Source organism: Neoarius graeffei, chromosome 13 (assembly GCF_027579695.1).
Source record: "Neoarius graeffei isolate fNeoGra1 chromosome 13, fNeoGra1.pri, whole genome shotgun sequence".
Lineage (NCBI taxonomy): Eukaryota > Metazoa > Chordata > Actinopteri > Siluriformes > Ariidae > Neoarius > Neoarius graeffei.
Window position 1 is genome coordinate 23,620,449 of NC_083581.1, and position 133,730 is coordinate 23,754,178.

General features: G+C 42.9%; 4 protein-coding genes and 1 long non-coding RNA gene across 6 annotated transcripts; 2 read left to right on the forward strand and 3 right to left on the reverse strand.

Annotated features, from left to right (window-relative positions):
- Nucleotides 1–36,525: 36,525 nt before the first annotated feature.
- LOC132895881 (piggyBac transposable element-derived protein 4-like) lies at nt 36,526–48,344 on the forward strand. Its single transcript, XM_060936635.1, has 4 exons — nt 36,526–37,212; nt 46,346–48,103; nt 48,194–48,258; nt 48,335–48,344. The coding sequence occupies exons 1-4, from the start codon at nt 36,526–36,528 to the stop codon at nt 48,342–48,344; spliced, it is 2,520 nt and encodes an 839-aa protein (XP_060792618.1).
- Nucleotides 48,345–49,849: 1,505 nt separating this feature from the next.
- Nucleotides 49,850–50,484, reverse strand: LOC132896026 (uncharacterized). Its single transcript, XR_009655910.1, has 4 exons — nt 50,459–50,484; nt 50,266–50,363; nt 50,008–50,126; nt 49,850–49,894 (listed from the first exon to the last, which is right to left on the reverse strand). It is a non-coding gene; the product is annotated as an uncharacterized LOC132896026 (long non-coding RNA).
- Nucleotides 50,485–65,390: 14,906 nt separating this feature from the next.
- Nucleotides 65,391–87,546, forward strand: LOC132896027 (ciliary microtubule-associated protein 3-like). Of its 2 annotated transcripts, none has more exons than XM_060936747.1 (6): nt 65,391–65,428; nt 65,890–66,032; nt 68,909–69,007; nt 85,731–85,858; nt 86,746–86,863; nt 87,011–87,546. In XM_060936747.1, the coding sequence occupies exons 1-6, from the start codon at nt 65,410–65,412 to the stop codon at nt 87,074–87,076; spliced, it is 573 nt and encodes a 190-aa protein (XP_060792730.1). In that variant the 5' UTR covers nt 65,391–65,409; the 3' UTR covers nt 87,077–87,546. The 2 variants fall into 2 exon arrangements, with proteins under 2 accessions (XP_060792730.1, XP_060792731.1); XM_060936748.1 differs by lacking the exon at nt 65,391–65,428 and adding an exon at nt 65,617–65,635.
- Nucleotides 87,547–92,607: 5,061 nt separating this feature from the next.
- On the reverse strand, nt 92,608–113,310 carry LOC132896501 (transcription initiation factor TFIID subunit 8). Its single transcript, XM_060937362.1, has 8 exons — nt 113,138–113,310; nt 112,603–112,762; nt 109,587–109,685; nt 99,895–99,957; nt 94,140–94,264; nt 93,850–93,997; nt 93,344–93,486; nt 92,608–93,107 (listed from the first exon to the last, which is right to left on the reverse strand). Exons 1-8 carry the CDS (start codon nt 113,183–113,185, stop codon nt 92,967–92,969), a joined length of 927 nt encoding a protein of 308 aa, XP_060793345.1. The 5' UTR covers nt 113,186–113,310; the 3' UTR covers nt 92,608–92,966.
- Nucleotides 113,311–118,912: 5,602 nt separating this feature from the next.
- On the reverse strand, nt 118,913–119,863 carry g0s2 (G0/G1 switch 2). The gene is made up of 2 exons (XM_060936749.1): nt 119,780–119,863; nt 118,913–119,539 (listed from the first exon to the last, which is right to left on the reverse strand). The coding sequence occupies exon 2, from the start codon at nt 119,509–119,511 to the stop codon at nt 119,176–119,178; it is 336 nt and encodes a 111-aa protein (XP_060792732.1). The 5' UTR covers nt 119,512–119,539; nt 119,780–119,863; the 3' UTR covers nt 118,913–119,175.
- Between the last annotated feature and the right edge of the window lie 13,867 nt (nt 119,864–133,730).

The window sequence follows — 133,730 nt, forward strand, 5'->3', positions numbered from 1 at the left end:
ATCCCCTTGGATACTCACCGGTATGCGATACGCTCCGGTCCGATAGAGGGCGGCCTCTGGCGCATCGGGGATCCGAACCACCGCGCCCACTTCCATCGCCGTGCACTGCTGTTGAAGGTGGCCCGGCTCCCCGCAGCGCCAGCAAACCGGCCCGGGCTTTCCCTCTGCACCGGTGTTCTGGGGCTCACTCACCTGAGGTGGGGGAGAGACAGACACAGAAGGGAGAAATGGGAGGGCACCGCGGGTGCGGCGGGCCGGCTGGGGTGGTGCCGGCCCCTGCCTCCGCGGTGGGGGAATGAGGCAAGGACAGGACACAGGAGGAGGGGGAGAGAGAAAGAGAAGAGGAGAGAAGAGACGATGCTGTCTGCTGTCCTGCCACCGGGACAGCCGCCAAATGGTCCTCCGCCAGCTCAACTGCCTGATCCAGCGACGCCGGGCGGTAGCACTGGACCCACTCTGCAGTTCCTGCTGGCAAGCGAGCAATGAACTGTTCCAGCACCACCTGGTCGATGATTCCCTCGGCGTCGTGGTTGTCGGCCCTCAACCACCACCAGCAGGCATCCCGGAGCTGCTGGCCAAACGCGAACGGCCGGCCGACTTCCTTGAAGCGCTGGCGCTGCTGTTCTGGGGTGCGCTCCACGCGCTGGAGGACGGCCCAGCGGAGGTCCGCGTAGGCCAGCCGGCGGTCGGCAGGGAGCTGTAGCGCGACCAGCTATGCCTCTCCCTTTAGCAGGGGGAGGAGGCGCGCCGCGCGCTGCTCCATCGGCCACCCCGAGGCTTTGGCGACTTGCTCAAAGAGCGTGATGAACGCCTCAGGGTCGTCCTGTGGGCCCATCTTGGTGATGGTGAGGGGAGACGGGCCCACGGTAGGAGCGCTGGTGGACCCCGCCGACGCGAGGAGGTGCCGGAACGCCTCGTGATCTTCTTGTTGGGCCAGCACCAGGGCCTCGAAGCGCCGCTCTTGCTCCTTCTGGAGGGTGATGAGCGCCTGGTGCTGGCTTTGCTGGGCCGTGGCGAGGGCGTGGACCAGGTCGGCGAACGGGGAGGACTCCATGGGACTGCTCGGCTGGTGCTCCACTGTCCCGGGTTTCGGCACCACTGTAGCAGTTCGTATGGGTGGGTGGAGCACAGAGGACGGCAGGACAGAGATCGGGTTCAAAAATAGTGTTTATTGCTCTACTTTTCAGTGCAACAATCTTTACTGCTATAGACGCACACACGACTGGCGTCTTGTTCGGGGATGAGCTCTCCTCTGCTCTCAGCTCTCCCTCTTTAAATAGGGCGCGGTCACTGGGAAGACACACACAAACACAGGTTAATTGACGTCAGGTGTAGTGATTCTGCCACTTACCTTCCCTGACTCCGCCCTCCTGTCACAGACCAGCGCTTGACCACGCCCCCGCTGCCACACAGATATATTCCATTCAGCTAGCATGATACTGAACTCATCTTTGACTCATTCAATATCATGCTAGCTGAATGGAATATATCTGATATACCACTCAACACCAGCCAATATTATTTAAATATGTCATTCAGAGCCGTGATGTATTTCATATGAAAAACACAAGTTTTTCAACACAAGAAGATAAACTTTGTATCTTCAAGCCAACATGTGATTTTCTTTTTATTATATAGACACATGGATGTAATTCATATGAAAAATACAAGTGGCATATTTCCCAGTAAAACACTCATGTCTATGCAATATATTATGTTGTTTTGTGTTGTGTTCTGTTATGGTGGTATTCCATGTACCAATGTGGTTTAGTGACAAACCTAGTTAACTCAGAGTAAGTGGTAACCCTCCTTACAGAAGAGCCCTATTCCTTCATTCTCTGAGCAAAACAAAGCCACAGGGCTCTTCTGTTAAGAGGGTTACCACTTACTCTTTCAACTTACCCAGGTTTGTCACCAGACTATGTACTTAGAATACCCCATGTTACGTTACATTACATTGCGTCATGTTATTGTGTTGAACACCCTCAGTAACTTGGAGCAGCTAAAAAAAATAGGGTTTCTGTTTGTACTGCAGTGTGAGGAACTTGTAATCACTGTTTAATGAAACGTTTCACCAGAAAAAGAACTGAGCCGTTAAAGGGGCGGCTCACCCTTCCCAGAATCCTCTGTGCCAAGTAGCAAGTCACCATTTTCACATTCTTGGATATTCCACTGTTTCAAAAATAATCTGCAACAATGAGGCGACATCCTCATCCACAAATCATAAATTGTCACCTGAAATTGAAGATATTTTGTCAGTTATATTTTAAATTCCTTTGACTGATTCATTCTGGTTTTGTTTGGTTATTCAGGTGTAATGGTGTAACGGGCGGCACAGTAGTGTAGTGGTTAGCAGTGTCTCCTCAAAGCAAGAAGGTTCTGGCAGACGTGCAGCTTGTGAACAGGCAAGGCAGGCAACTGCTTGGGGCCCCCTGGCCCAGGGGCCCCCCGAGAGCTGGGGCCTGAGGGCTTATTTATTTTGTTTTTTATTGTTCTTTACCATTGTATTTTCACATTTGGAATTTAAAAAACTTTGGTTTCATACATTTTTCGTTGGTGTCAGATTATTTATAACATATTGGTGATGAACACGCCCTGTGATGACCTGGCGACTTGTCCAGGGTGTACCCCGCCTTTCGCCCACAGTCAGCTGGGATAGGCTCCAGCTTGCGACCCTGTAGAACAGGATAAAGTGGCTAGAGATAATGAGATGAGATGGTGATGAACACTGGTCAGAAGGGCCCCCTGGAAATTTTTGCTTGGGGCCACAACAGACTCTAGAATCGCCTCTGGGTTCTGGGTTTGAGCCCAGCAGCCGATGGGGGCCTTTCTGTGTGGACTTTGTATGTTCTCCTTGTGTCTGCATGGGTTTCCTGGTTCAAAGACATGTGATTAGGTATGGGACCCTTGAACAAGGCACCTAACCCCCAACTGTTCCCTGGACGCTGTAGCATAGCTGCCCACTGTTCTGGGTATGTGTGTGCTCATTGCTCACTTGTGTGTGTGTGTGTGTGTGTGTGTGGTGTGTGTGAGAGAGTGTCAGATGGGTTAAATGCAGAGGATGAATTTCACTGTGCTTGAGTGTGCATGTGGAGGGGCTCGAGAGAGAGGGTGTTTGGATCTGGCAAAGGGAAATGTGTCGACGCATGTCTCCAGAGCCCAGGTTTTGGGTGGTTGGCAACAGCTGGGCCGTGAATGGACAGGAGAAGGAAGTGACTGTTCAGGAAGTGAGACAGTCAAGTTGAAGTATGGTGGGAGTTATGAAGAGTCGGATTTGGTGCGAAGTAAAAAGAAAGAAAAGGAGAAGTCTGGTTCTGATGATTTTAGATTTAATTTAGTAGGAAGGAGTGGAAGGGAAGAATATAAGGTGTCTATACAAGAAGGTACCTCTTTTAAAAAGATTGGAATCCAATTCAGATTACAAAATGCCTGAATAAGGAAATTGGAGAGGTAAGAAGTGCAACAATACTGAGAAGTGGACAACTGTTGGTTTTTTGCAAGAACAAAGAACAACATGAGAAAGCAATTGGAATAAATAAAATTAATCGAAAGAATGTAGAATGTACAATGGCGAGTGGCATAAAACGAGTCAGGGGAGTCATTACAGGAATCCCGGTAAATGTAAAAACAGAAGCATTAAAAGAAAACATTAGAAGTGCTAAAATAAGTGAGGCCAAACATCTCATCTCATCTCATTACCTCTAGCCGCTTTATCCTTCTACAGGGTCGCAGGCAAGCTGGAGCCTATCCCAGCTGACTACGGGCGAAAGGCGGGGTACACCCTGGACAAGTCACCAGGTCATCACAGGGCTGACACATAGACACAGACAACCATTCACACTCACATTCACACCTACGGTCAATTTAGAGTCACCAGTTAACCTAACCTGCATGTCTTTGGACTGTGGGGGAAACCGGAGCACCCGGAGGAAACCCACGTGGACACGGGGAGAACATGCAAACTCCACACAGAAAGGCCCTCGCCGGCCCCGGGGCTCGAACCCAGGACCTTCTTGCTGTGAGGCGACAGCGCTAACCACTACACCACCGTGCCGCCCTGAGGCCAAACATCTAAAGACAAAATGAAATGGTGAAATCTGTGATAGTCTTTCCGTCATAACATTTGATGAAGAAAAATTGTCAGAAAAGGTCTTTGTAGGGTATATGTGTTACGAAGTCATATACATTCCGGCTCCACTTCAATGCTACAAGTGTCAAAGATTTGGGCATATAACAGCTGTGTGCAGAGGCAAACTGAGATGCAGCAAGTGTGGTGGCAAACAAATATAATCAGGGTGCGATTTGTCAAAAAACCAGAAGGGGGGATTTTTTTTTTAAATCATGAAACGTCACAAAATTAAGGTAACAATAGGCTAACAGCTCAATAACATCCGATGATCTCATCTCATCTCATTATCTCTAGCCGCTTTATCCTTCTACAGGGTCGCAGGCAAGCTGGAGCCTATCCCAGCTGACTACGGGCGAAAGGCGGGGTACACCCTGGACAAGTTGCCAGGTCATCACAGGGCTGACACATAGACACAGACAACCATTCACACTCACATTCACACCTACGGTCAATTTAGAGTCACCAGTTAACCTAACCTGCATGTCTTTGGACTGTGGGGGAAACCGGAGCACCCAGAGGAAACCCACGCGGACACGGGGAGAACATGCAAACTCCGCACAGAAAGGCCCCCGCCGGCCCCGGGGCTCGAACCCAGGACCTTCTTGCTGTGAGGCAACAGCGCTAACCACTACACCACCGTGCCGCCACATCCGATGATATCAAATGAATAACACTAAATGAAAACGAACACTAAACCAGAGATAGTAAATTCATCTTCCTATTTCTCTGACTAAATACACGAACACTAACAAAGTTCGCATTGCTTGTCGCGTTGCTGTGATGTTTCTCTCCCTCCGGATTAAATGGACAGTGACTCGAAAATAACTGAAATACATGAATACTAAATGAACAGTTTGCTCTGATGGCGCAGTTCATGTGGCCTTTTCTGCTTTCCCGTCGGTGTGCTATCCGCCGCGTTTCGCTCTTCTTTAATCCACATTTCTGCAAATTTCTCAGCAGGGAAGGAACGCACGTCTGGCCCATTGACAGCGAGGAAAAGAAGGCTGTCAGTGTGGATACACATTCTGTTGCGCTCATCAGTAAGGATGTGATTCATGGCGCTAAATCCACGTTCACACTCTGATTATCTACATCAGTGGTTCTCAAACTTTCTCCAAGTACCACCTCAGGAAATACTTGGCTCTCCAAGTACCACCATAATGACCAACATTAAAATACAGTAGCGTAGTAGGCCTAAGTATTCATTAAAAACAAGGCGGAGGTTTTATTTAACAAGTATATTTAATATTGTTGGCCACTGTAACATTACACACAGTACTTTGAACAGTAACTGTTTAAATATAGGAAAAAACACTGTATTTAAATAATGAATCAAATAAAATTAATTGCACATAAAAGTGAAATAAACATTGTACTAAAAAATATTAAACGACAGTTCTGAAAGATTAAATGAAAATGCACTTAAAAGTTAAATAACTGTACTTAAATGTTAAGTAAAAAACTTGAAAAAATCAAAACAGGCTATGCATAGCTGCAGTTCTTGCTGTTTCTTAACTCCAGTGACTGCTTTCTGAAACAGAAACACCCACCCACAAACAGAGGAAGAACAATAAGATTAAGAATAAAACAAAAGTGAGGAAAATCATTAAGAATAACAGCTGTAGTTAAATATACACAGACTATTGACTGATTGACAACTTACTGAGCTTAATGTGATGGGTGTGTATGCCTCTGTGAACACAGTCCTGCAACGTCTGGGTCAATGGAGGTCAGCTTCAGTCTCAGGTTTGGCTCAGCATCCACCCTGCTTCTGTACTTTGTTTTTATGACAAGTGAAGAAAAACCTTTCTCGCACAGGTATGTGGTTACAAAAGGAAGGAGAAATCGCACAGCCTTGTCAGAAAGCACAGGGTATTCACTGTACTGCTTTATCCAGAAGTCCAACAGAGTGTGCACATTAAGCTACGTTAAGCGTTTTAGGATGTCCCCTTCAGGGTCGATATGAAGTTTCCTGTGCTTTGGCTACGGGTGTACCATAGGACAGAATGGTGGACTTGGACTGCTTCAGTTCATTACGGTTTTGTAAAAAAAAAAAAAAAATCCATTGGTTTGTCCTTTAGTGCTGTGTGTTTGGTTGTAAGATGCCGTTTGAGATGCGATGGTTTCATGGACTCATTGCTCAGAACGTCGCCACATACAACACACTGCGGCCTGGGCGGCTCCTCTGTCCCGCTCCAGATTAATCCCAGTTTTATGTATTTTTCGTCATACTTCCTCCTCACTGGTTTCTGCCGTTTCCTAGCAGTTCTTGGGCTGGTTTTGCCAATGTTGTTAGCATCTGCGCTCGGCTCACACACGTCCTCTTCAGTTCTCCCTCTCTCCTGATCCACGCTCCCATTCGCGGATTTAAGCCACGACAGGCATTTTGTCGTACTCATCATAATTAGCAAAGCCACCTCCACCTTTTCCCATCACAGCCTAGTCTGTAGCTACCAATGGCGGATAACCGTCTGTCAGCAGGAATGCGTACGTATGCTACGTATGGCTACCCAGAAGCACTTGCAAACTTTAAATTATTAACTTAATTTGTATCTCCTTTCATTTTCTTGTCATCAATTGATAAGCAGAGGTGGAAAAACCCAGGTGCAGAAAGTAAAAACCCTGCCACATTTTTGCTCCAGCCAATTTTTTGCAGAACTGCGACACTATCTAGTTGGAGTTTCAATGGAGGAGTGACCAAAAAAAAAAAAAAAACCCAATAAATACACTAAATCCTACCTAAAAGGCCTGTATTTTTAAGCAACTCAAAAACATGCTTCCAAGCAGATGGTACTGAGAAGGCAAGTAACCTATCAAGAGTGAGCCTAGTCTCCCCTAGCTCTCTAACTCGTTCTAACAGAATTGCTCTCTGGAAACTATAAGCTTGGCATTCTAATAACACGTGATTTACAGTCTCTCTTTCCTGACAGTAGATGCAGTGACCAGTGGCATGTTTGCCAATTGTGTGGAGGTTGCCATTTAATCTACTATGACCTATTCTAAGCCTTGTGATTACTTGTTCTTCTCTACGGCTACCGCTGCCCAGTCTTCTTGAAGGGACCTGTTTTTGAATTGCTCGTAGAAAGCTGCCCCTACTTTCCCCATCCCACTGCCCCTGCCATGCACCCAACATTTTCCTGAATATAATAACCTTGACCTCCGCTTTGCTTAGTGGGATGTTAGACTGGATTTCAGATTTCAAAGCCTCTTTGGCAAGCTGATCCACAGCCTCATTTCCTGCAATGCCCGAATGGGATGGAACCCATAGGAAATTTACTAAAATGTCTTGCTGGTGTAGTCTAAAAATATATTGAAGTACCTCACAAAGTAAATCAGGCCTACACTTAGACTTGCCGTGAAGGATACTATTCAATGCTGACAGGGAGTCAGAACATATGACATTGAATCTAGATTTAGTGTCATCAATCCACATTAAAGCAAGATAGATGGCAAATAACTCCACTGAATAAACTGCAAGGTGGTCAGACGTCCTTTTTGCTATTTTTGTCTTATACTGTGGGATAAAAACCGCAGCTGCAGTTTTCCCAGTTTCAGGGTCTTTAGAGCCGTCTGTAAAAATTTGAACCCCTTCAGGATAGTTATTGCGAATGTGAAAGTTAGTTAAATATTTCACATTACTATCATCCTCAGCTTCCTCGCGCATCTTCACCAGGTTAAGATCCACCTCAGGCACAATAAAAAAAACAGGGGGGAATAGCTGGCAGTGGTACCACAGAGCTATGGGCCACCTTGGTTAAGCCAAGCTCTCCAGCCTGATCATTTCCAACCCACCCAAAACTATTAAAGTTTGCCTTGCCATGCTCCCAACATTGATTAAGGATATGCTTGGTTGGATGATCCCCTATCACCTGTGTTGAGAGCACAGGCAGAAGGAAAACCTAAGCAGGACTTTTACTTTGTCAATCCAGTTTTTCCACCTCTGTTGATAAGATATTTTCATCCATTCGGATATTATGGATAGTATTTCACGTTTTATTTTTTAATTTTATTTATATTTAATTAAGTGATTCTTTGGCGTACCACTAGATGGAGCCCGCGTACCACAGTTTGAGAATCACTGATCTACAATGTATCTATTTGCTGGGGATGTTCGTAGGGTTGCCAACTTTCTCATATCCAAATGAGGGACACTTTTGGCCCTTTTCCACTACCCTTTTTCAGCTCACTTCAGCCCGACACGGCTCGCGTTTCGACTACCAAAAACCAGCACGACTCAGCTCGCTTCAGCCCTGCTTAGCCCCTAAAACTCGCACCGTTTTGGAGTGGGGCTGAAGTGAGCCAAACCGTGCCGAGTGAGGCTGGGGGCGTGAGCAGACACTCCCCTGTGCACTGATTGGTGAGGAGGAGTGTCCTCACATGCCCACACACACCCCGCGAGCGCACTGGGATCTGTAAACACCGCAAACCCGGAAGAAGAAGAATTACAAATTACGAGAATTTCTGAAGCCTTATGCGCCTCGCCTCATCTATTGAGGTATTTCACTCACGTGACCAAGTCATGTGACGCTGCCATTTTGGACGGCACGGCTCGAATCAGTTTGAATGCGAGGAAGGCGACAAACGAAAAACATAAAAGAAAAAGGAGCGAGATGCAGAAAACACCTTCACTATCCAGCGACGTAGGGCATTTACAGGGCGAGCAGAGGGAGAGGTATTTGCAAAAATTGAGGTTAGCAGGCTTAGAGAACGACGTTTACCTGCTTCCACCAGGATTGTTCACTGACGGACGGAAGTACACGAAGCCCTCGTCTTTACCTGACTTCGGCCCACATGATCTGTATACCTATGTCGTTAAAAACCCATCGCCATACACAGGTCTTGATCTGAAAGCGTATACGAGTTTGGATGCCTACAAATATTTTGTGTCAGGCTGGGTAACATGCCTACATCAGCGGGTCGTCCCTGGAGCCGGTGGTCGCCATCTTATTACAGCTAAGGTTTGTTCACATTTTCATTTACTTTCGGTCCTCAGGATAAACAAAATGTTATTAAATGTCATTGAAATAACTTCTTAGTCTATTGAGACATGGCCCGTTATAAATTTGCTGTTACCAGGCAATGACCAAGAACTGTATTATTAGGGTCGGTGTCTGTGTTGTAGCAGTGTATTAGCAACTAGCTGTTAGCACTAGCTAATGTCAACAACATAGTAGCTGGTATGTTACTGTAGCAATGTTTACGTTCAGTCATTTGGATGACTGTTAAAACCTTTCAGTCTCAAGTTTTTCCTTTACTGGATTTACTAGTTTACTGAGCCATCGCGCGCTCTCCGGCCGAGCCGGGAGCCATCGCGCGCTCTCCGGCCGAGCCGGGAGCCATCGCGCGCTCTCCGGCCGAGCCGGGAGCCATCGCGCGCTCTCCGGCCGAGCCCGGAGCCATCGCGCGCTCTCCGGCCGAGCCCGGAGCCATCGCGCGCTCTCCGGCCGAGCCCGGAGCCATCGCGCGCTCTCCGGCCGAGCCCGGAGCCATCGCGCGCTAGCTCAGTAAACTAGTAAATCCAGTAAAGGAAAAACTTGAGACTGAAAGGTTTTAACAGTCATCTAAATGACTGAACGTAAATATTGCTACAGTAACATACCAGCTACTATGTTGTTGACATTAGCTAGCTTGCCGTCCAAAATGGTGGACACCGGGGAGTCACGTGACCCTGTGACGTCAGGTGAAATACCTCAATACGCTCTTGCCAGTATCTGTCCGCGTTGTCGGTGACAACAAGCCACAGCACCAAGACCAGCAACACTAACGACTCCATGTCCTCCATGTTTATTGTTTACTCTCCGGGTCGTGAGACTACCGCTTAAAAGCTCACTGATGTCACTGTTTGCGCTGCTTAACGACATCACCTGACATCCACCCACTTTCGCTAACTCCACCCAATGTGTCCACCCACTTCCAGCCAGCACGGTTCAGCGCGGTTGTAGTCGAAATGCAACTCCAACAGCCCCACTCAGCCCGACTCAGCACGGCACGGCTCAGCCTGACTCAGCCGCGTTTGTAGTGGAAAAGCGGCATTTGTTCCGGGTGCGGACAAGTACCGGTACAGGCCCTGTACGCGCACCCCAGCGCCCCAAAATAGTTACAGTACCGAATTGCCTTTAGGTGAGTGTTTCAAATGTAGGCCACTACAAATTCATTTCTAAAATAGAGCTTTTAAAAATTAATAGACCAATTAATGGACATTTTTAAGTAACTTAATGCAAAATAACAAACAATTCTAATATTATTGTCTCATTTTTCTCTTTTAAACTTTGGTCAAATAATTCATCAGGCCATATTTATGAAGGCAATGTCATAAACTGAAAAATGATTTGCTGTAGCTGTAAAACCCTGATATTTGCTTAATTGTCCATTTGAAACCCCTAAGAACCTTCTGCAATGCTTCATAGCAGAAGAAGAGAGAAAGACATCACAAAAGCAGGAGTGAGGCAGAAAAGCTCCCCTACTATAGGCTGAGGTCTATCCTGTTTCGGAAGGTTTTTTTAAGCTATCTGCTATCCTTATCGAACAGTTAGGCTGTATCCACTGGCTGCACCATCTGCTCTAGTTTAATTTGATGCCTATTTTGTCAGTATAGCTTAAAAATTCAGGATATGGCAACAGTGAATGGTTTTAAATCGCAGATGACCGCGACTCGCGGTAATAGCGCTTCTCACTGCAATTACGCGATTTACACCACAGCATTGGAGTGAGGGGCAGGATCTGTCCCTGACGGAACAAATTAAAATTACCCCAAAAACGGGATGTCCCGCCCAATACGGGACGGTTGGCAACCCTAGACGTTCGTGAACATCAAAGCTGCCACTTCGGGTCATTTTGAAAGTGAGTGCAATGTAGACCATAGAAAACTGTGTCACACCATGCCTGTCATGTCAACTTTTTTTGTTTGTTTGTTTGTTTTATTGACGGGGCTGTCCCCGAGGATTTTTTTTCAGCAGAGGTAAAAACCAGAGGGGGGGGGGATCATCCCCACCATCCCCCCCAGCAAATCGCACCCAGAATATAATGAGTGCGATAAACATAACATCTCATCTCAATATCTCTAGCCGCTTTATCCTGTTCTACAGGGTCGCAGGCAAGCTGGAGCCTATCCCAGCTGACTACGGGCGAAAGGCGGGGTACACCCTGGACAAGTCGCCAGGTCATCACAGGGCTGACACATAGACACAGACAACCAGTCACACTCACATTCACACCTACGGTCAATTTAGAGTCACCAGTTAACCTAACCTGCATGTCTTTGGACTGTGGGGGAAACCGGAGCACCCGGAGGAAACCCACGCAGACACGGGGAGAACATGCAAACTCCACACAGAAAGGCCCTCGCCGGCCACGGGGCTCGAACCCGGACCTTCTTACTGTGAGGCGACAGTGCTAACCACTACACCACCGTGCCACCCCTTGCGATAAACATACCAAACCTAAATGCTGTAATTGTGGAGGGGAGCACAGTGCAGCTTATCGGGGCTGTGAGATCAGTAAAAGAGCAATAGAGGTGCAAAGAGTTAAAGTTACTCAAGATATTAGCTACTCAGAAGCTGTGAAGAAGCTCCCCAGAGTTGTGCCAGTATTTAAACAGAACGAGGCCAGTATTGATGCGAAAAAATGTGAAGGATGTGATTGGTTGAGAAAGGAAGCCTTAGTAGTGAACAAAAGTGATTTTGTGCTTTTTATGGCAGATATTATAAATTGTTCAGCCCAGACGTAGAGCCGAAATGAAATAATAATAATAATAATAATAATTGTAAAGTCGGCTGAGAAATATTTAGGGGTAAAAGGACTGTTATGGAAAACAGTTAGAGACAGCTTAAACGAAGACGCACAATCATCCCAGACAGGATCTAGCTCCTATTAAAGATGTTAAACTGCAATGGAATGCTAGAAGTTTGATTGTTAACGGTCAATAATTCAAGAACTATATTGATAAACTAAGGGAGAAACCTAATATAATTTGTGTACAGGAGACATGGTTGAAACCAGAATTAGATTTTATAATATAAGGACATACTGCAGTTAGGAGGGATAGAGGAACTGGTAAAGGAGGAGGAGTCACTACTTTCATACAAAATGGGACAAGTTATAGAATTATACTTGTAAATAATAGATTCATGATTATTTTAATCAAGATATGGACTAATAGGGCGGCACAGTGGTGTAGTGGTTAGCGCTGTCGCCTCACAACAAGGTCGGGTTCGAGCCCCGTGGCCGGCGAGGGCCTTTCTGTGCGGAGTTTGCATGTTCTCCCCGTGTCCGCGTGGGTTTCCTCCGGGTGCTCCGGTTTCCCCCACAGTCCAAAAGACATGCAGGTTAGGTTAACTGGTGACTCTAAATTGAGCGTAGGTGTGAATGTGAGTGTGAATGGTTGTCTGTGTTTATCTGTCAGCCCTGTGATGACCTGGTGACTTGTCCAGGGTGTACCCCGCCTTTCACCCGTAGTCAGCTGGGATAGGCTCCAGCTTGCCTGCGACCCTGTAGAACAGGTTAAAGCGGCTAGAGATAATGAGATGAGATGAACCCATGTGGGAAATTAAATGAGAGTAATTTAGAAAATATTGTGGGACCACTACAAAATTATGTACTGTGGTGTGGGATTTCAATTCACATAACTCACTATGGGGAAGTAACAACACAGATCTAAATGGCTTTGTTATAGAAGTGTTTATTGATTATCACAGTTTAGTGTGTCTTAATAATGGGGAAGGTACACGATATAATAGTTCAAACAACACAAAATTAGTGCTTGACCTCACATTTGTATCCAGTACAATAGCAGGTATGAGTATATGGAGTGTGGTTAAACAAACTACAGTAGAAAGTGACCATTATCCAGTGCTAACTAAAGTTGGAACAGAGATGTGCTATGAAAGTATGAAAAGAATTCCCAGGTGGAAAATAGAGAATGCAAATTGGGAAGGTTTTCAAATGATCAGTACAATAAGATGTCTCAAACTGGAAAAAGTTAAAGAAATGGATATACATGAATATAACCATGCATTAACAAATGAAATAATAAGGTCTGCTGAGGAAACAATACCTGAAAGTACAGGAATTGGAAGCAATAAGAATGTGCCATGGTGGAATGATAAATGTAGTAAAGTGGTAAAAGCAAGGAATAAAGCATTTAAACTTCTCAAAAAAATCCCATTCTCATGATGCACTGATAGTTTATAAAAGATCACAGGCAGTTGTAAGGAAAACAATCAGGCTATAAAAACGCACTTTTTGGAGAGAATACTGCAATAGTATTGGAAGGACTCTGCAACTATCGGAAGTATGGGGCATGATAAGAAGAATGGGAGGGATTCGAGGGAAATATGAGTTACCAGTATTATACAAAGGAGATAAAGTGGCAATAAATAATTCAGAAAAGGCTGAACTCTTAGCCCAGGAGAGTACATAGCTCAGTAAATCTCACCAACGAGGTGAGATTTACAGAAGAAAAGTTTTAGAAAAAGTTATCTAACAGTTTTAGAAAAGAAGGAGAGTTCAGGAAATCTATTAGATATTAATATATTCGAGTTGAAAAAAGCAGTTACTTCCGCGCTAAACAGTCTACTCCAGGGACAGATATGATACGATATATAATGTTAGCAAATATGACAGACAATATGCTGGAAAAAGTATTAAAACTATTTAGCAAGATCTGGGATTCTGGTCAACTTCCATCAGTCACTACGTTTACACGCACATAGAGAGAATCGAATTTCTGCCACTGCTCGACTGAAATCGAAGTTCAAAATGCCATGTATACACCTTAATTCGTCTGAAATTGAACCGAACTTGATTTCTCGGAATCGAGCTACACGACCTAGTTTATGCGATTTCTGCCGAGCTACTTTGTGCATGTATACCCTATCGAGCTAGTTGTCGAGCTACTTCCGGAAGTGACGAGTGACGAGACCACAAGTGGGAAACACAACAGCTTCGGTCGGCATGACAACAGTAGTAGCGAGCAGCAGAAGAGGTCAGGAGGAACAAACGAAGAAGAGAAAATGGCGATGTAGAGCTCTCTGAAGTGTGGGTGGAGCACAGAGGACGGCAGGACAAAGCTTCTGGTACTAATAGGCTTTTTATTGTCAGACTTTTCAGTTTAACAGCCTACTTTTATTCTTGAGAGAAAAACACACACACGCGTGCGCACTGTGTTCTAGTCCCGGGATGAGCTGTCCCCTCTGCTCTCCCTCTGCCTCCTTAAATAGGGCGCGGTTACTGGGAAGACACACAAACACAGGTTAATTACCGTCAGGTGAAGTGATTCTGCCACTCACCTTCCCTGGCTCCGCCCTCCTGTCACAGACCGGCGCTTGACCACGCCCCCACTGCCACAGGCAAGCAGAAACGTGCACTTCTGAAGCAATGAGGAGACAGAGTTCATGCTCACCTTCCCTGGCTCCGCCCTCCTGTCACAGACCGGCGCTTGACCACGCCCCCACTGCCACAGGCAAGCAGAAACGTGCACTTCTGAAGCAATGAGGAGACAGAGTTCATGCTCATTCAGCTTAAGGAGTTGAATATATTAAAATTCATAGACGGGAGAAAAACGCGCAATGGAGAACACGGAACTGATAACTTTGTTTACACTCTTGAATAGCTCTTCTTCATGATGACAACCGGAAGTGTACCAACACGATGGGGCGTGTTGCGCCACCTGTGGCTCAGGTGCACAATGCACCTCACACAATAGCCCGATTTCAGTTGTGTGCATGTACGATTGGATTTCTCTGGCACCCTGCTGGGACCTTCAGCTCGATTACCGACAGCAGCTCGATTTGGATGTGCATGTAAACGTAGTCAGTGTGGAAACATGCAACAATAGTGCCTGTTCTAAAACCAGGGAAAGACCCATCTGACCCTTCTAGTAAGAGACCAGTTGCATTAACATCACAATTATGCAAAACCATGGAATGGATAACCACAGTAAGATTAACTCATTTTTTCGAAAACAGTGATCTCTTTTCCCCATATCAGAGTGGATTCCATAAGGGCCGTAATACAAAGGGCTCAGTGTTATGTTTAGAGTCTGATATTAGAAAAGCATAGACTAAAAGGGAGGTAGTAGTAGCTGCACTTTTTGATATAGAGAAAGCCTATGATACAGAGCATTTTTTAACATAGTTACTGGGAGACCAAATGGTCTCCCAGTGGCCAGATTTGGTCTCCTAGTCAATGCCAAACCAGCTTCACTGGGAAACCAAATTTTAAACCAAGTTATGTCTTATCATTTGGTTCAATCAGTTGCAATTATTTAACCAAGTACCATGTAAGTATACATTTAACAAGGAAAACAAAGATCTATGTTATAAGATATACACACAAGATCATGTTAGTTAAGAAAAACAAAACTAAAATTTGGTTACTGAGATGGCTGATGTCAGAATCCAATGTCATTACTGTGTAACTTTGAGTGTCTTTGACATAGCATTTGTGCTTGGTAATTGCTCTTGATAGCTGTGTAGTCACTGTAGTTTGTCTGTATGGTGATTGGTGAACCATTTTGCATCACAGAATATGCCGCAGCGGTGCAGCCGCATGGACTCTGGGGCCTGTGATTGTATTGCCCAGACCAGTTGGTCTCCTAGTGGAAAATCCTTAAAAAAATGCTCTGCTATGATATGCTTTGGAAAGAGGGTTTATTAATTAAGTTAGAATCTTTGGGAATAGGTGGCAGGACATATAATTGGATTCTGGATTTTTTTTATTTGATAGGAAGATATAGGTAAGAGTAGGTGCAGAATATTCCAAAGTACAGTAGATACAGTAGAGAATGGAACACCATAAGGTACTATGTGTAGCCCATTATTATTTAACATTATGATTAATGATATCTTCTTAACAGTTGAACAAGGTATAGGTAAATCTCTCTATGCAGATGATGGGACCTTATGGATTAGAGGCCGCAATATAGCCTATGTCAAAACAAAAATTCAAGCTACAATAAATGAAGTAGAAAAATGGGCAAATAAATGGGGATTTAGATGATCAGTTACTAAAACACAAGTAATTTGTTTCTCAAGAAAGCATAAAATTACACCTGTTTCTTTAAAATTGTATGACCATTCTCATGAGCAAGTCAAGGCAGTGAGATTTCTCAGAGTTTAGTTTGATGAAAAGCTAACATGGAAGATTGACTTGGATAAGGTAAAAAATAAATGTAAAAAAATTCTCAACATTCTCCAGTGTTTGTCAGGACAAACTTGGGGAGCAAGTAGAACATTTCCTTTGTAAGAAAAGGCTCTGCCCCCTGATGTAGCCTTCACTATATGAGGTACCAGCAGATAGCCTGCACCTTTTGATCTAAGTAGACATGGCGGGTCATAAAGGACCAGAAGTTCGCTCAGGTACTGTGGTGCGAGACCATTCAGTGCTTTAAAAGTCAACAGTAGTATTTTATAAACAATACAAAATTTGATTGGGAGTTGTGCAGTGTGGATAAGACAGGGGTGATGTGGTCATATTTTCTAGTTCTAGTAAGGACTCTTGCTGCTGCATTTTGAACTAACTGGAACTTGTTTATGCACTTATTGGAACATCCAGACAGTAAGGCATTACAGTAATCCAACCTGGAGGTAACGAAAGCATGAACTAGTTTTTCTGCGGCATGTAGTGACATTAAATTTCTTATCTTAGCAATATTTCTGAGATGAAAGAAAGTTATCCGGGTATTGTTATCGATATGAGTTTCAAATGAAAGACTGGAGTCAATAATCACCCCGAGGTCTTTTACTGCAGCACGTGAAGAAACAGAAAGGCCATCCAGAGTTACTGTGTAATTAAAAAAAAAACAACTACTTCTAGCTGCACGTGGTCCTAGTACAAGTACTTCTGTCTTGTCAGAGTTAAGCAGAAGGAAGTTCATAAGCACCCAGTGTCTAATGTCCTTTACACATTCCTCAATTCTGTTAAGCTGGTGTCTCTCATCTGGTTTTGCAGAAACATACAACTGTGTTTCATCAGCATAACAGTGGAAACTAATACAATGTTTACGAATAATATCACCCAGAAGTAACGTATATAAAGAAAAAAGCAGTGGGCCTAAGACAGAACCTTGTGGAACACCAAACTTTACCTCAGTATGTCTAGGAAAATCACCATTTACATCAACATACTGATAGCGATCAGTTAAATAAGAGCTGACTGTGGAAGTATGACTATATTTTCTACATTTAACCCAAATGTTAGTATTAGATTGAGAGTATGACCACCATTATGGGTCGGTCCTATGACACTCTGATTAACCCCTACTGAATCTAAAATGGACACAAATGCTGTTTTCAAAGGGTCTTCTGGGTTATCGAAGTGAATATTAAAATCTTCGACAACTAAAACTTTGTCTAAGGAAATAACCAGGTCTGAGATAAAATCTGCAAATTCAGAAAGAAACTCAGAATATGGCCCCGGGGGCCTGTAAATAATAAGTAACGGAATTAACTAGGTAGACTTATTTTTTGAGGCTACATACATTATATTAGTATGAAGAACTTCAAATGTATTAAATTTATAACCAGGTTTTTGTGTTACACCTAGATAATGAATGAATGAATGAATGAATTTATTTATTTCGAACATGTTTGATAATCATTATAAATAACCGCGACGCCTCCTCCTCTGCCAGTTAGACGGGGCTGGTGTATATAACTGTATCCAAGAGGACTTGCTTCATTTAATGCTATATATTAATTTGGCTTAATCCATGTTTCTGTTAAACACAGCACATTAAACTCCTGATCAGTAATACGTTCATTACCAATTAGCGCTTTAGATGTAAGAGATCTAATATTTAATAGCCCCACCTTTATATCAGTGGCTGTACAGTTAGTATGATCTAATTTTATATTGATCAGGTTACTGGAACAAACTCTCCGAGTATTTCTACTTTTTTGTTGAGCTTGGGGAAGAGACACAGTCTCGATGTAGTGGAACGTGAAAGACTACCCTGTGCAGCTAGCAGACAGTCGGTTTAGCCTGTTCGTCTGCTCCTTGGCCTTGGCTCTGGATTGTCAGAAGTTAACTAGACCTGTTCTGAGACTATGAGTTATGCTGCAAGAAATGAGAGCAACACCTTCCCGAGTGGAATGGATACTGTCCCGCCCTAACAGGCCAAAATTAGTCCAATTATCTATAAAGCCTACACTGTTTTCAGAGCACCACCTGGACAACCAGCAGTACAGCAACCATAAACTTGTGTAAGCTACACCACTGCACCACACTGGCATGGGACCAGAGCATACTACAGCGTCAGACATTGCCTTCGCTAATTTAAACACCTCTACAAAATTACTCTTAGTAACCTCAGACTGACGAAAGTGTATATCATTAGCTCCTACATGAATAACTATCTTTGAGAACCTGTGCTTGCTAAGGGCCCTAAGATTACCTGCTGTGTCTGGCACCCTGGCTCCTGGTATACACGTGACTAAAGCTGCTGGTGCCCCTAAAGGCCTAGTTAATTTCACATGCCATATGATAGAGTCCCCTATAACCAGAGCTCTTTCAGGTTTCTCAGAGGGTGCATTTGTCATTGTAAATAAATACAACGAAATTAAATGCAGGGCGGCACGGTGGTGTAGTGGTTAGCACCATCACCTCACAGCAAGAAGGTCCTGGGTTCGAGCCCAGCGGCCGGCGAGAGCCTTTCTGTGTGGAGTTTGCATGCTCTCCCCGTGTCCGCATGGGTTTCCTCCGGGTGCTCCGGTTTCCCCCACGGTCCAAAGGCATGCAGGTTAGGCTAATTGGTGGCTCTAAATTGACCATAGCTATTAATGTCAGCGTGAATGGTTGTCTGTGTCTATGAGCCCTGCGTTGACCTGGTGACTTGTCCAGGGTGTACCCCCCTCTCCCATAGTCAGCTGGGATAGGCTCCAGCTTGCCTGCAACCCTGTAGGACAGGATAAGCGGCTACAGATAATGGATGGATGGAAATTAAATGCAATCCTTAGTGCAAAAAAAGTGCATCTAAAAACCTATGAAAATAATGCAACAAGATAAACTAATAAATATATAAATAAATAATTAAAAAAGTTATTTAAAACAGCAGTCATCACTTGCAAACATTCACATCCTGTGGTGTGGAGGGCATTGCATGATCCCATATTGTATCATATTTGTATTATTTAATGTACATGTTTGCTTTATTTAATGCCCTTATGGCACTGGCATTGAAACTGTTCCTAATCCTGTTTGTCCTAGCTGTTAATGACCTGTAATGTCAGTTCAAACACAGTGTGTCTGGGGTGAGATGGGTCCCTGAGAATGTTTTGTGCTTTTTTTTTATACTGCGGGAACTGTACAGATCCTCCAGAGAGGGCAGCCAATGATCTTTTGGGCCGTAGTGACGACCCTCTGGAGCTCTTTCCTGTCTCCTACTGTGCAACTAGAAAACCACACACAGAAACAGTAAGTCTCAATGGAGCGATGGTAGAAGGACCCCAGTAGTTTTTGTGAAAGATGGTAGTTCCTGAGCAATTTCAGGAAATACAGTCTTTGTTGTGCCTTCTTGATAACAGTTGTAGTGTTGATGCTCCAGGTCAGGTCCTCCTGAATGTGGACCCCTAGAAACTGAAATTCTGAGACCCTCTCCACACAGTTCCCACTAATAAACGGCGCAGAATGTCCGTTTTCTTCCTTCTAAAGTCTATGATCAGCTCTTTAGTCTTGGTGGTGTTTAAGACCAAGTGATTATTTGTACACCAATCTGACAGCTGCTCCACCTCATCTTGGTATGTGGACTTATTATTTTTGGAGATGAGCCCCACTGCAGTGGTATCATCAGCAAACTTGATGATGCTGTTACTGGAGTGGGCAGGGATGCAGTTGTGGGTGTAGATGGTGTAGAGTAGGGGGCTCAGCACACAGCCCTGAGGGGAGCCAGTGCTGATGCTGAGGGCAGAAGAAATGTAGGCGCCTACTCTCACTCTCTGTGAGCGATCAGTGAGGAAGTCCTTAATCCAATGACAGACGGTGTGGGATATTCCCAGGTTTGTAAGTTTGGTCACCAGTCTGTTCGGGAGGATGGTGTTAAAGGCGGAGCTGAAGTCCACAAAGAGCAGCCGTACATAGCTCCCCTGCTGCTCCAAATGGGACAAAGCAAACTGGAGAGCCGTGGCTACTGCGTCCTCTGTGGCCTTATTAGCTATGTAGACAAATTGGTGAGGGTCAAACCTGGGTGAGAGGTGTGAAATAATTTGAGTTCTGACTAGTTTCTCGAAACACTTCATAATGATAGGTGTAAGTGCTACTGGCCAGTATCATTAAAGCTGCTAATGGTGTTCTTCTTTGGGAGGGGGACAATTATGGAGGACTTTAAGCAGGGTGGGATCATGGCAGCCTGAGACAGGGACAGATTGAATATCTGGGTAAAGACCCCAGCCAACTGATCCATGCAGACCCGCAGCACCCGTCCTGAGACGCCGTCAGGTCCTGCAGTTTTCCACAGGTTTACCGTACTCAGCATGCACCTCACCTCATGTTCCTCCACCATGAGAGTGTGGCTGTTGTGGGCTTGTGAGTGTAGTATGGCTGCCTCTTGTGACTCCACCTCAAAGTGGGCGAAGAAATGGTTCAGCTCCTCTGCCAATGAGGAGTCACCATTAGCTATGAGGTTGCTGGATCTGTAGTTGATGATGTGCTGGACCCCCTGCCACACCTGCCTGGAGTGAGTGATCAATGAGGAAGTCTGAAAGTTCTGAAAGCAGTCCTCTATCCTCCTCCTGTAAGCAGCTTTGGCCTATCTGATGCCTCTCTTCAGATTGGCTCTGGTAGCACTATATAATGCTCCATCACCAGACCTGAAAGCAATGTTCCTCTCCCTGAGAAGGCTCTGCACTTTACTTGTCATCCAGGGCTTTTTGTTGGGATAATCCTGGATACACTTATCCACAGTGACAGTGTCTGTGCAGAACTTGATGCATCCCAGGACAGCTGTTGTGTACTGCTCTAAGTCCTGATGCTTGAAAACATCCCAGTTTGTTGACTCAGAGCAATCCTGCAGCTGTTGAAAGGCACCTTCGGGCTACATTTTAATAGTTCTGGATATGGTCCAAGCACTTTTCATGAGGGGGGTATATGCCAGGATCAAGAACAGGGACATGTGGTCTGACTGGCCCAGGTGTGGTAGTGGCTTTGCCCTGAAGCCTATCTTGATGTTAGAATAGACCTTGTCCAGTGTATTTGCTCCCCTTGTAGCACACTTGACATGCTGATGGAATTTAGGGAACACTGTCTTTAAATCAACATGATTAAGATCCCCTGCCATGATGTGAACAGCCTCAGGAGACATACTCTGTTGACTGCTAATGATCTCATGGAAACATCCAAGGGTTGAGCTTGCATTAGCGTCTGGTGGAATATACACAGCAGTTACCATGACAACAGTAAACTCCCGAGGAAGATATATGGGCCTGCATTTAACAGTCACATACTCCAGGTCCAGACAGCAGTGACTACTAACAGTCTTAGTATTGGTATACCAGCTGTTGTTCACATAAATACATAACCCCCCTCCTCTGCTCTTACCGGAGTCCCTGGTCCTGTCGTACTGATGTAATGTATGGCCTGCTAGCTCGACAGCTGTGTCTGGAATGGATGAGTGAAGCCAGGTCTCTGTGACAAGCAGGATACAGCTATTCTTCACGATGTTGTTCAGTGCAACCAGTAGTTCCAGTTCATCTATCTTGTTAGCGAAAGATCTGCCATTGGTGAGAAAAACACTAGGGAGCGGTGGTTTATGTGGCTGCCTTTGTAGCCTAACCAGTACGCCGGCTCTGCAGCCTCGCTTTTGCCTCTTCTCCCTTCGCTGCCTTTGTCGCCTTTCTGTGGGGATGGTAATCCATGGAGCACCGGGGGGGTCTAGCGATATCCAGCAGGATGTTGTGGGAGCAGAGAAACTCAGCTGTAACAATCTGCTCGCTGTGTAATCTCATTTCAATAAGATCATGCCGGCTATACATTTTATTTGCCCTACAGAATGTTGTTGGGATGAGTAACAATTCACACACAAACAAACCAAACAAAGCACCAAAAAGCAGAGCGCTGAGCCGCTGTGTCTATGTGTGCTGCCATCTTAGAATCTATTCTATTCTAACTCCACCTAGGGCATTCGGACTTTCCCCTACAGAAACTACACTGTTGTCATTCTCATTAGCCCTAAAGTCTGGATACACACCTCCAAAACTGCAATCTTCTCTGTCAGAGAGCTAACTAACCTGCACTTATCACAAATAAAGCTATCACTAGCAACAGAGGAAGAATGACTAAACATCCTTCACTCAGCACACTGAAGAAGCTGAAGGTGTGCCATGATGAAAGGATTCAGGTACTTTAATCAAGGATCTGTTGATATTAAAGCAGATCTGATGTGGATGGCCTCTGCTTGTGGTCTTTACGCAGGAAGAGAAAAAAGAAAGCTTCCAGTCTTGGTGTTCTTCCGAAACTCCAGAAGTTTAGTTTTGCCGCTTTTCCACTACCAACGCGGCTGAGTTGGGCTGAGCCGTGCCGTGCCGAGTTGGGCTGAATGGGGCTGTTGGAGTTGCATTTCGACTACAACTGCGCTGAACCGTGCTGGCTGGAAATGGGTGGACACATTGGGTGGAGTTAGCGAAAGTGGGTGGACGTCAGGTGATGTCGTTAGGCGGCGCAAACAGTGACATCAGTGACCTTTTAAGCGGTAGTCTCACGACCCGGATAGTAAACAATAAACATGGAGGACATGGAGTCGTTAGTGTTGCTGGTCTTGGTGCTGTGGCTTGTTGTCGCTGACAACGCCAACAGATACTGGCAAGAGCGTATAGATGAGGCGAGGCGCATAAGGCTTCATAATTCTCGTAATTCTTCTTCTTCCGGGTTTACGGTGTTTACAGATCCCAGCGTGCTCGTGGGGCGTGTGGGCGTGTGAGGACATCCTCCTCACCAATCAGTGCACAGGGGAGTGTCTCCTCACGCCCCTAGCCTCACTCAGCTCAGTTTGGCTCGCTTCAGCCCCACTCCAAAACCGTGCGAGTTTTGGGGGCTGAGCAGGGCTGAAGCGAGCTGAGTCGTGCTGTTCTTAGATAGTCGAAACACGAGCCGTGTCGGGCTGAAGTGAGCTGAAGCGAGCTGAAAAAGGGTAGTGGAAAAGGGCCATTTGTTTCCAGGTTTGTACAAAGTCTTTTGGATATATTCCAAGCACACAGAGTTTGGCATTTAAAGGGACTTTGGTGTTAAACATCTCTGACAAGTATTTTATAACATCCTTCCAGAAGTTGTGGATTTTTGGACAATCCCACAGACAGTGAAATAGAGTACCTTTCTCATCCAAACATTTAATGCAAACATCTGGAATATTAGCAGACATATGATGTAACTTGACAGGAGTTATGTACATTCTCATTAACCACTTACAGTATATTGGAGTAATTTGAATCTTGTATTTATTGTCTGTTTTTGTGCTTTCAAACAAGCATCATTCCAATCCAACTCATCAATGTTTTCTTTTATATCCATTTTCCAGGCATTCAATTTATTAAGTGTTGTTTCAGTGCTATATGCAACCAATAAGTTATAATATTTAGATACATGACCCTTCCCTTCTAAATTTACAAGTGTTATTTCCTTAAGTTTTGATAAAGGTGGTATATACATTGCCTGTTTACATTTTGATGATGTAGTTTTTCAGCTGAATGAATGAATGAATGAATGAACCCTTTATTGTCACTAGTCACAAGTACCAATGAAATAGATCATCAACCTGTCCTTACACACATACAATACATACACATAATTAACAAAGGGGAGTAGACAGGACAGGAAGACAGGGAAAAAAAGGAAATTGCAGAGAAACATGAGGAAAGGAGAGGGGGGAAAAAGCAACCCTCGCTTTATGCTCCTGCAGGAGTACAGTGTGGGAGCATTAAAAAAAACCCTCAGCACTTAAGCACAAAAAAAAACACAAGTACACTTTACAACATGAAGCACGGGACTTGAGGGGGGGCACTCAAGGGTGGGGGGGAAGGGGTAGAGATAACCCAGCGCAAGCAAGCAGCCGTCCGCTCCTGCAGCCATGTGGGCGCTGGTATCGCACCCGCTTGTCACACTGGGGGTGAAAACGGCGACCGCGGGAAGTTGGGGAAGGAATGCGAGAGCGTCTCCCAGCAGTGACCTTCAGGGGGAGATGTTGTCCCAGCACCGGCCTTGGCCAAGGCCGGTGCTGTCTCAGGGAGCTGAATGTTGATAAGATTGAGATTATTTGGTCTTCCGAGCAGATGCAGTCTTTGCACGTCCACTCCGCTCGTCCATATCTGTCCATTTTGTTCAATTTGGTCTCCAAAATATTTATTCCTTGCAAAGCTGAAAGCTTCTTCAAGATGACAACCATGTTGTGGTTCAAGTTCTGAATAGCCACAGTCTGAGTGCCGACAGCTTTGCCCACCACTTCAGTCATATTGGGCAGCTTTGTGGGGCTTTGAACAGCTGTCACCGTTGTCTGATTTCCTTGATATACCAGGGCAATGCCTAATCCAATCAGCAAAAGTCCTGTAATCATGGTTCCGAATAGGTAGATATCTTCAATGTCCTCCACAGAAAGAATCGGCAGGCATACAACCCGCCACCGCTCCCATGCATCCATCGTGTAACCAGCCGCGAACGTTCCAGCAGGACAGGCGGGTTCCCCCGAACCCAGGCTTCTCGTCGAGAAAACTGTGTCAATTTCGTTAGGAGACCAGTTTATCAATTCCATGCTTATTTTTTTTGTTTAGAAAGCAATGCGGAGAGAGTCTCTCAAAAAGTATAAACAGACGAGACGAGACGAGACAAAGAAGCACAAGCAGGGAAAAAAGGAGGGAGAGGGAGAGCAGAGCAGAGTAGAGAAATGCGACCGCCTTCCGTGGAAGCACGGAGGAAAAAAAAGCTGTAAGTATTTAAAGAAATGTTTTTTTTAGGGATTTGATATCTTTGACATAATTGGTCAAAATTAAGCAAAACTCCGTCTTCATAAAGATCCATAATTTTTTGAATGCCTTTTATATTCCATGACCTAAATACTCCATCCTTTTTAAGGGCATTTCAGCAAGTTTTCTTTGGGTACCTGCTCATGTTGGTGTGGAGGGAAATGAACAGGTTGACAAGCTGGCTAAGCAAACACTAAATAATAAAGAAATAGACTTGCAAATCCCAATAAGTAAGGCAGAGCCTAAGGTTTATATTACGTCCTATGCGAACTCAGTCTGGCAGGAGTATTGGGATGGCAATGAAACAGGGATACAGCTATATAACATTGAAAAACAGGTGAATACTGGAAGGATATGGGGCAGGAGTCAGAGAGAAGAAATCATGATCACCCATTTAAAAATTAGACATACAGGACTTAACTTTTCTCTAAACATACAACCCCGATTCCAAAAAAGTTGGGACAAAGTACAAATTGTAAATAAAAACGGAATGCAATGATGTGGAAGTTTCAAAATTCCATATTTTATTCAGAATAGAACATAGATGACATATCAAATGTTTAAACTGAGAAAATGTATCATTTAAAGAGAAAAATTAGGTGATTTTAAATTTCATGACAGCAACACATCTCAAACAAGTTGGGACAAGGCCATGTTTACCACTGTGAGACATCCCCTTTTCTCTTTACAACAGTCTGTAAACGTCTGGGGACTGAGGAGACAAGTTGCTCAAGTTTAAAGGATATGGGACATGAAACATAAATGCACGCTATATCAGTTTCTTTCCATTAAAAATATGAATTAATTGCATCAACAAATACAAAATCATCTATTAAATTCAGCAAAATCGTTATATTCGTGATGATTATATGGCATTTCTGCTCGACTTCCGATATGCATTTTCTACAACCGGAAGAGCCGCGGTCACGTGATCATACGTCACAAAAACTTTCGGGCACAGCACAAGCAGGTAGATGAATGGAGAAGTGGATGACAAGAAAATTGTTTTTATAGTCTTTAAAGTACATTGGACATCATACATTGGACATCATGGTGTATTGTGCTGCTTATGTTGCAATAATTCCAATGAGAAATGCCCTGGAGTAAGTTTCTTTGCATTCCCCAAGGACCCGAAGCTGAGGAAAGTGTGGGCTCACTACTGCCGTAGAAAAAACTTTGCACCTACTGTTTCCCACAAACTGTGTTCGGACCATTTCACAGAGGATTCTTTCAACTTTAATACTCAGGTACTGAACGAAATTAATTGCCAAGCCAAATTTACCTTCACTCGGAGTTGTACCATTATTTTTTAGACAGGGTGGATGAACCAGGGCATTCGCCCGCCTGGCCGTGCCCGACGAGGAGTGCTCTCGGCCGGCTTGGGAGGCAGACGGCAGCCCCTCCTGGAAGTGTGGTTTTACCATGAGCCTCATGCGGAAAAATGCAGAGGTGCATTCGCTAAGCGACTGAAAGCTGAGGTAAGGATGTGTAATCAAAAGTGTGTAAACAAAATTATTTACAGATGTAAAATTGTGTAAAAAAGTGTGTAAACAAAATTATTTACAGATGTGTAAACAAAATTATTTATTATAATTTTGGGTGTATCAATTATTGATTATCATAATTCTGACTCGTTTCGCCATTTTGAATGTTTTCATCTCGGACTCTGGAAGCATTGTATCTCAATCAATCTCGAAAAATATCAGCAAAAAAAAAAATAGCTTGCAACAGACTTTAGCTAGATCTATGATGAACTTTCAATGTATGATACAAAAATAATACTTCTTTCAACAGATCATTAGCCTTTGAGCAGAATTGTTTTTAACTTACCAGGAAGTGTTATCGAGCCGACCGCTTTCAGTTTCATGGGGACTGAATGAACCCTCACTCTCAGAATCATCTGACCTGTCAGAGTAAATACAAGATCCATGTTCATGTGAATTTCCAGCTATCGGTTCGAATTGATAGGGTCTAACTTCACATCTCTGTGAAACATCGGGAATATCACTGTCGATGGTGTCCATTTCGGTAACCTGTTTACATTAGATTCCCAAGCGCTGGCTCCTTGGAAAGTTTTTATGTCATGTCACGGGTCACGTGACCACCTAGCTCATTAACGAATCCTTGTTTTACGCTGATGTATAAAAAAACTTGAATAATGTGATGATTTTCACATTTCTGACGCCCTGCAGTGATTTAGATGGCATTTCTTATGTCCTTTATACATAATTATGCCCAGAAAAAAATCCATGTCCCATATCCTTTAAGGGATAGGAATGTTAACCCATTCTTGTCTAATGTAGGATTCTAGTTGCTCAACTGTCTTGGGTCTTTGTCGTATCTTCCATTTTATGATGCGCCAAATGTTTTCTATGGGTGAAAGATCTGGACTGCAGGCTGGCCAGTTCAGTACCCAGACCCTTCTTCTACGCAGCCATGATGCTGTAATTGATGCAGTATGTGGTTTGGCATTGTCATGTTGGAAAATGCAAGGTCTTCCCTGAAAGAGACGTCATCTGGATGGGAGCATATGTTGCTCTAGAACCTGGATATACCTTTCAGCATTGATGGTGTCTTTCCAGATGTGTAAGCTGCCCATGCCACACACACTAATGCAACCCCATACCATCAGAGATGCAGGCTTCTGAACTGAGCGCTGATAACAACTTGGGTCGTCCTTCTCTTCTTTAGTCCGAATGACACGGCGTCCCTGATTTCCATAAAGAACTTCAAATTTTGATTCGTCTGACCACAGAACAGTTTTCCACTTTGCCACAGTCCATTTTAAATGAGCCTTGGCCCAGAGAAGACGTCTGCGCTTCTGGATCATGTTTAGATACGGCTTCTTCTTTGAACTATAGAGTTTTAGCTGGCAACGGCGGATGGCACGGTGAATTGTGTTCACAGATAATGTTCTCTGGAAATATTCCTGAGCCCATTTTGTGATTTCCAATACAGAAGCATGCCTGTATGTGATGCAGTGCCGTCTAAGGGCCCGAAGATCACAGGCACCCAGTATGGTTTTCTGGCCTTGACCCTTACGCACAGAGATTCTTCCAGATTCTCTGAATCTTTTGATGATATTATGCACTGTAAATGATGATATGTTCAAACTCTTTGCAATTTTACACTGTCGAACTCCTTTCTGATATTGCTCCACTATTTGTCGGTGCAGAATTAGGGGGATTGGTGATCCTCTTCCCATCTTTACTTCTGAGAGCCGCTGCCACTCCAAGATGCTCTTTTTATACCCAGTCATGTTAATGACCTATTGCCAATTGACCTAATGAGTTGCAATTTGGTCCTCCAGCTGTTCCTTTTTTGTACCTTTAACTTTTCCAGCCTCTTATTACCCCTGTCCCAACTCTTTTGAGATGTGTTGCTGTCATGAAATTTCAAATGAGCCAATATTTGGCATGAAATTTCAAAATGCCTCACTTTCGACATTTGATATGTTGTCTATGTTCTATTGTGAATACAATATCAGTTTTTGAGATTTGTAAATTATTGCATTCCGTTTTTATTTACAATTTGTACTTTGTCCCAACTTTTTTGGAATCGGGGTTGTAATAGGCAAACATCCTACCAGAAATTGTGAACATTGTAGCGATCCAGAATCAGTAGAGCATGTACTACTTCACTGCAAGAAATATGAACATGAGAGAAATTAGCTTTTTAAATCCCTCAGAACAGTTAATACTAACATTTGGGTTAAATATAGAAAATATAGTCACACTTCCACAGTTTGAAGTTATCTCAGATCATTATCTCATCTCATTCAAAATATGTCTGAGTAATAATATATGTATCTCATCATGCTACTGTATTAAACGTACATTCACATCAACTACTGCACAGTTTTATAAATAATCTCCCAGAGTTATCAACTTTAATTGGGTAACTGTCAGCCCCTGCAGAACTTGGTCAGGCAACTGAATGCTTAGAGTCAATGTTCTGCTACACTTTAGATAATGTAGCTCCACTTAAAAGGAAAAATGATTAGAGAGAAAAAATTAGCACCCTGGTATAATGATAACACTAGCACTTTAAAACATACCACTCGAAAAATTGGAACGTAAATGGCATCAAACAAAATTGGTAGCATTCAAATTAGCATGGAAGGAAAGCTTCCTGAAGTATAGAAAATCTCTTAGTGCTGCTGGATCAACATATCTCTCCTCCCTAATAGAAGATAACAAAAATAATCCTAGATTCCTATTTAATACTGTAGCAAAATTAACCAGGAAAAAGACCACTATAGACACATGAACACATGCAGTATGTAGTAGCAATGACTTCATGAATTTTTTCAATGACAAAATTGAAAATATCTGACAAAAAATTCAAACTACTGATTTTAAGGTCAGACAACTTAAGTGACAATTTAAATAAGCCTTTAGTTAACAATATAACTGTATCAGATCAGCAATTAGAACGCTTTACTCCCCTTAGAGAAATCAAACTAATTACTTTAATCTCTGCATCAAAATTCTCAACTTGTATACAAGATCCCTTACCTACACAACTATTCAAACAGATAATACCTGAAGTAATTGAACCACTTCTAAAAATAATAAATTCTTCTCTTAGGATTGGCTATGTACCCAAATCCTTTAAATTAGCAGTTACCAAATGCCTGATTAAAAACCTGACCTTGATCCCTGTCAGCTGTCCAATTATCGGCCAATATCAAACCTCCCCTTTATCTCCAAGATCCTTGAAAAAGCTGTTGCACAGCAGTTATGCTCAGATCTACATAGGAATAACATCCATGAACTATATCAGTCAGGATTTAGATCTCATCATAGCACAGAGACAGCACTGGTTAAAGTAGTAAATTATTACCTACTGTTGACATCTGATCAGGGCTGTGTCTCACTGCTTGTGTTGCTTGACCTTAGTGCAGCATTTGATACCACTGATCATTCCATTCTCTTGGATAAACTAGAAAATGTTGTGGGAGTTAAGGGAACAGCCCTCACCTGGCTTAGTTCTTATTTAACTGATCGGTATCAGTATGTTGATGTAAATGGTGATTTTCCTAGACGTACTGAGGTAAGGTTTGGTGTTCCACAAGGTTCTGTCTTAGGCCCACTGCCTTTTTCTTTATATATGTTACTGAAGAAGAAACCTTTACTTGTAACATGCACACTTCAAGCACAGTGAAATTCATCCTCTGCATTTAACCCATCTGAAGCAGTGAACACATGCGCACACACCCAGAGCAGTGGGCAGCCACACACAGCGCCCGGGGAGCAGTCAGGGGTCAGGTACCTTGCTCAAGGGCACCCCAGCCCAAGGCCGCCCCACGTCAATCGAACTGCATGTCTTTGGATTGTGGCGGAAACCGGAGTACCCAGAGGAAACCCACACAGACACGGGGAAAACATGCAAACTCTGCACAGAAAGGCCCTCGCCAGCCGCTGGGTTCAAATCCGGAACCTTCTTGCTGTGAGGCGACCATGCTAACCAGTACACCACTGTGCCGCCACAGTGGGTGATATCTGGGTGATATTATTCATAAGCATGGTATTAGTTTCCACGGTTATGCTGATGACACACAGTTGTATGCTTCTGCAAAACCAGATGAGACACACCAGCTTAATAGAATTAAGGAATGTGTAAAGGACATTAGACACTGGATGCTTATTAATTTCCTTCTGCTTAACTCTGACAAGACAGAAGTACTTGTACTAGGACCACATGCAGCTAGAAGTAGGTTTTCTGATTACACAGTAACTCTGGATGGCCTTTCTGTTTCTTCACATGCAGCAGTAAAAGACCTCGGGTGATTATTGACTCCAGTCTTTCATTTGAAACTCATATCGATAACATTACCCGGATAGCTTTCTTTCATCTCAGAAATATTGCTAAGATAAGAAATTTAATGTCACTACACAATGCAGAAAAACTAGTTCATGCTTTCGTTACCTCCAGGTTGGATTATTGTAATGCCTTACTGTCTGGATGTTCCAATAAGTGCACAAACAAGCTCCAGTTAGTTCAAAATGCAGCAGCAAGTGTTCTTACTAGAACTAGAAAATATGACTACATCACCCCGTCATATCCATACTGCATTGGCTCCCAATCTAATTTCGTATTGTTTATAAAATACTACTGTTGACCTTTAAAGCACTGAATGGTCTGATGCCACAGTACCTGAGCAAACTTCTGGTCCTTTATGACCTGCCACGTCTACTTAGATCAAAAGGTGCAGGCTATCTGCTGGTACCTCATATAGTGAAGGCTACATCAGGGGGCAAAGCCTTTTCTTACAAAGCCCCACAGTTATGGAACAGCCTTCCAAGTAGTGTTCGGGAATCAGACACCGTCTCAGTGTTTAAGTCTCGGCTGAAAACATATCTGTTTAGTCAAGCCTTTTGTTAATAGTTTTATTAGATAAAGGAGTAGCTCTGGAGGGTCCTCAGGCATAAAGTGTTTTGGTAAACTGGGATGTATGGATGCTGTCAGTCCCCCACTCACTTGCTCACTCGAGTTTGTTGACGGTGTAGTGGCTGCTGCTTTATGTCCCGGGGCACCCTCATGTCTGTGTTACCTTCTGGCTCTCCCCTTTTAGTTATGCTGCCATAGTTAGTTTTGCCAGAGTCCCTGCTTATACTCAGTGCAATATGTATACTGTTCCTGCTTATTCAGGTGACATTGGGCATACCTAACAACCTCTGTTCTCTCTCTCTCTCTCTCTCTCTCTCTCTCCCCCCCACTCTGTCTGTCCCTCTGAGTTACATGTCAATCCTGAGATCAAGATGCTGACCTCTTCTGCTTCTCGGACTTGCCTGATCCATCCTGTTGCCCCACTTCTGGCTGGAGTCTCATCACATTGCTCCTGTGGAGGACGGCCCCATATGGACAGTTGAAAGTCACACTTGGAAGATGCTCTGGACACTTACAGTAATGCTTTTACGGCTGATGACCACATTTGACTTGCTAACTTTAGGACTGCAGTTGTCATGAATAGTTTTGCACTCAAGTTTCCATCAATGAACAGGCTATAACATCAGCAAAGCAGACTTCATGTTAAAACTGTTAAAAATGTTATCCTGTTATCACCCAAATGAGGATGGGGTTCCCTTTTGAATCTGGTTCCCCTCAAGGTTTCTTCCTCTTGTCATCTGAGGGAGTTTTTCCTTGCCACTGTCGCCACAGGCTTGCTCACTGGGGATAGATTAGGGATAAAATTAGCTCATGTTTAAAGTCATTCAAATTCTGTCAAGCTGCTTTGTGACAATGTCTATTGTTAAAAGCGCTATAAAAAATAAACTTGAAATAAACTTGATGTAATCATCATAATTTCACATTATCTGGTTTATTAGGGAAAGCATCAAGTTAGATATATCATTATATTATCAAATTTCTGAAAGATACAGAAATAGCTATAAGAATGTGTTTTTTTCCCCCCTTATATCTCCTGTTCCACATTCTAGCCCAGTTGATGGCGGTAATGCATCTTCAAGATGGACTGATGTGGGAATATGGGTGTAATGATGGGACCAGGGTGGCACGGTGGTGTAGTGGTTAGCGCTGTTGCCTCACAGCAAGAAGGTCCGGGTTCGAGCCCCGTGGCTGGCGAGGGCCTTTCTGTGCGGAGTTTGCATGTTCTCCCCGTGTCCGTGTGGGTTTCCTCTGGGTGCTCTGGTTTCCCCCACAGTCCAAAGACATTCAGGTTAGGTTAACTGGTGACTCTAAATTGACCGTAGGTGTGAGTGTGAATGGTTGTCTGTGTCTATGTGTCAGCCCTGTGATGACCTGGCGACTTGTCCAGGGTGTACCCCGCCTTTCACCCGTAGTCAGCTGGGATAGGCTCCAGCTTACCTGCGACTCTGTAGAACAGGATAAAGCAGCTACAGATAATGAGATGAGATGATGGGACCAATGGGGGGAGCCAGTGCACTTAAGCAGGAAGTGGAGTGGCCATGAGGGGAGAAGAAGAATACCCTATATAAAGTGTGCCAGTAGAGGCCTTGTTTTTGGGGTGGGTGAAGTCTGGCTGCAAACTGAGGCGGTCGGAAAAGTTTTGCCGCGTCCTGTTTCCACTCAAACACATTTTTCAGTTGAGAAGGAAACGGTGGTCCGCCATGTCACGTGAAGACGTAGAGTGGAATGCGCATGCGTACGCGGAGGAAGTTAGGAGGCTTGAGGGTAAGGGGAGGATGGCTGAGAGGAGTGGAGGATGTGTAGTGGAGGTGGTTGGCAACGACTGGACTGTGAATGGACAGGAACGGGGAGGTGGAAGTGATGGACGAGGAAGTGAGTTTGAGGACAGGGATGAGAGCGGGAGTTTTGAAAATGGAAAGAAGGTGCAGGCAAAAGGTAAGGGACAGAAGCGGAAAAAATCAAAAAACAAATCGGATACAGATGAATTGAGTTCTGAGGATGACATGGAGACCGCTAGTGTAGTAAGTGTGATTGAAAGAAGGCAGGAGTACAAAGTGTTTGTTAGGTTGGAACAGGAAGGAGCGACGTTTGAAGAATGGAACCCGACTCATCTCACGAAAACACTGCATAAGGAGTTTGGAGAGGTAAGGGCTGCCAGAAAGACTGCAAATGGGGGGTTGGCAATTACGTGTAAGGATGAGGACCAACAAAAGAAAGCGATCAAGGTTAAGGAGATAAATGGCAGCAAAGTAAAATATACTGTTGTGTTTGACAGGAAACGTGTAAGAGGCATCATCTCAGGGATGCCGCTTACTGAGTCGATAGCTGATGTGATTGAGGGAATAAGTAATGCTAAGGTTAAAGAAGCCAAACGGCTGAAAACTAAAAGAAATGGCAAGTTAATGGATAGCTTGTCAATTTTGCTGACATTCGATGAGGATAAACTGCCAGAAAAAGTTTTCATTGGATATCTCTGTTACGACGTGAGGGTATATGTTCCTCCACCGCTCCGGTGTTTTAAATGCCAAAAGTTTGGACACATAGCAGCGGTCTGTAAGGGGAAACAGAGGTGCAGCAGATGTAGTGGGGAGCATGAATATGGGAAGTGTGGTAAAGACGCACAACTGAAGTGTAGCAATTGTGGAGGAGAACATAGCTCGGCGTATCGTGGATGTGAAGTGAGTAAGAGGATGCAATAAGTACAGAGAGTCAGAGTGACAGAAGGTATGTCTTATGCTCAGGCAGTAAGGAAAGTACAGCCAATACGGGTGGTGAAAGAGGTGGCACTGAAGCAAGCAGTACAGAATGAAAGGAAAGAGAGTAAGTGTACAAAGTGTGACAAAATTAAGGAAGATACACTAATGGTGAGGAAAAGTGACTTTGTTCTCTTCATGGCAGAAGTCATCAACAGTTCAGCACAGACATAGAAGCAGGTCAAGAGAATTAAAATAATTGTTGGTGCAGCTGAGAAGTACTTGGGAGTAAGAGGGATTTCTTGGGAGTCAGTGAGGGATATGTTTAAGATATTTGAAGAGGACCAGCAAACTCAAAGTCAAGAATGGAGTGGTTGCACATAATGGTTTTAATAATATTGCAATGGAATGCAAGGAGCCTACTTTCAAATGGTCAGGAGTTTAAGAAATATATTGAAAATATAAGGGAAAAGCCAAGCGTAATTTGTGTACAAGAAACATGGCTAATACCAAGGCTGGACTTTGTGATTAAAGGGTACAGTGCTATAAGAAAGGATAGGGAACTAGGGCAAGGTGGGGGAATTATTACTTTTATACAACAGGGAATCCAACATAGAGAGGTTAAGAGAGGGGAGGATCTAGAATACCTTATGGTGGAGATATAGTCTAGCGAGGGAAATCTGAAAATAATAAACTTTTATAACCCATGCAGAGCCCTACAGAGGGAGCAATTAGAAGAGATGTGGAAGGAGGTTAATGGGAGAATGGTTTGGTGTGGGGACTTTAATGCCCACAATACTCTATTGCCGCTTTTCCACTACAAACGCGGCTGAGCCGTGCCGTGCTGAGTCGAGCTGAGTGGGGCTGTTGGGGTTGCATTTCGACTACAACCGCGCTGAACCATGCTGGCTGGAACTGGGTGGACACATTGGGTGGAGTTAGCGAAAGTGGGTGGACGTCACGTGATGTCGTTAAGCAGCGCAAACAGTGACATCAGTGACAGTGGCGGAACAAGTCAGAGCCGGGCCGGGGGCGGGGCAAATGACCGGGCCCTTTATTAAAGCTTATCATAACATCATTTTAGGCTACAAAATGTCCGCAACTGCGGTGTTTACCAATTTCAACACTACCGGGTGCAACTATGTTATTTAGTACATCAAGTCCTTCAAACGAACATGTAACTCAGAAACAAAAAACATTAGGATACTGTACATGGCTCATAATAAAACATCAATAGCCTATACTGCGCACATTATTTGAAGGGCATACGAATGAGCGCTCAGAGGTTGCAACGGTGACAGGAAGAGTCAGAAATAAAAGGAGGGCGGTGCAAACCTCACTGAATGCACTGTGTTTACCAATTTCAACACAACGGGGTGCAACTATGTTATTTTGTACATTAAGTCCTTCAAACGAACATGTAACTCAAACAAAAAAACATTAGGCGACATACTGTACATGGCTCATAATAAAACATCAATAGCCTACTGCGCGCATTATTTGAAGGGCATACGACGAGCCTTGCGCTCCGCGAACTCGTCCACGATGCTCTGTATGTCACTGATTCAGTGATCTTTTCAGCGGTAGTCTCACGACCCGGATAGTAAACAATAAACATGGAGGACATGGAGTCGTTAGTGTTGCTGGTCTTGGTGCTGTGGCTTGTTGTCACCGACAACGCCAACAGATACTGGCAAGAGCGTATAGATGAGGCGAGGCGCATAAGGCTTCAGAAATTCTCGTAATTCGTAATTATTCTTCTTCCGGGTTTACAGTGTTTACAGATCCCAGCGTGCTCGCGGGGCGTGTGTGGGCATGTGAGGACACTCCTCCTCACCAATCAGTGCACAGGGGAGTGTCTGCTCACGCCCCCAGCCTCACTCGGCACGGCTTGGCTCGCTTCAGCCCCACTCCAAAACCGTACGAGTTTTAGGGGCTAACCAGGGCTGAAGCGAGCTCAGTCGTGCTGGTTTTTGGTAGTCGAAACGCGAGCCGTGTCGGGCTGAAGTGAGCTGAAAAAGGGTAGTGGAAAAGGGCCATATGGGGAGATAGGGATGATAGTAGTGGGAGGGTAATAGAAGAGTTTATTGAAGATAGAGAGCTAGTCTGCATGAATGATGGGTTGGGAACAAGGGTAGACTTTGGTAGAGGAACAGAATCTGCTATTGACCTCACTTTTGTGACTACAGACATTGCAGATAGGTGTGAATGGAGAGCAATGAGGGGTAGCACAGCAGGAAGCGACCACTACCCAATTATAACTCACATAGGTATGGAAGTTGGTAAAGAATTGGAGGTGAGAGAGGAGAAGTGGTGTTTGGAAAAGGCAGATTGGGAAAAGTATAAACAAGTAAGTGAAGAGCTATTATGCATGGTGGATGGTGACCTGGATGTGGAAGGTCTGAGTAATGCGGTCAGCTGTAGCATAATTAGTGCAGCAGGGATGGCAATACCAAAATCTAAACCCAAGAATCTTACCAGGATTGTCCCATGGTGGACTGAGGAATGCAGACAGGCTATTAAGCAGAGAAACAGAGCATTTAGACACCTAAAGAGAATACACAATGTTCAGAGCCTTATTGATTATAAGCAGCAACAGGTGGTTGTAAGGAAAGCTGTTAAGCAAGCAAAGAAAGAATACTGGAGGAAATTCTGTGATTCTATTGGCAGAACTACCCCAATAGAGAGAGTGTGGGGTATGATTAAAAAGATGAAGGGAAATGGAAAAGAGTACGAGTATCCAATGTTGGTCGATGGTGAAAAGATAATTACTGACAGTAAGGAGAAAGCAGAAACTATAGCAAAGACGTTAGTTAAGGTACACAGTACGGACAACTTAAGGCAGGAAGAGAAAAGATGGAGAGAAGAAACCACTAGAAAATATCAGTTTGAGCTAGAGGCAGGTGAAGAGGAGGAGGTGTTGAATACTGCATTTACAAGGGCAGAGCTTAGCTGTGCACTAAGGAAGTTGGGGAAGACGTCTCCAGGGAAGGATGGGATCTGCTACACTATGCTGGAGAAACTAACCGAAAAGGGGCAGGATGTGCTGCTAAATAAGGTATGGGAGGAAGGGGTGATCCCAGTTGAATGGAAAAAGTCAGTCATTATCCCAATTAAAAAGCCAGGGAAAGACCCTAAGCAGCCAGCAAGCTATAGGCCGATAGCCTTAACATCACATATGGGGAAAACTATGGAGCGCATGGTCAACGACAGGCTAACATATTGGGTGGAAACAAGGGGAAAGCTGGAAAATTATCAGAGTGGGTTTAGGAAAGGAAGAGGGACAATGGACCCCATCCTATGTCTGGAGGATGACATCAGAAAGGCGCAAGTAAATAAGGAGTCAGTGGTGGCTGTATTCCTAGACATAGAAAAAGCGTATGACATGCTGTGGAAGGATGGACTCTTAATTAAATTAAATCAGATTGGTGTGAAGGGTCGAATGTTTCAGTGGGTTAAGGATTTCCTGACAGAAAGGTCTATAATGGTAAGGATTAATGTAAGGCTGAGTGAATGCTACGCAGTTGAAAATGGCACCCCGCAGGGCAGCATTGTTAGCCCGTTATTGTTTGCAATTATGATTAATGGAATATTTAAAGACATACAAAGTGTAACTGGAGTAGCATTGTTTGCTGACGATGGGGCAATATGGAAGAGAGGAAAGAATATTGCCTATGTAGTGCAGAAAGTGCAGCAGGCACTTAACACAGTGCAGGGTTGGGCCCTCCAGTGGGGATTTAGAATATCAGAAGAAAAGACTAAATCCATGATATTCACCAAAAAGAGAGCAGGAGCAGAAGTAAAATTGAAGTTGGCGGGCAAAGACCTACAACCCTGATTCCAAAAAAGCTGGGACAAAGTACAAATTGTAAATAAAAACAGAATGCAATGATGTGGAAGTTTCAAAATTCCATATTTTATTCAGAATAGAACATAGATGACATATCAAATGTTTAAACTGAGAAAATGTATCATTTAAAGAGAAAAATTAGGTGATTTTAAATTTCATGACAACAACACATCTCAAAAAAGTTGGGACAAGGCCATGTTTACCACTGTGAGACATCCCCTTTTCTCTTTACAACAGTCTGCAAACGTCTGGGGACTGAGGAGACAAGTTGCTCAAGTTTAGGGATAGGAATGTTAACCCATTCTTGTCTAATGTAGGATTCTAGTTGCTCAACTGTCTTAGGTCTTTTTTGTCGTATCTTCCGTTTTATGATGCGCCAAATGTTTTCTATGGGTGAAAGATCTAGACTTCAGGCTGGCCAGTTCAGTACCCAGACCCTTCTTCTACGCAGCCATGATGCTGTAATTGATGCAGTATGTGGTTTGGCATTGTCATGTTGGAAAATGCAAGGTCTTCCCTGAAAGAGACGTCGTCTGGATGGGAGCATATGTTGCTCTAGAACCTGGATATACCTTTCAGCATTGATGGGGTCTTTCCAGATGTGTAAGCTGCCCATGCCACATGCACTAATGCAACCCCATACCATCAGAGATGCAGGCTTCTGAACTGAGCGCTGATAACAACTCGGGCTGTCCTTCTCCTCTTTAGTCCGAATGACACGGCGTCCCTGATTTCCATAAAGAACTTCAAATTTTGATTCGTCTGACCACAGAACAGTTTTCCACTTTGCCACAGTCCATTTTAAATGAGCCTTGGCCTAGAGAAGATGTCTGCGCTTCTGGATCATGTTTAGATCCGGCTTCTTCTTTGAACTATAGAGTTTTAGCTGGCAACGGCGGACGGCACGGTGAATTGTGTTCACAAATAATGTTCTCTGGAAATATTCCTGAGCCCATTTTGTGATTTCCAATACAGAAGCATGCCTGTATGTGATGCAGTGCTGTCTAAGGGCCCGAAGATCACGGGCACCCAGTATGGTTTTCTGGCCTTGACCCTTACGCACAGAGATTCTTCCAGATTCTCTGAATCTTTTGATGATATTATGCACTGTAAATGATATGTTCAAACTCTTTGCAATTTTACACTGTCAAACTCCTTTCTGATATTGCTCCACTATTTGTCAGCGCAGAATTAGGGGGATTGGTGATCCTCTTCCCATCTTTACTTCTGAGAGCCGCTGCCACTCCAAGATGCTCTTTTTATACCCAGTCATGTTAATGACCTATTGCCAATTGACCTAATGAGTTGCAATTTGGTCCTCCAGCTGTTGCTTTTTTGTACCTTTAACTTTTCCAGCCTCTTATTGCCCCGTCCCAACTTTTTTGAGATGTGTTGCTGTCATGAAATTTCAAATGAGCCAATATTTGGCATGAAATTTCAAAATGTCTCACTTTTGACATTTGATATGTTGTCTATGTTCTATTGTGAATACAATATCAGTTTTTGAGATTTGTAAATTATTGCATTCCATTTTTATTTACAATTTGTACTTTGTCCCAACTTTTTTGGAATCGGGGTTGTAGAATGGGTTGATTCCTTCAAGTATCTGGGAGTGTGGTTTGATAGGCGATTGACATGGGAAACACATATCACAAAAGTAATTGACAAGTGTAAAAAGGTGTTGAACGTCATGAGGTGCCTACAGTGGTGCTTGAAAGTTTGTGAACCCTTTAGAATTTTCTATATTTCTGCATAAATATGACCTAAAACATCATCGGATTTTCACACAAGTCCTAAAGGTAGATAAAGAGAACCCAGTTAAATAAATGAGACAAAAATATTATACTTGGTCATTTATTTATTGAGGAAAATGATCCAATATTACATATGTGAGTGGCAAAAGTATGTGAACCTCTAGGATAAGCAGTTAATTTGAAGGTGAAATTAGAGTCAGGTGTTTTCAATCAATGGGATGACAATCAGGTGTGAGTGGGCACCCTGTTTTATTTAAAGAACAAGGATCTATCAAAGTCTGATCTTCACAACACATGTTTGTGGAAGTGTATCATGGCACGAACAAAGGAGATTTCTGAGGACCTCAGAAAAAGTGTTACTGATGCTCATCAGGCTGGAAAACGTTACAAAACCATCTCTAAAGAGCTTGGACTCCACCAATCCACAGACAGACAGACTGTGTACAAATGGAGGAAACTCAAGACCATTGTTACCCTCCCCAGGAGTGGGCGACCAACAAAGATCACTCCAAGAGCAAGGCGTGTAATAGTCGACGAGGTCACAAAGGACCCCAGGGTAACTTCTAAGCAACTGAAGGCCTCTCTCACATTGGCTAATGTTAATGCTCATGAGTCCACCATCAGGAAAACACTGAACAACAATGGTGTGCATGGCAGGGCTGCAAGGAGAAAGCCACTGCTCTCCAAAAAGAACATTGCTGCTTGTCTACAGTCTGCTAAAGATCATGTGGACAAGCCAGAAGGCTATTGGACAAATGTTTTGTGGACGGATGAGACCAAAATCGAACTTTTTGGTTTAAATGAGAAGCGTTATGTTTGGAGAAAGGAAAACGCTGCATTCCAGCATAAGAACCTTATCCCATCTGTGAAACATGGTGGTGGTAGTATCATGGTTTGGGCCTGTTTTGCTGCATCTGGGCCAGGATGGCTTGCCATCATTGATGGAACAATGAATTCTGAATTATACCAGCGAATTCTAAAGGAAAATGTCAGGACATCTGTCCATGAACTGAATCTCAAGAGAAGGTGGGTCATGCAGCAAGACAACGGCCCTAAGCACACAAGTCGTTCTACCAAAGAATGGTTAAAGAAGAATAAAGTTAATGTTTTGGAATGGCCAAGTCAAAGTCCTGACCTTAATCCAATCGAAATGTTGTGGAAGGACCTGAAGTGAGTAGTTCATGTGAGGAAACCCACCAACATCCCAGAGTTGAAGCTGTTCTGTATGGAGGAATGGGCTAAAATTCCTCCAAGCCAGCGTGCAGGACTGATCAACAGTTACCGGAAACGTTTAGTTGCAGTTATCGCTGCACAAGGGGGTCACACCAGATACTGAAAGCAAAGGTTCACATACTTTTGCCACTCACAGATATGTAATATTGGATCATTTTCTTCAATAAATAAATGACCGAGTATAATATTTTTGTCTCATTTGTTTAACTGGGTTCTCTTTCTCTACTTTTAGGACTTGTGTGAAAATCCGATGATGTTTTAGGTCATATTTATGCAGAAATATAGAAAATTCTAAAGGGTTCACAAACTTTCAAGCACCACTGTATGTTGGGTTGGGTGGGGTGCGAACAGAGGAGCGCTGAAAACTATCTACACAGGTCTGATTAGATCAGTGCTAGACTACGGCTGTATGGTATATAGTTCAGCAGCTGCCACTTCACTTAAACGGCTAGATGTTATCCATAATCAAGCACTGAGAATATGTTGTGGGGCAGTTAAGACAACGCCAGTAGCAGCAATTCAAGTGGAGATGGGAGAGACGCCTCTCCACCTTAGGAGAAACCAGCTTTCTCTGGTATACTGGGCGAACCTGAGAGGACACAGTGAGAGCCATATGACAAAGTCAGTACTGTTACACTGCCAAGAAAGGGAAAGCAAAAGCTTTGGATAGACAATCATGCACAAGGTTAATGAGATGGAACTGAGTGCAGTCAACATAGCGCCCACTGTCGTATTCCCAGTAACCCCCCCATGGCTGTATGCTGAGGAGAGACAAAAAGAAGAAGTGGACTGTAATAGAGTGATGACTTACATGAGAGAGAAGTACACTGGATCACTTGAGGTTTACACAGACGCGTCAAGGGCAGATGACAGGGTTGGAGTAGCATATGCTATCCCAAGGCTGAAGATTGCAAAAGGTGAAAGAATAAGCAACAACATAGCTGTGTACACAGCCGAACTGGTGGCAATATGGTTAGCACTATTGTGGGTGGAAGAGCATAAACCAAGGAAAGCAGTGATAGCCTCTGACTCCAGTTCAGCACTTTCCAGCATCAGAAACGGCCAGTCTGAATCAAGGCAAGACATTATATATGAGGTAACACAGATGGGGAACAACTTAATTAAAGCTGGAATTGAAGTAATATTCATATGGGTGCCAGCTCATACAGGTGTCAAGGGAAACGAGCTCGCTGACAAGTATGCCAAGCAGGCCACAAAGAAAGAAGGCGTAGATCTGGAAATTCCCCACAGCAAGGCCGAAGTCAAAAGTATGGTCAAAGCTAAGACCAGTGCTAGATGGCAGAGTCTGTGGAACAATGTGAACACAGAACGGCAATACCATATGATACAGAACGAAGTTGGAAAAGGTAGAAGCACAAACAAAGGGAAAAAAGAGGAGGATGTACAACCCCGATTCCAAAAAAGTTGGGACAAAGTACAAATTGCAAATAAAAACGGAATGCAATAATTTACAAAATCTCAAAAACTAATATTGTATTCACAATAGAACATAGACAACATATCAAATGTCGAAAGTGAGACATTTTGAAATTTCATGCCAAATATTGGCTCATTTGAAATTTCATGACAGCAACACATCTCAAAAAAGTTGGGACAGGGGCAATAAGAAGCTGGAAAAGTTAAAGGTACAAAAAAGGAACAGCTGGAGGACCAAATTGCAACTCATTAGGTCAATTGGCAATAGGTCATTAACATGACTGGGTATAAAAAGAGCATCTTGGAGTGGCAGCGGCTCTCAGAAGTAAAGATGGGAAGAGGATCACCAATCCCCCTAATTCTGCGCCGACAAATAGTGGAGCAATATCAGAAAGGAGTTCGACAGTGTAAAATTGCAGAGTTTGAACATATCATCTACAGTGCATAATATCATCAAAAGATTCAGAGAATCTGGAAGAATCTCTGTGCGTAAGGGTCAAGGCCGGAAAACCATACTGGGTGCCCGTGATCTTCGGGCCCTTAGATGGCACTGCATCACATACAGGCATGCTTCTGTATTGGAAATCACAAAATGGGCTCAGGAATATTTCCAGAGAACATTATCTGTGAACACAATTCACCGTGCCATCCGCCGTTGCCAGCTAAAACTCTATAGTTCAAAGAAGAAGCCGGATCTAAACATGATCCAGAAGCGCAGATGTCTTCTCTGGGCCAAGGCTCATTTAAAATGGACTGTGGCAAAGTGGAAAACCGTTCTGTGGTCAGACGAATCAAAATTTGAAGTTCTTTATGGAAATCAGGGACGCCGTGTCATTCGGACTAAAGAGGAGAAGGACAACCCAAGTTGTTATCAGCGCTCAGTTCAGAAGCCTGCATCTCTGATGGTATGGGGTTGCATTAGTGCATGTGGCATGGGCAGCTTACACATCTGGAAAGACACCATCAATGCTGAAAGGTACCGCACGCGGTATGGAGCACTTGCATGTGACGTCACAGCCGATCCAGATTGTGACAGATGCCATCGTGTCGGTCAAACGCCATATTCCGCCTTCTACTTCTACTTCTGGTTCTACTTCTGCTTTTACTTCTACCTTTTCTTCTGGAAAACCCTACTATATACAATTCTACTACAACGGCTGCGGCTACAAGCTCTCCCTACCTGTGCCCGTTTGTTTTTTGTGTGTATTTTTGCGTGTTGTTCGTCTGTACCGGACTTCAATATCCACTACAACCGTATGGACTTACTGGACATTGGTTTCCAGCAGAAAATGACGGTTTGTAGCGATTTCCATCGCATGCACAACATTCCGGACGAGACAGCGAGACCAGCGTGGTCTCCGTGGATTGTTATCGGAAGCAAAGCGAAGGAGGCGGCGTCGGGAGCGGAAGCAAAAGTGAGGCTACAGGCAGAGCCGGCCTGTTGACTAAGCTCAGAAAACAGCTACTCAAACCTCCACTGCCAAGCCTCTACCTCTCCAATGCCAGATCCATGTAAACAAGACGGATGATTTGGAATTACCTTATTCTATTCTATAATCGGGGGGCGGCACGGTGGTGTAGTGGTTAGCGCTGTCGCCTCACAGCAAGAAGGTCTGGGTTCGAGCCCCGTGGCCGGCGAAGGCCTTTCTGTGTGGAGTTTGCATGTTCTCCCCGTGTCCGCGTGGGTTTCCTCCGGGTGCTCCGGTTTCCCCCACAGTCCAAAGACATGCAGGTTAGGCTAACTGGTGACTCTAAATTGACAGTAGGTGTGAATGGTTGTCTGTGTCTATTGGCCCTTTTCCACTACCCTTTTTCAGCTCACTTCAGCTCGCTTCAGCTCACTTCAGCCCGACACGGCTCGCGTTTCGACTACCAAAAACCAGCACGACTCAGCTCGTTTCAGCCCTGCTTAGCCCCTAAAACTCGCACCGTTTTGGAGTGGGGCTGAAGCGAGCCAAACCGTGCCGAGTGAGGTTGGGGGCGTGAGCAGACACTCCCCTGTGCACTGATTGGTGAGGAGGAGTGTCCTCACATGCCCACACACGCCCCGCGAGCGCGCTGGGATCTGTAAACACCGCAAACCCGGAAGGAGAATAATTACGAATTACGAGAATTTCTGAAGCCTTATGCGCCTCGCCTCATCTATACACTCTTGCCAGTATCTGTCCGCGTTGTCAAGCCACAGCACCAAGACCAGCAACACTAACGACTCCATGTCCTCCATGTTTATTGTTTACTATTCGGGTCGTGAGACTACCGCTGAAAAGATCACTGAATCAGTGACATACAGAGCATCGTGGACGAGTTCGCGGAGCGCAAGGCTCGCCGTATGCCCTTCAAATAATGCGCGCAGTAGGCTATTGATGTTTTATTATGAGCCATGTACAGTATGTAGCCGAATGTTTTTTTGTTTCTGAGTTACATGCTCGTTTGAAGGACTTAATGTACAAAATAACATAGTTGCACCCCGTAGTGTTGAAATTGGTAAACACAGTGCATTCAGTGAGGTTTGCACCGCCCTCCTTTTATTTCTGACTCTTCCTGTCACCACTCTGAGCGCTCATTCGTATGCCCTTCAAATAATGTGCGCAGTATAGGCTATTGATGTTTTATTATGAGCCATGTACAGTATCCTAATGTTTTTTGTTTCTGAGTTACATGTTCGTTTGAAGGACTTGATGTACTAAATAACATAGTTGCACCCGGTAGTGTTGAAATTGGTAAACACCGCAGTTGCGGACATTTTGTAGCCTAAAATGATGTTATGATAAGCTTTAATAAAGGGTCCGGTCATTGGCCCCGCCCCCGGCCCGGCTCTGACTTGTTCCGCCACTGTCACTGATGTCACTGCGCTGCTTAACGACATCACATGACGTCCACCCACTTTCGCTAACTCCACCCAATGTGTCCACCCACTTCCAGCCAGCACGGTTCAGCGCGGTTGTAGTCGAAATGCAACTCCAACAGCCCCGCTCAGCTCGACTCGGCACGGCACGGCTCAGCCGCGTTTGTAGTGGAAAAGCGGCATATGTGTCAGCCCTGTGATGACCTGGCGACTTGTCCAGGGTGTACCCCGCCTTTCACCCGTAGTCAGCTGGGATAGGCTCCAGCTTGCCTGCGACCCTGTAGAACAGGATAAAGCGGCTAGAGATAATGAGATGAGATTCTATAATCGGCTGGTCAGTGCTATACTCAATACTTAAGTGACTTACCCATCCAATGAGGATTATTTTCTTGTTTACAAGATGCCACATCTGAGTCGCTGACAAATCCTGAATTTCTGTAAAGAAAACTGTCCAGAGATTTATAAGCACGCAGTGCTTCACCACTGAACAGCGAGGGAAAGTTGATGAGGTAATTATACACGTCCGGGTATTCCACTGGCAGTTCAAAATCCGGTCGTGAAAACTCCGTCCGGAAAGCCATAAGGGTCACAAATCTGTAGATCGTTTATTTTAGACATGTATCTAGTTATCTGTTCATTAGAAAAATGAGCCGTGTAGTCCGTCGGTTGAAATTGATCCATTCTGTACACGAGTGCAGCAGTATTCAGCGATGTTTTTGACCGACAAGATGAGGGTTGTGTACTTTCCGGTCATGTGACTGCAAGATCTCTATATACCCAAACGACCACCAGGTAGCACTTGGGAGCACTCGCCCCAGATAGCAAAATCCTCCGGCCCCCCTCTACTCGCGGGGTAGCCTATTTGCATATGAATAGCAGCAGAATCTTGGGGAGACAGTATAAATATCTCGGTCAGTGTGGTTCCCTACCACACAAGATGGCAAAGCGATTTTCAGTTCAAACTGCTTTGGAATTGATACTGGAAGAGACAGAAGGATTTGAAGATGATGCAGAGGAAGAAGTTTCAGAAAATGAGGATCATATTTCTGAAAATTCAGAGTCTGACACTGAGTTTGAAGAAGAGGATGAGCATCAGCCAGGTCCAAAAAGTAAAATAGCCTCAGGACCAGACTGGCAGAAGCAGCCTGGACGATATGAGCAGCAAGGACAAGCCTCTGAACAGTTGGCGCCAGGACCAGCCTGTGAGGAGCCAGCTGTAGGACCAGCCCGTCAGCCTGCTTCAAAACGCAAGCGAGCCTCAGGACCAGCCTATGAGAGGACAGAATTAGGACCAGCCTGTGTGGAGCCAGCCGTAGGACCAGCCCGTCAGCCTGCATCAAAACGAAAGAGAACTTCAGGACCAGCCCGCCAGCAGGAAGTCACAAGATCAGCCACTGAGCAGCCAGGCATAGGATCAGACTGTCAGCAGCTTGAAAATGACAACATATGGATGTCAAAAGATGGCAGAATTGAATGGTCTTCCTGTTCAAGAAATGAAGCCCCCTGCCTGGCTGCCAATGTGATTAAGATGATACCAGGACCTACACGTTTGGCAGTCACTCATGCACAAGACATCAAGTCTTCTTTTGACCTTTTCATGACATACCCCATCAAGAAAATCATTCTGGATTGCTCCAATTTAGAAGGAAGCAGAGTTTTTGGAGAGAGGTGGAAGGGTTTGGATGAAACTGATTTGGATGCTTACTTTGGGGTTCTCATCCTGGCAGGTGTTTTTAGGTCCAAAGGGGAGGCCACAGAATCCCTGTGGCATGAAGAAACAGGCAGAGAACTGTTTCGTTCAATAATGCCTCTGAAAACATTCAAAATGCTTTCCAGGATCATCCGTTTTGATGACCGTGAGGACAGACCAGCTCGACGCCAGAGAGACAAATTAGCAGCCATCAGGACAGTGTGGGACAAGTGGGTGGCCCGTCTCCCACTGCTTTACAACCCTGGGCCCAATGTCACCGTCGATGAGCAGCTGATGCCATTTCGGGGCCGCTGCCCATTTCGGCAGTATATACCATCTAAGCCTGCTAAGTATGGCATAAAGATTTGGGTTGCCTGTGATGCTGCTTCATCATATGCTTGGAACCTGCAAGTCTACACAGGGAAACACACTGGAGGAACACCTGAAAAAAATCAAGGTATGAGAGTGGTCCTCGATATGGCTCAGGGGCTTTCTGGGCACAACATCACATGTGATAATTTTTTCACATCACACCAGTTGGGGCAGGAGCTGCTGAAGCGTAAACTGACAATGCTTGGAACAGTACGCAAAAACAAGACAGAGCTCCCTCCCCAGCTGCTGAAAACAGAGGAAAGGCCTGTTCAATCATCGAAGTTTGCATTCACAGCTGACACAACCCTGGTATCGTACGTCCCAAAGAAAGGGAAAAATGTGGTACTCATGAGTACTCTGCACCGGGACGGGAGAATCTGTGGCCAGGACCATCAAAAGCCTGAGATGATCCTGGATTATAATGCCACAAAAGGAGGGGTGGCCAACCTTGACAAGCTGGTGACCTCTTACAGCTGCAAAAGGAGGACCCTACAATGGCCTCTGGTGATATTTTTCGACATCTTAGATATCTCCGCTTACAATGCCTTCGTCATTTGGATGTCACTGAGCCCAGAGTGGAATAGAGGAAAGCTGCAGAAGAGGCGTCTCTTTCTTGAGGAATTGGGGAAAATGCTGGTGAGACCTCAAATTGTTAGAAGACAACATCTTCCAAGATCCTCAGTCTCTGCAGCCATCGTGCGGAGAATTCAGGAGGAAGATGATGGTGCCACATCCTGCCAAATCACAGAACCAGCAGCAGTACCTGAGGTAAGTGTTTGAGGTTGGTGCTGTATAATAATTTGTGTGCATGAGAAAGGAGAGTTAGTAAAGGTCCTTATCTTTTTATCTTTCACATAGAATGGGGCCAGCAACAAAAAGAAGCGCTGTGAAGTGTGTGGGCCCAAGATGGACAGAAAAACACGGTATACATGTACCAAGTGCAAGAAGTACATTTGCAATATGCACACAGTGAAACTCTGCTCCTCATGTGTGGTATAGCCTGGCATGAAAATGGCCGTGTTCAAAGGGCTTAAATGTTGTTCAGGCAGATGTAGTGTAAACTGACCTGATAAGGTTAAATTTCTGATGAAATAGTTCTGGGCAAACTTGCTTAATTTGTCAATTTGTTGATAATTGTCAGTTGTGGCTGTTTTATGATGCAATTCCTTATGTTTTTACATTTTAATAAAAAAAAATAAACAAAAACGAGTAGCATTTCTATTCATAATCATATGATTTAACACAGGTGAAGGGAACAAATGTAACAAGTTGTGTTTATATTACTTGCAAATGGGATGAAGTAAACATCTCATCTCATCTCATTATCTCTAGCCGCTTTATCCTTCTACAGGGTCGCAGGCAAGCTGGAGCCTATCCCAGCTGACTACGGGCGAAAGGCGGGGTACACCCTGGACAAGTCGCCAGGTCATCACAGGGCTGACACATAGACACAGACAACCATTCACACTCACATTCACACCTACGGTCAATTTAGAGTCACCAGTTAACCTAACCTGCATGTCTTTGGACTGTGGGGGAAACCGGAGCACCCGGAGGAAACCCACGCGGACACGGGGAGAACATGCAAACTCCGCACAGAAAGGCCCTCGCCGGCCCCGGGGCTCGAACCCAGGACCTTCTTGCTGTGAGGCGACAGCGCTAACCACTACACCACCGTGCCGCCCTGAAGTAAACATCTGCTGAGTATTTTAACAAAAAAAGGTTTCAATATGTTGAATTAAGGACCCAAAAATGCCATGGGTCCACCAGACCCAGCAGGAACCCCTGTGTAACACAAAAACGAAGACCCTACAAGGGTTAAACCAAAGAAATCACTCGTGATTGGTTGGCAGATGCCACTAGGCCTAGGCTATTGGTTACCCTGGGTCATCATAACCACAACCTATATTTTATTTATTTATATATATATATATATATATATATATATATATATATATATATATATATATATATATATATATATATCTGTTGTGGTTATGATTAGCTATGATGCTGTATATTCATGTCATTGTTATCCTATCAATGACATACATTTATTGAAGGAAAATTTGCAAGGAACGTTGTATCAAACAAGAGCTTTGTTTTCAAAATCAGAGTAAGTACAAGACGTTAAAAAATAAACAAAATGGCAGCATTCAGTCAAAGACAAACAGTAGTTGCCTATACGGTACATTCTCTAGTGCAAGAGAGATGTGCAGGATACAAAACTAAACAAAAGCAAATAAGCACCGTATTTTAGTCCTACAGCTCCATGAAGTGCATGCTTGCGGTCTCTGAGCTGTGGGGAGCAGGCGGCATCGGACCGACATGCAGTCGTCTGTGGTGGGTTGCCCTGTACTTTGGATCTGCCTCAAGCCTTGATTGCAGCGTAGCACAGAGTTCGCTGAGCTCCGGGTTACGGGACGGCGGAGGCTTAACGATCCACCCAGACACCCCATCCACCACCCCATTTTCCTCATCCGACATCAGGTCTACGGTAGAACACTGCCATACATCCATCTCGTCCATAGCAAGGACACCTCGTCTCACGTCAAACAGCTGTAAAAACGATCAATAAAGAGAATAAGTACTGAGCAATGCACTGCGTATGGACACAACACATGAAAAACACTGAAAAAAAAGTCACATTGACCAAAACTGAAAAATCTTACCCTCTTTCTTCTGGAGCGACTACGAGCCGGCTACTTCATTGCTTCCGCCTGCAACGAAAGATCAGGCTGCTGGTACCTGTAGCTCCTGCGTAAGGTTTCGTAATACGTCTTGCAGGCAGCTAGAAAAACAAATGAGAGTACGATTAACAACGTAGCAGTAGGCTAAGCTTAATAAGGGAAAGGAAGAAGGGAAGTGTAGACAGCAGAGAAAGGACAGTATAGGCTACCATAATATTTAGTGAAATAGTTGTTACTTACACACAATGTTGTCTTTGTCAGCATCATGAAGATTTGGATTTGTCGACAAAGCCCGCACTAAATAGCTTGTCACGGCTTCGTTATGAGGCGAAGTTAGTCTGTGAAAACAAGATGGCTACAGTTAGGATCAGGCTAGGATCTGTATCTATTAACGTATCTCATACAGAATGAAAGCATATTCTTTAAATCTTACCCTTGCGCCGGCTCGTATCGCCTAGTGTTTGTCTCCAAGTTGTGAAGACGGTGTACTGTTTCCTGTGAAAAGAACAAAACAATGTTTTTAAGTCACTTGTCCCTCATAGCTAGCTACTGGCTACTTTTAGCTTGGGCTAGCTGCTATGCTTACTTTTAGGCTATTTAGCTTAGCTAGCAGACACCGGACAAATTCTGACCACAATCATGGGACTCTGCACCCGTCTTTTCTTCCTGGAGTTTGCGTTTTCCCCAAAGTTACGTCCCTCCAAAGCAGTCAATCTGTCTTCCACGGTGTTGAATCTGTCGTCCATAGAGTTGAATCTGTCGGTTACGAACGTAGTCAGCTCTGCAATCTGACGAGACAACCCACTGAGAGCAGACAGAAGTTTTCTCTCATCGGTCTGCGGACTTCCCGACACAGGTCCATCGCGTCCAGACACAGGAGTCGACGGAGAGTAGAACGCGAGGCGCCGTCCAGCCATTGAAGATCACCAAGCAGCAAAAATCCCAGAAACCAAGAGAAAGTTCCGGAGCACATGAAAACTACCTGGTAAGCTACGGTACACCTGTTTATACTGTATGAGCCATGCCCATGACTGCCTGGTCCTGGTCCAATCACATGCGAGGTTATTGTTATACATGCTCGCATGTTTGTGATATAAACCATTTTGGATATTTTTGAATATAGAAGTATGAAGTTCCTGCTTACTGACTGAATTAAACAATTCAATTATAAGTAATTTCAAGATTCCCCTGAAATAAACACAGAGGCCACAGATTAGGCTTCTTTTAACAGCAGTTTGAGATGCATATGATTTTTTAAAACTATAGTTTCACAATCTTTTCATACTCAAATGGTCATGTTAACGATGGCCTATTCACAGTGTTCAAACTATGCCGATATTTTCGGGGGGTCCCTTTTTTTCCCTTGGGGGGGGGGGGGGGGGGGGTGCTTGTGCTTGCGCTTGTCTCAGAGTGCGGATCTCCAAACACATGAGAAGCCTATCTTACGCACATATCACGCGGACTCCACACACGCATCGCGTCTGAAGTCATAACTCATCAGGGGAAATCATGTCCGCATTGGCATGTTCAAAAAACAACCTCGCATCAACAATGATACCAATGGGAACATTACCAATGGGAAAATTCTGGGGACACAAACTAGTAGAAAAGAAGTGTGTTGGCACTGTTGGCACACTTCCTTTCTACTAGTTTGTGTCCCCAACCTGGCAGCAGCAGTCGTTGTCATATCGGTTTATTTTATCTTTGATGTAAACACAACACTTCGGATATGCAAATGCTTCCCGTTACACACGATTGCTATGTCAATAAACATCATTTTGCCAATATTTTAGAGACCCCCCCCCAACATTTCCCAAATCATGTTTTCAAGGGATCTCATGTCTGTTTCAGGGGATCTCGGATCCCCCGAGTACCCCCGTAGTTCGAACAGTGCCTATTCACTCTGCCATGGACATATTCATGCAGTGACTGTGGTCATTTGACTGGTCTCATACTAAAATGGCCATGCTAATGATGGCCTATTCACTCTGACATGGACATATTCATGCACTGACTGTGGTCATTTGACTGGTCTCATACTAAAATGGCCATGCTAATGATGGCCTATTCACTCTGACATGGACATATTCATGCACTGAGTATGGTCGTTTGAGGTGTCGAATGTGGGCATTTGCATGCATTGTAATTTATTGCATGGATATGAATTTAAATGTGTGTTTTACATTTGCATAGGATGAGTATGTGACTGAAGAAGATGAAGAGGGGGAAAGCCTTGCTGAGGAGCAGAGTGAAGCCTGTCCAGACATACAAGATGGAGAGGGGCATGGAAGTGATCAGTCCAGAAGTGAAAAACCAGAAGACTTGATGAAACTTCTGGCCATGATGCTTTTGTCATGGCAATCAACCTTCAAGATTTCTGACAACGCCATCACATCGCTTCTTCTGTGCGTCAAACAGTTTGTGTGGATACTTGGAAATGTTCTCTGTGTTAATTCCCTCACTGCCTTTTCCAGCAATATTCCAGCAATATACAGGTTTTGTACTGTTGCTATTATTGATAGACATATACCCTTGGCTGCTACTTTCACAGTACACTGTTGAAACACATTATTGTTGCATTCATGTCTTTGTTATTTTTAGTACTAGTAAAAGTTTTTCATCTCACTGTGTACTGTGTATGGCTTAAATGACAATAAACCTTCAGTAGTGGTGAATTTGCAGAGGTTTTACTGCACAAAAAAACTTTCCAATTACTAGTTTACCTGTAGAATGTTCCAAGCAGGGTTTTTTTTTTAAGCAGTGCACAATCCCCCCCCCCAAGTCTTTTTGCTGCCCCAGTTACAACTCTCTTGGAATGTGTTGTAGGTATCAGGTTCGGAATGACTGGGTGTATTACAAAAATGATAGTTTCAGTTTGAGTATTCAAGATCTTGTATTTAACTGCAACTCAAAGGGTCAGTTCTACATACATGGGCAAAAATGTACACACACCCACTGAGATTAATTCAGGTGCTGAAAGATCCAAAATGTCCTTTAACTTGCCAAGGTCTCTTAACTTCCTGTTAGTGATTGACTACAGCTAGTAGCTTCTCTGTGCACAACATAAAGGTTTGTTTTTGACACTCATTGGAGTGACCAACACCCAGTATAATGGGAAAGTCCAAGGAGCTCAGTGCAGATCTAAGAACAAGATCAATTGTGAGCTACTGCTCACTTGTGTATACCCTCACTCTTGCTTGCATTGGAATGCAAGCAATCAAAGGAATAGGATACTTGCGTATGAATGTTGACTTCAGCAAATAATTAATCCTGAAACGAGTAGAGAGCAGTGTTCTCCCCAGGTATTTCAAATGGCATCCTGGTAAACCGTCATTTTGAAGTGGCATTTTGCTTCTTGAAATGGCATCAAATTCACTGTGCAGTATAATCTGAGTATTATAAAATTAACAGAGCATCATATCATGATGTAAGATGGTATAGAACCCCAAGCTGAAGTTCAGTACCAAATATCAAGCAGTTGTGATTTGTAGTTGCTGAGAAAAAGGGTGTTACAGACCGAGGTAAACCAGTATTAACCCCCCCTCCTTTGGAGTAGGGGTATAATAAAGAGGGTCATAGATTTACACACTCAGGAATGTCTTAGTCATTTCTGTACAATTACAGAAGTGCTTCAAATATCTGTAGATACAAATTATTTATACCCCTGCTCCAAAGGAGAGGGTATACTGGTTTACCTCTGCCTGTATTTCCATCTGTTCGAAATGCTCTTTTTCTCAGCAACCATAAATCGTAGCCACTTGGTCCCAAACTTCAGCTTGGGGGTTCTATACCATTTTCAGGTCTGTCGCACATCTTCCTGTTTACTGGCAATGTATTTAGAAAACAGTGTGGATTTACTGTATAAAATTTTCGTAACACTTTTTTTCTCAGCAACTACAAATCACGACTGCTTGATGTTTAGTACCGAGCTTCAGCTTGGGGTTCTATACTGTGTAGACCATTTTCAGGTCTGTCGCACATCAACTTCCTGTTTACCAACTGAATGTATTTATGAAACTTGTAGGGTGGATTTTGACACTATTTCAAGAAGCAAAATGCTATTTTAAAATTAGTTTACCAGGATGCTATTTGAAATACCTGGGGAGAACACTGATCTCTACTTGTTTCAGGGTTCATTATTTGTTGAAGTCAACATTTATAACAAGTGTCCTATTCCTTTGGTTGCTTGCATTGTGATAAGCGAGAGCTGGGGTATAAGTGAGCAGTAGTTCACAGTTGCTCTCGTTTGGAGGTGGAGCCATTTTGCTAAACCACTTTGTTGGAAGAAGACCTAAACTGTCACCCTCAGCTGAGAGGAAATAATTGGTTCAGATGGTTAGGAACAACCAGGAACCACAAAGGCATAGACCTGCCATGAACTGGAAGCTGCTGGAACACCAGTGTTACTGTCTACAGTAAAGCAAATTTTATATCACCATGTACTGAGAGGCTGCTGTCCAAGAAAGAAGCCCTTGCTCTAAAAGTCACATCTTCAAGCTCCACTAAAGTTTGCAGCTGACCACATGGACAAAGAAAAAGCCTTCTATATAATGTGCAATATCTCTCCTGCTGCCCTCCTCTCTCTTTTCCCCATATTCTTTTTATATTTGTATATGTAAATTTTTAATTTATCTGGAAGTTTTTCCTCTATTTCTTTTCTGTTTGTGTAATGATGCTGCTGGAATCTTAATTTCCCTGAGGGAACCCTCCCAAAGGGATCAATAAAGTTTTATCTAATCTTCTGGAGACAAGTTTTATGGTCCAATGAGACAAAGCTTGAGTTGCCTGGTCACAATGACCAACGGTACAGTGGAATACAGTACCAACTGTTAAGCATGGGAGTGGTAGCATCATGCTTTGGGGCCGTTTTCCCAGTGGAACTGGTGCATTGTGCAAAGTGGATGGAATAATGAAGGAAAACTAGCTCCTATTTCTTCAGCATAGCCTCAAATTATGAGAAACATGGACGTAATTGGATGTTCCAACAGGAACGTGACCCCAAATACACATCAAAGCTGGTTGTGGAGGATAAAGCAGGTTAACATGAAGCTTAAAACAAGTCTTGACCTCAACTCTATCAAATGTTGAGACTGCTGAAAGGTTGGGTCTGTGACAAGAAACCCAGAAATTGAATTGAGCTTTGCCAAGAAGAGTGGGCAAATATCCAGCCAGAAGCTTGTTGATGGCTCACAAAAGTGTCTGGTCAAGGTGATAAGGTATAGCTGGTCTGGTGAAGTGGTCTAGTCAAGGTATATTTTTGACCCTCTGTTGATTTCAGAAAACCCAAAATAAATTAAAGCTTTTACAGAAAAATTCTGGGTGGTCTCCCCCCCTTTAAAGATGTTTTTACAATCATTCTGCTACAGAAAAAGAACCGTTCAAAGAAATCGCTGACATTTGTGTTTGTAAACTGAGTGCAGCTGTATTTGCAGAAAGTATCTCATCTCATTATCTCTAGCCGCTTTATCCTTCTACAGGGTCGCAGGCAAGCTGGAGCCTATCCCAGCTGACTACGGGCGAAAGGCGGGGTACACCCTGGACAAGTCGCCAGGTCATCACAGGGCTGACACATAGACACAGACAACCATTCACACTCACATTCACACCTACGGTCAATTTAGAGTCACCAGTTAACCTAACCTGCATGTCTTTGGACTGTGGGGGAAACCGGAGCACCCGGAGGAAACCCACACAGACACGGGGAGAACATGCAAACAACGCACAGAAAGGCCCTTGCCGGCCACGGGGATCGAACCCGGACCTTCTTGCTGTGAGGCGACAGCGCTAACCACTACACCACCATGCCGCCCTGCAGAAAGTATAAATAAAAATATATATAGACTTGCAGCACAGACTACAGCATACTCTCAGAACAACAAAAAGGATGTTGGATGAAATGTATGGGTTGTAAGGAGCAACTCCTAATGAGGTCTGTGACGCTTTGACAGGCATATAAAAGCACAGATTACAGAAAAGCTTTTGACAGTGTCCTATAGTAATGGCTAATACAGATTTTACACCCGATACAACCCACACTTGTAGATCTTCGACATTAATTCTTATAGACCACTGGAGAACACACTACCTATGGATAATGTGGTTATTGTCCACATTGTACTTTATTGCACAGGTGTTATCTCACATGCGCAACACGAAAGGCTACAAAAATTATATTCACACTCAAACACCTACATTACAAAAGGTAACAACAAACATGCCACATTGGCAGGACATTTCTCAATTTGCTCAGGAAATTACTCGTTTACTTTGCTCACTCGTGAATATATTCACCATGATAAACTTCATATCTTCATGCCACCATGTAATATTCTTGATATTATATGGACACATCCATGAGAAAAATACGCAAGTTAATCAAAAGAATTTTAATCTTGAACTGGTTCACCATTTTGACAATGTCCATCTAGTCAGCAGGAAAACACTGGGAGTGATGTCCTCTTCTCCTTTCAGCTGCTCTCTTTAGGGTTCGCCACAGCGGATCTGTTCTACATGTTTGATTCAGCATAGGTTTTACACCGAATGCCTTTCCTGACACAACCCTCCCCAATCTATCCAGGCTTGGGACCATAGACCCCTTGTGCATGATGTCACGCATCACGTGATAATTTCACCCGGGGGTCAAACAGGCACCATCCTTTCTGTAAGCAAGGCTTAATCAGATTTCAATATGGTTCATTTTTGCACTGTTTTTGGTTGTTCAAATAGAGAACTAGATGAAGGGTATTACTGTCTCCCTGCTATTAAGAAAAATGTTAATGAAGAGAAGTAAATGCTTCAAGAACAATGAAGAAATGAGTGGTTAAAGAGAATACGATGAGAGGATCTAAGCCTGAAAACTCCAGAGAAATTCAAAATTGTATTTAAAAAAAAATAGAAAGTCGGAAGTGAGTGTGGAAGAGTTTGCTTAAGAATCTCGTTTTATGTTTGCATTCGAGTTAGCTTCTTCATGAAAGTGATTTTCTTACAGGTGAAGCAGCTTCCTTATTCTCATCTCATCTCATTATCTCTAGCCGCTTTATTCTTCTACAGGGTCGCAGGCAAGCTGGAGCCTATCCCAGCTGACTACGGGCGAGAGGCGGGGTACACCCTGGACAAGTCGCCAGGTCATCACAGGGCTGACACAGAGACACAGACAACCATTCACACTCACATTCACACCTATGGTCAATTTAGAGTCACCAGTTAACCTAACCTGCATGTCTTTGGACTGTGGGGGAAACCGGAGCACCCGGAGGAAACCCACGCGGACACGGGGAGAACATGCAAACTCCACACAGAAAGGCCCTCATCGGCCACGGGGCTCAAACCCGGACCTTCTTGCTGTGAGACGACAGCACTAACCACTACACCACTGTGCCGCCCAGCTTCCTTATTCGACATGGAAAACCCAGATTGGTTTCAAACAACTTGGACATAACTCAGTACAAAACCCAACAAGGAGTGATGTGCGCGATATATCCTTAAAGAACAGAAAAGATTAAGAGCAGACAGCATTGAAGCTTTGCTCCTGTTACAGAAGAACCCAGTCTTGTGCAAAATGTCACCATGGAACCAGAGTGTAGTAATGAACCCCCAGTTCGAGAATGTTCTACACAAACAGACTGAACTTTACAACAGATGCATGCATGTGAACTGGAAATAAATCGACTAAGGCAAGAAAAACTTTTTCGGATAAAACTGTTCTACACACTTATCAACCTGTGTGCCTCAGTTGTGCCTTCTGAATAGAGAATAAATGAAGAGGGAACTGAACATTAACTGTTTATTGAAATTATTATTGCAAGGGTGATTATAGTTACTATATGACTATAGCTACAACTGGAAAGTGCTGATTCCGTGAGCATTTGTAATTATTGTACCATCCACTATTAGATAAAATTAAAATAAAATCTTACAATATTGTTTGAAAGTCTAGAGCAAGGTATTTTGGCATTTTACAAATAACACTTCAGATATTGTTTTAACAATAAGTATCACTGTATAAATTATAGAGTGCAAATAGCTTTGTAACTATATGTCCTTGGGGTTGTTGAGACATGGAGGGCCAGGAATACCATCTAGCCCACAGTTCAGGTAGGAGCCCTTTGAGAGTAAATTCTTAGGCTTTTGCAGTATTCTGTTCCCAAAAGCTGATGTCAGGAAAAAGTCTTTACACAAAGGTTTTCTTGCTTTTGTAGTTTTTAAACTGCTCTTCCGTGTCAGGACTCTTCGGGAAAAGGAAGGCATATTCCAACATGTAGTTAATGCTAGGTCACAAATCTGCACCACCACTCCAGTTGTTTTGAGGAATTTTGTATGGCTCATAACTGCTAATGGGGCGGCATGGTGGTGTAGTGGTTAGTGCTGTCACCTCACAGCAAGATGGTCCGGGTTTGAGCCCCGTGCCCGATGAGGGCCTTTCTGTGCGGAGTTTGCATGTTCTCCCTGTGTCCACGTGGGTTTCCTCCAAGTGCTCCGGTTTCCCGCACAGTCCAAAGACATGCAGGTTAGGTTAACTGGTGACTCTAAACTGATTGTGAGTGTGAATGGTTGTCTGTGTCTATGTGTCAGCCCTGTGATGACCTGGCGACTTGTCCAGGGTGTGCCCCGCCTTTCGCCTGTAGTCAGCTGGGATAGGCTCCAGCTTGCCTGCGACCCTGTAGAACAGGATAAAGCGGCTACAGATAATGAGATGAGATAACCGCTAATAAACTCTAATTTCCATGTTTATCTATCCTTTGCTTCTTTCTGACTAAGATTATCCAAGTAATCTGGTAGTAAAGCTGTAGTTTTCTTTGGACAACAGCAACAGACATCAAACATCTTCGCTTGGCTTCAGTATATAAACAAAGTTCACTTGTCCCCCAGGTATAGGGTAGTGATGGTTGCTAACGTAAATGTGACGTCAGTGCAAGGGGTCTACACACTGGTTTGTGCAACCCCAGTGTCTGGGGATTTGACCCAATCTGTGTCTTTGAACTGTGGGAAGAAACTGGGGGACCTGGAGGAAACCCATGTAGACACAGGGAGAACATACAAACTCCACTCAGAGAGGCCCCCATGGGTCATGAGGTTCAAACCCAGAACTTTCTTGCTGTGAGCCAACAGCACTAACCACCACACCACCATGCCAGAGTGATATATTGGGAAATATGTCACTCAGATGCGCAGGGCCAGAGTGGGCCCTGTTTTCAGTCTGGGAGTTTAATTCACATTCAGGCCACTTTGAAATGGAGGAGGAATTTGAGTACATTAAAAAAGATAAAACAAATAACTGTTCTTTCACAATGCTTTTTATTTGGTTTAAATTCAGGTAGTGACAATGTATGTTGTTCGTCGTTCTCTGCATTACTTTAGGGTTAATAAAACTTCCATTACGCGGTAGTTTAATGACCACAAACGTAATGCAGAGACCGACGAACGATTTCATCTAGTATGAGACGGGGCTCCACTTAAAATTGGATGGTGTGTGGCCGCGTGTCTAATCCGCATATACATTTATCTGTGTCACCAACATGTCCCAAAGTTCCTTAGTGAAAATATTTGAAAACACATCCAAAGGACATGCATCTTCAGAAATCGCCATCTTTGGCCCGGGTGTGGGAATGAACTTTTACGTCGGGGGCGAAATCCAGCTGACTGCCACTCCAAATAGCAAAGCAGCGAGTATGGCTAATTGTTTCGCGTTATTTAAGACGAATTACACAACACATTTTTAGTCACATAGTCTTAAAATAACGAAAGCACCCATCTCGCGTGCATTTGAACCAATGCTTGTGCATTACATGCCGCATACGCCTCTAAAATAATGGCAAATCAACAATGCTGGGTACTCAGCAACCGGCAGATAAAGCGCGAGGGCGCATTAGGCAACTCAAAAATGGTTAAATGAAATGTAGGCTAAAGCAAGTGTTCGATTCTGCTTAGAATATTGGCATACGCATACACCTCTTCTAAGTTATATATTTAACAACAATTATTTAACATCAAATATGACTTCTAGGCCTATGTGTTCATAACCACAATGTGCGCACGCCTGTGGAAATGCACGGTGTGACAGCGAGATGAAATAGGCTGGATGAGGAAATAACGCGCAACAGCACATTTGGGACCTGTTCATCTAAAATTGTTAATAACTGGGATGTAAAGCAATGTCCGGTTCTTCTTAGAATTAAGACATACACCACATCTATACCGTGTAAATTGCGAGATTTCACATGACATCAAAAAGCTGAATTGACATCGCAAACTATCGACACATATATAGGCCTAGCATAGACTGATAAAATCGACAAACAGGGTTATCATACTCCATATCTTTCGTAACCTACCAGCTGGTCTTGAGAACATATCTGTCAATTTGGCACATTTTGCTGCCACCTCCTTCCTTTTTTTAAGCTTCGCCCTTTCGGTTCCACCTGGCCTCTTTCTGCCCTCCGTCACTGATGCGTGCTGTTTCACGCCAATGTTGTTTAAGTTCCCCGCAATACAGAGGAGGAGTCTTGGACCAAACCAACTGCAATAGAGGGGAGGGGAGAATTTCCTTATTTGGTAGCACCTATTTAATCTGCTGCGATGCTGTTGGCGTCTGGGCTGCCATGTGAAAATGCAGAGTGCAGTTGAATTGATGATTAATGCAAGAATAAGATCAGTGACCAAAATTAGTGAAAATTATTTTCCCCATGCTCCAAGCAGGCCACCATTGATGGTTTGGGCCGGGGATGGTCCCGGCTAAATATAGGGCCACCCTGGCATTGCAGATGCGTGATATATTTCATGTGAAAAACGTGAGTTTTTCAACATGAGAAGATAAACAGTCATATCTTCAAGCAAATGTGTGATTTTCTTTTTATTATATAGACACATTCACAAACAAAAAGGACCAAAATTTATTTTAAAAAATCATTGATTTCCTCATGAGTGTAAAGATTGGAAATTATTATACATACAGGACACTTTTTCGATGGAATAAAAACATGTATTCTATTCCCTTCTAGTGGGTTTCATTCATTTGGTTCGATAGCATGAAATATTCTTAGCAAATCGCTTATCCTATGTGTGTTAGGATACATGATGGGGTGGCACGGTGGTGTAGTGGTTAGTACTGTTGCCTCACAGCAAGAAGGTTGTGTGGAGTTTGCATGTTCTCCCTGCGTCTACGTGGGTTACCTCCAGGTGCTCCGGGTTCCCCCACAGTCCAAAGACATACGGTTAAGTTAACATGGCGCGGCCTTGGGCTGAAGTGCCCTTGAACAAAGCATCTAACCACCAACTGCTCCCTGGGCACTGTAGCATAGCTGCCCACTGCTGTGTGTGTGTGTTCACTGCTTCAGATGGGTTAAATACAGAGGTTAAATTTCACTGTGTGCTTCAGTCTGTGCTTGAGTGTTCATGTAACAAATAAAGGCTTCTTGGCTTAGCTTCTCTCTCTCTCTCTCTCTCTCTCTCTCTCTCTCTCAGCTTGGCTTCTCTATTACGTCACTCCTACCCAGTGGAGAATAAGCGTTGAATATGGTTTATGATATTGCATGGTTGTCAAGATATGATGCCACACATTGGAGCTGATTCAATGAGAGAGTTTTCTGCTTTGCATGTGCAGAAGGATTTCTTTGTTTGCCGGCGGTGTCTGCAGTAAACTGTTGCAGTGAATTGAAAATGCCATAAGCATTGGATATTGGTATGTAACCCCCCTGTTCTTAACTTTTTGTAAAATCTATAATTGTTCCATCGAATAGTAATATTGGCTGGCTTTTTTGTGGTATATCAGATATATTCCATTCAACTAGCATGATACTGGAATATATCTGATGGACCACTCAGTGCCAGCCAATATTGTGGATGATATATATATATATATATATATATATATATATATATATATATATATATATATATATATATATATATATATATATATATATTATGTGGAAGTTTCAAAATTCCATATTTTATTCAGAATAGAACATAGATGACATATCAAATGTTTAAACTGAGAAAATGTATCATTTAAAGAGAAAAATTAGGTGATTTTAAATTTCATGACAACAACACATCTCAAAAAAGTGGGGACAAGGCCATGTTTACCACTGTGAGACATCCCCTTTTCTCTTTACAACAGTCTGTAAACGTCTGGGGACTGAGGAGACAAGTTGCTCAAGTTTAGGGATAGGAATGTTAACCCATTCTTGTCTAATGTAGGATTCTAGTTGCTCAACTGTCTTAGGTCTTTTTTGTCATATCTTCCGTTTTATGATGCGCCAAATGTTTTCTATGGGTGAAAGATCTGGACTGCAGGCTGGCCAGTTCAGTACCCGGACCCTTCTTCTACGCAGCCATGATGCTGTAATTGATGCAGTATGTGGTTTGGCATTGTCATGTGGGAAAATGCAAGGTCTTCCCTGAAAGAGATGTCATCTGGATGGGAGCATATGTTGCTCTAGAACCTGGATATACCTTTCAGCATTGATGGTGTCTTTCCAGATGTGTAAGCTGCCCATGCCACATGCACATGCAACCCCATACCATCAGAGATGCAGGCTTCTGAACTGAGCGCTGATAACAACTTGGGTCGTCCTTCTCCTCTTTAGTTCGAATGACATGGCGTCCCTGATTTCCATAAAGAACTTCAAATTTTGATTCGTCTGACTACAGAACAGTTTTCCACTTTGCCACAGTCCATTTTAAATGAGCCTTGGCTCAGAGAAGACGTCTGCGCTTCTGGATCATGTTTAGATCCGGCTTCTTCTTTGAACTATAGAGTTTTAGCTGGCAACGGCGGATGGCACGGTGAATTGTGTTCACAGATAATGTTCTCTGGAAATAATCCTGAGCCCATTTTGTGATTTCCAATACAGAAGCATGCCTGTATGTGATGCAGTGCCGTCTAAGGGCCCAAAGATCACGGACACCCAGTATGGTTTTCCGGCCTTGACCCTTACGCACAGAGATTCTTCCAGATTCTCTGAATCTTTTGATGATATTATGCACTGTAGATGATGATATGTTCAAACTCTTTGCAATTTTACACTGTCGAACTCCTTTCTGATATTGCTCCACTATTTGTCGGTGCAGAATTAGGGGGATTGGTGATCCTCTTCCCATCTTTACTTCTGAGAGCCGCTGCCACTCCAAGATGCTTTTTTTATACCCAGTCATGTTAATGACCTATTGCCAATTGACCTAATGAATTGCAATTTGGTCCTCCGTCTGTTCCTTTTTTGTACCTTTAACTTTTCCAGCCTCTTATTACCCCTGTCCCAACTTTTTTGAGATGTGTTGCTGTCATGAAATTTCAAATGAGCCAATATTTGGCGTGAAATTTCAAAATATCTCACTTTCGACATTTGATATGTTGTCTATGTTCTATTGTGAATACAATATCAGTTTTTGAGATTTGTAAATTATTGCATTCCGTTTTTATTTACAATTTGTACTTTGTCCCAACTTTTTTGGAATCGGGGTTGTACAAGCCCTGATGCTGCTCGCAGCTTTGTGAAGCTTGCAAGAGATGAGGCTGGTATAATTGATAACATGTATATGTTATCTGCCAAAAAGTTCAAAACAACTTACAAAACCTTTCACTTGACCTTTCAGAAGGACCAAACAAAAGCTGTGATAATCAAAAGGTAAATTTTCTTAAAATAAACACCACTTACTTGATATCGAAACAGTAGTCTTGGTGAACCACGAGGTGAATTTCATTTATCTTTTTATCTGCCGATTATCTTCCGATACTACGAGTAATCGAACTTGATCAGGATAAGTGCTGATTGGTTATGAAGTTTTGCTATTGTATGTTATCAATTATACTCGCTTCAGCTCTTTTTCAAGCATCACCAAGCTGTGAGCAGCATCAGGGCTTGTAGTATTTTGGTTATCAATTTTGTTTATTGTGTTTTGTTCAAAATACAGTGCTGTGAACTGTATCTATTTTCAAAATAGTAAGAAAGCACTTGTTCATGAATTGTCTTAGAAGCATTATTTAGTACTAATGAGCACATTTTGTTTCACAAGTGTAGTGCAAAGAGTCTAAAATAAAATTTTTAAATTAAAGTGAATAGCAGAAGTTTGACCAATTATACTTTTAACTTTTACTCTTAGTTTTCATGAAGGAGCTGATTTATTTCCACATGGGATTTTTGTAATTGCAAACCGAGCGGATCGCTCAAAAGATTCCAACGTTGTCTTCGCTGCCTTCTTGAGTTTTTGTTGAATGGCTGGAATTCTTGGCGTAAATATCTGCCAAAAAAGCTCAAAACAACTTACAAAACCTTTTCATTTGACCTTTCAGAAGGACCAAACAAAAGCTGTGATAATCAAAAGGCAAATTTTCTTAAAATAAACACCACTTGCTTGATATCGAATCAGTAGCCTTGGCGAACCATGAGGTGAATTTCGTTTATCTTTTTATCTGCCGATTATCTTCCGATACTACGGGTAATCGAACTTGATCAGGATAAGTGCTGATTGGTTACAAAGTTTTGCTATTCTTACATCCTTACAACACGATAACATAGTGGCTCTGCCTCTATGAGGCAGTAGCCACAAAAACTGAAATAATCTCTGTAAAAATAATTATAGTAGTAAAAGAACTGTTCAAAAAAACAACTATCAGAGAATGAACTGGAAAAGGGGAAAAAACAATAACAGTGAAGGGGAGCGCTGTGAAGATATGTAAGGAATGTGTGTAAAGTAGAGAAAATAAGAGAAGGTATCCATCCTTCTATTATCTCTAGCCGCTTTATCCTGTCCTACAGGGTCGCAGGCCAAGCTGGAGCCTATCCCAGCGAGCTATGGGCGAGAGGTGGGGTACACCCTGGACAAGTCGCCAGGTCATTGCAGGGCTAACACATAGACACAGGCAATCATTCACACTCACATTCACACCTACAGTCAATTTAGAGCCACCAATTAGCCTAACCTGCATGTCTTTGGACTGTGGGGGAAACCGGAGCACCCGGAGAAAACCCAAGCAGAGAACAAGCAAACTCCACACAGAAAGGCCCTCGTCGGCTGCTGGGCTCGAACCCAGGAGCTTCTTGTTGTGGGGCGACACTGCTAACCACTACACCACCGTGCCGCCCATAAGAGAGGGTAATGAAAGGAAAAAAAGGCAGGAAATACTATTCTCGGGGCTAATTTGATAGGAGACGACGGTTTTAACACACAAACCAAATCCACACGATGTGCGTGGTAAGATGGCGGCCAGATGACCAAATCCACACGATGTGCGTGGTAAGATGGCGTCTCTACAGCGGGGACTGGGCTATGAGCTCTCCAGATATTTTTCATAGAGATCATTGGTTCATGGCTTGTGACGTGACCTACTGTGACGTTATTTTCACAGTCACCTGGTTACCATAGTTACCGACAAACAGGAAGTCGATGGCAGCACGCAAGAAAGGTAAAACCCGGATTAATCACGTTTTAACTCTTTTAATTCAGTAGTGTGTAGCTTATCTGTAAAGATCCAGCCAGTGTGTGTGTGTGTGTGTGTGTGCAGGTTTTCATCCAAAACCGGAGCTACAGCGGATTTCACTGATTTCACTCCATCTTCATTCAGATGATGAACTGAATCTGGTGTGAACCAGAGGCGCTTAGATCACTTCCTGTAAATATAATAATACAGGATTGTTCTTCTCTAGATACCGTGTGTACACTCACTGTCCACTTTATTAGGAACGCCTGTAGGATCCACCCACTCATTCATGCAGTTGTGTATTCACCAAAGTGTAGAACTGGAACTAGAACATGAACATGCTGTGCTCCTGCTTTGGTTTAATGGAAACCTGTAGCCATTCTTTAATCCAATAATCTACATGTAAAGCTGTGTGTGTGTTTATTTTTTATTTTTCAAATAATTAGAAAACATTACTCGTGTGGCCTTTGGGAGCTGCCAGGAGCGGAAGTTGTATCCAACTCACAGTGCACCAAATCGCATGGGGATTGAGTTGCGCACATTGCAGAGTACACCCATACCTGGCCCTGGCTGCTATGACAACCACATGGTACGTTTAAAACACTAATCTTTGCCTTGGTCCCAAACTCAAGAATCCATGTCTCATTAGTAACAAGCATCCTAAACACTCCAACACATAGGAGACATTCTCATCTCATCTCATTATCTCTAGCCGCTTTATCCTGTTCTACAGGGTCGCAGGCAAGCTGGAGCCTATCCCAGCTGACTACGGGCGAAAGGCGGGGTACACCCTGGACAAGTCGCCAGGTCATCACAGGGCTGACACATAGACACAGACAACCATTCACACTCACACCTACGGTCAATTTAGAGTCACCAGTTAACCTAACCTGCATGTCTTTGGACTGTGGGGGAAACCGGAGCACCCGGAGGAAACCCACGCGGACAACATGCAAACTCCACACAGAAAGGCCCTCGCCGGCCCCGGGGCTCGAACCCAGGACCTTCTTGCTGTGAGGCGACAGCGCTAACCACTACACCACCGTGCCGCCCCATAGGAGACATTCTCATCTCATCTCATTATCTCTAGCCGCTTTATCCTGTTCTACAGGGTCGCAGGCAAGCTGGAGCCTATCCCAGCTGACTACGGGCGAAACGCGGGGTACACCCTGGACAAGTCGCCAGGTCATCACAGGGCTGACACATAGACACAGACAACCATTCATACTCACATTCACACCTACGGTCAATTTAGAGTCACCAGTTAACCTAACCTGCATGTCTTTGGACTGTGGGGGAAACCGGAGCACCCGGAGGAAACCCATGTGGACACGGGGAGAACATGCAAACTCCGCACAGAAAGGCCCTCACCGGCCACGGGGCTCGAACCCGGACCTTCTTGCTGTGAGGTGACAGCGCTAACCACTACACCACCATGCCGCCCCGGTTTAGGAATATAAAATTCAATTAATTAATATTAGTTACACTGTCAGTGTCGTACAGTGTCCCTGTGCCCACACTTTTATTAGTTGATTACGATATAAAATCTTGCAAGACAGCCCTCTAGAAGAGTCTTATGCAAGGCATTAAAGGTCCCAACACAAGATCTTGGTTGAGTACCAAGAACCATGGTAAATATTATTAAGTTGCACTATGTGGCTAAAAGTATGTGGACACCTGACCATCACACCCATATGTGGTTCTTCCCCAAACTGTTTCCAGAAAGTTTGAAGCACACAATTGTATAGAATGTCTTTGTATACTGTAGCATTAAGACATCCCCTTTACTGGACCTAAAAGGCCCAAACCAGTATGATCCAGCATGACTATGCCCTTGTGCACAAAGCGAGCTCCATGAAGACACAGAGTGGAAGAACTCGAGTATTCTGCACAGAGCCCTGACTGAACTCAAACCTACTGAACACCTTTGGGATGAACTGGAATTGGAGCCTCCTGACATCTGATCTCACTTATTCTCTTGTGGTTGAACAAACATAAATCCCCATAGCCATGCCCCAAAATCTAGTGGAAAGCCTTCTAAGAAGAGGGGAGCTCATTATTATAACAGGGAAGGATGAATGAATCTGTAATAGGATGTTCAACAAGCACATATGTGTGATGGTCAGTTGTCCTCATACTTTTGGCCATATAATGTAGCTCACTATGTAGTACTATCCAGCTTATTAATCCTAGCTCTAGCTATAGATCCTGCTAAATGAGTTGAGTAGTACTGAAATGAGGCTTATATATCCTAAATACTAACGATTTAAACACCCTGCTCTTGTTTATATGAAATGTAACCCAGAAAGTTTGTATCTATAATTTGGCACTGTTGTAATTTGTTTTTCTAAATGGTTGTTTCCTTATTATACACTATGACTATGCAGATGTGTTGTTATAATCACATCCATAACCATTACATCCATAACAAAGTCTTATTTGTGAATTTCATCGATGGGGATCAATACATTTTATCATAAGGAAGAGAATTATTCATAAACGCAAATGATAGACTTACTCAAGTTGTGAAGTTGAAAAACCTTTGTAAATAACTGTCTGTATGAGCAGTAAACATTAAATTTAGTCTTCATCCTCATCACTTTATACAGACAGAGTTAATAAAAAACATTCTGATGAAATATGCTGTTTTTAATAAACTTTGCAAAGCCTTAATAAAGATTATTGGCATCCTTTTAAAGGTTAACTGATAGTTTATGGGATTATTTAGATATACGAGATATAGATATATCTTGTATGGCAGTTGCAATAAGAGATCAAGCTTTAATCTGAAAATAAAACACAATAATTGTCTCCTTGCTATGAACAAGATTATTCTATCTTGATAATTTTAGCATTTCTTTCTTCTGATGTACTATCAACAGTAAAAGTGTTTATTCTGAGCAACAATGAAAGTTACATAATGATAAGTCAAGTCAACTTTATTGTCAAATATGCTATACATGCTCGACATACAGCACAGATGAAATTTCAGTCCTCTCTGACCCATGGTGCAAACAGGCAATGCAATAAATAAAAATAAAAATAGAATAATTGAAAAAAACAAACAATATAAACAGTATAAACACTCTAGATAGGAACTAGACATAGACTAAACACTCAGACAAACAATATAAACAGTATAAATAAACAGTATAAACTAAACACTCAGACAATATAAACAGTGTAAACACTAGATAAGAATTAGACAAAGACTAAACACTCAAACAGACAATATAAACAGTATAAACACTCTAAATATGAACTAGACGTAGACTAAACACTCATATATACATATATATATATATATATATATATATATATATATATATATATATATATATATATATATATATATATATACACACACTGGTTCAAATAAACAAACAGTCAAGGGCACTTGAGCACTTGAGGTATAGCAGGTAGGCTATAACTGAAGGCAGTACATTTTTACATTTCTTCCAACAGGTGGATACGATTGTTTATAACCTCGACAGAAGACCGGAGAGTAAGAAAGGCTATACTTTAGCAGCTCGCACTTCTTCTCGCTTCATCCCCCCTTTCCAGGTATGAATGAATCCTAAAACATAGACACAAAAACCCTTAAACTTATTTGAAAAATCATTTGCACAGTCAAAACAACTGTATTATTCATCTTTTCTGGCTGCTTTATTATTATTAGGGCCCGAGCCCTATGGGCGAAGGCCCTATTGTTCTTGTAAGAGTTCACTATTATTAGGGCCCGAGCCCTATAGGGCGAAGGCCCTATTGTTCTTGTAAGAGTTCACTATTATTATTCTTCCGTCTTCTTCTTCTTCTTCTTCCGTCTTCTTCTTCTTCTTTATTTTTCTCCGCTGTTGGGCCATTTTCGGGGCGCTTGCCATGGGCGAAAACGCACGAAATTTGGCACCAGTTCCGAGAATTGCCACCGCTACTCAGAACCAGAAGCCCAAACTTGGCCAGGGCTCAGGGCCTCTATAGCGCCCCCTAAGTCGTTGTGATTTTGGCCTCCCGCATTAAGGTGCCTGGGTGCCATGTAGTTTGTAGTAGTGGCATGCCATTTGGTACGCATATGTATCTCACTAAGCCGGACAAAAATGTAATGCCAATGCATTAGCCACGCCCAACAGGAAGTGAGGTAAATTCACTTTTGTGCGAAATGCATGGCCACGAAGACGGCGCAACTCCTCCTAGACCGTTCATAGGAATGTCACCAAAATTGATACACATCATCTACAGACATGGCTGACAAAAGTTACTAAATACGTTTCACGTAGGATAAACCGTTCAGAAGTTATACGTCAATCAATTTTCGATGCAAAATTTTACATGCTTAAAAATTCATAACAAATCTTCTGATTGCTCAAAACTGCTCATACTTCACAGGCAAATCACGCATTGGGCTTCGGACATGTTACCCAATTTCTGTGATATTTCGCCACTGGGGGCGCTATTTTTGGGCAAAAATTCTAATCTTTCCTCAAATTTGGTCAAACTTCACGGCCACCCTCTTACTACCTCCCATGTCATGTTTACCACGTTTTGGAAATTTTCGTCCATGGGGGGCGCTGTTTTTGGCCGACACAATTGCTCCAAAACGGGTTTTTGGTAAATAATTCCATAATGCTTTTCCTTCACACCACTACCTTGTGATAGTACGTTGCTGTTGTAGACACTTTTTTTTCCAACTCATAATCGCTCATGTACAGCATAGCGCCACCTACTGACATGGGAAAAACCAAAAAATTTATTTTCAAAAATCTATATCTCATCTTCTATTTACTCAATTGTCATCAAACTTCATACGCAAACTCTTCATAGCTCACCTGACGTCTACGCCAAATTTTGTGCACTTTCGCCCCTGGGGGTGCTGGTTATGGCAAAAATGATATTGCAGCTTCTGATTTGTCAAACTTGCCAAGCAAACTCTTTACAAGACCCTTATTGGGGCGCTTGCCATGGTCCACAACGCTCGAAATTTGGCTCCTTTTTCTTAGACTGCCACCGCTACTGAGAACCAGAAGCCCAGATCCAGGCGGGCCACAGGGCCTCTATAGCGCCCCCTAACTCATTGTGATTTTGGCCTCCCGCATTAAGGTGCCTGGTTGCCATGTAGTTTGTAGTAGTGGCATGCCATTTGGTACGCATATATATCTCACTAAGCCGGACAAAAATGTAATGCCAATGCATTAGCCACGCCCAACAGGAAGTGAGGTAATTTCACTTTTGTGCGAAATGCATGGCCACGAAGACGGCGCAACTCCTCCTAGACCGTTCATAGGAATATCACCAAAATTGATACACATCATCTACAGACATGGCTGACAAAAGTTACTAAATAGGTTTCACGTAGCATAAACCGTTCAGAAGTTATATGTCAATCAATTTTCAATGCAACATTTTACATGCTTAAAAATTCATAACAAATCTTCTAATTGCTCAAAACTGCTCATACTTCACACGCAGATCACTCATTGGGCTTCTGACATGTTACCCACTTTCTGTGATATTTCACCACTGGGGGCGCTATTTTTGGGCAAAAATTCCAGTCTTTCCTCAAATTTGGTCAAACTTCACGGCCACCCTCTTACTACCTCCCATGTCATGTATACCACATTTTGGGAATTTTCGTCCATGGGGGGCGCTGTTTTTGGCCGACGCAATTGCTCCAAAACGGGTTTTTGGTAAATGATTCCATAATGTTTTTCCTTCACACCACTACCTTGTGATAGTGCGTTGCTGTTGCAGACACTTATTTTTCCAACTCATAATCGCTCATGTACAGCATAGCGCCACCTACTGACATGGGAAAAACCAAAAATTTTATTCTTCAAAAATCTATATCTCATCTTCTATTTACTCAATTGTCATCAAACTTCATACGCAAACTCTTCATAGCTCACCTGACATGTACGCCTAATTTTGTGCACTTTCGCCCCTGGGGGTGCTGGTTATGGCAGAAATGATATTGCAGCTTCTGATTTGTCAAACTTGGCAAGCAAACTCTTTACAAGACCCTTATTAGGGCGCTATTATTATTAGGGCCCGAGCACCGTACAGTGCGAGACCCTGTCGTTGCCATGTGTCCAATTCTGTTCTTTGTCGCCATTGCGGGAGTAATGTCTCTTGCCGAAGAAGCTGTGGAAGGTATTTCGCGGGGACGCATGCCCCCGCCCCCCTTGGCCGCTGGCGCGAGGGCCCGTCGAGGCCGCTTGCGGCTTTAATTAGGGCCCGAGCCCTATAGGGCGAAGGCCCTATTGTTCTTGTAAGAGTTCACTATTATTATTCTTCCGTCTTCTTCTTCTTCTTCTTCCGTCTTCTTCTTCTTCTTTATTTTTCTCCGCTGTTGGGCCATTTTCGGGGCGCTTGCCATGGGCGAAAACGCACGAAATTTGGCACCAGTTCCGAGAATTGCCACCGCTACTCAGAACCAGAAGCCCAAACTTGGCCGGGGCTCAGGGCCTCTATAGCGCCCCCTAAGTCGTTGTGATTTTGGCCTCCCGCATTAAGGTGCCTCGGTGCCATGTAGTTTGTAGTAGTGGCATGCCATTTGGTACGCATATGTATCTGACTAACCCGGACAAAAATGTAATGCCAATGCATTAGCCACGCCCAACAGGAAGTGAGGTAATTTCACTTTTGTGCGAAATGCATGGCCACGAAGACGGCGCAACTCCTCCTAGACCGTTCATAGGAATGTCACCAAAATTGATACACATCATCTACAGACATGGCTGACAAAAGTTACTAAATACGTTTCACGTAGGATAAACCGTTCAGAAGTTATACGTCTATCAATTTTCGATGCAAAATTTTACATGCTTAAAAATTCATAACAAATCTTCTGATTGCTCAAAACTGCTCATACTTCACACGCAAATCACTCATTGGGCTTCTGACATGTTACCCAATTTCCGTGATATTTCGCCACTGGGGGCGCTATTTTTGGGCAAAAATTCCAATCTTTCCTCAAATTTGGTCAAACTTCACGGCCACCCTCTTACTACCTCCCATGTCATGTATATCACGTTTTGGGAATTTTCGTCCATGGGGGGCGCTGTTTTTGGCCGACGCATTTGCTCCAAAACGGGTTTTTGGTAAATAATTCCATAATGCTTTTCCTTCACACCACTACCTTGTGACAGTACGTTGCTGTTGTAGACACTTATTTTTCCAACTCATCATCGCTCATGTACAGCACAGCGCCACCTACTGACATGGGAAAAACCAAAAAATTTATTCTTCAAAAATCTCTCTCTCATCTTCTATTTACTCAATTGTCATCAAACTTCATACGCAAACTCTTCATTGCTCACCTGACATATACGCCAAATTTTGTGCACTTTCGCCCCTGGGGGTGCTGGTTATGGCAAAAATGATATTGCAGCTTCTGATTTGTCAAACTTGGCAAGCAAACTCTTTACAAGACCCTTATTGGGGCACTTGCCATGGTCGACAACGCACGAAATTTGGCTCCTTTTTCTTAGACTGCCACCGCTACTGAGAACCAGAAGCCCAGATCCAGGCCGGCCTCAGGGCCTCTATAGCGCCCCCCGAGCACCGTTCAGTGCGAGACCCTATTGTTGCCATGTGTCCATTTCTGTGGTTTGTCGCCATTGTGGGAGTAATGTCTCTTGCCGAAGAAGCTGTGGAAGGTATTTCGCGGGGACGCATGCCCCCGCCCCCCTTGGCCGCTGGCGCGAGGGCCCGTCGAGGCCGCTTGCGGCTTTAATTATTCTTCCGTCTTCTTCTTCTTCTTCTTCTTCTTCTTTATTTTTCTCCGCTGTTGGGCCATTTTCGGGGCGCGTGCCATGGGCGAAAACGCACAAAATTTGGCACCACTTCCGAGAATTGCCACCGCTACTCAGAACCAAAAGCCCAAACTTGGCCGGGGCTCAGGGCCTCTATAGCGCCCCCTAAGTCGTTGTGATTTTGGCCTCCCGCATTAAGGTGCCTGGTTGCCATATAGTTTGTAGTATTGGCATGCCATTTGGTACGCATATGTATCTCACTAAGCCGGACAAAAATGTAATGCCAATGCATTAGCCACGCCCAACAGGAAGTGAGGTAATTTCACTTTTGTGCGAAATGCATGGCCACGAAGACGGCGCAACTCCTCCTAGACCGTTCATAGGAATGTCACCAAAATTGATACACATCATCTACAGACATGGCTGACAAAAGTTACTAAATACGTTTCACGTAGGATAAACCGTTCAGAAGTTATACGTCAATCCATTTTCACTTCAAAATTTTACATGCTAAAAAATTCATAACAAATCTTCTAATTGCTCAAAACTGCTCATACTTCACACGCTAATCACTCCTTGGGCTTCTGACATGTTACCCAATTTCTGTGCTATTTCGCCACTGGGGGCGCTATTTTTGGGCAAAAAATCCAATCTTTCCTCAAATTTGGTCAAACTTCACGGCCACCCTCTTACTACCTCCCATGTCATGTATACCACATTTTGGGAATTTTCGTCCATGGGGGGCGCTGTTTTTGGCCGACGCAATTTCTCCAAAATGGGTTTTTGGTTAATAATTCCATAATGCTTTTCCTTCACACCACTACCTTGTGATAGTACGTTGCTGTTGTAGACACTTATTTTTCCAACTCATAATCGCTCATGTACAGCATAGCGCCACCTACTGACATGGGAAAAACCAAAATATTTATTCTTCAAAAATCTATATCTCATCTTCTATTTACTCAATTGTCATCAAACTTCATACGCAAACTCTTCATAGCTCACCTGACATGTACGCCAAATTTTGTGCACTTTTGCCCCTGGGGGTGCTGGTTATGGCAGAAATGTTATTGCAGCTTCTAATTTGTCAACTTTGGCAAGCAAACTCTTTACAAGACCCTTATTGGGGCGCTTGCCGTGGTCGACAACGCTCGAAATTTGGCTCCTTTTTCTTAGACTGCCACCGCTACTGAGAACCAGAAGCCCAGATCCAGGCGGGCCTCAGGGCCTCTATAGCGCCCCCTAACGTGTTGTGATTTTTGCCTCTCGCATTAGGGTGCCTGGTTGCCATGTAGTTTGTAGTAGTGGCATGCCCTTTGGTACGCATATGTATCTCACCAAGCCGGACAAAAATGTAATGCCAATGCATTAGCCACGCCCTACAGGAAGTGAGGTAATTTCACTTTTGTGTGAAATGCATGGCCACGAAGACGGCGCAACTCCTCCTAGACCGTTCATAGGAACGTCACCAAAATTGATACACATCATCTACAGACATGGCTGACAAAAGTTGCTAAATACGTTTCACGTAGGGTAAACCGTTCAGAAGTTATACGTCAATCATTTTTCAATGCAGAATTTTACATGCTTTAAAATTCATAACAAATCTTCTAATTGCTCAACACTGCTCATACTTCACACGCAAATCACTCATTGGGCTTCTGACATGTGACCCAATTTCTGTGATGTTTCGCCACTGGGGGCGCTATTTTTGGGCAAAAAATCCAATCTTTCCTCAAATTTGGTCAAACTTCACGGCCACCCTCTTACTACCTCCCATGTCATGTATACCACATTTTGGGAATTTTCGTCCATGGGGGGTGCTGTTTTTGGCCCACGCAATTGCTCCACAACGGGTTTTTGGTAAATAATTCCATAATGCTTTTCCTTCACACCACTACCTTGTGATTGTACGTTGCTGTTGTAGACACTTATTTTTCCAACTCATAATCGCTCATGTACAGCATAGCGCCACCTACTGACATGGGAAAAACCAAAAAATTTATTCTTCAAAAATCTATATCTCATCTTCTATTTACTCAATTGTCATCAAACTTCATACGCACACTCTTCACAGCTCACCTGACATATACGCCAAATTTTGTGCACTTTCGCCCCTGGGGGTGCTGATTATGGCAAAAATGATATTGCAGCTTCTGATTTGTCAAACTTGGCAAGCAAACTCTTTTCAAGACCCTTATTGAGGCGCTTGCCATGGTCGACAACGCACGAAGTGCGAGACCCTATTGTTGCCATGTGTCCAATTCTGTGCTTTGTCGCCATTGTGGGAGTAATGTCTCTTGCCGCAGAAGCTGTGGAAGGTTTTTCGCGGGGACGCATGCCCCCGCCCCCCTTGGCCGCTGGCGCGAGGGCCCGTCGAGGCCGCTTGCGGCTTTAATTATTATTATTATTAGGGCCCGAGCCCTATGGGCGAAGGCCCTATTGTTCTTGTAAGAGTTCACTATTATTAGGGCCCGAGCCCTATGGGCGAAGGCCCTATTGTTCTTGTAAGAGTTCACTATTATTATTCTTCCGTCTTCTTCTTCTTCTTCCGTCTTCTTCTTCTTCTTTATTTTTCTCCGCTGTTGGGCCATTTTCGGGGCGCTTGCCATGGGCGAAAACGCACGAAATTTGGCACCAGTTCCGAGAATTGCCACCGCTACTCAGAACCAGAAGCCCAAACTTGGCCGGGGCTCAGGGCCTCCATAGCGCCCCCTAAGTCATTGTGATTTTGGCCTCCCGCATTAAGGTGCCTGGTTGCCATATAGTTTGTAGTAGTGGCATGCAATTTGGTACGCATATGTATCTCACTAAGCCGGACAAAAATGTAATGCCAATGCATTAGCCACGCCCAACAGGAAGTGAGGTAATTTCCCTTTTGTGCGAAATGCATGGCCACGAAGACGGCGCAACTCCTCCTAGACCGTTCATAGGAATGTCACCAAAATTGATACACATCGTCTACAGACATGGCTGACAAAAGTTACTAAAGACGTTTCACGTACGATTAACCGTTCAGAAGTTATACGTCAATCAATTTTCGATGCAAAATTTTACATGCTTAAAAATTCATAACAAATCTTCTGATTGCTCAAAACTGCTCATACTTCACACGCAGATCAGTCATTGGGCTTCTGACATGTTACCCAATTTCTGTGATTTTTCGCCACTGGGGGCGCTATTTTTGGGCAAAAATTCCAATCTTTCCTCAATTTTGGTCAAACTTCACGGCCACCCTCTTACTACCTCCCATGTCATGTATACCACGTTTTGGAAATTTTCGTCCTTGGGGGGCGCTGTTTTTGGCCGACGCAATTGCTCCAAAACGGGTTTTTGGTAAATAATTCCATAATGCTTTTCCTTCACACCACTTCCTTGTGATAGTACGTTGCTGTTGTAGACACTTATTTTTCCAACTCATAATCGCTCATGTACAGCATAGCGCCACTTACTGTCATGGGAAAAACCAAAAAATTTATTCTTCAAAAATCTATATCTCATCTTCTATTTACTCAATTGTCATCAAACTTCATACGCAAACTCTTCATAGCTCACCTGACGTCTACGCCAAATTTTGTGCACTTTCGCCCCTGGGGGTGCTGGTTATGGCAAAAATGATATTGCAGCTTCTGATTTGTCAAACTTGCCAAGCAAACTCTTTACAAGACCCTTATTGGGGCACTTGCCATGGTCGACAACGCACGAAATTTGGCTCCTTTTTCTTAGACTGCCACCGCTACTGAGAACCAGAAGCCCAGATCCAGGCGGGCCTCAGGGCCTCTATAGCGCCCCCTAACTCGTTGTGATTTTGGCCTCCTGCATTAAGGTGCCTGGTTGCCATGTAGTTTGTAGTAGTGGCATGCCATTTGGAACGCATATGTATCTCACTAAGCTGGACAAAAATGTAATGCCAATGCATTAGCCACGCCCAACAGGAAGTGAGGTAATTTCACTTTTGTGCGAAATGCATGGCCACGAAGACGGCGCAACTCCTCCTAGACCGTTCATTGGAATGTCACCAAAATTGATACACATCATCTACAGACATGGCTGACAAAAGTTACTAAATACGTTTCACGTAGCATTAACCGTTCAGAAGTTATACGTCAATCAATTTTCAATGCAAAATTTTACATGCTTAAAAATTCATTACAAATCTTCTAATTGCTCAAAACTGCTCATACTTCACACGCAGATCACTCATTGGGCTTCTGACATGTTACCCACTTTCTGTGATATTTCGCCACTGGGGGCGCTATTTTTGGGCAAAAATTCCAATCTTTCCTCAAATTTGGTCAAACTTCACGGCCACCCTCTTACTACCTCCCATGTCATGTATACCACATTTTGGGAATTTTCGTCCATGGGGGGCGCTGTTTTTGGCCGACGCAATTGCTCCAAAACGGGTTTTTGGTAAATAATTCCATAATGCTTTTCCTTCACACCACTACCTTGTGCTAGTACGTTGCTGTTGTTGTCACTTATTTTTCCAACTCATAATGGCTCATGTACAGCATAGCGCCACCTACTGACATGGGAAAAACCACAAAATTTATTCTTCAAAAATCTATATCTCATCTTCTATTTACTCAATTGTCATCAAACTTCATACGCAAACTCTTCATAGCTCACCTGACATGTCCGCCAAATTTTGTGCACTTTCGCCCCTGGGGGTGCTGGTTATGGCAGAAATGATATTGCAGCTTCTGATTTGTCAAACTTGGCAAGCAAACTCTTTACAAGACCCTTTTTGGGGCGCTTGCCATGGTCGACAACGCACGAAATTTGGCTCCTTTTTCTTAGACTGCCACCGCTACTGAGAACCAGAAGCCCAGATCCAAGCGGGCCTCAGGGCCTCTATAGCACCCCCTAACTCGTTGTGATTTTGGCCTCCCGCATTAAGGTGCCTGGTTGCCATGTAGTTTGTAGTAGTGGCATGCCATTTGGTACGCATATGTATCTCACTAAGCCGGACAAAAATGTATTGCCAATGCATTAGCCACGCCCAACAGGAAGTGAGGTTATTTCACTTTTGTGCGAAATGCATGGCCACGAAGACGGCGCAACTCCTCCTAGACCGTTCATGGGAATGTCACCAAATTTGATACCCATCATCTACAGACATGGCTGACAAAAGTTACTAAATACGTTTCACGTAGCATTAACCGTTCAGAAGTTATACGTCAATCAATTTTTAATGCAGAATTTTACATGCTTTAAAATTCATAACAAATCTTCTAATTGCTCAAAACTGCTCATACTTCACACGCAAATCACTCATTGGGCTTCTGACATGTTACCCAATTTCTGTGATTTTTCGCCACTGGGGGCGCTATTTTTGGGCAAAAAATCCAATCTTTCCTCTTTTCCTTCACACCACTACCTTGTGATAGTACGCTGCTGTTGTAGACACTTATTTTTCCAACTCATAATCGCTCATGTACAGCATAGCGCCACCTACTGACATGGGAAAAACCAAAATATTTATTCTTCAAAAATCTATATCTCATCTTCTATTTACTCAATTGTCATCAAACTTCATACGCAAACTCTTCATAGCTCACCTGACATCTACACCAAATTTTGTACACTTTCGCCCCTGGGGGTGCTGGTTATGGCAAAAATGATATTGCAGCTTCTGATTTGTCAAACTTGCCAAGCAAACTCTTTACAAGACCCTTATTGGGGCGCTTGCCATGGTCGACAACGCACGAGATTTGGCTCCTTTTTCTTAGACTGCCACCGCTACTGAGAACCAGAAGCCCAGATCCAGGCGGGCCTCAGGGCCTCTATAGCGCCCCCTAACGTGTTGTGATTTTTGCCTCTCGCATTAAGGTGCCTGCTTGGCATATAGTTTCTAGTTATTAGGGCCCGAGCCCTATAGGGCGAAGGCCCTATTGTTCTTGTAAGAGTTCACTATTATTATTAGGGCCCGAGCCCTATGGGCGAAGGCCCTATTGTTCTTGTAAGAGTTCACTATTATTATTCTTCCGTCTTCTTCTTCTTCTTCCGTCTTCTTCTTCTTCTTTATTTTTCTCCGCTGTTGGGCCATTTTCGGGGCGCTTGCCATGGGCGAAAACGCACGAAATTTGGCACCAGTTCCGAGAATTGCCACCGCGACACAGAACCAGAAGCCCAAACTTGGCCGGGGCTCAGGGCCTCCATAGCGCCCCCTAAGTCGTTGTGATTTTGGCCTCCCGCATTAAGGTGCCTGGTTGCCATATAGTTTGTAGTTGTGGCATGCAATTTGGTAAGCATATGTATCTCACTAAGCCGGACAAAAATGTCATGCCAATGCATTAGCCACGCCCAACAGGAAGTGAGGTAATTTCACTTTTGTGCGAAATGCATGGCCACGAAGACGGCGCAACTCCTCCTAGACCGTTCATAGGAATGTCACCAAAATTGATACACATCATCTACAGACATGGCTGACAAAATTTACTAAATACGTTTCACGTAGGATTAACCGTTCAGAAGTTATGCGTCAATCAATTTTCGATGCAAAATTTTACATGCTTAAAAATTCATAACAAATCTTCTGATTGCTCAAAACTGCTCATACTTCACACGCAAATCACTCATTGGGCTTCTGACATGTTACCCAATTTCTGTGATGTTTCGCCACTGGGGGCGCTATTTTTGGGCAAAAATTCCAATCTTTCCTCAATTTTGGTCAAACTTCACGGCCGCCCTCTTACTACCTCCCATGTCATGTATACCACGTTTTGAAAATTTTCGTCCATGGGGGGCGCTGTTTTTGTCCGACGCAATTGCTCCAAAACGGGTTTTTGGTAAATAATTCCATAATGCTTTTCCTTCACACCACTTCCTCGTGATAGTACGTTGCTGTTGTAGACACTTATTTTTCCAACTCATAATCGCTCATGTACAGCATAGCGCCACCTACTGACATGGGAAAAACCAAAAAATTTATTCTTCAAAAATCTATATCTCATCTTCTATTTACTCAATTGTCATCAAACTTCATACGCAAACTCTTCATAGCTCACCTGACGTCAACGCCAAATTTTGTGCACTTTCGCCCCTGGGGGTGCTGGTTATGGCAAAAATGATATTGCAGCTTCTGATTTGTCAAACTTGGCAAGCAAACTCTTTACAAGACCCTTATTAGGGCGCTATTATTATTAGGGCCCGAGCACCGTACAGTGCGAGACCCTATCGTTGCCATGTGTCCAATTCTGTTCTTTGTCGCCATTGCGGGAGTAATCTCTCTTGCCGAAGAAGCTGTGGAAGGTTTTTCGCGGGGACGCATGCCCCCGCCCCCCTTGGCCGCTGGCGCGAGGGCCCGTTGAGGCCGCTTGCGGCTTTAATTATTATTATACCTGTTAAGACTTTCCAATAAGTTCTATAAACAATAATTTTCATGCATCCTCCATTTAATGACTGTTAAATTGGAAGCCTTATTCTGTTGATAAAAACCTCAGGAGAAGAAATCAGGCTATCATGAACCTGTAGTATCAAACTTCGTAGTCCTTGATTTTTATACTTTTCTTTATCTTTATACTTTGGGTGTCAGATAACTTTTAACTGCCCTTACTAGATGGAGATTTCCCATCTAGCACTCATTGGAAAAAGTTTTTCTTTAGACCAGGGCAGTGCACTGAGTCCAGCTGAGAAGGTGAATATTGTTCACAAAATATCCATCCATCCATTATCTGTAACCGCTTATCCTGTGCAGGGTCGTGGGCAAGCTGGAGCCTATCCCAGCTGACTATGGGCGAAAGGCGGGCTACACCCTGGACAAGTCGCCAGGTCATCGCAGGGCTGACACATCGAGATGAACAACCATTCACACTCACACCTACAGTCAATTTAGAGCCACCAATTAGCCTAACCTGCATGTCTTTGGGCTGTGGGGGAAACCGGAGCACCCGGAGGAAACTCATGCAGACACAGGGAGAACATGCAAACTCTACACAGAAAGGCCCCCATCGGCCACTGGGCTCAAACCCAGAACCTTCTTGCTGTGAGGCAACAGTGCTAACCACTACACCACCGTGCCGCCTGTTCACAAAACAGCTTCCACTTAATGACATAAAAGGCTCATGTGCAGGGGCTCTTGCATATACAGTAGTAGTGTTAAGCAGGTGGGTTTGCTGTCCTCCGCTGAAGATTCTGAGCGGATAGATACTTCTTTTCAACCAGGGACATTTTGGAGCCAGTGCCAAATTTTGAACCTGTTCTTCATGTTTCAACTGCCAAAGACCTGGTTTTTGGCCAGGAAAACTGGTTCCAGAACGGCACTGAGACTTTGTTGGTCTAAAACCAAGAACTGCTTAGGTCAGGGACTGGGGACGGGATTATCATCCCACAAGATCAGCTAAAACTTTGTGACTGAAATTTAAAAAAATAACAGCTATTGTAGCATCTAGTGTGACTAATTTGAAGAAGAAGAAGAAGAAGAAAAAGAAAAGAGATGATTGTTGTTGTACTTGATGGGGCTGGCTAGCGGCAAAAGCAGTGGGGCTAGCGGCTGAGAAAAATGGAGCTGTATACAGTGATGTAGTGACGTGGCTCTATGGTGGCCCTCTAGCCTGTAGAAAAGCAAACTGGTTCGCTCCGAACTACCACCTGGTTTGCATTGGTGGAAAGGAAGTGACATAGGCAGAGATGACCTGGATGAGGGTGCCAGAGATCTCCATACATGTACCGGTAGACGTGTTAGTTGAGGGAGCCTCCATGAGTGACAGCAATAATGGAAACCAAGTTCTTGTAATCAAGTCAAGTTTATTTGTATAGCACTTTTAACAATAAACATTGTCGCAAAGCAGCTTTACAGAATTTAAACGACTTAAAACATGAGCTGATTTTATCCCTAATCTATCCCCAATGAGCAAGCCTGTGGCGACAGTGGCAAGGAAAAACTCCCTCAGACAACATGAGGAAGAAACCTCGAGAGGAACCAGACTCAAAAGGGAACCCCATCCTCATTTGGGCAACAGCAGACAACATGACTATAACATTAACGGTTTTAACATGAAGTCAGTTTCGTTGATGATGTAACTCTTCATTGATGGAAACTTGAATGCAAAACTGTTCATGACAACCACAGTCCCAAAGTTAGCAAGTCAACTGTAGTCCTCAGCCATAAAAGCATTACTGTAAGAGTCCAGAGCGTCTTCCAAGTGTGACTTTCAACTGTCCATATGGGGCCATCCTCCACAGGAGCAATGCAATGAGACTCCAGCCAGACACAGGGCACCAGGATGGATCAGGCAGGTCCAAGGAGCAGAAGAGGTCAGCATCTCGATCCCAGGACCGACATGTAACTCAGAGAGACAGATTGGGGGGGGGGGAGAAAACACAGGTTGTTAGGTATGCCAAGTGTCACCTGAATAAGTAGGAACAGTATACATATTGCACTGAGTACAAGCAGGGACTCCGGCAAAACTAACTATGACAGCATAACTAAAAGGGGAGAGCCAGAAGGTAACACAGGCATGAGGGAGCCCCGGGACATAAAGCAGCAGCCACTACACTGTCAACAAACTTGAGTGAGCAAGCGAGTGGGGACTGACAGCATCCATACATCCCAGTTTACCAAAACACACTATATCTGAGAACCCTCCAGATCTACTCCTTTACCTCATAAACACCATTACCAAAAGGCTTGACTAAACAGATATGTTTTCAGCCTAGACTTAAATGCTGAGACTGTGTCTGATTCCTTGGAAGGCTGTTCCATAACTGTGGGGCTTTGTAAGAAAAAGCTCTGCACTTGTCATGTATTTTGGGGGCCACATGCAGGACTGTCGGCCTAGTTGCTCAATTTTGTGCAACATGGAAAGAATCCGTGGTAGAGAAGGAAAGGAATGTAATATAGGGCAGCCAGTTGTGAGTTAGCACATCTTCACCCAGTGAGAATCCCAGGGAGAACCACAATCTGCAACTTGGTCCTTGATTTGGATTACCACTACAGTGTAAGATGTCATTTCCCCAGATGTGTGTGCCAAGTCTACAGTGTATCTCCTGCACCACTGTACAAGCTCTACAGGTTGATATCAGTGGGGCCAACCATGGATAAACCCACCTTCAGAGAGAGCAGACAGCAGCTCAACTTCATACTACACTGATGTACAGTAGTTGACTGTCTGAACAAGCCAATATCTGCTAACATCTCAAAACTGTTAAGAAGAACTTAAGGGCCAGATGGACCACCCTCATTTCTAGCTGTCCACCCATCCATCCATTATCTATGGCCACTTATCCTGTACAGGGTCGCAGGCAAACAACCATTCACACTCACACCTACAGTCAATTTAGAGCCACCAATTAGCCCAATCTGCATGTCTTTGAACTGTGGGGGAAACCGGAGTACCCAGAGGAAACCCACGCAGACACAGGGACAACATGCAAATTCCACACAGAAAGGTCCTCATCAGCCACTGGGCTCAAACCCAGGAGCTTCTTGCTGTTAGGCGACAGTGCTAACCACTACACCACCGTGCCGCCCACCATCAGGGGCCTTTCTAGCTGTTTGATGTATTTTCAACAGTATGCTACTGTGCTACACTGTTTTCCAGCCTGTAATGGAAATGTTCATGGTGATTACCTTTCTCAGATAAGGCACTGCTCCCAAATTAACTTTTTATTTTTAAGAATGCCCTCCATCTCCAGGAAGTTAGTGCCTGGGCTTCTCTCTGAGTGGCGGACCCACATGGCAGTCATGGTCTAAAGGTTAGAGAAACAGCCTTGGGCCTAAAGGGTTGCTGGTTTGATTCCCTGGAAAAAAATCCATGGCTGAAGTGACCTTGAGCAAGGCATCTTGCTTAATGTGTGTGCTCGTTGTGTTTTGCTCTGGATAAGAGCATTTGCTAAGTGCCTGTAATGTAATTAGTGGCACGGTGGTGCAGTAGTTCGCACAGCAAGAAGGTTCCAGGTTTGAACCTCATGGCCGATGGTGGCCTTTCTTTCTGTGTGGAGTCTGCATGCCCTTCCTGTGTTGACATGGGCTTCTTCCCACTTCTAAAAGACATACAGATCAAGTAAAAATTGTTGAACTTGTTGTATGTTGCTCTGGATAAGAGTGTCTGCTAAATGCCTGTAAGTTGTAATTTCATCTGTAGTATTTGCGGTCTAGCCTCATGCAGATAAATTGTCTAGCCTGCTTTAGTTGTAGTCGAGTCACTAAACCTCGAGTCCCCAGTGTTCAAGTCCAAGTCATTAAAATAATTTTGAGTTGAATCCGAGTCAAGTCCACTGTTGATCCGAGTTGAGTCTGAGTCGAGGCCAACACTCCAACCGCACGATTTGACAGTGGCTGTTTTAGCACCATTAACACTAGTTTGTTCCTGAACATGACGTATGAACAGGTTAATGTGCATTCTCTTTGTCAGGGAGTGTGAAGTATTCTGTCAGAGATTGTTGGGAGACGGATGTAAGTGCAGAAGGTGTGTTTATTAATACAAATGAAGACAGGTAAACAATCCAGAACGGCAGGCAAAATGATGACTCGGACTTGGACTCAGTCCAAGTCGAGTCACGAGTCCTTAAAATTTGGGCATGTGTCGGACTCAAGTCCATGTCCTGGACTCGAGTACTACAAGCCTGGTGTTAATAAGCTGGGTGGTTGTTGTTTTTTAATTAACTGACCAGTTTTGGTGAATCTGTGCCCACTATAGCATCAGATACTTGTTCTTTGCTGACAGGACTGGAACCCTATGTAATTTCCTGTTGTAGTCCATCTGCCTCAAGGTTCAACATGTATGTTCTGAGATGCTTTTCTGCTCACCACCATTATAAGGAGTGGTTATTTGAGATGCTGGAGAGCATATAGGACATATGGTTCTACATATTAACTAATGTTCTATAGTGGTATTAGCTTGCCAGCAGTGCTCTGAAGTCAAGAATGGACTTCAACATGGTCACAGTGTGTGAAAATAGTCTTTAGTAGTGTTCAATTGATTAATTTGATGACTGCAAGCTCCAGTTTAGTTCTGTAACAATACAAGTCTCAATTGAAGTTCATGCAACGTCACCAATATGTATTATTTATAGTGACAGGTTGATTTTTGGTTATTTTACAAATCAGTGTACAGATAAAAGTTTGATCAATTTTTGGAGTAATTGTTTGCAGATGCTCTGAACATTCTCATCTCATTATCTCTAGCCGCTTTATCCTGTTCTACAGGGTCGCAGGCAAGCTGGAGCCTATCCCAGCTGACTACGGGCGAAAGGCGGGGTACACCCTGGACAAGTCGCCAGGTCATCACAGGGCTGACACATAGACACAGACAACCATTCACACTCACACCTACGGTCAATTTAGAGTCACCAGTTAACCTAACCTGCATGTCTTTGGACTGTGGGGGAAACCGGAGCACCCGGAGGAAACCCACGCGGACAACATGCAAACTCCACACAGAAAGGCCCTCGCCGGCCACGGGGCTCGAACCCGGACCTTCTTGCTGTGAGGCGACAGCACTAACCACTACACCACCATGCCACCCCGCTCCGCACCTTACAGTATGTTGACTAATTCTTTAAAATTAAATTATTTGCGGCTTTTCTCTCAGACAGTCACTCCATCACCTCAGAAATACCAGAAGGACTGGAGTGTGTCACAAACATGTCCTCCTGGAAAAACATCATTCAACTCCACCAGCTCGAGGTTTGTGTCTACTGCAGTCAACTCCAACCCTGGGTGAGCTTCTTTTAATCATTATACTTAACACATTCTGTTGTGTAGATAGTTGTGGTGCACACAATCACTTTTGGTCACTTTGGTCTGCTTAAAAATCAAAAGAAAATTGTTTACATATTGAAATATTAACAGTACATAACGTTAAACTTGGGCTTATACAAATTGTGCATGATCTGTAAAAGTCACTATACATAGGCTTTAGTCTCGTCAGATACATTTACTTGTTTGAGCAATGAGCAAAGGTTTGAAATGAGCTTTTTTGTTTTTGCTGTATTGATCACGTATTTGCATTGGTCTCCTACAGTGTACTGTTATCCCTTGGCTCTTCTTGTTATTATACCAGGATCAATACAGCTTGAACCACTTAACATAGAAACTTTGTTCCAACCTTTTTTTTTTGTCTTGTAACTAGAATCGTGGCTGTGACACTTCTTTTTAATCTTCCCCTTACATCCCTCACTTATTTATTCTTCTATCCCTCCATTTTCCCCCATAGACTTTGAATGGGAAGTTTTTGACACTGCTCACATAGTCAATATTCAAAATAATATTTCCAACCTTACATGTTGTGGGCAGTAATACAATGCACTCTACCTCTTTTCATACCTCTATCACTCCTGCTTTCTGTTCGTTTCATTCCATTGCCTTCAGTTTATCTATCTATCACTTTGCAAGCACGAGTATTTCCTTCAGGAAATGCAAATCTTATTGTAAATAGATGTAATCGAGGTTGGACTATAAATTATAACACAGTTATAGATATGTCCAGCTGCCTAGAGTTTCTACTACAAAGCAATGTTGTAAGTAAATGTCTTTCTTATGATACATACTGATAAGCCATTAATGATGTGCCTTTGTACTGTTTGATAATGGTTTAAAAAAATCAGGCCCGGTACGTACGTGGCCGATGGCCCACACCATCGGAGGGTATCCTGGCCGATGAAGTTTGGCTCACCAGACTGGTCCCAAGTGCCCATGCTGGAGAGAAGGGCACTTCACACAGAGGTAAAAAAACAAAAAAGACAACTGTGTTGTGTTTATGTTGTACTGGCATACCTTTTTTCAACTATAGGTAAAGGTCATTTAATTCTAGGTGACAGAAACGTTCAAACAATTCTGACACACTGTATGTTTGTTTTCCATTTCACACAGCTCCCATGTGACAAGGAGTTCAAGAAACATCGCAACAGAGTCGCATATCTCCGCTTGTACTATTGAGTGTATTGTGCAAATCCGTTTCAGAATACATAATTTAATATTATTACCTTGCCCGGGACGGCATCCGCCAGGGGCAAGGTATTGTTTTTGGTCGGGTTGGTTTCTTTGTTTTTTTTGTAAACAATATTACAAGAAAACTGCTGGATCAATTTTTATGAAACTTTCTGGATAGATGGGCTTTGGTCTCAAATACAACCCCGATTCCAAAAAAGTTGGGACAAAGTACAAATTGTAAATAAAAACGGAATGCAATGATGTGGAAGTTTCAAAATTCCATATTTTATTCAGAGTAGAACATAGATGACATATCAAATGTTTAAACTGAGAAAATGTATCATTTAAAGAGAGAAATTAGGTGATTTTAAATTTCATGACAACACCACATCTCAAAAAAGTTGGGACAAGGCCATGTTTACCACTGTGAGACATCCCCTTTTCTCTTTACAACAGTCTGTAAACGTCTGGGGACTGAGGAGACAAGTTGCTCAAGTTTAGGGATAGGAATGTTAACCCATTCTTGTCTAATGTAGGATTCTAGTTGCTCAACTGTCTTAGGTCTTTTTTTGTCGTATCTTCCGTTTTATGATGCGCCAAATGTTTTCTATGGGTGAAAGATCTGGACTGCAGGCTGGCCAGTTCAGTACCCGGACCCTTCTTCTACGCAGCCATGATGCTGTAATTGATGCAGTATGTGGTTTGGCATTGTCATGTTGGAAAATGCAAGGTCTTCCCTGAAAGAGACGTCGTCTGGATGGGAGCATATGTTGCTCTAGAACCTGGATATACCTTTCAGCATTGATGGTGTCTTTCCAGATGTGTAAGCTGCCCATGCCACATGCACTAATGCAACCCCATACCATCAGAGATGCAGGCTTCTGAACTGAGCGCTGATAACAACTTGGGTCGTCCTTCTCCTCTTTAGTGCGAATGACACGGTGTCCCTGATTTCCATAAAGAACTTCAAATTTTGATTCGTCTGACCACAGAACAGTTTTCCACTTTGCCACAGTCCATTTTAAATGAGCCTTGGCCCAGAGAAGACGTCTGCGCTTCTGGATCATGTTTAGATACGGCTTCTTCTTTGAACTATAGTTTTAGCTGGCAACGGCGGATGGCACGGTGAATTGTGTTCACAGATAATGTTCACTGGAAATATTCCTGAGCCCATTTTGTGATTTCCAATAGAGGATGTGCAGTCACGTGACCCGCACGTGTGTACTCCGCCCACTCCGCCATATTGGACGGCATCAGGATTGTTTACCTTGCGCAAGCGTAATGGATCCAGGGAGTAATCCCCAAGAAAATTCGGAAAATACCCCATCTACATCGCGCGATTACTTGTCTAAGTTTGTTCAGCATCTTGAAGGTGACGTGAGGCAGCGTTACGTGGAAAAGTGTTCCAGGTTGGGGATTGCAGATCTGTACAACTTGCCGCAATCCTTGTTCAGGGAAATTCGGAGCTGCGGTGCCGGCGATTTGCCCGATCTGGCCTACCACGACATTTACAATTTTCTCATTAATCGTGAATCGTGTTACACTGGCAAAGCCCTCAAAGCTTACAAGAGCCTGGAAGCTTATAAATATTTTGTTGCGGGATGGGTATCTCAACTATATCTCTGGAAGGTCCCGAAGAAGGAAGTCTACTTGATAACCTCACGGGTAAGTGGCATTAAGACGTTTATCATAAAGAGACTATGCAGGACGTTTTATCTTAAGAATGTTCGTAATCTAAACTCAGTTCCAGATAATGACAGGGTTATAAATATGTATGTTTTTGTCTGAAAAACAGAAAATCAGAAAGCCGCGCATGCCTGCGCAGAAGCTGCGCAAATGTGCGCAGCTTTCTAACCAACTGCCTTCTTCTCATACTAATACTTCCTATGTTTCATGGACTGTAACAGCATTTGCTCATTTAGTAATTTTAATACATAATTTACTTTGATGAAATTATTCAGACACTCCAATGCCCCCCCTAAAAAAAATCGGATCTGCGCGATTCAGCCGTGAAAAAGGCGCATCCGCCGTTTGCATCCCTGTTTAAACTCATAGGTTAACCGACTTTAACCGGCTAATGAGGCTCGGTGGTCGGTCAAGATTTTTTTTAGTTTTCGCCATCCCTACTATGGATTGGCCTTTCAAAGGCATATATGAGCCAAAAAGATAAAACATTGTCATAGACTAGGCCAGGGTAGTAGGGCTAGGCATAGCCATTTTAAACGTTAGAGACTGTCTAGTTTCTAAGTATGCAGTTATCATTCAATCCGAAAATCAACTTAACAGATGTACTAGGAGTATTGAATTAGAAGATTACACCTACCTGATATGAAGTGTTCACTACAAATTCGGCTGGTAGAACTGGGGTACCAGTTTTCTCTTCGCACAGCGGAAACCCATTTTGCGCGTCTCTCCTCGTCTGCGGGGAATCTATAAAATGACAGGCCCTCCTTTTGGCCCTGTCTATTGGTACAACCAAATGCTGAACAAGATATAATAACCATTCTCGAAAGATCTACTCCCACACACTTGATAATTAGAACGGGTTCGTCTAAGTTCTGTGCGCGACCTTGCCGTCTAAAATGGCAGATAAACAAATATCACGTGGCCTCGTGACGTCACGTGCACGCTCTCTATACAGAAGCATGCCTGTATGTGATGCAGTGCCGTCTAAGGGCCTGAAGATCACGGGCACCCAGTATGGTTTTCCAGCCTTGACCCTTACGCACAGAGATTCTTCCAGATTCTCTGAATCTTTTGATGATATTATGCACTGTACATGATGATATGTTCAAACTCTTTGCAATTTTACACTGTCGAACTCCTTTCTGATATTGCTCCACTATTTGTCGGTGCAGAATTAGGGGGATTGGTGATCCTCTTCCCATCTTTACTTCTGAGAGCCGCTGCCACTCAAGAAGCTCTTTTTGTACCCAGTCATGTTAATGACCTATTGCCAATTGACCTAATGAGTTGCAATTTGGTCCTCCAGCTGTTCCTTTTTTGTACCTTTAACTTTTCCAGCCTCTTATTGCCCCTGTCCCAACTTTTTTGAGATGTGTTGCTGTCATGAAATTTCAAAATGTCTCACTTTCGACATTTGATATGTTGTCTATGTTCTATTGTGAATACAATATCAGTTTTTGAGATTTGGAAATTATTGCATTCTGTTTTTATTTACAATTTGTACTTTGTCCCAACTGTTTTGGAATCAGGGTTGTACAACCTCCAACATTTTGGGGGTCATCCAGTCAAGGTTTTTATGGCTACTGCTTCATATAGAGGTGGTAGCCACTATGTCATCATGCTGTCAGAATGTAACAATCGCGCAGTACAGTGTGTTCTGATTGGCTGAGAGCAGTACGACGTGTTCTGATTGGCTGAGAGCAGCAGAGAATCAGAACCATGTTTATTGATCAAGTATGTTTACACACAAGGTCAAAATCAAGGTCAAGGTCACCAAAAAGGTCAAGATAATTTTTTTCGCAATATCTTCCTTCATATTTATCATAAGTGCTATTGGGTGAGTTTTTTTTTTTTTTTGTGCCTGGCAACTCTTATTATTAAAGTTCTCATGATTATTGGAAGAGAATAAATGTAAAAAAAAAATATGCATTTTTTTGTTGCTTCTAGAATCTTGAAGAGACCAAGAACATCCATAAATCATAAAAATATTATCACAGAAATAAGCTCAACATTTTTATGCACCGTTATTAATTTAGCCACAGTTTGCCAACAAAAGCTATAATGTTCTAGAAGCTATATCGCTGTAAATCACCATTTTGTCATTTTTAGCTCTTTAAGCAGACTTGAATGTTTAAGACACAGTGACAGACTACCAGCATATCAGATACAATTTATTTCATTCTGCTGTGAAGTAAAAGGTCTTTGGCAGTATTCCTTTATCGTAGCAACCCTTTACTGCCAGGAAAGTAAACTGCAGTAAAAATACTTGCATGCCATTCCTTTCTTTTCCCTCCTCCAACAAACTGTTAAAAGTGGACTATGTAGGATTTAGGGGGATTTTTTAGCAGAAATGGGATATAGTCCTCATAAGAATGTTTTCATTTATGTAAAGTCACCTGTACCTACAAACCATTGTGTTTTCATAAGCTTAGAATGAACCTTTTGTAGCTACAGTAGCCCAGAACGGACAAACCTTTAGAAAGCACATTTCATATTTTGTTTTTACAAATGGCAGCGTGAATCCAAAAGGAAGACAAAGAAAAAATTAAGACAAAGAGGAAACAATGTTTTGTCGCTGTCAGGTCAAAACCTGCTATGTGACATTTTTCCTTTTTTACAGGAGATGTAAAAAACTGAATAAGACTCTGAAATAAGCTGAGAAGCCAGTAAAAGTTTACTTGTTCTATTATTAGCTTTTCTAATTAGCATAAATGGAAGCACGAGGTCAAAATTGACCAATCAGCATAGAGAACCCAATTTGACCTAAATTGTCACATAGCAGGTTTTGAACTGACAGCGACGGTTTGCTCAGGCTAACTAACACATTTGAGAACCTACATTTTGAAAAACGGAGGATCGTACTAGTTATTTAGTATGAGAGAAAGCTAGGGAGCGTGAATACAAGTATTGGAAGTGCAAGATGGCTACCTGATCACCAACATACATGCTTGGAAGGCATTCAGTTGTTTGAATCTTGCATAGTAGACTGCAGTTTTTAGCTCATCTGGCCATAGGGCCAGGGCGGATGAGCTTTATGTGATCACGCGTTGCCCGTCTGTCCACAATTTACAAAAATCACTACTCCTCCTACAGGATCGATTGGATCTTGATCGAACTCGCATACAACGTTCCGCAGGTGGGTGTGCATAAAAGTTGTCAAGATAGTGGAGCCACTTGTCATATTTATGATTGTATGGGTGATGCGTCACATTAAACACTACTCTTCGTAAACTGCTGGGATGTTTTCATTGAAACTCACCCACTCAGAAGACTCTAAAGACATACCAACAAGAATTGTTCACTAGATGGCACCACCTACCATGGATGAGGCTACAGGGGGTCACGTGCAATTTCACGAAAATCAATACTCCTCCGACAGGAGTGATCAGATTTTGATCCAACTCATATGGAATGTTCCCCAGGTTGGTAGTATGTATAAAAGTTGTCAAGATGGTGGCACCACCTGTCACATTTAACATTTTATGGGGTGACTCATCACACCCAAACACTACTGTTCGTCAACTGCTAGGTTGTTTTCACTGAAACTCACCCAGAAGACTCTAAAGACGTATTCCAACAAGAATTGTTCACCAGGTGGCACCACTTGCCATGGATGCGGCTATACAGAGGTCATATGCAGTTTCACAAAAATCGTTACTCCTACCACAGGATTGATCCGATTTCAAACTCGCACACAACAGTGGCCGGTATGAGCTACAGCCTCATTGAGGCTATTTTTCAGTTATCATTGTAGGTCTGAGAACATCATCCCCCCCCCCACCACCACCACCAAAAAAACCCAAAAACTGCATCTTTAAATAAGATGGGAGTCAAATATTTTCATCATAATCTTTTACACGTTATAGGAGGATTTTATTTCATTCATTCAAATATGACAAAGAAACATCATACAAATTTTGTTTAAAGAATACTGAAAATCCAAGAGTAAACCAAACCTAAACCGTGAGTGACTATATAAGAGGTCTAACAGTCTACAAATACCCACCTTTAAGACACACGCTGCAGTTCAGACCATCAGCCTCTGCATTATACAAAGCCAGCTGGTTGTGCATTAATACCCTCTCCTAATTAAACCAGCAGGCTGTTCCTAACTGCCCCAGTGAACACAGTTCCTTCTATGTCAACCATAAGCACAATAGTGTCTTCATTCTGACATTTCTGTGCAAACTCGAGTCCATGCATTTGCTGTTCATTTTTTCCGCCTCACTTTAGGCTTCTTGACTGGTCGAAGATACGGGTTATCAATCATGTTTTCCTCATTATTCTTCATAGAAGGTACACCGCCACCAGGAGGCAGAACGGCATTCTCTTTATCTGCTCCTGCGTCATCCTGAAATCAAGGAACACAAAGTCACAACTGTACATTTCTTTACAGAATAGGTCCAAAATTTCACTATAATTAACACAAATATCGGACATCAAAACTAGAAGGCAGGACGTACTATTGAGGTCAGACAGACGCATTCATTCAATGTCAGATGAAAGTACTATACATCATCTAAACATAAACCGCAGTGCTTAATAGTGACGCATGGAGAAGAGGTGTGTCATGATTAGTCCTCTTACGCTATTGATGTTGTTGGCATTGTTTTCGGAGTCTGTCTGGTCGTCCTGCTCGGACGAGTCCGTTTCCTCCAGGGACTGCAGCTCCAGCTCAGAGGGCAGTAGAGCACTGAGGTATGGGATAGAGCTCGGCTTTGCTGCTATCACTGAGTGTAAGCAGGCAGAGGCATTACTGTACTTTCACACTTACGATAAACATAATACAAATGATAACCCTTTGATATGATTGCAACAGTATGAGCTGTGTTCATCATTTATCACCAGGCGATGGTTTTCCAATCCATTTTTGGTTATTAGGAGTTCCTAATAAAGTGGCAAACATAAGACCTAAAAGCGAGCGTGTAAAAATATCACTACATTCAACCCTGTCCTTTCTCACAGATGAGTTCATGTAAATCTTCAAATAACGTTTGAATCCTACATAGTAGACCGCAGTTTTTAGCTCATCTGGCCGTAGCGTGCAAATCTTTATCTTCATCCACACCATTACTTTTAAACACTGTCCTTACATGGAAAAGCAGTGACGTCATCTTTAAAGAGGCTTTGTGTCTCTCCAGTCTTTGCCATGAAACGTGTGAGCGCCCTCTCGACATCTCGTCTTTGTGAAGCTGCCTTCTCCCTCAGCACCTGATAGTCTGATACAGGCTCACGAAATGTCTGCACACCAGAAAAACTAATCAAATTAAATGTTGCTGATCTTAATGTTGCGTACTAATTTTATTTTCACAAAAAAGCCTTCAAATTAAATTTCATTTCAACAGCTTAACAGTCCATCAAATGTGTGATGAACATGTCTTACCGGGGTCTTGATGTATGTATGAGGGTCAGGGAATTCTGGAAAATGGCTAGGGATGTAAGCAGGGTGAGTCCGCTTCTGTCCAGCAATAAGAGCCTTGGGAATGACGGGGGAATTCGTCACTGGAGCTGTTACAAACCAAAAGCAATGACAACTTACAGCAGCACGAGAATTATAGGATGTAATCACACACAGGCTGTACTGGTTACACAATGGGTGATGGGCAATCACTCATTAAGACAATGAGGTTTGACAGTAGCTCCTAAACTGAAGACATCTTAGCCCATGTTTACATTAGACCGTATCAGCGGATCATCAGATTAACGTTTTTAAAACGATTAGCGTGCACACAGCAATACCAATACACGGATACGCTCGGCTCCGCAGGCATCCTGCGCTCCAAATCACTCCGCCGTGAACAGCGAGTGCCCTCTGGACGGTGCGCACTCCGGCCTTGCGCAGCTCACAGAGCGCGCGAGTGAAGCGCACGAGCAGTGATTCGGGACTGAGCCACTGTGTGTGTGATCCCAGCGCATATCACTTACCACTTGCAAGTGGAAGGATGGCAAGCCTAAAGACAATCATAACTACACAATGGGCAGTATTTGCATCAGTATTTGCAGTATTTTCATACTTTTATACTCTTTAATGAAAGGTGATACAAGGCGGAAGACCGCGCCGTTTTTCAGCAGTCGCGTCACATGACCAACGCCAGCGAATCAGGAAGGTGGATGTCACAGTGACGTTGTCCAATGAGACGCCAGCTAGAGCTCAGCACAGCGTATCCGCGTATTCTGAATGTTTACACAGAACCGGAGCTGACACGATCTGGATTGAATACGTGGACCCTGGCGGATTCCCGTTTCCCGGCGTTTCCAGGCGGTTTAATGTAAACGGACAGTGCATCCGCGAAGAAAACGAGAGATACGGTCTAATGTAAACGTAGCCTTAAAGATAACCCTGTGTCACTAACACCGAATCCTAAAACAATCCTTAATATTTGACCCTTGTAATCTACATCAGAGTTTCTGTGTTTGGAAGATTTAATGACAAGTGCACTTACTGATAAAGGTTTGAGTTGGGCTGTTATGATGTATGGTTAGGCATGCAATTATTTACACGATTTACGCTTTGCATTATTTATTTAATTCTCTCATTTCACTGTACATTTAGATACTGACTTCATTATATGTACAGTTATTTAACTAATAAAGTCTGAAATATGTTCATTGTACTGCCTTTCCTCACAGTCAATGTGTCTTTCAGCTAATACTGACAATGTGATTCAAAAAAAAAAAAAATTAAGTCATTTTTCAAAAATATACTAGTACATCTCAAAAAATTAGAATACCATGAAAAAGTTCCTTTTTTCATAATTTAATTCAAAAAGGTAAACTTTCATATATTCTATATTCATTACATGTAAAGTGAAATATTTAAAGCCTTTTTTGTTTTAATTTTGATGATTATGGCTTATAGCTCATGAAAATCAGAAATCCAGTATCTCAAATTACTAGAATATTCCCTAAGATCAATCAAAAAAGGATTTACAATACAGAAATGTCCAACTTCTGAAAAGTATATTCATTTATACACTCAATACTTGGTTGGGGCTCCTTTACCATGAATTACTGTATCAATGCGGTGTGGCATGGAGGTGATCAGTCTGTGGCACTACTGAGGTGTTATTGAAGCCCAGGTTGCTTTGATAGTGGTCTTCAGCGCATCTGTATTTTTGGGTCGGGTGTTTCTCATCTTCCTCTTGACAATACCCCATAGATTCTCTATGAGGCTCAGGTCAGGCAAGTTGGCTGGCCAATCAAACACAGTAATATCATGGTCAGCAAACCATTTGGTAGTAGTTTTGGCACTGTGGGTAGATGCCAAGTTCTGCTGGAAAAGGAAATCAGAATCTCCAAAACGCTTGTCAGCAGATGGAAGCATGAAGTGCTCTAAAATCTCCTGGTAGATGGCTGTGTTGACTTTGGACTTGATAAAACACAGTGGACCAACACCAGCAGATGACATGGCACCCCAAATCATCACAGACTGTGGAAACTTCACACTGGGCTTCAAACACCTTGGATTCTGTGCCTCTCCACTCTTCCTCCAGACTCTAGAACCGTGATTTCCAAATTAAATGCAAAATGTACTTTCATCTGAAAAGAGGACTTGGACCACTGAGCAACAGTCCATTTCTTTCTCTCCTCAGCCCAGATAAGACACTTCTGACATTGTCTCTGGCTCAGGAGTAGCTTGATATTAGGAATGCGAAAGTTGTATCCCCTTTCTTGAAGATGTCTGTTCGTGATGGGTCTTGATACACTGACACCAGCCTCAGTCCACTCCTTGTGAAGCTCTCCCAAGTTCTTGAATCAACTTTTCTTGACAATCCTCTCAAGACTGCGGCCATCCCTGTTGCTTGTGCACCTTTTCCAGCCACCCTTTTCAGCAATGACCTTTTGTGGCTTACCCTCCTTGTGGAGGGCATCAGTGATCATCTTTTGGACAACAGTCAAGTCAGCAGTCTTCTTCATGATTGTGGTTGTGTGTACTGAACTAGACCGAGAGATACACTGAGTTCATACTGTTTTACTCAAACTCGAAATGAAATATTCTAATATTTTGAGATTTTTTTTTGTACTGTATGCCATACTGATTAAAATTAAAATAGAAAAATGCTTGAAACATTTTAGTTTATATGTGTAATGAGTCTATAATATATAACATTTTCACTTTCTTAAATAACTGATGGAAAATATTGAACTTTTTCACAATATTCTAATTTTTTGAGATGCACTAGTATATCTTTATAAAGTCCTATTTTTATTTCACATGCGGATGTGGAGCAGTGTAATTATTATCCAGATTATCTAAGGGATTTTATTCCCTTCTGGATCAGTCATGTCTAATTTTTTTTTTAACAGACCATGTGTCCACATCTGGAAAGAATCTGCTGTACTTTACCTACTCTTAAAATTACCAGTAGAGCAATTCTGCATTTTTTTTCTTCAGTATAAATAAAAAGGACATCTTTTCTATTGTCTCCCACCGAAATTAAATATTGGTCGAGTTTATAACAAAATAAAACAAAAAGAGACACTGTGGAAACATCAGAGAACAATGCCTTCAGAGGGTTGTAATTACATAGTTCTGAGCACAAATTTAGGATCCAGATGTGATCTAAATCAGCCAATCATATGGCGGCAGCAGCACAATGCATAAAAATCATGCAGGTACAGGTCAAGAGCTTCAGTTAATGTTTACTTCAAACATGGAACAAGAGTGCTCAGAGAGAGCTCATTTACTCTGGTAAAATGTGACTGAATTGAACGAAATTGCAACATGCGTATTTACCGACATATAAAAAAGAACCTTGTCAAGTTTTGTGAAATTCCTCCAAAAATTGTGAAAGGAGTTGATTTCAGAAGGTGAGTACCCTTCCCGGGATGGATGGATATCACCACGACATAATCCCCTTTGGGTCTTTCGGCCAGCGGGGGATAATAAAAATTGTAAGGGAAGTTGATTTCAGAAAGCAAGCAGACCTTGATGAAATTGCCAAAGTTTGTTAATAATCAAGGGCATAACTCTGGTAAAATTTGCCCAAATTAAACAAAATTTCAATATGCGTATAACGGTGATATAACAAAGGCTTTTGCCAAGTTTGGTGAAATTCCTCCACAAATTGTGAGAGGAGTTGATTTCAGAAGAACGTACACCCTCATGAAATTGTCAAAAGCGCAAGTTATTTAATCAAGGGTCAAAACTCTGGTCAAATTTTCACAAACGAAAATAAATCACAATATGTGTATTATCGTCATATAACAAGGCCTTTTGCCAAGCTTCAAGAGATTCATCCAAAAATTGTGAGAGGAGTTGATGTCAGAAGGCGAGCACACCTTCATGAAATTGTGAAAGTACAAGGTTGTTAATCAAGGGCTGTAACTCTGGTAAAATGCGACCGAATTGAAAAAAAAACAACAACATGTGTAGTACTGACATATCACAATGCCTTTTGCCAAGTTTCGTGAAATTCCTCCAATTGTGAGAGGGGCTGATTTCAGAAGGAAAAACACACTCATGAAATTGTCAAATTATAATTTTGTTAATCAAGGGCTGTAACTCTGGTAAAATGTGACCGAATTTAACAAAATTACAATATGCGTATTACCGACATATAACAAAGAATCCTGCCAAGTTTCGTGAAATTCCTCCAAAAATTGTGAGAGGAGTTGATTTCAGAAGGTGAGTACCTTTCCCAGGGCAGATGGACGGAAATCGCCACGACATAATCCCCCTTCGGGCCTTTCGGCCAGCGGGGGATTATTACCAGTAGAGCAATTCTGCAGGGTTTTTTTTTCTTCAGTATAAATAAAGAGGACATCTTTTCTATTGTCCCCTGCCAAAATTAAAATATTGGTCGAGTTTATAACAAAATAAAACAAAACAAAGAGACACTGTGGGCACGTCAGAGAAGCAATGGCTTCAAAGGGTTGTAATTACATAGTTCTGAGCACAAATTTAGCCTCCAGACGTTATCTAAACCATTTGGCAGCAGCACAATGCATAAAATCATGCAGATACAGATCATTAGCTGAAGCTTTTGACCACTTCAAACATAAAGGTGTGATCTGAGCAATTCCAGCGTTATGGACGTGACACTTGAACTCAAAATGGCAACAAATGACCCAGTGCATGTTTTATTGTCTCCCAGTATTTAAACAGGTGTTGCATATTTTAAGGCTGTACCATACTGGAGAAGTGATAGAACAAGAACAATTCCCATAGTACATCTAGGGCATGCCAGAAAACGCCAATAAAAGATGCGTTATGGATGTGACAGAAAAAGTATCACTTTTCTTGGGTGACTGTACATTTTTATTAAACTCTGTGAAATCGTAAACCTAATGTCGAAATGGAGATATCCATTTGATAGAGAGGTCCAAGGTGAATATTAAAAAATCTTTGTTTAAAATATTTTGTATTTCATGCAGAGTTTCGGAAGGAAAAGTCAGCGTTATGGATGTGACGAAATTCCGTTATGGATGTGACGCGTCTGAAATAGACATGGCATATGTTTAGAAAATCAGCAATTTAACCACCATAACCCTTTGAAAAACTCTCTAAATATCAGCTAAAACTATCAAAGTTCTTAAATAATATTTAGGATTGCTATTGTTTTGCTGTTTTGTGGATTTTAGCATACATTTCTGTGGCTTGTGGCAATAATATAGAATTGTACATGATCAAAGTTGATTTTAGCTTGGGGTTTACATTATAAGAAAGAAAGACTGACAGTGACATATTAGGTTGGTTACAAATTGGTTCAACTTATTCACATCTGTAAAATACAGGCCTAGGTGATATCTCTGGGAGTGGTTTTGATGTATTACATGTTGCTTTAGTTTTGCATGGTGAGGTTGACATTTACATGGAATTGCCCATCTCTGATTTTAACCGTCCAGTTTGGGAGAGTCTGTACCCATGAGAGCTTCAGATTCCTGTTCTTGACTGACATGAATGGACCCTGATGTGGTCTTCTGCTGTTGCAGCTCAAACCTCAATTACAATTAGCTGAGCACATGGTCCAGCAAGCATATTTTCCCATGTATAGATTCCTCCAGTTTCTTAGTAAAAGCTCCTCTGAGCAAGTTTGTGAATAGTTTATGCAACTTTGATAGAATTTTTAAGAATCCAACCCCAGACAGTACATGAAAACGTTGAACGATAGTGAATGCTGATTCTTAATACTTACGTGCCGTTATAACCATCCTCTGAGATCTTTTGGCATACAAAGGGAGCGAGTCTACGTTAAAACCTGTGAATGTTATATACACACACAAGAATTATTTGTAAATGTCTACATCAAATTCTCACAGAACCCACCCCCTTCCCATGTTCTACCTGAGGACTTTCACTGATGTCACAGATTTTGTTTTTCACGCAGCGGCCGCCATATAGAGGACTTTCATGTGATGTCATCGCAACTGCGGATTTGGTTATGCAGCCATTTTGCCTGGTGAGCTTTGTGTTTGCCAGCGACCAGCACAAGTGTACACAAGTGATTGTAAGTCAAATTCAGTAAACATCTACAGATAAACTTCTTGAAGTTACGTCGAAAAGAACAATGCCAGAGACCTGTAATGCTTTTGGATGTAATAACAGATGTGGCAATAAGCCTGGTTTAACTTTTCACTGCTTCCCCGCAAACCCAGAAAGATGAGAAAAATGGCGAGCTCCAGTTAAATGGGAAGACTGGATGATAAAACATTCTTGTGCGTGTGGAGAATATTTTATAATCAGGTTAGTGTGACAGCTCTGTGCAACGTTAAAATGTAGATCTGAATATACAGTGGGGCAAAAAAGTATTTAGTCAGTCACCAATTGTGCAAGTTCTCTCACTTAAAAAGATGAGAGAAGTCTGTAATTTTCATCATAGGTATACCTCAACTATGAGAGACAAAATGAGGGAAAAAAAATCCAGAAAATCACATGGTCTGATTTTTAAAGAATTTATTTGCAAATTATGGTGGAAAATAAGTATTTGGTCAATAACAAAAGTTCATCTCAATACTTTGTTATATACCCTTTGTTGGCAATGACAGAGGTCAAACATTTTCTGTAAGTCTTCACAAGGTTTTCACACACTGTTGTTGGTATTTTGGCCCATTCCTCCATGCAGATCTCCTCTAGAGCAGTGATGTTTTGGGGCTGTCGCTGGGCAACACGGACTTTCAACTCCCTCCAAAGATTTTCTATGGGGTTGAGATCTGGAGACTGGCTAGGCCACTCCAGGACCTTGAAATGCTTCTTACGAAGCCACTCCTTCGTTGCCCGGGCGGTGTGTTTGGGATCACTGTCATGCTGAAAGACCCAGCCACGTTTCATCTTCAATGCCCTTGCTGATGGAAGGAGGTTTTCACTCAAAATCTCACGATACATGGCCCCATTCATTCTTTCCTTTACACGGATCAGTCGTCCTGGTCCCTTTGCAGAAAAACAGCCCCAAAGCATGTTTCCACCCCCATGCTTCACAGTAGGTATGGTGTTCTTTGGATGCAACTCAGCATTCTTTCTCCTCCAAACACGACAAGTTGAGTTTTTACCAAAAAGTTCTATTTTGGTTTCATCTGACCATATGACATTCTCCCAATCCTCTTCTGGATCATCCAAATGCTCTCTAGCAAACTTCAGACGCGCCTGGACATGTACTGGCTTAAGCAGGGGGACACGTCTGGCACTGCAGGATTTGAGTCCCTGGCGGCGTAGTGTGTTACTGATGGTAGCCTTTGTTACTTTGGTCCCAGCTCTCTGCAGGTCATTCACTAGGTCCCCCAGTGTGGTTCTGGGATTTTTGCTCACCGTTCTTGTGATCATTTTGACCCCACGGGGTGAGATCTTGCACGGAGCCCCAGATCGAGGGAGATTATCAGTGGTCTTGTATGTCTTCCATTTTCTAATAATTGTTCCCACAGTTGATTTCTTCACACCAAGCTGCTTAGCTATTGCAGATTCAGTCTTCCCAGCCTGGTGCAGGTCTACAATTTTGTTTCTGGTGTCCTTTGACAGCTCTTTGGTCTTGGCCATAGTGGAGTTTGGAGTGTGACTGTTTGAGGTTGTGGACAGGTGTCTTTTATACTGATAACGAGTTCAAACAGGTGCCATTAATACAGGTAACGAGTGGAGGACAGAGGAGCCTCTTAAAGAAGTTGTTACAGGTCTGTGAGAGCCAGAAATCTTGCTTGTTTGTAGGTGACCAAATACTTATTTTGCCGAGGAATTTACCAATTAATTCATTAAAAAATCCTACAAATGTGATTTCCTGGATTCTTTCCCCCCATTCTGTCTCTCATAGTTGAAGTGTACCTATGATGAAAATTACAGGCCTCTCTCATCTTTTTAATTGGGAGAACTTGCACAATTGGTGGCTGACTAAATACTTTTTTGCCCCACTGTAGGCTTTGGATGCGATATATTTTATTAGACCTAATGCTTGGCTCGAATACCAGCATGTTTATGTACTGATAATGTAGACGAGGCTAAACACCATAAAATATGCTAGATTTGAGCCCTAGCTTGTTTATTACTATCAGAAGTCCACGTTTGAGCTTACCCTTTGTCATAAGGTATTTTTCTTTATCAGGAATTTCCCTTAAAGGTCCCATGGCATGAAATTTTCACTTTCTGAGGTTTTTTAACGTTAAAATGAGTTCCTCTGACCTTCTTAAGTCACCCCAGTGGCTAGAAATTTCATAATGTGTAAACCAAACTATGCCCAACATTTGAGAATGGCGCGTCAAAACGGCGCGTTGATAAGCTCTTCCCTTTACTACGTCAGCAAGGGAGATGATCCCCATGCCCCCCCTCTGGATTCCCACCCACTGTATGGATTGCCCCGCCCAGTTGTAGTGAGGAGACCATAGAGGACACAACAACATGGCATCACCTAAGCGAGCGAAACATGGAAATTGCGCTGTACATGGATGTGACAACACAGAAAAGAGTCTGTTTTTACTGCCGACGGGAGAGCCCCTGAAGACGCAGTGGCTTAATTTTATTTACTTCAATAATACGCCGTCGAGTCTACCTAAGATGGTGTATGTTTGTTGGAAGCATTTTCCTGAGGAATGTTTCCACAACTTGGGACAGTACAGGGCAGGTTTTGCACATCAACTGTCACTGAAGCCTGGGTCTGTACCAAGCATCCCTGCCGCATCAGCAACAAACACCGAACAAGTAAGTGTATAACTGTTAAGTCGTTTTGCCGTGTTTTAAAATCGGTGCATTAGCCTTGCAATGGCTTCATTAGCTGTGCAGCTAACCGCTTCCTGCAGTTAGCCAGGTAATCTGCGCTACAAAACTAAAGAGCATGCAGCATGCTCTGTTAAACTGAGTTTAGTCTGGAAATTGACTGTAACTTATGAGCTTATGTTTGACTATTGCTCCGCAATGCATGTCTTCTGTTGGATAAGCGATATGTTGCTGTAGTTGCTGCTTCTATCCTCTTTGGTTATGGAGTGCGTGTTCAAGCCTAGGGTATTATACGTTCGTAAACTACCACTCCGAACACTCTCACTCTCTGTTCTCTGTGTCACGTTGAGTTTACGAAAGGAGTCCGAGGGAGAACGGGGTTTTGTCTTAGCAGCGTGGCTACAGGCGCTGATAGCAGCGAGTACGTGTGTGCGCAGCTTGGTCAAGCCCCTCCCCCCATGGCCCGCCCCCACCCTCTACCCTTCCCCGCCTCCTGCTTCTCATTAGCAAAACGACGCACTGGGAAAAGCGCTGAAATGGGGCTTTCTCCCAGGAGGCTATATTTACGTGCCGAGGGTTCATTTCGAGAAAGGCTGCGGATATAACATCCGGAAGCCTCCACGAGCCCGTTTAAAGCATCAACAAACCACCATGCCATGGGACCTTTCACACTCCGGCACAAAACCTGCCTCAAAATATTGGTAGGCATCTGTACTTTTGTGTGCCTTTAGCGTCTCTGGTGTATTTAGAAGTCCCAAATAGTTTAGGATGTCGTAGTGTCCCAAATCTGGTATCTGGGTTGCCGAACACTTTTCAAGTGGAATAAATACATGTGGGTAAATTAAGAAGTAATCTTTATTTTGTTACATGGACACTCAAGCACAGCAAAATTCCTCCTCTGCATTTAACCCAATCTGAAGCAGTAAACACATGTATGCACGTGTGCACACGCGCACACACACACACACACACACACACACACACACACAGTGCAGAATAAATAAATATATTTTGTGGGTAAATTATATGGATCTGTGATGTCTGCATGTTTCAGCTTATGGATGTAACATGATCTGCTAGTATAATATAAAGTTTTATTCATTTCAGAGAGATTGGACTGACTGCAGTCGTCTCAATTTTCATTATTAAGTGTCGCAGCCGTTTCTTTGTTTACCTAGCAATATGGTAGATGCTGTGTGAAAAACAAAAACCTGTGACATCAATGAAAGTCCCCTATTGCCAGGTAAACAAAGAACCAGCCGCGGCAGTTAATAATGAAAATTGAGACGACTGCAGTCAGTCCAATCTCTCAGAAACGATTAAAATCTTATATTATACCAGCAGATCGCGTTACATCCAAAAGCTGAAACATGCAGACATCACAGATCCATATAATTTACCGACAAAATGTATTTATTTATTATTTATTCTGCACAGTGCTCTCTGTGTGCATGTGTGCGTTCACTGCTTCAGATGGATTAAATGCAGAGCAGAAATTTCGCTGTGCTTGAGTGTACATGTGACAAAAATAAAAGCTTCTCCTTCTTAAATTTACCCACAAATGTATTTATTCCACTTGAAAACTGTTCAGCAAACCAGCTACTGGATTAAGACACTATGACATCCTGAACTATTTAGTATTTGGAGATATACACTCGAGATGCTAAAGGCACACAAAAGTACAGATGCCTACCAATATTTCGAGGCAGGTTTCGTGACGGAATATTATGGGAAATTCCCGATAAAGAAAAATACCTTATTATGACAAAAGTAAGCTCAAACGTAGACTTCTAATAGTAATAAACAAGTCACAGCCTAGAGCTAACATATTTTATGGCATTTAGCCTCGTCTACACTATCAGTACATAAACATGCTGGTATTTGAGCCAAGCATTAGGTCTAATAAAATATATCACATCCAAAGCCCACATCCAGATAGACATTTTAATGCTGCAAAGAACTTTCATACTAACCTGTTATAAAATGTTCTCCACAGACACAGAAATGCTTTTCTTCCTGTTTCACTGCAGCTCACCATTTTTCTCGTCTTCCTGGGTTCGCGGGGAAAAGTTAAACCAGGCTGACTGCCACATCTGTTATTACATCCAAAAGCACTACAGCTCTCTGGCATTGTTCTTTTAGATGTAACTGCTACAAGTTTATCTGTAGATGTTGACTGAATTGGGCTGACAATCACTCGTGTACACTTGTGCCAGTCGCTGGCAAACACAACTCTTGGCCAGTTATGTCGTCACGTGAAAGTCCTCCATACATTCTACATAGTGCACAAGTCAGTCATGTTATATTTACAACCCCGATTCCAAAAAAGTTGGGACAAAGTACAAATTGTAAATAAAAACGGAATGCAATAATTTACAAATCTCAAAGACTGATATTGTATTCACAATAGAACATAGACAACATATCAAATGTCAAAAGTGATACATTTTGAAATTTCATGCCAAATATTGGCTCATTTGAAATTTCATGACAGCAACACATCTCAAAAAAGTTGGGACAGGGGCAATAGGAGGCTGGAAAAGTTAAAAGGTACAAAAAAGGAACAGCTGGAGGACCAAATTGCAACTCATTAGGTCAATTGGCAATAGGTCATTAACATGACTGGGTATAAAAAGAGCATCTTGGAGTGGCAGCGGCTCTCAGAAGTAAAGATGGGAAGAGAATCACCAATCCCCCTAATTCTGCGCCGACAAATAGTGGAGCAATATCAGAAAGGAGTTCGACAGTGTAAAATTGCAAAGAGTTTGAACATATCATCATCTACAGTGCATAATATCATCAAAAGATTCAGAGAATCTGGAAGAATCTCTGTGCGTAAGGGTCAAGGCCGGAAAACCATACTGGGTGCCCGTGATCTTCGGGCCCTTAGATGGCACTGCATCACATACAGGCAGGCTTCTGTATTGGAAATCACAAAATGGGCTCAGGAATATTTCCAGAGAACATTATCTGTGAACACAATTCACCGTGCCATCCGCCGTTGCCAGCTAAAACTCTATAGTTCAAAGAAGAAGCCGTATCTAAACATGATCCAGAAGCGCAGACGTCTTCTCTGGGCCAAGGCTCATTTAAAATGGACTGTGGCAAAGTGGAAAACTGTTCTGTGGTCAGACGAATCAAAATTTGAAGTTCTTTATGGAAATCAGGGACGCCGTGTCATTCGGACTAAAGAGGAGAAGGACGACCCAAGTTGTCATCAGCTCTCAGTTCAGAAGCCTGCATCTCTGATGGTATGGGGTTGCATTAGTGCGTGTGGCATGGGCAGCTTACACATCTGGAAAGACACCATCAATGCTGAAAGGTATATCCAGGTTCAAGAGCAACATATGCTCCCATCCAGACGACGTCTCTTTCAGGGAAGACCTTGCATTTTCCAACATGACAATGCCAAACCACATACTGCATCAATTACAGCATCATGGCTGCGTAGAAGAAGGGTCCGGATACTGAACTGGCCAGCCTGCAGTCCAGATCTTTCACCCATAGAAAACATTTGGCGCATCATAAAACGGAAGATATGACAAAAAAAGACCTAAGACAGTTGAGCAACTAGAATCCTACATTAGACAAGAATGGGTTAACATTCCTATCCCTAAACTTGAGTAACTTGTCTCCTCAGTCCCCAGATGTTTACAGACTGTTGTAAAGAGAAAAGGGGATGTCTCAGAGTGGTAAACATGGCCTTGTCCCAACTTTTTTGAGATGTTGTTGTCATGAAATTTAAAAATCACCTACAGTGGTGCTTAAAAGTCTGTGAACCTTTTAGAATTTTCTATATTTCTGCATAAATATGACCTAAAACATCATCAGATTTTCACACAGTAGATAAAGAGAACCCCGTTAAACAAATGAGACAAAAATATTATACTTGGTCATTTATTTATTGAGGAAAATGATCCAATATTACATATCTGTGAGTGGCAAAAGTATGTGAACCTTTGTTTCAGTATCTCGTGTGACCCCCTTGTGCAGCAATAACTGCAACTAAACGTTTCCGGTAACTGTTGATCAGTCCTGCACATCAGCTTGGAGGAACTTTAGCCCATTCCTCCATACAGAACAGCTTCAACTCTGGGATGTTGGTGGGTTTCCTCACATGAACTGCTTGCTTCAGGTCCTTCCACAACATTTCCATTGGATTAAGGTCAGGACTTTGACTTGGCCATTCCAAACATTAACTTTATTCTTCTTTAACCATTCTTTGGTAGAACGACTTGTGTGCTTAGGGTCGTTGTCTTGCTGCATGACCCACCTTCTCTTGAGATTCAGGCTACATCCACACGACAACGGCAACGAGATGTTATTTAAAAATATATCGCGTCCAAATGGGCAACAATCAGTAAAATATCAGGTCCATATGGCAACGCAATGCTTGCTGAAAACGATGCAATACACATGCCACACCTCTAGGGGCGCTGTAAGACGGTCCCTTCGGAGACACCAGAACAATAGAAGAAGTAAGGATGCATATTAGCCACAAAGTCAGGAAAATCTGTTTGTAAAATTACATTATAATGACCAAATACAATGAAAAGTATTTTTCCAGTCTCACCTGTGAAAGGTAATCCCATGTGATCTCGTTTGGACAGCAAACCTGTTGGTACAGTTAAACGCAGCTAATCTTTATTCTCCGCTTTGACCTCTCCAAAATGGCGGCGAGGATGACCTATGATTCTACGCGGAAGGCGGTGTCTTTAATGGTCTGGAATAAATTGAATGCTAATTAAATAATGATTAATTTGCTCCTCTACGCCCTTTTTGAGGAATGTATTGTAGGACTTAAACCCACATCTGAAGAGGTGAGATTGCTCTTTTTTTCTCTATTTTTGCTGGCGGGATTGACTCTCTCTCTCTCTCTCTCTCTCTCTCTCACTTTGCACCATTACACAATAAATATTCACAGTGAAAATATTTTGTAAGCGCGTTTCATGAACCAAGTTATAGGATTTGTTGACAACTCGCATCGCAATGAGAAGATCATTGGCACTACTGGTGTTAAGAATCAGACCATTTCATAAATGAATATTTTGCTGTAGAGCTGCAGTGTTTGTACAATTGCATGTTTTTGCTTCACTATTACTGTCACTATTCTGCTTCTTGCATTACTACTGTGAACTAACACTGAACATAATAATAATAATAATAATAATAATATCCAAGCTCGTGTTTCACTCTCACTAGTGCTCTGTAAGGCTTTTTCCTGGTGATATTCGTTACACTTCTACCCGGCGTGAAGCACTCACAGTCATGTGGTTGTGACGTCATCGTAAACAAATCCGTTTTACTCATCCAGACGACTTCACAACGGCAACGTTGCCAGATCTTTCCACTCTGGAACCCGTTCTCAAAAAGATTGCGTTTTGGGCACCCAAAACGCCGGTGCCGTGTGGACGCCAGGCCTAAACGATAAGCAATTGTATCGGAGTCACCTGAATCCGTTGCCGTGTGGACAGGGCCTCAGTTCATGGACAGATGTCCTGACATTTTCCTTTAGAATTTGCTGGTATAATTCAGAATTTATTGTTCCATCAATGATGGCAAGCCGTCCTGGCCCAGATGCAGCAAAACAGGCCCAAACCATGATACTACCACCACCATGTTTCACAGATGGGACAAGGTTCTTATGCTGGAATGCAGTGTTTTTCTTTCTCCAAACATAATACTTCTCATTTAAACCAAAAAATTCTATTTTGGTCTCATCCATCCACAAAATATTTTTCCAATAGCCTTCTGGCTTGTCCACGTGATCTTTAGTAAACTGCAGATGAGCAGCAATGTTCTTTTTGGAGAGCAGTGCCTTTCTCCTTGCAACCCTGCCATGCACACCATTGTTGTTCAGTGTTCTCCTGATGGTGGACTCATAAACATTAGCCAATGTGAGAGAGGCCTTCAGTTGCTTAAAAGTTACCCTGGGGTCCTTTGTGACCCCACTGATGATTACATGCCTTGCTCTTGGAGTGATCTTTGTTGGTCGACCACCCCTGGGGAGGGTAACAGTGGTCTTGAATTTCCTCCATGTGTACACAATCTGTCTGACTGTGGATTGATGGAGTCCAAACTCTTTAGAGATGGGTTTGTAACCTTTTCCAGCCTGATGAGCATCAACAATGCTTTTTCTGAGGTCCTCAGAAATCTCCTTTGTTCGTTCCATGATGCACTTCCACAAACATGTGTTGTGAAGATCAGACTTTGATAGATCCCTGTTCTTTAAATAAAACAAGGTGCCCACTCACACCTGATTGAAAACACCTGACTCTAATTTCACCTTCAAATTAACTGCTAATCCTAGAGGTTCACATACTTTTGCCACTCACAGATATGTAATATTGGATCATTTTCCTCAATAAATAAATGACCAAGTATAATATTTTTGTCTCATTTGTTTAACTGGGTTCTCTTTATCTACTTTTAGGACTTGTGTGAAAATCTGATGTCGTTTTAGGTCATGTATATGCAGAAATATGGAAAATTCTAAAAAGGGTTCACAAACTTTCAAGCACCACTGTAATTTTTCTCTTTAAATGATACATTTTCTCAGTTTAAACATTTGATATGTCACCTATGTTCTATTCTGAATAAAATATGGAATTTTGAAACTTTCACATCATTGCATTCCGTTTTTATTTACAATTTGTACTTTGTCCCGCCTTTTTTTGGAATCGGGGTTGTACTTACCCATTTCCACTAACGTAATAACCACGTCTGAGAGAGTCGGGCTGCTTCTGGCTGTATGCTCACAGCTTGCTTTGGCACAACGTCCAACCTCAGTTATGTCTGCAAAACAGATCAGAATAGAAATTGTATAATTTGAGCACATCCATCCATTCTGTGCATGGAGACACACAATTAGAAATGCACAACCTCTCACTGTAAATGATCATGGGTGATGGTTCAGCAGCCACGACACAACTTATGTTTGTGCTGTTCACCTGTTATTCTGTGGAATCAATTTTGTGCCAAAATGTTCATACAATATTATTTAAATATCAAACAAAAACGACAAATCAAAATACAAAAAAAAAAAAAAAAGGCAATTTTTTTAGACTGGCAAACAAATTATTCATGTAATCGTGCAAAATATCAGTCTATTACTCTTCAGAAACCTTTTATTTTTGTTCCGCATCTTTCTCAGTTTTGTTTGACGTAATTTATTTTGGTTGCGATTCCAGCTTTCTCGTTTGCGCTCCCTGACTTTTTGCTTGCAGTTTTGGCACAAACTTCACGTGTGGGTGGGCTGTCCAGGAATGCATTCCCATTGGCTAACTTGTGTTTGACTGACAGCTACGCTCAGCGATTCCCCCGGAAGCTGTTGCGGCCATTTCCTACTCGGATTCTGGCGGACTGTTTGACGAGTGACCGATCCATTGATGGTACACAAGGATCGAGTGGACTTCAGTGGCGACTATGATATTGAATTAATTCAACAAAGTGTAAGTGCGGGACAAATGTATTGTATGTGTTGCAGTAGTGCACATTATGCACGTGTTTCGTGGCAAGTCAAATGTTAGACTTAGCTCCACTACCCAATATAATAGCTGTCTTGCTAACGTTAAACACACCTGCATAATGTGTACTACTGCAACACATACAACACATTTGTCCCGTACTTACACTTTTGCCGCTTTTCCACTACCAACACGGCTGAGTTGGGCTGAGCCGTGCCGTGCTGAGTTGGGCTGAGTGGAGCTGAGTGGGGCTGTTGGGGTTGCATTTCAACTACAACCGCGCTGAACCGTGCTGGCTGGAAGTGGGTGGACACATTGGGTGGAGTTAGCGAAAGTGGGTGGACGTCACGTGATGTCGTTAGGCGGCGCAAACAGTGGCATCAGTGACCTTTTAAGCGGTAGTCTCACGACCCGGATAGTAAACAATAAACATGGAGGACATGGAGTCGTTAGTGTTGCTGGTCTTGGTGCTGTGGCTTGTTGTCACCGACAACACCAACAGATACTGGCAAGAGTGTATAGATGAGGCGAGGCGTATAAGGCTTCAGAAATTCTTGTAATTCTTCTTCTTCCGGGTTTACGGTGTTTACAGATCCCAGCGTGCTCGCGGGCCGTGTGTGGGCATGTGAGGACACTCCTCCTCACCAATCAGTGCACAGGGGAGTGTCTCCTCACGCCCCTAGCCTAGTCTGGCTAACGCAACTTCAAAGCTCTGCGAGCATTTGGTCTGGCAAAGATATTAAGCCCAACCGTTTCCCAAAGTGCGTGGTTGACCCGCCTCCCTGAAATGCCTCAGTTTGCTACTGGTCGGAGCCAGAAAAGGCTGTGACGAAGCTTAAACCAATCACATCACTCTTTCCTCTGATGCATGTGACGCGACGGGGCTAACTGGTAGATTAAACTCTTACCGAAGCCGGTCGGGAGCAAGGCGAAAACGTCCTTCCTTTTAATAAATACCTCCAGGGCTGCTCTTTGCTCCGTTTTCAATGAGAACTTGCTCCATGTTTGTAATGTTTCTAGTGAATGAAGCGCTTCCGGCATAGATTCTGTAAACAATCTATGGCTTCCGGTCGCAGTTCTACTACGTCAGTGCCTTGAACACGCCTCTACCCAGGGCCGTTGGAGATACTCAAAGTTGATTGGCTCCTGATTTTTCGGGAGCTTGGAAGAGCTGTAGATAGCTTGCCTGGCCAGACTAAGCTCGCAGCAGGCCCTCGTGTTGCGTCACGCTTAGGATGGGCGGGCCCAGGCTACCCCTAGCCCCACTCGGCTCGGTTTGGCTCGCTTCAGCCCTACTCCAAAACCGTGCGAGTTTTGGGTGCTGAGTAGGGCTGAAGCGAGCTGAGTCGTGCTGCTCTGAGGTAGTCGAAACGCGAGCCGTGTCGGGCTGAAGTGAGCTGAAAAAGGGTCGTGGAAAAGGGCCATTTGTTGAATTAATTCAATATCATAGTCGCCGGCGGCACGGTGGTGTAGTGGTTAGCGCTGTCGCCTCACAGCAAGAAGGTCCTGGGTTTGAGCCCCGGGGCCGGCGAGGGCCTTTCTGTGCGGAGTTTGCATGTTCTCCCCGTGTCCGCGTGGGTTTCCTCCGGGTGCTCCGGTTTCCCCCACAGTCCAAAGACACGCAGGTTAGGTTAGTGTGAATGGTTGTCTATGTGTCAGCCCTGTGATGACCTGGCGACTTGTCCAGGGTGTACCCCGCCTTTCGCCCGTAGTCAGCTGGGATAGGCTCCAGCTTGCCTGCGACCCTGTAGAAGGATAAAGCGGCTAGAGATAATGAGATGAGATCATAGTCGCCACTGAAGTCCACTCGATCCTTGTTTACCGTCAATGGATCGGTCACTCATCAAACAGTCCGCCAGAATCCGAGTAGGGAATGGCTGAGCGTAGCTGTCAGTCAAACACAAGTTAGCCAATGGGAATGCATTCCTGGACAGCCCACCCACACGTGAAGTTTGTGCCAAAACTGCAAGCAAAAAGTCAGGGAGCGCAAACGAGAAAGCTGGAATCGCAACCAAAATAAATTACGTCAAACAAAATTGAGAAAGACGTGGAACAAAAATAAAAGGTTCCTGAAGAGTAATAGACTGATATTTTGCACGATTACACGAATAATTTGTTTGCCAGAGTCTAAAAAAATTGACTTTTTGTATTTTGATTTGTCGTTTTTCTTTGATATTTCAAAAGTATTGTATGAACATTTTGGCACAAAATTGATTCCATATTATTCTGTGTTCAGTTTCACTTACAGCTCTGCATCATTTCTGTTAAAGTTTCCACGGCTGCTTTCTCGGCGCTCTCGAAGCCACACTCTGTGAGCAGGGAGCTCACCACCACCTGCAGGGTGCGCCGGCGGGCCAGGGAGTAGTTCTCCGCGGGACTCGTCGTGGGCTTATTACCACCTGACCGCTAACAGAAAAGAAGAAAAAAGTTCATAGTTAAGCTCAACAGGAAGAATACGTCTGAATAAAGCCTGGGTTTATTTAGTCTCCTAGCAACCAGACTCTAGTCCTCAGCTCTCCAGCACTAGTGTAGTGAAGCTAACCGGCTAGCTGACTCGGCTAAATGGTGAAGAAAAGCTCACAAGAGCGTGTTAAAGTTCAAAAACGGTTCATGAATGTAGCACACAATCCTACAAAAGAGTCAAAACATCCCACTCCATTTTGTCGAGCGGGCTAGCTAGACAAATGCTAATGCTAAGTTACGGAATGGTAACTTAGCATTAGCTAGTTCGCTGACAATTCCTGACTCAGGAATTAGCTTAGCCTGCTAATGCTAAGTTACCATTCCGGCGTTTAAAGATCCGCCGCCCGCGACTGCAGGGTCCGCCATCACTGCGATATTTTCCTCTTCACTGATTAAAACATGAAGAAATATCAATAAATCTTGTCAAATTCCTATAGCATTCTGTTTCTGCACCCAGTGGGCGATAGCGACTTTCATTATACCAATAAGGCTAAGGCTACACATTAATAAAAGTCCTGTACATAATAAAAGTCTTCAAAACATCCGTTTTACTGTCGGTCATGAATAAAGTTAACACCTGCTACTGTATAAATCTCAGAGTTTTGGGGGTTGAAGCATTTGTATTTAATTTTTTTTTGTGATAAAGTTCAGGAACTTGGTAGCTCTGTGGAGATTTTACAGTGGTGCTCGAAAGTTTGTGAACCCTGTAGAATTTTCTAGATTTTTGCCTAGATGTAAAACATCAGATTTTCACACAAGTTTATACATGGTCACTTATTTATTGAAGAAAATGATCCAGTGTGGGCGGCACGGTGGTGTAGTGGTTAGCGCTGTCGCCTCACAGCAAGAAGGTCCGGGTTCGAGCCCCGTGGCCGGCGAGGGCCTTTCTGTGTGGAGTTTGCATGTTCTCCCCGTGTCCGCGTGGGTTTCCTCCGGGTGCTCTGGTTTCCCCCACAGTCCAAAGACATGCAGGTTAGGTTAACTGGTGACTCTAAATTGACCGTAGGTGTGAATGAGAGTGTGAATGGTTGTCTGTGTCTATGTGTCAGCCCTGTGATGACCTGGCGACTTGTCCAGGGTGTACCCTGCCTTTCACCCGTAGTCAGCTGGGATAGGCTCCAGCTTGCCTGCGACCCTGTAGAACAGGATAAAGCGGCTAGAGATAATGAGATGAGATGATCCAGTGTTACAGTTCAGTGAGAGGTAAAAGTCTCTGAACGTTTGTTTTCAGTATCTGATGTGACCTCTTGGTGGAGCAAGAACTGCAGCTGAATGTTGATGGTAACTGTTGGTTAGAGTCTGTACATCAGCCTGGAGGAATTTTAGCCCATTTTCATACACAACAGATTCAAACCCTGGGATGTTAGTGGGTACATTACAAGCATTTAGCAGACACTCTTATCCAAAACGACGTGGGGAGCAATTGGGGGTTAGGTGCCTTACTCAAGGGCACTTCAGCCATTCCTGCTGGTGGTCCAGGGACTCAAACTAGTGACCTTTAAAGAAGAAGAAACCTTTATTTGTCACATGCACACTTCAAGCATAGTTAAATTCATCCTCTGCATTTAACCCATCTGAAGCAGTGAACACACGCACATACCCAGAGCAGTGGGCAGCCACACTAGAGCGCCCAGGGAGCAGTCAGTACCTTGCTCAAGGGCACTTCAGCCCAAGGCCGCCCCACATTAACCTAACTGCATGTCTTTGGACTGCGGAGGAAACCCACGCAGACACGGGGCGAACATGCAAACTCCACTCCTTGCCAGCCACTGGGTTAGAACCCAGAACCTTCTTGCTGTGAGGCGACCATGCTAACCACTACACCACCGTGCCGCCCAAAACCAAAACCACTTCTCTAACCTTTAGGTCATAACTTTCCCACGAACTTCATCTCATCTCATTATCTCTAGCCGCTTTATCCTGTTCTACAGGGTCGCAGGCAAGCTGGAGCCTATCCCAGCTGACTATGGGCGAAAGGTGTGGTACACCCTGGACAAGTCGCCAGGTCATCACAGGGCTGACACATAGACACAGACAACCATTCACACTCACATTCACACCTACGGTCAATTTAGAGTCACCAGTTAACCTAACCTGCATGTCTTTGGACTGTGGGGGAAACCGGAGCACCCGGAGGAAACCCACGCAGACATGGGGAGAACATGCAAACTCCGCACAGAAGGGCCCTCGCCGGCCACGGGGCTCGAACCCAGACCTTCTTGCTGTGAGGTGACAGCGCTAACCACTACACCACCGTGCCGCCCCCACATGAACTTCTCGCACAATATTTCTTTGGGATTTAGGTCAGAATCTCAGTAGCTCCTCAGAAATCTCCTTTGTTTGTGCAATGATGCACTTTCTCAAACATGCATTGTGAAGAGCTGACCGCGATAGATTGCTAAATAAAACAGAGCGCACATTGAGAACTGAAAACATCTGACTGTAATTTCACTTTCAAATTAACTGCTAATCCTAAAGGTTCACCTACTTTTGCCACGCACTGATATGTAATATTGGATCATTTTCCTTAAAAAATAAATGACAAAGTATAATATTTTTGTCTCATTTGTTTAACTGGGCTCTCTTTATCTACTTTTAGAACTGGTGTGAAAAGCTTATGATGTTTTAGGTCATATTTATGCAGAAATATAGACAATTCTAAAGGGTTCACAAACTTTCAAGCACCACTGTGAATATCATATCCTCAATAATCAGTCTTAACAAAAGTGAATAAAAGGTTCATTCATTCATTCATTCATTTATCTTTTGTGTAGCAGTGAAGCACTTTAGGAAAACATGTGATACTAAGTATGTGGGCACCTGACCTGCGCACGCACACATGGTTCTTTCCAAAACTTGCCGCAAAGTTGCAAGCACACCATTTTCCAAAATGTCTTTCTAAGCTGTGGTATTAAGAATCCCTGTATAACAATGCCACTATATACAAACAGGTTCCATGATGGCATGGTTTGTTAAGGTTGAAGGGGGAAAAAAAAACCAACACCACACAAAAACTGCCCTTGCAGGGATATTTGACTGGTCTGCATGAGTAAATCATAAATCAGAGATTTTATTGAAATAAAAACACTGAAAGCGCCAAAGGGTAGCAGTTTGGTCCTGACAAGGATTGTGTGTGTGTGTGTGTGTGTGCGCGCGTGCTTTTACTTGCTACATGTTGATGACCAGAATACATTTTGTACCAACAGAGTTCAGACATTTTGGTTGGTCCTCACTTTTTCAAGGGCTGTTTGAGGGTTAAGACTTAGTTTTAGGGTTCAGGTTAGAATTAGGTGTAGGTCTGGGATAGGGTAAAGGATGGGGTTTGGGTCAGCGTTGGGGTCAGGCATTTAGTTATGATGGTTAAGGTTAGGGTAAGGGGCTTGGGAATGTATTAGATCAATGAGTGTCCCCATAAAGCTTTTACAAGAATGTGTATGTGTGTGTGTGTGTGTGTGTGTGTGTGTGTGTGTGTGTGTGTGTGTGTGTGTGTGTGTGTGTGTGAGTTAGAGAGAGAGAGAGACAGAGAGAGAGAGAATATGTAGCTGTGCTTATGAGTGCTCTCCATGCAATGTGAATATTGTGGATATGGACAATTGGATTGTCAGTCTTGCAGTAATTAATTGTATTTAAATTAATAATTTAATAAAAGTGCCACATCAAATACAAACACTGTTGTGGCAACAGCATGAATCCAGTTATTGACAATGATAACTACAAAGAGTAAGCCACTTCAACTCTGTTTGGCCTATTTACCTGACTTCATTCCATTTTAGTTTTCATCCACGGCTTGGAAAAAAAAAAAGTCAAAATGCATTCTGGGATCAGGGCCGTAACTACCATCGAGGACACCGAGGTCATGTCCTCGGCATTTTTTTTCCCACGGTATTTTTTTTTTCACTCAGAAATGTGAAATTAATATATGATGAAAATCGTTCTGACTTTGATCGGTGGAAAATTCTAAATTCAGCTTGCATCCCCCTGTTCTCATTTGTTTGTCTAAAAATAAAGTCCATATAATCATTTTTAAACGAAGCTGAAATATCCGACATTGGAAACATTTCATATCAGGCAGCCTCGCGATAGTCAGCTAAGCACCACGGGATATACAAGAGTTGAGAAGTGTTCTCATCAAGGTCCGACTCCGCAGCCAGTCAGTTTGTCAATTAGTCGTGGAATCTGAAAATTGACATAAGATGAAGAAGTCTACTACACTAAAACAAACCAAACTCAGCTTTGGAAAGTCAACAAGTGAGAGAAAAAGAAAGAGGGAAGAAGGGGAGTTAATTTTGCCAGTCACTGACAGTTCTGTGCCGGAATGCTTATGATCATTAACTGTGCAATTTTAATTAGCATTTCAAGCAACAACAGTCGAAGCCACTTAGCTAGATAGGATTCTCGTTTTCCAGGCGGCACAAACTCTTTTATTCTCTCTCTCGATTTGATTTGGTGCGTTTCAGATCAGAAAAGGCTGGACAGTCGTGACCTGTTGTTTATGAAGTTATTGGGTACTGACGAGACTTGAGCTATTTTGCTAACTTACCAGACTATTGAGGTATTTCACTCACGTGACCAAGTCATGTGACGCTGCCATTTTGGACGGCACGGCTTGAATCAGTTTGAATGCGAGGAAGGCGACAAACGAAAAACATAAAAGAAAAATGAGCGAGATGCAGAAAACACCTTCACTATCCAGCGACGTAGGGCATTTACAGGGCGAGCAGAGGGAGAGGTATTTGCAAAAATTGAGGTTAGTAGGCTTGGAGAACGACGTTTACCTGCTTCCACCAGGATTGTTCACTGACAGCTAAGATTTGTTCACATTTTCATTTACTTTCGGTCCTCAGGATAAACAAAATGTTATTAAATGTCATTGAAATAACTTCTTAGTCTGTTGAGACATGGCCCGTTGTAAGTTTTTCCTTTACTGTATTTACTAGTTTACTGAGCGCACTCCGGGGCGGGCTGGCTGGCTGGCTAGCGCTCCGGGGCGGGCTGGCTGGCTGGCTAGCTAGCGCTCCGGGGCTAGCTAGCGCTCCGGGGCCGGCCGGCTGGCTAGCGCTCCGGGGCCGGCCGGCTGGCTAGCGCTCCGGGGCCGGCTGGCTGGCTAGCGCTCAGTAAACTAGTAAATCCAGTAAAGGAAAAACTTGAGACTGAAAGGTTTTAACAGTCATCCAAATGACTGAACGTAAACATTGCTACAGTAACATACCAGCTACTGTTGTTGACATTAGCTAGCTTGCCGTCCAAAATGGCGGACACCGGGGCGTCACGTGACCCTGTGACGTCAGGTGAAATACCTCAATAGGCTAACGTGAACCCAAGACACTATTGTTTTGATCATTGGTTGTATTTTCGAACGGAAATGAAAACGGGTAGCAAACTTATGTTCACATTTTATTTACAACATGATGTACCACCTCTGACTGCTTTCTGTCAGTCATGAGCAGCCCAGCCGCGTTCACAGCTCCTCCTCCGATCACCAGCTGGAGATGAGCCTCCTCTCGGGAAGTCTTGTCCCGCCCCTCTTATTGACTCCCATCTCCAGTGAGGCTCAGTCTCCGAATGTGGCATTTTAGTCGGTTTTGTCCAATAACCGTCTAGTATTTTGCTATTGAAAAGGGCATATATTTTTTAAAAAGCAATTGAAGTCCATTCAGGCTCGGCTAGATTGCGTTGTCACTCTTACTCACTCTCTCACTCACACTCCATCACTCACTCAAACTCTCACTCACTCACTCACTCTCACACTCTCTCTCTCTCACTCTCACTCCATCACTCACTCTCACACACTCTCACTCACTCACCCACACAAAATACTTTTGTGATCGTGCAGTTTTGAAATTGTTAAAATAAACATGTTCACCTACATGTTCATCTTGTTGGGCTTGTGATTTTGACTCGTTTCCAAAATGTATGAAAAGTCACCATATTAGGACTTTTTTTTTTGGCAAATAAGATGTATCGCAATGTTTGACCTCGGTATTTGAAAAATCCTGGTTACGGCCCTGTCTGGGATATCTGAGTGAGGACACCAGTTAGGCTACAAATTCAATAAAACATTAAATTTAAGACAAATTAAGACACAGACTCTGGTTTTGCACAAATGAGAATTTATTGAGCTGCAGTAAGAGAAAGCTGACTCAATAAAGACTTGTTGCATCCTTTATAAATAACGTACAACCAGTAGAAAATCAGTACATCGTTACATCATCTTCACAAACTTACAAGTAACATTTGAGAACATTCGCTGTACAACAGCATTCATTCAGTCCCAGCAGGCACTTTACATTTCCTCTCTATCAGACATACCTATCAGTGCAAAGGCAGAACACACAGTGTGTTAGTGAGTATGTATTTTAAGAGGCATGGGCTCTGAAACTCATACGCCGCTGCATGTGCGTGGGCAGTTTCTTAGCCTTGGCTTCCATCTCACTGTCCTGTTCTTCTTCTTCTGAGATGATCGTCTGTGGCTCTTGAGTCGGAGCCATCACTGTTATGGTCTCCTCCATCAGTTTACTTAGGGTGCTTTCTTCCTGCTCAGGAAAGAGTGAACAGGCAGCCTCCACCACACCGCTCATGATACCCAGGGCTGCAAAGACTCCTCCAACCAGATATATCTTCACAGTGCCCTTTGATGGCTGAGCACTTAGCATCTCTCTTGCAAATGGAATGATCTCTTGCATCATCTCCATTTTGTTCAAAATCAGTCAGGAGTTGTGTCTATGAGGAGAGAAAATACTGTTAGGGCTCACTACATATGATAATAAATTATTAAACATTCCATGTATATTTCTTATCAACATTAGTATCCTGTATTTCATCATTTAATATGCTGATGAACTTATTAAACACTTTAATGCATTATAATTTAATGCATGGAGCAGAGAAGTTAGTTTGAAAAGAGAAGATTAATGACAAATAGTACCGTATTAGCAAATCAAGGCATGCAAAAGTACTTACATGTGTAATAAAGTAGAACCTTCAGCTGATTTCTCTTCACTTGATTATGACCAAGTATTAGCAGGCAACTCACTGCAGGCTTGGTCCATATTTAAGGCCAGCGCTGTCAGTAGCCACACCCACCGAACATTGCCTGTTTGTGCAAGTTTGTGTGTCGTCAGTGATGGTGGGTATGTGTCTATTCACTCGAGTGACCTCTGTGCAGGCAACTTCATCTTCTGGTCACGTGAAAAAACAGTTCTTCTCCATTGTACGTGAGCAATGTGGTGAAACTGATGTCTGCTTTTCAAGATCTTGATTATGCCATATCCATTATCCATGATGACTCAAAGTTAATTTTTTTGGATTTGCTCAGAGGGGAATACACAATGTGTACACAGTGCAATATAATATAAAATGTCGTCATGGAAGACACTCTTTAGGTAACTAGATAGTTTGTGTGTGTGTGTGTGTATATATATATATATATATATATATATATATATATATATATATATATATATATATATACACACACACACACACAGAGTGGTGCTTGAAAGTTTGTGAACCCTTTACAATTTTCTATATTTCTGCATAAATATGACCTAAAACATCATCAGATTTTCACACAAGTCCTAAACATAGATGAAGAAAACCCAGTTAAACAAATGAGATAAAAATATTATACTTGGTCATTTATTTATTGAGGAAAATGATCCAATATTACATATCTGTGAGTGGCAAAAGTATGTGAACCTCTAGGATTAGCAGTTAATTTGAAGATGAAATTAGAGTCAGGCATTTTCAATCAATGGGATGACAATCAGGTGTGAGTGGGCACCCTGTTTTATTTAAAGAACAGGGATCTATCAAAGTCTGATCTTCACAACACATATTTGTGGAAGTGTATCATGGCACGAACAAAGGAGATTTCTGAGGACCTCAGAAAAAGCGTTGTTGATGCTCATTAAGCTGGAAAAGGTTACAAAACCATCTCTAAAGAGTTTGGACTCCACCAATTCACAGTCAGACAAATTGTGTACAAATGGAGAAAATTCAAGACCACTGTTACCCTCCCCGGGAGTGGTTGACCAACAAAGATCATTCCAAGAGCAAGGCGTGTAATAGTCGGCGAGGTCACAAAGGACCCCAGGGTAACTTCTAAGCAACTGAAGGCTTTGCTCATATTGGCTAATGTTAATGTTCATGAGTCCACCATCAGGAGAACACTAAACAACAATGGTATGCATGGTAGGGTTGCAAGGAGAAAGCCACTGCTCTCCAAAAAGAACATTGCTGCTCGTCTGCAGTTTGCGAAAGATCACGTGGACAAGCCAGAAGGCTATTGGAAAAATGTTTTGTGGATGGATGAGACCAAAATAGAACTTTTTGGTTTAAATGAGAAGTATTATGTTTGGAGAAAGGAAAACACTGCATTCCAGCATAAGAACTTTATCCCATCTGTGAAACATGGTGGTGGTAGTATCATGGTTTGGGCCTGTTTTGCTGCATCTGGGCCAGGACGGCTTGCCATCATTGATGGAGCAATGAATTCTGAATTATACCAGTGAATTCTAAAGGAAAATGTCAGGACATCTGTCCATGAATTGAATCTCAAGAGAAGGTGGGTCATGCAGCAAGACAACGACCCTTCAGCACAGAAGTCATTCTACCAAAGAATGGTTAAAGAAGAATAAAGTTAATGTTTTGGAATGGCCAAGTCAAAGTCCTGACCTTAATCCAATCGAAATGTTATGGAAGGACCTGAAGCAAGCAGTTCATGTGAGGAAACCCACCGACATCCCAGAGTTGAAGCTGTTCTGTATGGAGGAATGGGCTAAAATTCCTCCAAGCCGGTGTGCAGGACTGATCAACAGTTACCGGAAATGTTTAGTTGCAGTTATTGCTGCACAAGGGGGTCACACCAGATACTGAAAGCAAAGGTTCACATACTTTTGCCACTCACAGATATGTAATATTGGATCATTTTTCTCAATAAATAAATGACCAAGTATAATATTTTTGTCTCATTTGTTTAACTGGGTTCTCTTTATCTACTTTAGGACTTGTGTGAAAATCTGATGATGTTTTAGGTCATATTTATGCAGAAATATAGAAAATTGTCAAGGGTTCACAAAGTTTCAAGCACCACTGCGTGTGTGTGTATATATATATATATATATATATATATATATATATATATATATATATATATATATGTATATATGCATGCTTTGTACTCTGTTAAAGGCTAATGACATCCTTAATTCAGTGCTATTCACTGTAAATCTGTATAAAGCTTCACAGTCTGTTTTATACAAGGACTTCCCATTTGAGAAGACCACATACATATCTGAAAGAAAGTTGTCCTAGGAACTGTCTCAGTTGTCTTTGTTCATGATGCAGACAGTAGCAGGGTTAATTCTAGTGTGCTGATTTATTTCAACTGCTCGGATTATTGCATGAAAGGGATAAAAACCCTATGGGATAAAACAGGCTGATTTTGTGGCTGGGCTTTTAAATAGTAAATATGTAAATATCTTCACTCTGATTGGCTAAAATCTTTAAATGAAAACTCTTGTTAGTGACACCCACAGAATTATTTTGCTACACTCTTCACATTGCTTTTTTATGAGGACATCCAAATACTTGTTTATATATGAAACAAATTTTCCCAAAGCTATATAGATATAATATTTACATTGCTTGTGTGCCCTATCACATCCCTAACATTGGGTAAGCTCAGCCTACCTTGCCAAGCTAACCTGAACTAGTAACAGCTAACTGTCTGACATGGTGAAAAAGAACCCTGGGTAACATTACTGCTAACAGGAGTCACCTCAGTGCATGGTGTCGAACAAATTTATCAAGTCACACAACAGGGAGTTGCTTATTATTCCAATATTATGGTCAATTCAGTAGCCTTGCAAACTACGTATGTCAAACTACTTGTTTTATCTAAATCTAATGTTATGGAAGTATGGTAACATTAATTGACTGGTTAATGTTACCCGAGGGCTTTGACTGGTCATGCAAATGAATTAAAGTTCAGTCCAAAAGGAGGACGTTATTACAAGATCCAATACAGCGTTTAATATTTGATTTTTTTGTTGCTGTTGTTTGGAAATTTTGAATGTTTAACTTATGGACTCCGACAGAGTTGGCACAGCTCCATCTTTTTGATTCAGATTGCTATGGGTGGTCATATGTTACTGAGGAGTGGAACCATAAAAGAGGAGAGGAGATTCTATGTGAGAAGCATGCATTTTGTAATTGGCCTGTCAAAAGGTCAAAGTCCCTCCTGTACCAGGACTTCCTAGGCAGTCTCCTGTCCTAACCAGGCCCTTAAGGCACATTAGGCGGCGCCGATCTCGGTTTCTATAGCCTGTGGCCTCTCGCCTATTACACGGCTAGGATTACAATGGGGGGTGGTTCTCGAGTAACTGTGAGAGTTTGAGTCCCTACTCACAACTGTATTGCGGCATGCCTCACTAGATGGCAGTAGGTACCATTTTTATGATGGTCTTTGGTATGTCCCGAGCGCAAGTAGAACTCACAATCTCCTGGTCAAGAGGCAGACACACCAACCATCTCACAGTAATTGGCCTGTACTCTCTGCCTATTTTCAGAAGCTGACTTGGGGACCCAGTAGGTCCCTAAGTCACAATGACATATTCCAAAAACAACTAGAAATACATGTCCCCTTTAAATCTTCAAGCAATTTCTTAAACTAAATCTTCTTAATGGCCTTGGTAGTAAAAGTAGGTGATAGTATTCTTTGTTAGATAAGGGGTCATTACAATTTTACGTGTCCTGTGTAACATCCATAAGTAGACATCCATCCATCCATTATCTATTCCACCAGTCCAGTCATGGGGGGACATGGTGGTGCATCCATCCACTATCTATGTCACTTATCTATCAGGGTCACAGGGAAAGCTAGAACCAATCCCAGCTAACTGGGTGAGAGGTGGGAGTCACTTTGGGCATGTCGCCAATCTATCACAGGGCTAATACAGAGACAAACAACCATTAATACTCACATTCACATCTATGGTTGATTTAGAGTAGCTAGTTGACCTAATCCACATGTCTTTGTAAGAGGAAACTGGAGCCGTGGAGACATTGCTAAACCCTGCACCACCGTGCTACCCCATAAGTAGACATATTAATTATATTGTATGTAAAAGATGAGCGATCCAGTACAAAGCCTTTTGATTGAAGAGCAGTACAAATGTAGGACAATATGACAGTTAACTTTACTCTACTGGGTCCTCTGCCAGCAGCTCCAGTGTCAAAGGTGTTTGAATGAGAAACCAGTAAACTATTACTATTTATACTGAGATCGATAAGTTTGCTTCATCTTGAGTTAATGATCAGTGGTCTACTTACTGTGTTGTGATTGTTATATTTATCTGGTACCTGGCAATTCCTCAGTGTTTAGTGTTGTTCTAATGGATGTAATGTGAAATACTTATCTCATCAGACTTTAACATAGATGTCAGAATTTCTGTATTCTAATAAAGAAAGAACTGTACTCGAAAAGACAAGATACCATTTCCAACATTCACCTATAAATAGATCATCTGCAGAAAAAGAAGTGATTTTATTTGAGGTGCAAATGCAAACAAAACAAATGAATACTGGCATTTTATAGTTGCTTTATATATTACATAAATGTCTAGTTTGTTGTTGACCTTTTACAACCTTTTACAAAAAAAAACCAACAACCACGATGTGTTGATCGAGTGAGCATTTGTGTGTGAGGTGAAAGAGAAAGTTAATATTGAGCAATGTTAAGCATAGCTTCTGCTGCATGGACAGAAGCACATCAGAGACTTCTACCCTACAGCGCTGATCCGTGCCATGCATGACCTGTGCCCTAGACAGTGTTGAGAAACTGGCCAAGCATGGCCACAGCATGAGACTGCACGTAGCAAAATACAAAAGTGGGGGGGAAAACACTGTAGATGATCACATATTAATTAATTTAGTCTATTTTTATTCTCATTCTCAATAGCCAGAAATCAAGTTGGTGAAATTTCAAGATAGGATACATTTCTATGCACTGCATCAGCCTTTGAGTTGAGCACCAATAAAACTTTTCAATTAGCTCACAGTCACACTAGATTGTGTACACTAAGTCAGTAAAATGGATGATGATGATGATGATGATGATGATGATGATAGTCTCTCCTTTAATCTGCTAAACAAGCATGTGCCCTGGAGAAATCCTCATCACTCATGGACTAAACCTAATACACTTACTGCTTGGGAAATGATACTGAGGTCAGAGACGTTCATATGTCTATCTTCTTTCGCTTACCCAATTCCTCTGGAAAAGTATCACATCTTTGACTCGTGCTGGAGGAGCTGCTGTGAAATAACCTGAAATGAACCACACCATGTCACTTTAGTACTCATAGCACTGAAAACACATTCATTGCTGTGATTTCTGTAGTAATGCTCCTCAGAATTAATTCTCCTGACATGGTATAAATAAACTAATCACTAGTTTAACTGTAGGCTGGTTTACCGTAATGTCTTGCGATCTGGATGTCTAAACTAGCTCCATGTAGCCAAGAATGTAGCGACTGAAGTTGCATTACATGAGCTATATCCATCCATCCGTTATCTGTAGCCATTTATCCTGTACAGGGTCGCAGGCAAGCTGGAGCCTATCCCAGCTTACTATGGGCGAGAGGCGGGGTACACCCTGGACAATCGCAGGGCTAACACACAGAGACAAACAATCATACACACTCACATCTATGGTCAATTTAGAGCCACCAATTAGCCTAACCTGCATGTCTTTGGACTGTGGGGGAAACTGGAGCACCCGGAGGAAACCCACGCAGACACAGGGAGAACATGCAAACTCCACACAGAAAGGCCCTCGTTGGCCACTGGGTTCAAACTCAGGACCTTCTTGCTGTGAGGTGACGGTGCTAACCACTACACCACCATGCTGCCCCCATGAGCTATATTATATTATGGAAACTACATTGGCTGCCATTTGGATAACCAGTTTGCTCTAAAATACTTCTCATGTCTCACCTTACAATATTGGAAAGATTTTACTATCTTTTGTGCTGACTTTAGTCTACATTACATTACATGGCATTTAGCAGACACTCTTATTCAGAGTGATGTACAATGAGTGCAAAAGTCAGGTACACGAAGTGCTGAACTTCTACACAAGAAAGTTCTAGTGACAGCTGAACAAGCGACAGCAATACCTAATGTAACATGCTGTTGAAATACCAATACTCAAACAGCCAAGGAAGCAAACCAACCATATAAAGTACAACTAAATAGAGAACACAAACAACCAACCCCAGGCTAGACTGTACAGAGTCTGGGCTGGTCTAGACCGAAACACAGCTACACAGTGGGCTGAAGGGGAGAGGTACAGCCTGAAAAGGTGAGTCTTCAGTCTGTGCTTGAAGGTGGTCAGGGAGTTGGCAGTTCTAACCTCAATGGGAAGGTCATTCCACCAACGGGGAACCAGGACAGACGGTAGTCTTCAGTGGGCTGGTCAGGAGTGGAGAGGAGGATGGGCCAGGCAACCAGTAGTAGTGGAGCGGAGGGATCTTGCTAGTGTGTAGGGGCGGATCAGACTTTGGAGGTATGCTGGCCCTAACCCCTTGAGAGCCTGGTAAGCTAGCATCGATGTCTTAAAGTTGATGTGAGCTGCGATAGGTAGCCAGTGCAGGTCGGCAAGCAGAGGGGTGACATGGGAAGAATGAGGAAGGTTGTAGACCAGATGACCTGCAGCATTCTGGATGAGCTGCAGGGGTTTGATGACAGAAGCTGGAAGGTCAGCAAGGAGAGAGTTGCAGTCATCCAAGTGGAAGAAAGTCAGCACTTGGACCAGGAGCTAGTCCAGCTGGTCTAGTCTAAGGGACAGGTTCTTTATCAGTACCTCGAATAATGAAAGTGTCCACTTCCAAAACCCTTCTGATTTCAGTTTGCGACTCAAACATATCTTGTATTCTGTCTAATGATAACTGATAAACTCTTGCTATTCATGAACACAGAAAGATACTGTGATATGAGTGTTGTTATCTATAGGTTCCTATGGTGGAAAAGTTCAGGGGCAATGCATAATACCTGCATCCCGCCTTTTAACCCATTTACACATAGGGGAGAGCGGGGTAAGATGAGCCAGAGGGTAAGATGAGCCACCCCCTGTTTCTAAGAAACAGTAAACAAATGTGACCATGTGACCACATTCAAAGGGGGGCGGGACCATTTACTTACACTTGTGGAGAGGAGCACCACATGTCAAACTAGGTGAGGGAGATATTTATAAAAATGTGTTTTTGTGCTTTCTAAGTCAATTCCATGTTTGTCCACAGTGAAGATAATTTAGAGAAGACAAAAGTAGAATAATATTTAGACACATTAGGGTTAAGTTAGTGGCTTTCTAAGCTATGATATGAATGCTAATAAAAATAATTTTGATTAGCCTAATCCCCTTTATTAGCATTTTTCTACAAAATGGTGGCCACGGGGTAAGACGAGCCATTAGATGTGGGGCAAGTTGAGCCACTGGCTCAACTTACCCCATTGGTGGCTGAGCTTACCCAATATGGATGACACTTAAGTTTTCACATTTACTGGTCATATATGACAACAACATATATATATATATATATATATATATATATATATATATATATATGACATCAGATGAGGAAGACCAGTTGTTAGATGTGGGGGATTATGTTGTGGCAAAATTCACGGGGAAGAAGAAAGTGCATTTCTTCATTGGCCAGATAATCAAATTGGATGTCTTCGAAATAGAGGCAAGATTTGTCAAAAGAAGCCGGTCATGCCATGGCTCTGCAAGAAAGCCGACCTTTGTCTTCAAAGAGAAAGATAAGGCTGTCCTGTCAAGACAGGATATTGTGAAAAAATTGCCCCACCCCTTTACTGTTGGGGGGACAGCACGGAGGGAGAGGCAAATGGTGTTCCCTTGCAATTTGAATGCTTGGAACATTGAATAATGATGAAATGATTGATGGAATGATTGCTGCATGTTTTAGCAATGTTTTAACCTACTGAAAGAAATAAGATTTTTTGGCACTGTTCTACTCATCTCATCTCATTATCTCTAGCCGCTTTATCCTTCTACAGGGTCGCAGGCAAGCTGGAGCCTATCCCAGCTGACTACGGGCGAAAGGCGGGGTACACCCTGGACAAGTCGCCAGGTCATCACAGGGCTGACACGTAGACACAGACAACCATTCACACTCACATTCACACCTACGGTCAATTTAGAGTCACCAGTTAACCTAACCTGCATGTCTTTGGACTGTGGGGGAAACCGGAGCACCCGGAGGAAACCCACGCGGACACGGGGAGAACATGCAAACTCCACACAGAAAGGCCCTTGCCGGCCCCGGGGCTCGAACCCAGGACCTTCTTGCTGTGAGGCGACAGCGCTAACCACTACACCACCGTGCCGCCCGGCACTGTTCTACTGTTTTAGTAATTTCTATAATATAGTATATCTCTCATTCCCTCTCTAACCATCCCTCTTTCTATCTATCTATGCATATCTCTCTCTCTATCCATCTATCTATCCCTCCCTATCCCATCTCGTTCTATCACCTCTCTCTTCATCTCCCCTTCTCTATGCAACGGCCCTATCCCCCACTTGCTTGACTTGACTTGATTCACTGATTGCATTTCTAATAATAAAAGTTGTTTACTTTGTTAACCTAACATGTTTTGTGTTGGCTCAATTTACCCCACACAGTGGCTCATCTTACCCCGTGCATGGGGTAAGTTGAGCCACTTGACATTTTTTTTCAAGAGGTAATATCACTCTAACCATAAGAGCTTATCAATTATTTTTTGCTCAGATAGTAACAGTACACTTTGAAATTTGGTATGGTGTGTAGACTGGAAGCAAAAATGGCTTTAACATGTAGTTATGATGAAAAATGTAAAAAGTGGCTCATCTTACCCCGCTCTCCCCTACAGTGGTGCTTGAAAGTTTGTGAACACTTCAGAATTTTCTACATTGCTGCATAAATATGACCTAAAACAACATCAGATTTTCACACAAGTCCTAAAAGAGATAAAGAGAACCCAGTTAAACAAATGAGATAAAAATATTATACATGGTCATTTATTGAGGAAAATGATCCAATATTACATATCTGTGAGTGGCAAAAGTATGTGAACCTCTAGGATTAGCAGTTACTTTGAAGGTGAAATTAGAGTCAGGTGTTTCAATCAATGGGATAACAGGGTGAGTGGGCACCCTGTTTTATTTAAAGAACAGGGATCTATCAAAGTTTGATCTTCACAATGTTTATGGAAGTGTATCATGGCACGAACAAAGGAGATTTCTGAGGACCTCAGAAAAAGCGTTGTTGATGCTCATCAAGCTGGAAAAGATCGCAAAACCATCTCTAAAGAGTTTGGACTCCACCAATCCACAGTCAGACAGATTGTGTACAAATGGAGAAAATTCAAGACCATTGTTACCCTCCCCAGGAGTGGTCGACCAACAAAGATCACTCCAAGGGCAAGGCGTGTAATAGTTGGTGAGGTCACAAAGAACCCCAGGGTAACTTCTAAGCAACTGAAGGCCTCTCTCACATTGGCTAATGTTCATGTTCATGAGTCCACCATCAGGAGAACACTGAACAACAATGGTGTGCATGGCAGGGTTGCAAGGAGAAAGCCACTGCTCTCCAAAAAGAAGATTGCTGCTCATCTGCAGTTGGCTAAAGATCATGTGGACAAGCCAGAAGGCTATTGGAAAAATGTTTTGTGGACGGATGAGACCAAAATAGAAATTTTTGGTTTAAATGAGAAGCGTCATGTTTGGAGAAAGGAAAACACTGCATTCCAGCATAAGAACCTTATCCCATCTGTGAAACATGGTGGTGGTAGTATCATGGTTTGGGCCTGTTTTGCTGTATCTGGGCCAGGACAGCTTGCCATCATTGATGGAACAATGAATTCTGAATTATACCAGTGAATTCTAAAGGAAAATGTCAGGACATCTGTCCATGGACTGAATCTCAAGAGAAGGTGGGTCATGCAGCAAGACAACGACCCTAAGCACACAAGTCGTTCTACCAAAGAATGGTTAAATAAGAATAAAGTTACTGTTTTGGAATGGCCAAATCAAAGTCCTGACCTTAATTGAATCGAAATGTTGTGGAAGGACCTGAAGCGAGCAGTTCATGTGAGGAAACCCACCAACATCCCAGAGTTGAAGCTGTTCTGTATGGAGGAATGGGCTAAAATTCCTCCAAGCCGGTGTGCAGGACTGATCAACAGTTACCGCAAATGTTTAGTTGCAGTTATTGCTGCACAAGGGGGTCACACCAGATACTGAAAGCAAAGGTTCACATACTTTTGCCACTCACAGATATGTAATATTGGATCATTTTCTCAATAAATAAATTATTAAGTATCATATTTTTGTATCATTTGTTTAACTGGATTCTCTTTATCTACTTTTAGGACTTGTGTGAAAATCTGATGATGTTTTAGGTCATATTTATGCAGAAATGTAGAACATTGTAAAGGGTTCACAAACTTTCAGGCACTACTGTATGCCAAGATCTTTTACTAAGGTCATATAGTGATGATGCAGTTTTTAGGATAAATATGAACACAACATGAACATAGCATGGACAAAGAGCTTATAGGCAAGTCTCACCACTCAGCAGCCTTCTTGGTAATGCGCCTGGGCAGTTATTTCAGGCGAACAAAATCAGGCCTCACAGAACATAACTATACTTTCAGTGGCAACTGGGACATGCAAACTGCATGTATAGAATCAAGTCAAATCTGATAAAAACTCCTTAAAAGTTTGCCAACTTTGCCCCAAGATAAGGTTTAAAAAGCCCCCCCCCCCCCAGAAGTTATAGTTCTCCTGCGTATGTGCAAGGTTGCTGTACTCCGCATGCACAACTGTGTGCTTGCATCAGTGGGAAAAAAACAAACAAACAAATGATTGGCTTAATCAGGGCTGCCAACTTTTTGAAATTCCTTGGAGTGAGATTTTTTGGGGGGGGGGGGGGGGGGGGGTCGACGGCAAAATTTTTCTGCACACTATGCAGTAAGTGGGGAATTTTGTATTCAGTTTGATATTCACTTGTCCCCCTGCATTCTGGTGTTTTGTTTGTGGGTCGTCCAGCTGGAGATGGACAATGGGGGGGGGGGGGGGGGGGGGGGGTGTTGAGATTTTGGATTTAGTAGATGTTCCTGCATTCTGGTGGATTTTTGGATTGGCCTGCTGTGCCATACCTACATTCTTACACACCCTGACTTGCCAGGCCTTCAGCTTGTGGCCAACAAAAGCACCAAGTTTTGGCTTAAAAGCCCCCACACTAGAAAACTACAGATGACTGCCAATGTTCCTGTAGCCCTATAGAGCTGTGTTTCAGATTTAAAGGCAAGTTCATGTTTGAAAATATATCAGCTACGCCTAAACACCTTCTGAATTGAAACTAAATGTTAAGTTTTTAATAACTGTTGCAAAAAATAAGATTGTCCCTCACTGACTATTCATTATGCATTTAAGGGCTTTCCCCACCACTGGGTTCAGCAGAAGATTGGCATGGGGAAAAATATCAACAGCAAAAGAACAAATAAAATGCTTAAACAGTAAGCAAAATGTGCATGTGCTACAAGAAACATTAAAATGATTAAGTTTGAACAGTATTGAAACACAAAAAGCTGAACCTTGGCCATAGGTGGGAATGTGCACACAAAGTTGGGCTTAAAAATTTTGGTCTTACTTAAATAAGCTATATTAATATATTTCTTATTAATTTATTTCTTATCTATGTTTCTTATTAGTAATAGAGCATTCGTCAGGGCCTGTTATCTGACAAATATTCTCTACCTGTCTTGCCCTCTTTGAAACCCTGTCTCCTCAGTATATCATTCTTTTTTTTTTTTAATTATTCACAAGTTCAAGTTCTTTGATATTACAGGTGACCATGCTTTATTTACTTTAACTGAGCAATTACATACATCATAAATAATTAAAAATAAATACCCTGTAAATAAACAATAGGTATGGTGGCTAATGGCTCTTCTTGCATTTGTAATATTATCTCTTACTTGCTTTATTTTACAACATTTCCAGTATGGCTTCAAATAAAGTCATAAAGTATGATAACATACAGTAAACAAACTAAAAATGCGCCTTAATAAACGTGTGCTAAGGAGGTGCTCTCCCATTCTGCTTGTTGGGGAAGATAGAGGCTGTGGCACGGCAGGAGGCCTATAATGATTTAGCATGCCTAGTACACAGCTAGGCATATGGCATTAAATATTCTCACAACACTTATAGGCTAAAATGATTCAGAAACTTTATATAAGTTAATAATTAAGCCAGTAACACCACACATTGGCGTGCATATGCACAAACATGTCTGAGACACCCGTCTTCAACTCGGATACCTTCTTCTCTCTCCTCTTCCTCTAGATTGACGGTAGGCAATTATCCAACTTCCGCCGAGTGCAGCATCATTAGATGCGCCACTTACCACAGGGGAGTGTGTACAGAAGGGAACACCTCTCTGCCTGTTTAGCCGTGCGTAAGGCGTAATTGATCAATCGCAAGTGGTTGGCGCGACGCAATGGGTAGCCTAGATCAGATAGATAAACTAGATTTTTTTCTAGCGTGAGAAATTGAAGGTATGGCGTGTGAGCGTGTGAAGACAATCAAATGCGTGTGTCTCATGCTCATTGCATGAGAGTTGGCAGCCCAGGCTTAATACATTTCCCAGTTCAGCAAATGATGGCTTTTGGGGAAGAGTGGTGGGATATGCGTACAGAACCACCATTTTTGTCTCCTCACTTATAAAGCCTCTCTGCTTAGCTACAGGTGTCATGCCCATAAAGATTCCAGAAGTGCTGTGCTATATCAATGTCATTTAAAAAAGGACTGTACAAAGAAATAAACCACAACATCGCTAAATTAAATGAATCTTATCTATCGGTCTATGTATTTCCTATCTACCAACTGGAATGTCACAATTGAGGACTAACATTTTGAATTAAAGATCTAATTAACGTATCTTTCAGAAGGGAAGAGGATAATCACATAGTTATGACATCACATTGGGAAACTTGGGTTTTTATTTGTAAGGGTTGCATTGAATATTGCACAATAAAAGGACACGTCAACACAAGCCTGAAATATTAGGAAACTTATTTGTTATTTATGTCTCACATGATAACTGAGTACTAACTCAGGGTATTCAGGGTGTTTCAAAAAATTTGATATCATTTCACAATCTAATAACTTTGCCAATTCTCGTTCAGTTGACTTCAAATTTTAACGGCACGTGTGGAAACAGGTCAAAATTTTATGTTTAATGCTTGTTTTTATCTTTTTAGGTATAGAAATGCCATTCACTTGGAAAAGAAAAGGCGTTTTGTGTGTTACAGTACGCTCAAACATCGTCGAACAAGACTGCAGCATGCATTTATGAGAGAATTCTCTAAAAATGCACCAACTGCAATGCAGATTTGGACATGGCACAAAAAGTTCAAAGAGGAAGGCTGTCTGTGCAGGGCAAAAGGATCTGGACGACCACCAGCATTAGAAGAGACGTTCGAGTGGGTTCGCGAATATTGAAAATTTGTGAAATCGTTCATGGAATCCACATACCTTTGAATTTCTCATTAAAATTTTGAGAAATAAATCTTATATTGTTCAACATTAAGCCTGTTCAGTTTCATTTGCTTAGACTATGTAATTTCTGGGATATTTACATCTCAAATAATATAAAATTTTTGAAGCACCCTGTATTTACAAAAAGCCCACACTTTTCAGGAATGTTAGGTGCATTGGCAAATATCCCCCCAAAAAAGGAACAACATTCTTTTATGGTGGTGGGTATGGTAATACAGGTCATTATAAAACAAAATACATCAATCTACTTGTGCATAATATTCATATATTTATTATAAAAAT

Excerpts from the sequence above, each read along its gene's own strand:
- g0s2 (XM_060936749.1), bottom strand. The coding sequence starts at position 119,511 with ATGGAGATGATGCAAGAGATCATTCCATTTGCAAGAGAGATGCTAAGT.
- LOC132896501 (XM_060937362.1), bottom strand. The coding sequence starts at position 113,185 with ATGGCGGACCCTGCAGTCGCGGGCGGCGGATCTTTAAACGCCGGAATG. Across the intron at positions 99,958-109,586 it reads TATTACGTTAGTGGAAATGG|GTTTTAACGTAGACTCGCTC; the intron begins GTAAGTACAACC and ends TAACATTCACAG. Across the intron at positions 93,487-93,849 it reads TGACGTCACTGCTTTTCCAT|TGATAGCAGCAAAGCCGAGC; the intron begins GTAAGGACAGTG and ends GCTTACACTCAG.
- LOC132896027 (XM_060936747.1), top strand. Across the intron at positions 66,033-68,908 it reads GCTGCTATGACAACCACATG|GTGGATACGATTGTTTATAA; the intron begins GTACGTTTAAAA and ends TTCTTCCAACAG. Across the intron at positions 85,859-86,745 it reads GCAGTCAACTCCAACCCTGG|GCCCGGTACGTACGTGGCCG; the intron begins GTGAGCTTCTTT and ends TAAAAAAATCAG.
- LOC132895881 (XM_060936635.1), top strand. The coding sequence starts at position 36,526 with ATGGTGGATGGTGACCTGGATGTGGAAGGTCTGAGTAATGCGGTCAGC. Across the intron at positions 37,213-46,345 it reads AGGATGTGCTGCTAAATAAG|TTTGAAGAAGAGGATGAGCA; the intron begins GTATGGGAGGAA and ends TCTGACACTGAG. Across the intron at positions 48,104-48,193 it reads AACCAGCAGCAGTACCTGAG|AATGGGGCCAGCAACAAAAA; the intron begins GTAAGTGTTTGA and ends TCTTTCACATAG.